General features: G+C 37.8%; 4 protein-coding genes across 5 annotated transcripts in view; all 4 read left to right on the top strand.

Annotated features, from left to right (window-relative positions):
* LOC139731271 (uncharacterized) overlaps nucleotides 1-3,771 on the top strand; it is a 5,507-nt gene extending 1,736 nt beyond the window's left edge. Inside the window, exon 2 of the mRNA XM_071642158.1 lies at nucleotides 320-3,771. Within this exon, the coding sequence (XP_071498259.1) occupies nucleotides 490-3,669 (3,180 nt within the window). The 5' untranslated portion in view covers nucleotides 320-489 and the 3' untranslated portion in view covers nucleotides 3,670-3,771. The remainder of the gene's footprint in view (nucleotides 1-319) is intronic.
* A 21,549-nt stretch (nucleotides 3,772-25,320) lies between these two features.
* On the top strand, nucleotides 25,321-43,989 carry LOC139731247 (uncharacterized). 2 transcript variants are annotated; one of them, XM_071642132.1, is made up of 7 exons: nucleotides 25,321-25,433; nucleotides 26,239-26,340; nucleotides 27,177-27,207; nucleotides 32,827-32,969; nucleotides 35,277-35,644; nucleotides 37,499-37,639; nucleotides 38,408-43,988. In XM_071642132.1, the coding sequence occupies exons 4-7, from the start codon at nucleotides 32,854-32,856 to the stop codon at nucleotides 38,503-38,505; spliced, it is 723 nt and encodes a 240-aa protein (XP_071498233.1). In that variant the 5' UTR covers nucleotides 25,321-25,433; nucleotides 26,239-26,340; nucleotides 27,177-27,207; nucleotides 32,827-32,853; the 3' UTR covers nucleotides 38,506-43,988. The 2 variants fall into 2 exon arrangements, with proteins under 2 accessions (XP_071498233.1, XP_071498232.1); XM_071642131.1 differs by lacking the exon at nucleotides 27,177-27,207 and having other exon boundaries at nucleotides 25,327-25,433; nucleotides 38,408-43,989.
* A 21,651-nt stretch (nucleotides 43,990-65,640) lies between these two features.
* On the top strand, nucleotides 65,641-94,211 carry LOC139731245 (uncharacterized). Its single transcript, XM_071642130.1, has 8 exons — nucleotides 65,641-65,730; nucleotides 83,406-83,498; nucleotides 85,249-85,355; nucleotides 86,926-87,053; nucleotides 88,703-88,815; nucleotides 89,889-90,101; nucleotides 91,023-91,284; nucleotides 92,086-94,211. Exons 2-8 carry the CDS (start codon nucleotides 83,421-83,423, stop codon nucleotides 92,382-92,384), a joined length of 1,200 nt encoding a protein of 399 aa, XP_071498231.1. The 5' UTR covers nucleotides 65,641-65,730; nucleotides 83,406-83,420; the 3' UTR covers nucleotides 92,385-94,211.
* A 23,730-nt stretch (nucleotides 94,212-117,941) lies between these two features.
* LOC139731249 (basic helix-loop-helix transcription factor scleraxis-like) lies at nucleotides 117,942-142,701 on the top strand. Its single transcript, XM_071642136.1, has 2 exons — nucleotides 117,942-118,478; nucleotides 142,636-142,701. The coding sequence occupies exons 1-2, from the start codon at nucleotides 117,942-117,944 to the stop codon at nucleotides 142,699-142,701; spliced, it is 603 nt and encodes a 200-aa protein (XP_071498237.1).
* Nucleotides 142,702-144,179: the final 1,478 nt, after the last annotated feature.

Here is a 144,179-nt window from a genome sequence, read left to right as displayed (position 1 = left end):
TTAACTTTAGCCCTTCAAAAGTTAGTAAACTTGAAAGTAAAGAGTGTGCAAAGGGCTTTCAAGAAATGAAAAGGGTCTCTTAGATATACCTGATCTCACATTATACTCTACAAAAAAAGAAAAGTTGTAGAGAAACTGCTGAAAATGCACTTTCCTATTCATTTTAAGATCCCAACTGTGAAGATAATGTAGAAGAAGGGTAGTTCTTTCTGAAAATATGAAAACCCAATATTGACTTGATTGACCCATTTCACCTTTATTGAGTCCTGACTTAAAATCAAGGGATGTGAAGTAGTTTTATGTCATTTTGTTATTTCAGCAGGTGAAACAAAGAACCCTGTTCTAAATGAGGATGAGGATTCTGTGTCGCGGACAAGCACTCTTAATCAAAATGAAATCCAGAGAGGCTTTTATGAAGCAGGATCCGACCAACATTGCAATTCTTCACATGTTGCAGTTCATGCAAAGTGCCTGGCAATTGCAGGGGTGATGAATGACACACCATCAGTGGACAGTGAGAAGACTAATACAGCCCCATCAGCCTCGGCAGGGCAAGATGTATCAGCAGAGGATAAGGAGGGGCTGGTTTTCCCAGCACTTGGTCTTAGAGGAGAAAGGCTTACACACGCAGCAGACCCCCAAGAAAAAAATCTTACCAGCCATATGTCAAGTAATGCCAACAACCCAGATTCCTTCAGTGAGACTTTAGAGGCACCCCATCATGTGTCACAGAAGAGGATGAAATTGAACAAACACCAAGGCAAGTGGAAGTCAAATGGACCCAAGCACATTCCTGCAAGAAAACAGAAAGTGTGCAGGAAATCCACATCAAAGAAAAATATGTATCACCACTTGAAGGTGCAGTTAGCTGAGAAGCCATTCCGATGTAAAGTGTGTTCAAGGTGCTTCTCACAGAAAGGTTCCCTCAAACAGCACATGTCTTTGCACGGTCACATACACACATGTAAAACTACTAACCCAAATTCGTTTAGTGAGACAGTGAGATCAACCTCTCTTGATTTGTCAAAGAAGAGGATGAAATCACATGAACACCAGAGTAAGCCTGAGGGGGAGGGATCCAAGCACTCTTTTGTAAAAAAAGAGCAGTGCAAAGTGTGCGGGAAATCTGTAGTAAAGAATTATATGAGGATCCACATGAGGGTGCACACGGGGGAGAAGCCATTCCGCTGTAAAGTTTGTTCATCATGCTTCACACGGAGTTCTGCCCTCAATCAGCACATGAGAGTGCACACGGGGGAGGGATCCAAGCACTCTTTTAAAAAAAGAGAACAGTGCAAAGTGTGCGGGAAATCTATATTGAAGACAGGGATGAAGATCCATATGAGGGTGCACATGGGGGAGAAGCCATTCCAATGTAAAGTTTGTTCAAGGTGCTTCTTACACAGATGGTCCCTCAGACGGCACATGTTTTTGCTCGGTCACATGCACAAATGTGATACAAGTAACACAAATTCCTTTAGTGAGACATATTTGTCAAAGAAGAGGATGAACTCACATGAAGACCAGAGTAAGCCTGAGGGGGAGGGATCCAAGCACTCTTTTCCAAAAAGAGAGCAGTGCAAAGTGTGTGGGAAATCTTTAGTAAAGAAAAATATGAGGCTCCACATGAGGGTGCACACGGGGGAGAGGCCATTCCGATGTAAAGTTTGTTCAAGGTCCTTCTCACAGAGAGGTTCCCTCAAACTGCACATATCTTTGCACGGTCACATACACACATCTGAAACTACTAACCCAAATTCGTTTAGTGAGTCCGTGAGATCAACCTCTCTTGATTTGTCAAAGAAGAGGATGAAATCACATGAACACCAGAGTAAGCCTGAGGGGGAGGGATCCAAGCACTCTTCAGAAAAAAGAGAGCAGTGCAAAGTGTGCAGGAAATCTGTAGTAAAGAATTATATGAGGATCCACATGAGGGTGCACACGGGGGAGAAGCCATTCCGATGTAAAGTTTGTTCAAGGTCCTTCTCACACAAAGGTTCCCTCAAACAGCACATATCTTTGCACGGTCACATACACACATCTGAAACTACTAACCCAAATTCGTTTAGTGAGTCCGTGAGATCAACCTCTCTTGATTTGTCAAAGAAGAGGATGAACTCACATGAAGACCAGAGTAAGCCTGAGGGGGAGGGATCCAAGCACTCTTTTGTAAAAAGAGAGCAGTGCAAAGTGTGCGGGAAATCTGTAGTAAAGAATTATATGAGGATCCACATGAGGGTGCACACGGGGGAGAAGCCATTCCGATGTAAAGTTTGTTCAAGGTCCTTCTCACACAAAGGTTCCCTCAAACAGCACATATCTTTGCACGGTCACATACACACATCTGAAACTACTAACCCAAATTCGTTTAGTGAGTCCGTGAGATCAACCTCTTTTGATTTTTCAAAGAAGAGGATGAAATCACATGAACACCAGAGTAAGCCTGAGGGGGAGGGATCCAAGCACTCTTCAGAAAAAAGAGAGCAGTGCAAAGTGTGCGGGAAATCTGTTGTAAAGAATTATATGAGGATCCACATGAGGGTGCACACGGGGGAGAAGCCATTCCGCTGTAAAGTTTGTTCATCATGCTTCACACAGAGTTCTGCCCTCAATCAGCACATGAGGGTGCACACGGGGGAGAAGCCATTCCGATGTAAAGTTTGTTCAAGGTCCTTCTCACACAAATGTTCCCTCAAACAGCACATATCTTTGCACGGTCACATACACACATATGAAACTACTAACCCAAATTCGTTTAGCGAGTCCGTGAGATCAACCTCTCTTGATTTGTCAAAGAAGAGGATGAACTCACATGAAGACCAGAGTAAGCCTGAGGGGGAGGGATCCAAGCACTCTTTTGTAAAAAAAGAGCAGTGCAAAGTGTGCGGGAAATCTGTAGTAAAGAATTATATGAGGATCCACATGAGGGTGCACACGGGGGAGAAGCCATTCCGCTGTAAAGTTTGTTCATCATGCTTCACACAGAGTTCTGCCCTCAATCAGCACATGAGAGTGCACACGGGGGAGAAGCCATTCCGATGTAAAGTTTGTTCAAAGTGCTTCTCACAGAGCGGTTCCCTCAAACAGCACATGTCTTTGCATGGTCCCATGCACACATGTGATACGACTAACCCAAATTCGTTTAGTGAGACAGTGAGGGCAACCTCTCTTGATGTGTCGAAGAAAAGGATGAAAGACGAACACCAAAGCAAGCCCCAATTCAAGAAACACAAGCGCACAAGAGAGCAGTGTAAAGTATGCGGGATTACCATTCTTAAGCGGAATATGACGGTCCACATGAGACTGCACACAGGGGAGAAGCCATTCCGCTGTAAAGTTTGTTCAAAGTGCTTTGCAGCGAGTGGGTCCCTCAAACTGCACATGAGAGTGCACACAGGGGAGAAGCCATTCCGCTGTAAAGTTTGTTCAAGGTGCTTCGCACAGAGTGGGTCCCTCAATCAGCACATGAGAGTGCACACGGGGGAGAGGCCATACCGCTGTAAAGTTTGTTCAAAGTGCTTCACAAAGAGTTGGTCACTCAAAGGGCACATGTCCTTGCATGATCCAAGCATACTAGATGATAACCCTAACCAGGATTTGTTTGCTGAGGTTATATATATGAGCACAGCCTGTGTTGAGGTGAGGAGGGAGAGAGTGAAAATCATATGAACAACAAAGCAAGTCCGAGTAGAAGCGATGTAAGTGCTCATCTATTAAAGAGCAGCGCAAAGTGCATGAGAAATCTATATCATAGGAAAATAAGATTCGCCATATGAGGGTGCACACTGGTGAGAAGCCATTATCCTGCAACGTTTGTTTAAAGTGCTTCACTCAGCGAGGGTCCCCTAATCGCCACATGTCTTTGCGCAGTCGCTGGCATGCCTGCTTCCCCAAGTATTGTACACCTGCCAGATCTGCCATGAATCATTGGTCCACCAATGCAGGTTCAATGATCACATGAAGAAACAACGTTTTCAGGAATATACCTTGCCATCCATTAAAAAAAGAAAAAGCTGCCGTTCCAACATGAAAAAAAGTAGTATGAGTAATCTATGTGTTAACTTCATTCTTAATGAAGTTTTGTTGGAATTGAGGGGAACCTTTGAAAAAAGGATGGGGTAGCTAAGATTTTTTGTCGAGCCCACCAGAGGTGAGGGGAGACTAAAAGGGATTGCCTGCGGTGTATGTCCGTCTGTTGTCCATCCGTCGTCCGTCTGTCCGTCCGTCGTCTGTCCTGAACGCTACAAAAACTTGAATAACTCTTTACTCTTTGCTTCAATTACAATCAAACTTCGAGGGAAGAGGGGTCATACAAAGTTTCACATTTTACCATATATGAAGGTTACCTCAAGGTCAAAGCTCACAGGCAGGGGTCAATGAACTTTAGGGCCCAATGTTAAGTTTTTATGGTGCATTTTTCTATTATGGGTCCTAACTTTTGATCCATAACTCCATTTGTGTGTAAACTTGGATGGTAGATGTCCCTTGGGGAGTGGATGGTCACCACAAGGTCATAGGTCACAAGCATAGGCCAACAAACTTTAAGAGCGCAATGTTAAGTTTTTGTGGCGCATTTCTATTATGGGTCATACTTTTTGATCTTTAGGTCTGTTGTGTGTAAACTTAGATGGTAGATACCCCTTGGGGAGTGGATGATCACCACAAGGTCAAAGGGCACACTCAGGTAGGGGTCAACAAAATTTTAGAGCCCAATTTTAATATTTTTTATGGCGCGTTTCTATTGTGGGTCATAACTTGTAATCCATAACTCCATTTGTGAGTAGACTTGGACGGTAGTTGTCCCTTGAGGAGTGGATGGTCACCACAAGTTCAAAGGTCATAATCATGGGTCAACAAACTTTTAGAGCCCAATGTTAAGATTTGATGGTGTGTTTCTATTATGGGTCATAACTTTTGATCCATAACTGGCGTTTGTGTCCAAACTTGGATGGTAGATGTCCCTTGGGGAGTGGATGATTACCTCAAGGTCAAAGTTCACAGGCAGGGGTCAATGAACTTTAAGGGCCCAATGATAAGTTTTTATGGCAGGTTTATTCTTTTTTGCCGTAAATTTTTACCCTCTTATGTCTCTTTTTATCTGTTATATCCCATTTGGGTGAGACACATTATGGCACTTGCCTTGTTTAATGTTACCTCTTCTATTCTTTATGTGCCCAGACATTGTCAATAGATTGCCAGTGGTGGCATAGTGAGGCTTCTGTCCAGTTAGGCGTGCATAACCCAAGGGTACACTGTTTATATTCCCGCACTAAGACCCCATTTACAGTGCGAGGCTCGGCCGCGGCTCGGCCGCGGCCATGCCCAGCCCCGCTTCAGTGTAAATACGCAAAAGGCCAAATGCGAGGCCAAAATTGGCCTCGCATTTGGCCTTGCTCTGGAGGTGGTCTCGGCCACGCGGCCGAGCCCGGCCTTTTCTTGGTGTAAACGCAAACTGGCCCAAATGCGCGGCCAATTGCGCGGCCAATTTTAGTCTGGCTTCCAAACCCTCTGCCTGTATCTTTCACTTTTCAGGATATTAACCCCCTCAACGTCGAAAACTAGTATATTTTAAGGTGGTTTTGTCCTGCAAAGGATTCTTTCCTTTGGCAAAGGCCTTTGCCCGAACAGCGACTTTGTCGCCACGGAATTCATTTGGCAAAGGGTCTGAAAACCAGACAATACCAAATTGCGTTTGTTTACAAGCAGAGCGCCACTACGACAAAATATTGAAAGGTTTGAATCAAAAGCGCGGCCGGGCCCAGCAGTGTAAACGGACAAAATTGCGAGGCTCGGCCGCGCAATTGAGGCGTTTACAGTGCGGGGCCGGGCTCGGCCGCGGCTCGGCCGCGGCTCGGCCGCGGCCGAGCCCGGCCCCGCACTGTAAACGGGGTCTAAAAGTGCTGTGGCAGATCAATTTGATATTGAAAGTATAATCACAGCTCTGTATTAAATGTCAAGTGAATTTATGGTTGATCATGAAATCAGTGATAACTCTGACCCATTTATACAGGCAGTATTTGAGTTTAACTTGCATTATACAGTATACATTACAATGTATATCAAATAAAGAATCTGCCTGATGAAATCAGCACTTGGATTTTCTGACATGAAGAATTTCTCTAGTTCAACTGAAGTGGACGTCATGCATGGAGAATTCCATGTATAGTGTGTCTTTGAAGGTTTTGATATATGAATGTGGCCATAATGCCTTTTGCATGCAATTCTGCACAAAGAATCATATTACACACACAGTGTAGAGTCGTTTCACCTGTGTGGTTTACCGTGGAGAAATATCACTCACTATTATCAGATGATTTCATCCACTCCAAGTATAAAAATATTGTACATGTAATTCCTAATGATAGAAATCATGAATATACTGTATCGTCAGCAGTCATCCGAGCAATCATTGTAATTTTTGTGTACATGAATAGCATTTGCAGATACAAAATTGTAATCTCGTTTGAAGGTTACCCATGTTTCAATCATGATTGGTACAGTTTTATATTTGACATTTACAATTGTACTTTTGTAATATGTTGAATTCTTACTGTAACGTATGATATATATTTCGAATTGCATTGCTAGGAATAATGCAAGAAATCGCAAGAGATCTACATATTCGGTTTGCAAAGAACATGTTCATTTACCACGTATAGGACAGTTTTGTTGACCGCACATACTGTACTTGTGGTCAATGATGGTCATAGGCCTATATCAAAAGATTAATGTGCAAAGTCAATGCTCCCGATATAAGACGGTACGTTGACCGCGCTCAATGTGTTTGCGGTTATCCGAAGTGTCATATATAGGAGAGGACGGCATATCACTGGGTTCTAACATGCGCGCCTTTGGGGAAATGATCAAAAAGTAAATGCCATGACTATATTAAAGTGGTGATTACACAAAAATTAAATCAAATTAGAAACTGAACATTTCATAGTACATGAATATAGAATGGAATGTCTACTATCAAAATCTCAAAATCAAAATTTTGACCAAAAATCGGGGTATACCTGTACAACGTTTGGGATGACCACTGACGATATGAGCACTGATGATCAAGTTGTGGAAGGAACCATTAGCACCTATTGTTGAATGTTGGCATAGAAATGTATTTATGAGTTTTGTGTCATTTGCTAATGGGCAATTCCGTGAAAAATGTTACCCGAGGGTGGAAAAGTGAAAATCAGGAAACAACTTTGTTTTACCCTGGGAAGTATCCAGGAAGGGTCATATCAAACTGATATGAAAAAAATTTGGTACAATTTGGAAAAAAATGTAATTTTTTAGGTATTGAAATCGTGTGTTTTTTCTAAGACATTGCAGAAAATTTCAGTATGATTTGCATGTAATTACTCTGAAGTAGAAATTTTCCCTATAAAATGACTTTCAGGCAACCATTTTATGCTGTGATAAAGCTGATGACTCATTTTTACATCATCCTTCTTGGTATCGAAAGAAAATAATTCTTTCTTAAAAGATGAGCATTTCAACTTTTTGAATTTCCACCTCTTTCAAAGTGTAATGTCCGTAACATTTTAGATGTAAAAGTTCTTGTAACACACTGTGTTTTGGTCTAATTTTGTTCTAAATTCAAATGCAAAGCTAAAATGTGATATCACACAACATATCCACACAGTTTTTCGGAAACCTGCATAATTCCTTTTAAAAAGTGTTATGGACATTCCCCCTAAAACAAACATCTATGTTTTGTGAATCAGGAACCTTTGAGGAAATCTGAATACAGTATCATGTAGCTGTATTTCTCGGCTACCTTTCATGTGAAATTCAGTGGATATCACTTGGTCACGCTTGAGTGAGCATGACTTAAATCAAAATGGTCACTTTTTGAAGTTCACAAGCCCAATTTTGCAACTTTGATTTGGTGATATCGGAACAAATTTCAATTTTCCAGGATAAAAAGGCATGCAACGTATAATTTATGTGCTTCTTATCGTACCATGTGACTTGTGCACAAAATTTCACGGTTGAGTGAACATGGGATGAAAATTACCAAAATGGCCAATTTGACATGTTTTTCGTGGTAATTTCTTTCAATTGAGATTGAATTCGTGTGTTGAACAGTTTTTACACACAGCTCACGGTGGAATGAGCACATTAAAAACAAAGAAAAATAACATTTGGAATTGTGCAGTCAGAATTGCGATAATTTTGCGCACTGAAATCAACTGTATGATGCTTTTTTTTATATTGTGCTAATACCCAAATGCATATCAGTGACCACCTAACATTTCAGTCATGCTTCAATAAGCACGTGAGGCTGGAAACCCTTTTTTTAACCTACATAATGAAAGATTGGCAGTTTGGCCCTAATCCCCACGGTAAGTTCATGTGAAGAGGAGGAATTTATGCTTTTGAAAGCTAACAGTGGCTTTGGCATGCAATGTGGTTTATTTTACGGTTGAATGACCACATTATGAAACAATGATTTATCTTATTAAAGTCATCCAGCAGGTGTTGCATTGATCTTCTGCATTTAAAATCAACTGAAAAACATTTAATTATTGCGTTTAGGACCGATATAAATGTCTCAGTGATCCTTGGCATTCCTTTCAAATCTTACACGTCAAAGGGTACATGGTGCCGGAAACCCTCCTTATAATCCATGGCTACCTTTGATTAAATATTGAAGTATTCGTGGGGAAATTGGTTTGCCTTTAGTTTGATGAAACCCCCTTGTTGGAGCAGAGATGAAGTCATGCATTAATTCAAAGGGAAAATAAATGCAATTAATCATTGACATGGTACCAAATTTCACTTTTGTTCAACATCAATATCCTCCCATGCTGCACATATGCATGGATAGTCTGGAGACAGATATTGATTGTGGTGAGATACATGTAGTGGCCTTTGTTGTTCATGTGGTGTTGGTGATTGTGATGGTGATGATAGTTGCTTAAAATGTGGGTTGACTATTATGCGATCGTTACGGCAATATAACACAGATTGGGGAGCATCTGCACTCACTTTTTAGGCTCTATCCACTAACACCGCTGAACACGTCTTCAAAACCAACCAAATGTAAATCTTATGGGAATTTCAGCTACGAAAATGGTTTTGACCTGCACACTTTGCTCATCTTATGTGCTCACTGAAGCATATCACAATGTCACTTTTTTATCGAAATGTTATTTTTTTAAATTGAAATCAGAGTAATTTCCCAACATTTCAACTAAAACATAAAAACAATGAATATTTTTTATTATATAGGGTAAAAAAGGGTTTTCCAGCCCCACATGCTCATTAAAGCGTGACTAAAATGTGAGGTGATCACTGTATGCACAGTGGTATTAAACACAATACAAAAAGCATTAAAACAATTGATTTCAGTGCGCAAAATTATTGCAGCTCTTACTGCACAATTTAAATTATTTTTTTCTTTGTTTTTAATTTGCTCGTTCAACTGTGAAATTACGTGAATTGTGTGTAAAAACTTTTCAACACGCGAATTCAATCTCAAGTGATAGAAATTACTACGAGAAAAATGTCAAATCGGCCATTTTGGTAATTTTCACCCCATGTTCACTCAACTGTGAAATTTTGTGCACAAGTCACATGGTACGATAAGAAGCACATAAATTATACATTGCATGCCTTTTTATCCTGGAAAATTGAAATTTGTTCCGATATCACCAAATCGAAGTTGCAAAATTGGGCTTGTGAACTTCAAAAAGTGACCAGTTTGACTTTGAGTCATGCTCAGTCAAGCGTGACTAAGTGATATCCACTGAATTTCACATGAAAGGTAGCCGAAAAATACAGCTACATGATCCTGTATTCAGATTTCCTCAAAGGTTCCCGATTCATAAATTACAGAGGTTTGTTTTAGGGGGAACTTACTTTTTGTTTAGTGTTTATAATGTTGTACCATAGCGATTAACATTTATGTCCTGAATCACAATTACTTAGTAAAGAATAAAAAAGTGCTATGTACTTTTAGTACATATTTTGTACCGAATTATGCAAAGAAAATCATATGCCAGTCCATATCTGGCTAATAGAGCAATACAGAAAAGTGATTGCTGGAAAACTGAGGTTGGACTTTATGTAATGAGGATAGTCCATCGATTATGAAATTTCTGAAAAGACAAGGATCCATGAATATTTTTTTTTTTAGTGTAGTGAAGGAGAGCCATTTTTAGAACAGGATGGAATCATTAGTATTAGACCCTCTCCAACAATTGGTCAAGAACACCTTTCTTGCTTCCAAGGTGATTGATTTGGAAGCAGAATAAACAATATTCTCCAAAACAGACTAATCTGACCCTGGAAAAGACTGTTGTACTTCAATAAACTGTTGGGGGAAAAAAGTAAAACTAAACATTCATTGTGTAAAAATACATACTGAGCATTTGTTGAACCAATATTTTATTTGATTTTGATGATGCATTAGTTTTGATGAAAATAAAAAGGTTGTTTATTCGTGCAGAGTTATGCTCAGTGATGGCTATGTAGATGTGAATAAAAAGTATAATGTCCGTAACATTTCTTTAAAATTACATTTTGAGTAATCAAAAGTTTGAATATCATAATAGAAAGTGGAAAGGCTGATCTATATCTTATTTACAGATCCAGGCATTAAATAAGACGATTAAATTCCAATATGATAGAAAAGTCAACAAATCGTTAAAGTAGGGGTCCATACTGACCAAATAGTCCTCAAACTTGCAACTCCTGAAATAAAAGATCTCCTGAAAGGGCTATAGTAGCATTGTCCAATGTGTATTGATTACCATCCAAGCGAAAAGGATAAAAAACATTAACACTTGCATGTGACTCCTGCCACTTAATGAAAGTGGACAAATCTGTAATGTCCGTAACGCTTAGAATGTAATGTCCGTAACACCACAATCATGGATCTAGGAGGTACATGTGCCATCTGTTTCACTAAATTTGATTTTATTTTCTTTAAACGTTTCTTTACCTTTCAATTTATTTTTACATTGGTCTAATTATGTGCTTAAACTCACAGACTTTTGAATGATGAAATCAAGACCCTGGTAACCACTTTCCTTTGATGAGACAGTAGCTTTATTACACACTTCTTGTGGTCTTTTGTCTTGCCTCACCGACCTTAGTGGCAACATTTTTCTTTGTTTTGTTTTGTTTTCACTTTTAACGTAGTCTTTATCATGATAATGCGTGAGCTATGTACATTAAGAAGAATTACATACATCTACATGTATCTTCAACTTTGATGCACCTATAGAGTTGGGTACAAGGAATATCATTACACGCACTTTGAGGTGATGGGTGTACAAGTGATACCGGTATTCCCTTTTCCCCCTTATACCAGCAATGCCGTGTTCTCGATACATGTGTATCATTTGCTGGTTTACTGTGTAAATGCACTGATTGTTCAACTCCTTTGTATATATCTAACTGACAACCAAAATCTTGATTTGAGGTTTGTTTGTTTGTTTGGTTTTTTTATGCCTCCGCCACGAAGTGGTGACGGAGGCATTATATTTTCGGGTTGTCCCTCCGTCCGTCCTTCCGTCTGTCCGTCCTTCCGTCCGTCCGTAATGAATTTGGTGGACAAGGTAACTATCAAAACCTGTTGAGGTATCCTAATGAAGTTGTGCCTATCAACTTTTGGGAGCACATGCTCTAGGTCAAAGGTCAAGGTCAAATATATGAAATTTCACTATTTCCACCATATCTATTGAATGCCGGAAGATATTTTCTTGAAACTTAGTGTATACATGTATTAACCAATTAAGATTCTCTGGTGAAAGTTTGGGTCATGAGGTCAAAGGTCAAAAGGTCAAGTAAAAATATTTAAGCTTCTTTTTTCGTACCTTAGAAAATTGTTCAAGGTATCTTAATGGAACACAGTATATACATGTACTGACTGGAAGTGATTATCTAGAGAATGTAAGGTTCAGGGGTCAAAGGTCAAGTGCAACACTTCAAAATTGTACTATTTCCCTCATATTTATGCAATGCCAGCAGGGTTTTTTTTTTTTTAACACTTGGTGTATGCATGTGTAGCCTAATAGAAATTCTCTGGAAAGTGCTTTTTTCTTTTTCTTTTTTTTTTTTTTGCCTCAAAGATCAAAAGGTCAGAGATCCAGTGAAAGTGCTGACCTAATTTTTTCCTCCATATCTCGGAAGCGGCTCAAGTTATCTTGAAACGTACATAATAGTTCTGCCTGACAGTGATTATTTTATGAATTTTAGGGTCACAGGCTAGATGAAATGACAACAATATGTTATTGAATACAGAAATTGCACTTTTTCTCCATACTGGTACCTTGAATATTACTCAATGCATAAATGTATGAATGGGTCAAAGTCAAGTTAAAGTCCTTAAATCCCCAAATACATGCTCTCCTATTCATCCAATTAAACCTAGGTCAAGGAAGGTGAACATACAACACATTTGTGACAAACTTGTCATTTCAATATTTTGCCAATTTTGTGAAAATGTAATCACACATTGTCCACATGTACTATCTAGACCTATTGGGAGGATCATGCATTATGGCGGAGGCATACCAGTCGCCATAGCGACATTTCTAAATTTACTTTTGCCTAGCATGCTAGGCTAGTTGCCATCAGAGGATGTTCCATAAAGTTGTTCTTAAAGTTACAAATGACTGAAGAACATGTGATCAGTTTTTGCGCTGAATTATGGAAATGCTGATAGGTATAGCACATGAGAACTGATTACCAGTCGTTCTTTAGTCATTTGTAAGTTTGAAAACAGCTTTATGAAACACCCCCTGGACAGTGAATACACAGTGATGTAAAACAAAGTTGCTTGCAGCTGTCTAGTGTTTGGCTGTCTGGTCCCTATTTCTTTTATATTCTAAGTGTCATGATTGTGATTGTATCGTCTGATGGTAAATTGGTGTGCACTGTACTACATTTCATCAGTTAACATCATGACATTTAAAAGATCATATCAAAATTATAATTTAGAATATAAACACTAAACAAAAAATAAGTTTCCCCTGAAACAAACCTCTGTAATTTATGAATCAGGAACCTTTGAGGAAATCTGAATACAGGACCATGTAGCTGTATTTCTTGGCTACCTGTAATGTGAAATTCAGTAGATATCACTAGGTCACGCTTGAGTGAGCATGACTTAGTCAAAATGGTCACTTTTTGAAGTTCACAAGCCCAATTTTGCAACTTTGATTTGGTGATTTCGGAACAAATTTCAATTTTCCAGGATAAAAAAAGCATGCAATGTATAATTTACGTGCTTCTTCTCGTACTATGTGTCTTGTGCACAAAATTTCACAGTTGAGTGACCACGGAGAGAAAATTGCCAAAATGGCCGATTTGACATATTTCTCGTGGTAATTTCTATCAATTGAGATTGAATTCATGTGTTGAACAGTTTTTACACACAATTCACGTAATTTCACGGTTGAATGAGCACGTACAAAAAAATAATAATTTGAATTGTGCAGTAAGAATTATGATAATTTTGCGCACTGAAATCAACTGATTTTTGTATTGTGTTTAATACCACTGTGCATTCAGTGATCACCTGACATTTCAGTCATGCTTCAATGAGCATGTGGGATTGGAAAACCTTTTTCGCACCCTACATAATAAAAAAAAAAATCATTGTTTTTATGTTTGAGTTGAAATGTTTAGAAATTACTCTGATTTCAATGAAAAAAATAACATTTCAATGAAAAATGACACTGTGATATGTTTCAGTAAGCACATAAAATGAGCAAAGTGTGCAGGTCAAAACCCATTTTTTGTGGCTGAAATTCCCATAAGATTTACATTTGTTTTGTTTATGAAGACGTGTTCAACGATGTTAGCGGAGAAAGCCTAAAAAGTGAATGCAGATGCTACCCAATCTGTGCTATATTGCCATGACGATCGCATAATAGTCAACCAACATTTTAAGCAACTACTATCACCATCACAATCATCAACACCACATGAACAACAAAGGTCACTATCTCACCACAATCAATATCTGTCTCCAGACTCTCAGTGTATATTTGCAGCACGGAAGGATATTGATGTTTAACAAAAGGGAAATTGTTGGTACCTTGTCAATGATTAATTGCATTTATGTTTCCTTGAGTTAATGCATGACTTCATGACGTCACAAAGACATCAAGAACTTAAAGCCAAAATTAGTATTCAGTAGCGAGAATAAAGGCCCGGAGATTTCATTTTCATAATTTCTCATCTCTGCCCCAACAAAGTGATTTCATCAAACAAAAGGCAGACCAATTTCCCACGAATACTTAATATTTAATCAAAGGCAGCCATGGATTAAAAAAAAAAGGGGGGGGGGGTTCCGGCCCCATATACCCTTTGACGTGTAAAATTTGAAGAATGCCAAGGATCACTGAGACTGTTATATTGGTCCTAAAATGCAATGATGAAATGTTTTTATGTTTTTCAGTTTTTAATGCAGAATGCAGAATATCAGTGCAACACCCGAGAGATGATTTCAATAAGATAAATCATTGTTTCATAATGTGGTCATTCAACCGTAGAATAGATCACATTGCATGCAAAAGCCATTGTTACCTTTCAAAAACAAACTCCTCTTCACATGAGCTTACAATGGGGATTATGGCCAAACTGCGAGTTTTTCATTATGTATGGTAACAAAAAATGGTTTCCAACCTCACGTGCTTATTGAAGCGTGACTGAAATGTCAAGTGGTCACTGATATGCGTGTGGGTATTAGCACGATATAAAAAAAAAAACAATCTTACAGTGTTCATTTCAGTACGAAAAATTATCGCAGTTCTGACTGCACAATTTAAATTGTTATTTTTCGTTTTATGTGCTCATTCAACCGTGAAATTACGTGAATTGTGTGTAAAAACTGTTCAACACACGAATTCAATCTCAATTGATAGAAATTACCACAAGAAACATGTCAAATTGGCCATTTTTTTATAATTTCACCCCGTGTTCACACAACTGCGAAATTTTGTGCACAAGTCGCATCGTACGATAAAAAGCACATAAATTATCTGTTCCATGCCTTTTTATCCTGGAAATTTGTTCCAATATCACCAAATCAAATTGCAACATTGGGCTTGTGAACTTCAAAAAGTGACCATTCTGACTTTTAGTCATGCTCGCTCAATTTAGTGTGACCAAATGTACTGAATTTTACATGAGAGGTAGCCGAGAAATACAGCTACATGATCCTGTATTCAGATTTCCGCAAGGGTTCCTGATTCATAAATAACAAAGGTTGGTTTTAGGGGAAACTTACTGTTGTTTAGTGTTTACATGTACATGTACTTAAATGCAATATTTATTTAATGTCTTGGGACAAAGAAAACATTTATGCAGTAATCTGCCCAAAAAGAAGACTTTTACCTCCGAGACCAATGGATGTCAATCTTGAAAGTGTATAGTCTGGTATATTGCCATGATGTAAGTAGAATGGTATAGGATATTTAGGGTATTCTTATTCTTTTTTAGCGTACATGTACTTCTGTTGGTATTCAACACTAGAATTGCAAAGACAGTGGTAGTCTTTCAGATACTAGTAGCGCAGTTTTTGGTTTTTTTTTCTCAACCTGCTCCGTGGAAAGGTGTATCACAGCAATGAGTCAAATCTATATTTTGCATGAAAGCTTTCATTAATGAAGCATTATGTATATTCTCTTCGTTACACATGTTAAAATGTTATGTTATGTCCATTGTATTTATGCATTTTTCCTGGTAATGACAGGTATTCTACAAAAAGTCTGGCCATCTGTTTTGTGTGATCTCTTCCGTTTGGCCAAAGGAAAATTCAGATGCTACGCTACTAGGCAGTAACACGTGTTGTACCATTATAGGTCAATGGTATTGTGCTTTTGTTTTACAAGTTCTCATGGGACAATTGTTGTGCGAACAAGGTGACTATTTGTAATAAATATGGATTTATCTAAATTGTCTATCTTGAGTTACATTGGATTTGTATACTAATTTATGCCTTTCATTTTTAAAGAAGATGCTTCGTCTACTTTCAATTATGTATAAAGAGAATTTCTATGTCCCAAGCTACTTAGAATTTCAATTCAGTGACTTCGTGTCCCACAGGAATACCCCATAATGAAATAAAGAAAATTAGCCTTAGAAAAGTCAATGTGTTTATCCTGGCATTTAACAAAAAATAGTTTGATGGTTTTGTGGATATGCTGTTTGTTTTTATGCTGTTGTCACATAAAAACAAAGGGAATAATATAGGAACATCTACTGGACCATAGTTACGTCATATTTTGCTTCTTCACCAAATGTCAGCCAAGAAATGCCCGTTTTATACACTATAATATTGTTAATTGGAATTGGAACAGAAAAATATGCCAAATCTGACTGACATGGCTGTCAGTTTATGGGTAGGTTGACAGAGATGGCTACCTATGTTGCACCATAGACATAGCACATGCACAATGCCACGTTAGCGCAGACATTCTCAGAACTACGTTTAACTACTAGTATTGATACAAATTCCATGTTCAATTTAGAAGAAAATAAGAACGTTATCTTCAAGAACAGACAAATTTGAATTCAAACACACACACGGCTGCACAAACACACACACACACACACACACACACATGCATGCAAATGTACTATAATACATGTACATAACTGTGAGTCGAAAAAAAAAATCGACTCTCGCGAGAGTCGAAGTTCACTTAAGTCGACGCATTTTTGTCAGTCCCGAGAGCTTCGACTCATACGAGGTTTACTGTATATCTATATATATATATATATATGTATATATATATATATGTATATATATTTATATATATATGTATATATATATTGTAGCTAGTACGTGTTTTCAATGATATGCATTACCCCATACAGTATCTCCACAACTTTTACAATCTTTTACAATGAGAGATAACTTGTTGCCCAAAATTTGGACGTTTGAGGAAAATAGACAAAGATGCGACGGTTTTGTCTAATGGCCGTGCATGTACACTGTATTATCTTTTCTGATTGATATTTTAATAGGCCATTCAGTGTAGAATTGTCCCATTTGAATGAAAAAGCATAGCTTTGATACAGAAGCATTTCTTTTTTATCAAAGATTGGGCCTTACCCAAACACTGGAATGAGCTCCACCCCCCCCCCCCCAAAAAAAAAAAATCAATATGGTTTACACTAGTACAATATCGTTCGGATGTATAGAAAAATGTAATAGACAGCAATATAAGAAGATTAAAAAAACATATCAAATTATAAGTTATAAGTTGAGATAACTTTGACGCAACACACTAAAGGTATTGTTTACAATTGGGAGAGATATCAAATTCGATTTATAACATGTGCAGGTTAGTAGTATTACAAAACATTCTACCATGTAGAAAAAATTATAATAAAGCCTAAAAACATACGGAGATATCATCATTTCTTTTCAAGAAACCATAACCATAATAACTGCTGACATAAAAAAACATTCTTATCAGATCTATTTAGTATATTTAACAATATTAAGCATTAATGATACTGATTTAAGTTTGTACATTAATCCCTAACTCACAGTTTAGAACTAGTTTGAGGAATTAAGTAAAGCTGGGTTTTTGTTTTACGTGCACTAATGGTAAATAATGCCTTGAACGACAATCTCGATTAATTACCGCCATCTTGAATTTTGTGTGGATACTATTTTTATCGCTAAACATTACACATTGGCAAAATTTGTGCCAAATTTTAAGCTCCTATCTCTTTTTGGAAAATACTTTCTGTTCAATCTTATCTGCCTCAGAACAATCTACTATGATGAAATGCTACAGTAATAGTGACCAGCGTCACCTACCACTTGGCATAAAAAGTTAGTTTGCAGGTACTTGCAAGTCACTAGACCATTACAGTATTACATGTGACCATGTAAACACATTGTAAGCCAAATTTATAATGCATAAATATAATTTTTTCAAGTTTTAAATGTTAACTTGTCAACAGTGTATGATATTGCCTGTAATTCCAGAAATATGAATTATGTCTCAATCTCAGTAAATCTCAATCTCAATCGCAGGTTTCAAAATAATTCTTCAGTTCTTCTTTGATAAATACTAAATCATGCATTTTTACATTCCTTCCTTTTTCAAAACAATATAAAAATATGGATCCCCCCCCCAAAAAAAAAAAGAGAAGCAAACAATCCCCCCAATATATCACAATACACAGCTAAAGTGGTATCAACTTTTAGAAAGTTTTACTCTCCTTCATATGACATCAAATTTGTTGCAATCCAATGTCTCTATCAAATTTTATGTTTGAAATGTGAATTTCAATAAAATGGCGGCCCTGTTGGACCGCATCTGTCCTTTGCAACAAATCTACTGAGGTGTACTTACGGAACATTGCCTAGTATGCTTAATATTATGTATGGTCTTGTTTGTAGAGAGAGTGGAACTCGAAAAGTAAGCACGATCTTGGATTTGACCCTCTGTGACGTCTTTGGGAACAGATGCGTGCAAATAACATATGTAAAATGGGATTTCAAGTTTGAGACATTATAACTCCTGAACCAAATACAATACTGACCTCTAATTTTCTCCAAATATTTATTATATGGGAAAGATGTTAATTTCTGCATGGTTTTCATAAACATTTTTAATTTTATTCTTTTTTACTTTTTAGAGAAATATTCATGGTGCATTCTGAAAAATGTCTGCATAAAAACCTAAGATGGTTTGAAATGGCATTAAAATGTTCAGAATATATAAAAACCATATGAATAGACAGCAAAACAGACAAAATTGTATCAAAATCGAAATGATACATTTACTTTGGCGCAATACACTATGTCAGCTTTGATGGCCTGCAATCTTGAATATTTTGAGTGATTGATCCAAATTTTGTTTTAAACTCTCTGTAGCAAGGTTGTTTCAAGCTTCTACCTCTATTTGAAAGATATTTTTTGCTTCATCTCATCTGCTTCAGAACAATCTACTTTGAAATAATAGCAATCAGCGTCACCTGAGCTACCACTTGGTATGAAAAGTTAGTTTGCAGGCACAAACCCTTGTTTGTCAAAGAAAAAGTTTGCGTTTGCCAAGACTACTACACGCACCACTGGCACTGCTACAAGCGCCAGTGGCAGTGGTGCGTGTAGTAGTCTTGGCGCGCGCAGACTTTTTTTTTACGACCAACAAGGTCTTGTCACAACTAAAGTGGCCATTTTTACGTAGTGAGTTTTCAAGTTTGAGACATTATAACTCCTGAACCAAAAACGGTACTGACCCCTAATTTTCTTCAAATATTAATCATATGTCAAACAAAATTCTTGAAACGTTTCAAGATAATCCTTCAGTCTTTCTTTGATTTATGCTGATTCAAGCATTTTCATGATTTTCCTTTTTTCAGAAAAATATCAAAAAATGAGTGTTTTTTCCTTAAAATCTCAATCCAGTTATCACAATAACCCACAAAAATGGTATCGTCTTGTAGAAAATTTTATTTTCTTTCACATGACATCAAATTTGTTGAAATCTGAATTTTCAATCAAATTCTGTCTTTCAAATAGCAAATTCAGTAAATATGGCGGCCATCTTGGACGCCATCTTGGATTTGGAGGCTTTCGCAACAAATTTTTTGAGGTAGACCAGTGGAATGTTGTTTGTTACAATAAAAACTTGAAAATAAGCATGGTCTACTTAGTTTGTAGAGAGAGTGCAACTCACTCGTTAAGTAAGCGACTTTTTGGGGTTTGGCCCTCCGGTTAGTTGGCAAAAAATTTGTTGAGACACGGATTGTCGCCCCGTCACGGATTGTCGCCCCGGGCTCGGGGTGGTTCCTCCGGTGTTAAGCTTTGGTGGGATGGGTATGACTGGTAAGTTATGCGTATGTGTGTGTGTGTGTGTGTGTGTGTATGTGTGTGTGTTTGGAGTATAATAATGCAATATGTAGAAACTGTGCATATATGTCGTGGTTGTATAGTGGTAGTGGTTTGTTTGTCTGTGTGTATACGTGTGCCTGTATGCTTATGTGTGTATGTGGAATATAGTGGCGCTACTGTGGCAATACAAACGCCTTCAGAGTGTGTATGAGCACGTGTTTAAAGAATTCACACCAGCGTTGATCTAAAAATAGTATGGGTGTGTCAACCAATATCAGCGGTGAGGCGGGCTAGGCGAGAGAGAGAGAGACCGAGAGAAAATACAAACGAGGGAGGTACCCTTCCCAAATGTTATTTGTCTTTGTTCATTTTTCACTGCAGTCATTTTCTTCCATCAGTCTTATAAACTAGAACGTCCATACCACTATTCTTTGTCCCAGAATAGGTTTGGCATGCTTTATGCATCATATGAGCGAATAATTTCCACACGCCGCAGTGGCGGATCTACGGGGGGGGTTAGGGGGTTTAAACCCCCCCCCCCCCCCCCCCTTGGGCTGCCAAGTAAAAAATATAATGTGCGTAGGAAAACGCCACCATAATGTCCAGACGCATACAATATGTTCCTGTAGCACTCTGTCTCAGGCTCAGCCTCGGGCAATAGGTTTTAACCCCCCTCCCCACTACCAAGTGAACATGTGTTAATTTTTCTATGCACATCACTGTGATGCGCACAGAAAAACGCCATCACGTATCTAGACCCATTTATGATGCAGTGCGCGGCGCAAGCATGTAGCACTGATGACGGTGCGCGGTATTGCATCGGATGCATGCAGTGCGCGCGCGTATTGTATTGATGCAGTGTACGTATTGCACATTACATACACGCCGGCCTAGCGCCATCGCCTATCGACAAGCGAATGTTCCCGGGACCCTTGCTCATCAACCGGCTCATCAACTTTGTGATTAATCATGGAAATTCACGTCCCCAAAAAACTATTAAATAACATTGTGTCCAAATATCATCTTTAATGCTCTGAAAGTATTCAAATTACAATGATTTAAGTGGAAGGATTGAAACTTACAAAAATATTCCACCTTTATGACCAACAGTGTACCAACAACATTGAGTAAGTGTCATTCAATGACACAAAGAGATCCCATAAAAACGTACACAACTGTCGCAAGTATACTGATGATAATTCTTGCCTAATGAGTTCACATCTGACCACAATTTTTTCACAGTAGAATCCTTGCATATAGTTGATTTTATGTGAAGATCGAAGATCGAAATAAATTGTATGATTGTAGCATAACAAGTGGCACCTGTGAAAAGTTTGTTTATTTGAGTCTCAAATTTTATGCACGACCTTCAATTGGCTGAATAAGCAACATTTAGTTCTACTTAATTTTCATTTCTACTTCATTGGCCTGAACTCCAGTATAATCAACATCGCAGAGTTTACTTTAATTTAAGAGTTGTGGTGCTATACAATTCAACATATGTTACACTGTCTTAAATCTACCTTTTTATCACGTATCTTTCCCAGTTACTTTTCATTTGTATCTCATGTTGTTAGAGTTAGACCAAAAAGAAAGAACGCACACTATAGAGGGAAAACAATTCAAGTGCAAATACTGTGTGAAGATATAATAATATTCAACTCATCTGGTAATTGATAACCAAACACATGATAACTCTGGATATAACTGTGTTTTAAACCATAGGCGCCGGAAGTGGGGGGGGGGGGGGGCAGGGGCAGCCGCCCAATCCAAAAAGTGGGGGGCAAAACGCATTTTTGCCCCCCCCCCAAAAAAAGCCCCCCCCCCCCAAAAAAAAAAAAAAAAAAAAATAATAATAATAATAATAAAAATAAATGAATAAACAAAGAAAATAAAATAAATATGTATATATATGAATAAAAGGGAAAAAATATGGCTACAAACGGCAGCTTTTGGACTTTCGCTCGCTCGCATACAGCAGTTGAGCCCGGTGCGCCTCCCCTTTAATTTCTAAAGCGAAAAACATAGCTACGACGGCAGTTGTTGGACTCTAGAATGTCAAAATTTTCAAGCTCGCTCGCATTGAATCGTTATGCCATTCTCCTAATGTTGCTGACAGTAATTGCCAGTAGTTGCGCCCGATGCCCCCACCCCTTAATTTCCAAAGCGAAAGATAAAATATAGCTACAAACGGGAGTTTTTGGACTGTAAAATGTCAAAATTTTCAAGCTCGCTTGCTTCGCTCGCTTGCATTGAATCGTTATGCCACTCTCCTAATGTTGCTGCCAGTAATTGCCAGCAGTTGCGCCCGATGCCCCCCTTAATTTCTAAAGCGAAAGGTATAGTTACAAACGGGAGTTTTTGGACTGTAACATGTCAAAATTTTCAAGCTCGCTCGCTTCGCTCGCTCGCATTGAATCGTTATGCCACTCTCCTAACGTTACTGCCAGTAATTGCCAGCAGTTGCGCCCGATGCCCCCCCCCCTTAATTTCCAAAGCGAAAGATATAGCTACAAACGGGAGTTTTTGGACTGTAACATGTCAAAATTCTCAAGCTCGCTCGCTTTGCTCGCTCGCATTGAATCGTTATGCCATTCTCCTAATGTTGCTGCCAGTAATTGCCAGCAGTTGCGCCCGATGCGCCGCCCCATTAATTTCCAAAGTGAAAGATATACTGTAGCTACAAACCCCTTTTTGGGACTGTAGAATGTCAAAATTTTCAAGCTTGCTCGCTTCGCTCGCTCGCATTGAATCGTTATGCCATTCTCCTAATGTTGCTGCCAATAATTGCCAGCAGTTGCGCCCGATGCGCTCCCATTTATTTCCAAAACGAAATATATAGCTACAAAACTCCAGTTTTGGAACTGCAGAATATCAAAATTTTCAAGCTCGCTCGCTTCGCTCGCTCGCATTTTATTGTTATGCCATTCACCTTATGTTGCTGCCAGTATATAATTTGTCGATCGTTTCACACCGTCATTCCATAATCCATGTAAGGAAAACTTACAATGTTCCTCAATGACTGCGTTGTTGAATGTATCACATTCCGTAATGTATTGTAGTCCCATTATTGCTCACGCACACACGCACAAGCATACAGACCGTCAAAATTACTTTATGGTTCCCCCCCCCCCATGTTTCGACCCACCGTACGCCACTTTACATATATATATATATATATATATATATATATTATATAATAGATGTGTGTGCGTGTGTGTGTGTGTGTATGTGTATATTGTGTAACATATGCATGGTCTAATCTTGAGCCCCCTCCAATGTTTGCCCCCTCCCCCCCAATCCAAAACTGCTTCCGGCGCGCCTGTTTTAAACTGTTATTTGATCTTATTCTAATAAGACGTAATATCATGGACTGCTTTTTATGTTCTCCATTACGTTAGTAGATGCCAGGAAAACATCACTTACGAGGTTCAAACAGCTAAAAAAAAAAAAAAAAAAAAAAATCGGCGCGACGCCACGCGGCTCACAGACATCGCCTTGTGGACGATGCTCTGCATCGCCATTGGGACATCACAAACCCAGGGACCGCGGAGCCAGGGTCGGCAAAAAAGATAGAAAATAGAACATGCAAGTATGCTTAAAATCGCAAGCTGGCAACCCTAAAAATGAAAAATCTCCCTACTGTGGCAGGGGGGATACCCCCCTCCCACACCCTCCCCACCCCCCCCCCCTCGCTCGCTTCGCTCGCTCGGGCTTGGTCGCTACGCTCCCTCGCAATACCCAGCTCAGCCCCTCAATCCCCCCCCCCCCCTTGGAAAAAAGCTAGATCCGCCCCTGCGCCGTAAACAATTTGTCAATCGTTAGTTGATTTTAGCACAAACGAACTGCCATTGCACACCGCTAATACATACGTAATACAAACAAACACCAACAAACACTCAAACAAATCCTCATAATGCAAATAAACCAACTCGACACTTTTTTTCCTTGATATTTATTGATTTCATTCAAATCATTCATAAATCGACCCATTCTGGGTGTAACGTGAACAAAAAAAAAAGTTACTAATGGCAATTCGAAACACAAACAAATCCATTTGTCAATTTATACCACAAAATAACCTCACTTCAACATAGATAACTCGATTATAGACCAACCCTACTAATAATTTCTTCACGAGAAAGTTTTGACATGTAGGGCCCTACCAAACCTATATTCCTTGAATATATTGGTTTGGATCATGTAACACCTTCTTACTTACAAGGGCATATACATAAAAAAACACAAATACATTACACAAATCTAGAATGAAATCAGTCATAAAAAACCCGACCACCCCCTTCCCTCCCCAACCGAAACAAATCTAGGGTCTACATCTATCCTAAATATTTTAATCCTACCAACATCTGTCACTATAACTATCCTTCTTCAAATCCAATCCCCAACCCACCAACCCCTGATTAAACAAAACCTAAATCATCCCACACCCTCATTCACCAACCCAAATACACACACACACACACACACACACACACACACACACGAAGGTTCGTTATTCCGAAGTTTCGTTTTTTCCGAGGCTTCATTTATCCGAAACACACAATTCCCTATACCTAGAGGTTCGTTGATCCAAAAATGAAATTCGGAATAACAAACCTTCGGAATAATGAGCCTTCGGACGAATGAGCCTTCAGAATAACAAACTTTTGCAATAACGAAATGTAACCCCCTTCCCACATACCGACGCACACCCGAACCGATACCACATTCCTTCCTGATGACACGATTTCCCAATGTTGATAAATAAGACATAAATGGACCGTATGCAGAAAAGCAGTATCCGCCCGCACGCAAGCTCCACTCCGAATTCATATACAAATCTGCCAAACAAACTCATCAAATTCAAAGCTGCTGATAAAATCAATATCAACGTTTATGCCAGCAACAGCTTACTATAGGTATCCCTCCCCACGCGCAGCTAAAAAACACATACGCAAAAAAACTGACATAATAAAGACATTCTTCCATCACACACACACACACACACACACACACAAACGGACACTAAATTATCATGTGCACGCGCACATACACACTTCCTTGAAACCTCACCATGACTTTTTACATGGCATGTTTGCATGGATGTAGCCATGTAAGTTATGTGTTAATAGTATTTCACTGATTATGTCCAGAACGATATTACCCAGCAAAATGTGCTTCGAGGGCGGGCGACAATCCGTGCCGCCAGCCCTCTTCACGGATTGTCGCCAGGCGACAATCCGTGACGGGGGCGACAATCCGTGTAGGGGTGACAATCCGTGTCGCAACAATCGTCATTGTCCAAACATCTGAATGAATTAATCTGAATGTAATAAAAAGGCAGAAAAGTGGGTGGCGGTCGTGATGCTGGGACGAAAGAAAGACTTCCGTTCAAAGTCCGTAATTATAGGTCCATGGTTCAATGGTCTGTGCATCGGGTTATTCGATGACGTCAGCCTTTCTAGATCATTCATATTCCTTGCATTCGTCGCACTGCATACCTTCTATACAATGTAGGTATAGATTGCACTCCTCCATAGAGTATATTATACCTGTATACTCCGACGACGGCTTCAACTGTTTAAACTTTCTGAATCAATGCATTTTCTTCTCGGTAAGTAAAAATGTAAATCACATTTGCTGTTGTCATCTGATTACTGCGTGGAAGGTTGACACGCTGTCATTTAGACGACAGAATGTATTTGAACGTTGCACTCGATTTCGATCCTTCTCCTTTCGTTTCACGCATGTAATATGAAACCAGTCAAACGTGTATGTTCATGGTATCAGGTTATGTGTTTCGCAAACTACGAAATGTAAAGCTGCCTACAGCTTAACTTCCTTGATAATGATATAAGGCCGATCACTGTTGATCTTATGTGTGAAATTATATTATTATGTATGAGTATACAGAACAGGGCATTTTCGTCCCCATTTTCGGGTTGAGATTACACAGAAAAAAAAATCCCAATTGACATATAATACTATCTCATTGCATGGTTTCGTTTATGATATATTTCATGGCGTACAATGGCTATCATCTTTTTCATGAGACAAAAATACAGAGCACTGCACGTAGGCCCTATTCGCCGATTGCATGTTGTTTATCATTCTCCGTGGATGAATCGGAATCCAGACGTTATTAATGAGTATAGGTCTATTTCACTCAAATCTAGGCATTAAGAATCATCTGAAAAAAAATCTGGATATAAGCAGCAGCCCCGAATAGTCCATCTTTATCAAATTGATAGATGACCGACGTAGTGTCCGACATGAAACAAGAAGAGTGTTCCAAGCTTATAATATATTATTGTCACAAATTAGTGGCAGTTGGCTTTATCATGTTGACAAGTTGTATAAAGGCGTTGATGCAATCTCGACAAATATTTGTAACAGTGGACATTTTGATCTTGGAACAGAACAGACACATGATGGTTAAAATGGATGTGCCTGCAGTATGCATGCTCCAGACGATGAGTACATTCCTTCTGATCTACTGTAGCGGAATGCCCTCGAAAATAGTAAGTACATGTATACACTTAAGGTACTAATATGCAGTAAAACGAAAAGTTCACAAACTGAGTAAATTGTATACTCATACACATAATATATATCTAGATATAATGACTCTATATTCATAATACACACTACATGCTGTGCGTTGTGTTAGAAATGTGTGTTTGTCAGTTCCTCTCAAAATTTAAGGAAAGACTCCTTAAAATCCATAATCATCTTAATTTCTACCATGAATTCAAAATCGTGTGAATGAAATGTAGACTTTTCTTTATAAGGATAGTCGACAAAGGAGTCATGAAATAGGATAACAATATATAAATATATAATGCAAGACTGCGCAATATCGAAATGATATGAATTCTTTATACCATGATAACGTGTGATAACAATAAAGAGGCTTTAGGAGAATTTAGTGTAGCAGAACCGAAAATGAAATAACGTTTTGCCGAAAATTGAAGGCAAGTTTACGACCAGCAATATGAATCCCTCTGTTTGTATGTATATGCTACATCCCAGGAGTATATTCCTGATTCATGATGTGTATACTCAAGCTACCAAAAGTTAATATGCTACACATATCATAGTACATTAAATGACCCGACCATACCTTGATTGTTGTCTATTAAAGAATGCCACTATTATCAACATTTCTTTATCATCATCACTGTACATAAATATAACTAACCGATATTCACTGTGAGATTCACTATGGTAGAAAGTGTTATACTTCTTTTCAAGTACGAATATGATTTAAAGAAACTGCTGTTGGAAGTTTGAATGGTTATCGCTACAATTGTGTGATACAGTAAACTATTCTATTTTGTTTCTCTGTTCCCCATAGCAACCAATGAACCCTTTTAAAGGGTTTTGAGGTATGGTCCTTTTTAGCCTGCTTTAATTGCACGGCATTGCATTTGTCAATCTCCGTTGCACGCATAGATTGTAATGCACAAAATAAATTCGATCATTGCTATTGATATTTTCTGTTTCATCTAGAGAGTTATTTACAGCATGCATGAAATTACCCTTTTTTCCTCTCTATTATTGTTGAGTATAGAATATCACTTTAGAGCATTTTTCTTGATATGTTTTTGTACGAAGTGTATCAGTTTGTACGGTTAATATTGGACCCCGAGGAAGAAGAGTCGTATAGATGTGGCTCAAAGGACTTCGCTTTGATTTGCATTTTTGTACATTGTATGGTATTGTCTTGTTTTATTTCATGTGGTGGCAAAAAACGCATTTATCATCAATCACCATTGCACCCATGTTGTCTTACCATTAGATGCACAATAACGATTTGATCATTGCTTTTGATATTTGTTTCATCTAGAGAGTGAATAACTGCATGCATAAAATGACTATTTATGGCTATATGAAATAACCAATGACTAAATTGAAATGTGCTCTGTATCAATTACAACACTGTTCTGAAACTCTACATCCTTGCCACGGTAACTTATGTGCCAAATTGACATGTTGCTTATATACGTATATGTATATGTATATGTATATGTATATGTATATGTATATGTATGTATATTATGTATAACCTTAATAGATGTTTTAGTTAAAATGAGTTGAAAGACATCTTGTACATATATCTTTATCATTTTTTTTGTCCCATCTGTGGACCAATCTACGAAGTATGATGTAATTTATTATTTTTTAATCACTTAATGATGTGATAACTGACCAAAGTATGACTTAAGTTATCACACACCGCTTAACACTTACGCCTCAAATTCACTCCGGTTCATAAACTTAAGAGGCTGCACCATGAATACCGTGCTACAGTAGTCTTCAAATTAATAATAAAATAAATTAATGCAAAGTTAATAAATATACAATGTTCACCTTGTGCAAAGACATGCTCTCTTTAGAATTCTTATCGCTTTTATGGTTGGCAGTATACTGGCTATGGTATATCCGCATGCAAACAAAATTAATGAGTGTCAAAATCTTTCCCATCTTTCCCATCAAGGTGTCAGCCAGCTTTGAATTTATAATGTGATGTGATATTGATAAGTAACAAATGAATACAAATGAAATGTAACGTATTCCTTCCTAATCACCATGCTAATTATTTGATGTAATTCTGTTTTCTCACCTTAGTGTGTTATAATATTCATAACCGATTTGATGAGATATTCGTATAAATTTAACACTTAACACCAGGATATTACCCCCTTCGTTCTCTCTATAAAAAAAAAATCGAGTGAAAACATTCACTCTTGAAGGAGTGAATAACAGAAACAGTGAATTTAGAGTGAAATTGGACTGAATTTTGAGTGAAAATGTTCATTTTCACTATATTTAGAGTGACCTCAAGGATCACTCGAATATTTTGGAGTGATCCCTATATTCCCTATCCCTACAGTAGTTTGGGAGTCGCTATCCTTCTAATTCAAAAGATGTTTCACATCTAAACTTCTTTGTCATTATCTCATTATCTAGACAGAGTATAAAAAGTAAAAATATTATACAAAAAGAAGTACAAAACATACCATCCATGTTTTCCTTTCTTTGTTCATTTTGTTTGTTTGGGGGTTGATCTTGTTGATGTCGGTTCGTTTGTGTATTTTTCTTTCCTTTTTCACCTGTAATTATTTTGTTACTGTAACTGTAAATGTGTTCATTAATCTCTGTGTCTGTGTGTGTCTGTGTGTGTTTAAATGAGGAGTGTATAAGCTTGTTGTATTGATGGTAAATGTGGGACCCCGTTGAAGAACAGTCGTGTTTTGCATAATGCCTGATTGAGCTGTATAGTCAATTTTTATGAACTATGTGTTTTTCAACATTGTACATATTTTATTTGAGTAAACCAGGGGAACGGAAATATTATAGAACGACCTGTCATGTTCCCTATTTTCCTCTGTATACTAATTCAATCTGTTTTACCTATACATTCCTCCATTTCTTTGCTTGCTCGGCTGTGTATATATTTGCTTTCCACAAAGTCCAATTGCGAATTGACGTGTGCATAGCAACGAATTATTTATTTTGTCCTCTTTCTGACAACACAATGATTATAAAGCAGTGCTTCTTTTGGGGTTAATTCCACATTGTTTAGATCTCATTTCCTTGTTTTATTTATTTTGTGTATGTGTTTGCATATTATAATTGTGTCCTTTTGTATTTTGTGTCATTCATGTATTTTTTTTAAACGACTGTGAATAAGAAATTAAACTGAATAGAATAATTCTATCATGATTCATAATTATGATATCCTATTCATTTAGAAAGATAAGGTATAGGGTATAATAAACATGGTTAAACGATACTTTGACTTCAGCAGTGGTGTCGATTGTGTCCGTCTTTTATCCCGAGAACTGGAACTGGATAACTGGCTCCTTATTTATTCTTTGAAAAAAAACTTTTCACCTTTCCACCGCCCCTACAGACCATGCATGATTTGTACCTGTGTTTCATTACAGTGCGTGATCACGTTCATTGACCCAAGCATAGTATGCCTCATGTGTTATTGCATAATGCACCTTTGTTCTATCTTGTTTTGAAGGAAGATAAGTTATAGAGATGGATCTTGTTATTATCATGTCATATGAAATTAAACTTTTACATGCATGAGTTACCTGTTCACATGAGGAAGTTTTTTTTTTTATCACTTCTTTTTCCCCTTGCTGTGTGACAGTCTCATGCGTACGGTATAGCAGCTAATTGACAAATTACCCTACATCGACGTAAATAACAGAATTAAATAAGCATTGAAATCTCTCGACTGTATAATTCATGCAAATAATTCTCTCTCTCCCTCTCTCTCTTGACTTAGGGCTCATCCCATTCCAAAACGTCCGAATCAACTTCATTGCGACTTTACAAGAGAAGTGCAGTTAATTGCATGATGGGAAAAAAAATAATGAACAAACTTTTAAGATGTCGTCCCTTCCTTTCCCCGATGTGTTGACTTTGTCGGCCTTATAAAACCGTTCTTTCAAGTGCTTAATCTTTCCTTTAACTCCCTTGGCGATCGTAGCTTTCTCCATACACTTTATGTGGGGGTACCGGTCTATCAAGGCTTCAGCGATGCGGTTTTACGCGATCGAATTTCGCTTTGTCTTCCCATCCAGAATTCTACGGGCTAACATTTCCTCCCATTTAGTTATTAGGTACTTTGTAATGTCCGTTGTCCAATCCATCATCACAGGTCCTTTCTCTGCCATGGCCTACGGCTGTAAAATTTTGAATCGGAAAAAATAAACACCGAAAATAATGGCGTAAACAAAAATGAAAGAATGGGACTGATTCTGCGGCGATCGATTGATATCGATCATGACAGATATTAAAATACACGCTTTCCGGTTACCTCTCGAATTTCGGTCGTCTGTATAAACACACAGCAAAATACACGAGGCTCCTCTCGCATCGGCCACCTCAAAAGGTGGCGGACGGAACCTCTCGCATGAGCCTGCATTTGGCGGCGTATGCCGGCATACGCCGTGTTTATACACAGCAAAATTCGAGAGGTCCTCTCGCATGAGCCGGCATGAGCCGGCATGAGCGCGTATTTTGCTTCTCTGTATAAACACGCTCAATGTGCACAGAGGTTCTTTTGTCTCGATCACACAAAACATGTATTGTCTGTCGCTATGTGTATACCAGAGGGATTTTCCCTCAACAATACACTGTATCGCATACCGCAGGCACCATAATATATTGCGCATTGAGGGTTGATTTCATTCACATACACACAAAAAAGTAAGCAGTATACGTAAAATAAACCCTAATGCTCTATCTTTGGCCAATTCCATAATCTATACATATAGATAAGGATCCCGTTTACTCTCAGAAGGAAAATCTTTCATAATGGGAACTAAACAAACAAGCAGAATGTCCTCATCGTAATAGAGGTTTATCTTGAAGAATAAAGATATTATTTTTTAGGACTTAAAATGTCATTTTCCCTGTCACGAAGTGTCCCAGTACCTAAAGTAAGTTACCTTTTCAAACCCGCGTACTTTTGCTTGTGCACCCTTGAAAATTTATGCTTTCATAAATCCCGTTGTGATCTCATCGAGATATTCAATTCAATTCAATTTGTTCGGCACAAAATAAATCAAAAGTACATTATGTACACAATAAAAACAAAAGCAATGTGTATAAACATACATGCACATACTATGGAAATTAATGCCGGGACCCCTTTGAAGCATCTGGTGCTTGTTGTTGAGGCCCAAAACAAAAATACACTTGCTAAATAGGATATTGTGCAAAAATGAAAATGAAAAAAAAAATACACAAAAAGAACTTATCAGTCCTACACTATGCACAAACATAGCGCACACCCAACACTTTCATTCAGTAGCAATGTCAGGATCAAAGAAGTGAAGAGTAGGAGAAATTTGGTAGCAAGCAGTCTACTCAGACATGGATAACAGTTTCTTAAAAGTATGTTGTTTGAATAATGTTCTGACGCGAGAAAGTGTAGTGCTGGACTTGAGATCTGGACTAATTGAATTCCATTCATTTACACCTGTAAAACGAATTGAACGGGTTCTAACTGTTAAACGGGCCAATGGCATTCTCAGGCTATATCTTTCCCGAGTAGAATAATCATGAAAACACAAATTGCATCTAAACATATCATGAAACAAAATTGGGAGAATACCTTTATGATACTTAAACATAAACACGTATAAATCGAACAAGTTCATGAAAGGGTAGAATTTTTAACTTGACAAAGATTGGTAAACTTGAACTGCACATGTGTAACTTCTATAACCGAAGTGACATTAAGGCAAATAGCTTGGGAATCATTTCAGTTAAATTAGGTAGCTGTAAAAAACGAACAAACAAACCAAACTTTCAGATCTAGGTTTTAATACGTAATTTCAGAAACAGTGATTTTGATTACAATCCTGTATTCATCAGCTCATCTGACTACAATACTAGTCTCCACTATATATTGATCTGAACAAAAATCTGTATTATTTTTGTAAGAGGAATTAAACAAATATGAATATGGTGCTTTGAAGTAACTTAGCAATGAAAACTTTTGAAGTGGTTGTCATGAATATTTTTTTTTCTGTTTGGTAAGAGTTTCAACTAAAACTACCAAAAACATAATTTTTATGATATCTCTGTGATAGATCTTTTGTAATATCAACAAAGTAAGTTGTGCTGAGATGGTCATACCATCACCTCATCTTATTGACATAAAGCAATTTCTATGAATAGTAAACGTTTGGGGAAATGTCTAATTGTTTCAACATTTATTGACACATCTTCTGTTCGGGTTGTTGATTTGGTTCTGTCAAAGGGTATTTTCATTTTGATAAGATATTTTTACTATTTGTACTATAATTTGCTCATCTCTGCAGTTCGCGAGATCTGCATACCCGAACGGCAAAAAAGAGGCCTGAATAGAATGACTTTGAAATATCTTACGATAGGAAAAGTTGGCGCGCATAAGATATCATTCCATCTTCTTGACAGGATTTTATCACTTCAGTATGTCTGACTTTCGTCCACAGGAGTTGGATTGTGAGTATGACTCCATAATGACGTACGACGAGAGTTCTGAATGCCCGAATGGCGCCAAGGATCTCACGCTCTGCAGACCGGGTCAAATGAAAATCAAAAAGTGCATTAGTGCAGATGAAGACACGACAAATATGTAAGAACACTCAAACTATCAATGTTACTAGCTGACTCCATACTCCCCGCCCCCCCCCCCCCCCCCCATTTCTTCCGTGCTGCTGCATAAGATTTGTGTCATACTGACCCAACTGAAACAAGATGACTATACAAATATGGAATTTTTAATTTTGTTTGTAGTTGGCCTTGAACTTAGTGGAACTCCAGTTAAGAACAGAAGCAAATACGGTGCCTCGATCACACAAAGGTCACACAATATACCCGAACCACCTATAGAAGGATATGAATCTTTATTACAAAATGAACCTTCGCAAAATCTCCAGGTTATATCTTAGGGGCTTTCCAAGAGATTTTGACGCGGCTCGCAAAGTTGCTACCGGAGCCCGAGAAACTCCATTTCTATATACGATGACCATTCGATTGCTGAAGACGCCCTCACGAATGACAGTATATCATGGAGCCGTATTTAAACACTTCCATTATCATGTGTCCATCTTTCCTCAATTTCGGGCCGGTATGACGGCAATTTATGACAGCGCTATTTGTACCGTGAATATGAGATTACGAGGCCTCATTTGTTTAATTTTTTTATGTACGCCTACGTGAAAAATTTGTGTGGGCGCCTGTTTGTTTCTTTATTTGATTGATCTATTCTTCTTTTCAACATCATTTCATACCTAAATCAAATTTCTTTTCAGTATTACCACAGAAAACGTCAGTGTGTTACAATGGTATATAAAAAATAAATGTGTGCATTAATTCCATCAGAACCTCCCTTCTCTCATTGCATTAACGTCATGTACTATCAGTTGCCAAAGGGTCAAGCTTTTACCTTATTCATATTAGTTACCGTTTTTATGGCCATTTAATACACATTTACTGTGATTATGTCACAAATGTATGTGTAATGAAAATTGTTGAAATTGTAAAAAAAAAAGAACTTAAGTGTGTAGTATCATAATATGCATACTTTATGTTTGATAACATTGATAAAAACAAATAGAAAATGGTGCCATACTGAAAATGATTAATAAAATCAATAAACTTAATCAATTATCAATAAAATGTGGGTCTATATTGTATCAACAAATTTGCAGATTAACAGAGAAATTATGCAGTAGGGAAATAACTATGTTCTTTGAAGGCAAAGCAGCAAAGAACACCTACCTATATATGTGTGTCGGGAGGAGGGGTTTTGGGGAGGGGTTGTTGGGAGGGGACAGGGTGAGGTAGAAGCATATTAGCAGAATGAGGAATGCGATCTCAGCATTTATAGGTTTTCTATATGGTTTGTAAATACTAATAGAGATACGGTAAAGTATGATTGTGATGATGACAGGCTAATGCTGGAAAATAGTGATAATGGAGATAATAGTGAAGGTGGTGATGAAGAAGATGATGGTGATAAAATGAAATAATGGCCTCAGAAACATTCTGAACATTTGCAGGAGTTTCTAATCGAATTCAGAGAAATGTAAAATAAAACATGATCAAAACGAACACAATGTTCACAGATTCACAATTCCCACACGTTTTGTGTGCAGATGCATAGTGCACCCTTGTCTAATATCAAAAACATGTCAGAGCGAGGTTTGTATTCACAGTGTTGAATTGCAGAGGTGTGAGACTACTGTTATTTCTGTGTCATATAGATTTTGGAAGGCATACATGGGCGGTGGCGTCGTAGACTCGCTAGCCTTGTGCATGTCCATTGTTATCGACCGGTGTGATGATCGATGTTTTTCGGACATCTGGGGCCCGTTGCATAAACGTTACTATTATGATAACTTTGCCATCCAATGGTAACTTCCATGGAATTCTTGATTTTGATTGGCTGTTGAGTATTGTTGCCATGGTAGATACCATTGGATGGCAAAGTTACCATAATAGTATAACTTTTATGCAACGGGCCCCTGGTGTTTTGTTCTTTCTATGTAAAGGATGTTTTTCTAGCTCTCCCTTTATGGTCGGCGTGATTTTGAAGTGAATCTCCTCTTTAGGTTCCAATTTTAAGTCTTCTTCTTTTTTCTTTAGTTTTCCTCCGCCATGTTTCACATGTATTATGTGCTAAAATAGAATTTGTATAATTACATGTAAAAATGGTTGTCTTATTTAGCATCCCATGGCATACGCATGCTGAGTTAAAAGTGCGGATAAAAGATGAATTAAATAGAAAAAGGAGGGTCCTGTAGCTTAGTTTATAATACTTAATCAAGCTGTGTGTATAATACATGCAATGTATTTTTTTTTCATCGAGCTCATTACACATCCAAGTTTACTTCATTTATTTCCTCATTTCTCGTCCAATGTTTCCTTCCTGCAATAGATGCGAAGACTGTCCTCAGAAGTTTTTCCAGAAAAACTTCAATCGTTGCGTGGACTGCCACCAGTGCTCTGAATGTGGTACGAATGAACGGATCAAGACCCGCTGCACCGTGGAGTCGGATACTGTATGTGAAAGCATCCTTCCTGAACCGGAAACAACTTCGCGAAGATCGACCACTGTACCTTCAACTGCCTCACTGTCCACATCGACCAACCCCACCACCCCGCAATCTAAGAGTAGAACTGCTACGACAACCTGTGAAAACTGTGAAACGTCGCGGAGCAGTGGTGAGAACATGACCATTGCACCTGAGCCAAAAATGACTGCTGAATTCGTAGGGCCTGACTATGAGGATTCTTCTAAAGAAGGTAATTTTATTTGTTACATGCTAAATACAGTCATGTCTGAAGTATTTCCTTCACCAAACCCAACCTTTATCAAACTCGAGTTGAAGTGTGAGGTTAAGAAGAATAGAGGAGAAGAAAGCGAAAAAATAAGATAGAATAAGAGGAAAAAGATAGAGAGAAATATGATAGAAAGAAATTTTTACAAATACAAACACTGAAGTCTCATTTCCCAGCAAATTGAAAGAAAGAAGCATTTAAGCCTACGTCCTAAGACAGGGAAAGTAATATTCCCCTAATATAGATCAGGAAAATGCGCAATTTCTTCCCTTTTAAAGGGCCTGTTTACCTTCGGGAGCAGTGATTTAAAAAAAAAATCAAGATATCACATCTGATGCATTTGTGTAAGTCTGTTGTATCACAAAACATCCTACCATGTAAAATTTTCGTAATAGAGCCTAAAATATAAGGATATCTCCCTAAATGATAATTGTAGACGGTTTAGTCTGTAAAAATTTCTATCATGACTATTGTTCACATTTTGTGTATTTCACAATACTTAACATTGATTATACAGATGCAAATTTTTAAAGTGGCTGTTTCTGTCCCTAACTCACATTTTGGAACTATTTGAAAGCGCTAATGCGTTGTTTTTTTTCATCTGCAAATGGTAAATTATGCCTTTAAAATATCCATTTCTTTTCTTATCGTTCCACTAGTGTGACATTACGAGTCGTTGTAGTATCATCTCGAGATGACATGGATGATGACACATAAGATCACATGCATCTAAAACAAAACATTCTTAGATTCATATGGATTGCCCGATTTTCCTCAAGCTTCCCCGATGTCTTCTTCTAATCTTTCTGCGTTTTCTAATAGGCACGTATGGTTTGGTGTAAATTCCCTTTAATGTAGGTTTAGATGTTCAGTTATGTTTCAAGATCTTTGAACAGCTTCTCCTCTTGCCCAACGTACATTTTATCACGCAAATGAGTACGCCGTTAACTTCAAAGCCCTTTTATTTCAAGTAGCTGTTTTAATACAAATTTGTTTCACATCATCTATTCCACTTAGATCAGGCATATCCAATTTGTATGACTTACTTTCGCTTTAAAGTTGATATTTCATATTTCAACTAACAAGTCTTTGACCTGTAATCTTATCAATCAATGACTTTGAGTTTGAGTACTGCAAAAGGTCCGTTATTGCTTACACATTTGTTGTGTTCTGCCTTTTCAGTTCAGGTCAGTTCAAGATTTTGTTGTTGTTGTTGTTGTTGTTGTTGTTGTTGTTGTTGTTTTCTCTATCTCCAACATAACATCACATAATAGTCTTGCAGTTCACAATCCCTGTGCTTTCGGAAAAGAGATGTCAACATACGAAACATAAAAAACGTATAGGGTATATACATCGTACTTTTCATGAATTTTCATAAGGTGAAACATAAATATGAGAGTGTTGAATATAATTATAAAGATGGCAAATGGAGGTGGAGATGGAGACTGAGATGTCTCCTCTCCAAATCCATAATACTTTGTAGTTCTTAATGAACTTGATGATGAATGGCAAAGTCGCATGTAGTATTGCATTTTGCGTCCTAGGGTATTTCACAAACATGCACTTTAGATTATATCAAATCCCAACTATTGACGGTCATCAATGTCCATGATGAAATTTGAACCTCCCCTATTAAATACAAATGGTACTGTATAGCACGGTATTAGAACATGAACAGCCAGCCATTAACCAAGTTCAACGTAAGTCAAATTTATAGTATTTTTGAAAACGCCAATTTGGCATGCCTGTACATCATGTTATTCTTTTAATATTTTTCCCTCTTGTTTCTTCTTTACACTTTCGCAACTTTCTCTCTAGATCCAAGTGATACATATATATTTATCTTTGCGATCGTGACGACTGTGTTTCTGGTTCTTTCTGCTATTGGCAACATCAGCCTATTATTGTACATCCTGAAATGCAAGAGAAATGAAAGGAAGATTTTTGAATCTGAAAGAGGTATGTTTTCCTGTCATTCTCGTCCTAAGCCTATCGAAGGTCATTATCAAATAATTTCAAAATTTCATTGCCCACCAGCACTATTTGTGATTTATCAGATATTCGTATCACACGTTCATAAACATGTCTCATTATTCCCATCCAATGTGATCCTATCCATTACTAGTATTTGAGCGTAATCTTCAAAATTTCAATTACCGTCCAATATGGACATGGTTATTTATCACACCCATCTTTATCTGCCCATTCAAGTGCTAATTTACGACGTTTAACATAACCTAAATGTGGTTTACTGCTTAAAAGGATCGTGTAGTTTTGGTTGAGACCTAATTTAAGGTTTCTAGCATTTTTGGTGAGATAATGAGAAACCTCTTATGTAAGAGCATGTACACTTGTAATTCCATGAGGAATTCAACGTTTATTTGATGAAAATTGGTTTTGAAATGGCTAAGATATCCAAAACAGAGCGATTCTAGTAAAGTGTGGGACCCATACTTTATTACGATCGCTTTTTTTACTTTGTTTTTGGATGTTTCAGTCATTCCAAACCCGATTTTCATCAAATAAACTTTTAATTCCTCTTAAAATGGTATATGCTCTCTACTAATTCGTGTTTTCTTGTTATCTCGCAAAAAGTTAAAAGCGCAATTCTCATCTCCACCAATACTGTGCTATCCCTTTGAGGACGTGTACAAGATAACGTAGTAATGTCGTCCACTGCTTTAAGACACCTCCTTTCCTTTCTCTTTTTTTTTTGTGTTCGTACAGTTGAAAATCCAGGGAGGAGCGACTCAAAACGGGATGAGTCAGGCACTGAAATGGAACCATTAAATAATGGCACAATGCAAGAAAACGGAAATCCGTAATAAAGCAGAAAGTGTTAAAGTGTGAAACGGAGAACACAATGGCAATGTGATAGAGGGAGTGTGATTGGTTTTTTTGTTTGTTTGTTTGTTTGTTTGTTTCTTTGTTTTCTGCACGGTGGAGTAATAATGCAAGCTCGCGCATCTTGCCAGGAATCTTCCGCTGGTTGATCCTACTGCTCGTTCGGCTGTGGTCATTCAGAATACAAAGAGCACTCTACCATCGGTTCGCGGAGAGAGAGAAAAAAGAAAGATATGGCAGAGCATGGGTGCAAATGTGTAGCAGGATGAATTGCTGTTGCTTTGGACATAATCTGCATATTTCGCCCGGTGTTTCACCGCGATGACCTTTCACGCTGGGCGTTCCTAGGTGAACCGCCGGTGGTTTCCGTTGAACTATCGGTGTTTACCCAGGACGCTTCTCGGGTAAAAATTGCCCAAAATTTAATCGGTGTTTCACCTAGGCTTCCCCTAGGTTTCAACCGATTTTCGTTACATACTGCGGGGTTCCCCGGGTGCACCCGGGTGAACCCGGGGAAGATTTCCTTCAGCGGGAAAGGGGTAACAAACAAGACTCCCAGTCTGAGGTCTGTGGTAGGTCGAATCCCTTGACTGCAACGGTTGCCCTCCTGTTACACGAAAGGCACAAATTCACTTTATCCTCAATCCGTTGCAAGTGAAGTGCACTTCAAGCATGCAGTCAGTATACCGTTGTTGCCTGCATGGTTCCATGCTTGCCATGGAATTGGAAGATTTTGTTTCTTTTGTTCAGCTTGTTAAAGTTTGTGAATTTTTTAAACGAAAAGTTAGCAGAAATGTAGCTCTGATTGATCTACAAATTGTTGCTTTACATAGTCGTGGAGCAATAATAATTGTCTGAAACCATGTTTCATATCTTCGTAACAAAACCGGAAAAAAATGACAATGAAATGGTTGAATAAATGAATAGAAAGATGCAAGATATCAGGCAGGAGGCTGAATATTACCATAGGTCAAATGCATTACCGAAGTATGACGCTGTACAGCCATTCATTGCCGAGGAAACTTGCTCTGAAAATTAGTTAAAAAAAACAACTCTACCATGGAAAAAACTGCCCCTTAGATATTGAAATGAATATGAAAACGCGATGATAGAGTCGTTCTTTTAAGATAGTTTGTGTAAGTTTTCATGATTATAGTGTGTCATTTTAGGAAGTGTGTGTAAATGTGTAATCATGAATTGTGTGCATGATGGGTCTCTCATGTGACTGTAATGTGCAAAGGAGAAAACAAAATTGATTTGTCTTTCGTGTATAGTGTGTCTGTGCATTACCTTGATGTATTTAAGTATGTTTGATATAATACATGTAGTAGATAGTTTGTATAGTCCGCCTGTTGGTAGCAGTACAGAGAGAACAGCTTCATCTTAATCGTTTGTGGTCATGATTCATGTTGACCCCAGAGAAGAAGACGCAGGCGTCAAAAAACAAAACAAAACAGTATATAGCTAGTACTGTTGGACTTAAAATGTATGACTTCTGTACTTTGTCATCTTTTCTGTTGTGTGTGATGCATGTGTGTATAAGATGGCTTTTTGCTTTCATAAATCCTTCAATTAAGGATAATTGATACTGCCATCAAGTAGGTGAATAGTTCTTACATTATCGAAGTTTTAACGTGAATAGTCCAGCGACAAGTCACTAAGTATACCGAAAGGGACTTTTTTTATCATTAAACAGCTGGGCTTTCGTGCCTAACACGCAGCTAATACTGATGCAGCTTAACACTTACAGGATAATGTGCAAAGACCTTCATTACGTGCCTTATTACCTTAAATAAGGCATTTTATACCGTTGGTTACATCATTCTTCATGAGAAGCTGAGAAATTATGATTTGGTAAGGGAAGTGTGTTCTGGTTCCCGGAGCTACTTTTAACTTGATGACTCATGGCCACTGTGATGAATGAATGATAATATATTTCATCCAGCAGAAAATTTTACAGATGGATACTTGGTCCTCTGCCTATTTTTTTTTAATCAATGTGATCCAATATAATAGTACAGCACTGCCATGTAGTAATCACTGTACGCTGAAAATCAGAATTTATAAACTTGTGAAGAATGAAAAGACGGTGGATATGATCAGTCCAACCGTGATGAGACATGTATTACCCTATAGTCTTTGCATTCAATTGTTAACTGTTCACTCAGTACTGGTAATGTCATGACTGGTATTATAGCAGCTGAAATGAAAAGTGATAAGATATTGCAAAATTTAAAGCCCGTCTAGTTGAAGTGTGAATTGCAAAAGCCAATATCATTCACTTTATTTTATTCTTATATATTTGTTGTATACGTCTTTAGGGGAGGGGTGCTGTTGGTTATTCCGAAGGTTCGCTATTACGAAGGGTTGTTATTCCGAAGGGTCGTTAATCCAAAACACACAAATTCCCTGTACCTAGAGGTTCGTTAATCCGAAAATGAAAAAGGATTCGTTCATCCGAACATTTGTGGCGTTATTCCGAAGGTTCGTTATTCCGGAAATTCGTTAATCCGAAAATGAAATTCGGAATAACGAACCTTCGGAATAACGAGCTTTAACTTTTCTGGGGCCATATTCTTCCCATTTGCAAAAGCTAATAGTTTTACCGAAGAAGGTAGTATATTATTTGAAATGGCTCTTCATATAAACCTACCATATGAAAAAATACATAAATCATTAAGATATTGAAGTTTGTAGATATGAATAAGATGCATATTGCTTCGTTGATGCAACATTGTTATTATTGTAAAACGCCTCGCCTTATTTCATAAAAATGTTTGTAATGAATGCTGATGTTCAAACTCATTATACTAGATTAGGTTATCAGTTCTACCGATGAACTTTTCTTTTATTACAACCTAAAGAGCCAGATTGTACATGACCCTACATTTAAACTTTTCGAAGGTCACACATTGAGGGCGCTTTTCACCAAAGCATGAAAAAATATGCAGAAAATATGTTAAACTATTTTTAAAATTTCTTTTGTCCTAAGTAGACATGTCTTCATTTTAGACCAATCATTTTCATACAGTATTTGCCACGAGAAAAGCAAGTCACACTTCACTAATTTGCAGGGTCACCACATTGGGCGTTACTCAATACAGTATAAAGAAATATTTGACCAATGATGCATTTTGGGGGACAGGTACATATTTATCTATTACATTTCATATATATTTCCATGATATTGGATTATTGAATTTGCAGATTAATAAAATGATAAACAAGTAATACGATAGGCAATTATTCAAAAATAAAGGGTAATCTTTGGAATAATTTTATAATCTATCTCTATTTTAGCTATTGTTTGATTACTCTGTCACATAAAAGATAAAGGAAACAATAAAAAGACCATCCATGGCCATTCGCAACCATGATTACTTCATATTTTTGTCCTGCAGCAAATAGATATCAAGAAAACTCAATTTCAACCACTAAAATTGATACAGGAAAACACGACAAAAATTTGATAAAACCAACGTGGTTGTCAGTTAATGGTTGCTATGGCAACCAGCATTACTGGATATAATTGTAATTCTATCAAAATGTTCGCAATGAAAATAAATTTCAGAAAAAGTAACGAAATCTTAGTAAAACTGATGGGTTAAGACACAGGAGTGCATGTAAAATGTAAATATGGAAGAGGGGACAATGTGCTCCCTTTGAATAGGATTACTAACATGTCTAAATTCAATTTTTATTCACGTTATGCTGGACCTGTGGAATGAATTGAATTTGGACATGTTGTTTCTTTAATCTAAAGTTTGATAATAGAAAGCATATACAGCTGTATCTTAAAAGAAGGTATTTCTGAGTTCGTGCTAATGTTTTGTATAAAAGACAGTACTGGCTTTTAAGTCTTGTGTTTGATGTTTATTCATTGCAATGCATGATTATTCCATTATTCCATTATTCCTGCTATAACATGGCTCCAATGATTTTCGTTTTTATGTTATTTAGGCATGTACCATTTTACAAGCCATACGTGACAACACCAAACAAAAAGTCGCACGCCCTGATTTCACGTGAGGACTCAAAATAGGTGAATAGGACAATCTACAGTCTATCTTGAGTTTCCAAAAGAGCAATTTTTTAATGATAATTCTAGAGTTTGGATCATGATACAAATGGGAAATTGTGTTTTGGGTAGTTTTTCTAGAACACTTGTTTGTAAAATAGTTTGATTAGGTATGTCTCAGAGGCCACTTTAAATGTCTTTTAAAAGCCGTCAAATATACTCTTCACTTCTAATTCTAATAACTTTTGAAATAATAATGCTACTGCTCTGAAAGTTGCAATTAGTCATTTATACAATATGTTTATAGAGCTCGCCTAATGTTGGCTTAACCTGATAATCCCTTCATTGTTGCTGCTATGAAAATTTACATCTTCTTTTTTTTTCGGGGGGGGGGGGGTTCCATTCATAGGTCCTATACTTCGGAGCCTCCTTTCTTATTACACCCTTTTCGAGAGTGTGTGCTTGCAAGTGTGTGTGCAAGTGGTTAGATGGGTTAGGAGAGTCCATTTGGAATAGTTATACAAAATGTATAGAATGCATGATTTTATTAAAGCTTAAATTCTGTTCCTTCACAATCCGCCCTTAACTAGAAATCCGTGACTGGCGACATTCTCTGGTTTTGTGATGAATAGTCACATATATTATCATTACTATTATTATTATAAAGGTCTCCATATTATGTACATTCCAGTTTTCATCTTGTTAGCTATTTTGTTGTGTAACTTGTACTGATGTTCTAAATACATGGATTGTATTTCGATTCAATTCAGTTTAATAGTTTATTTATTTTCATCATCAAAAAAAAAGAAAAGGGAGAACATGATTCGAAGAAATACAATTTGTCGATTTATCTTTCCTTCGTCAGATAAGGGCAGCTTCTTTTTTTTTTTTTAGAAATATCATATATTATAATGTATATGCACATATATTTTGTATATTTTGTGTCATCGTTATTTTGATCTCTATCTCCATATGTTTATATGCTTCCTTTTGTCTTTCATGAATGACGGAAATTAATGAAATGAAATGAAATGAAATGAAATGAAATAAAATGAAATAAAATGATCTGATAGATATCGCTGTGTTAATAGGAGGAGAAATTGCCTTTCGTGTGTAAAAATGTAAATATTTTACGGAGTTCTCTTTACCATTTTTTCAATTTGGAAATACATGTATCATGACGATCGTGGTAATATTGTTATAATAGGTTATTTATCCTTCGTGAAGCAACGTCACTTCTAAATTGTCTTATTCCAAAAAAATGTGAATATATATAGCACACAATATTATATTATGCAATTTCATTTTGAATGCTGTAGCTGATGTTGTATGGAACAGTGATGACAATACTCGTTAAAATATGTTTTTAGCTCGCCTGAGCCGAAGGCTCAAATAAGCTATAATCATCGGTCGCTGTCCGTCGTGCGTCTTGCGTAAGCTCTCTTTTTATGCGTCCGCCAAGAAGTGGTGCCGGAGGCACTATGTTTTCGGGTTGTCCGTCCGTCCGTACGTCCGTCCGTCCGCATTCGTTTACGCGATATCTTGAGTAGTATTGACTGGAATTTAACCAAACCTGGTCCAATTATAAAGTATGATAAGGCAATTACTTAATTAGATTTTGGGTGAAATCGGCCTAAGAACAAAGGTCAAGGTCAAATCATAAAATTGTATCTGTTTACGCGATAACTCAAGACTGGATCGAGTAAATTTCACCAAACTTTGTCCGAGGATGATGTATGATGAGACAATTACTTGATTAGTTTTTTAGTGAAATTGGACAGAGTTCAAAGGTCAAAGATCAAGGTCAAATCCTAAAATTTATCTGTTTACGTGATTAACTCAGAATTGGACGAAGCAGCTTTCACCAAACTTGGTCCAAGGATGACTTATGATGGGGTTGAGTAGATTTTAGTAACATTGACAAGAGGACAAAGGTCAAAAGATCAAGGTCAATTACTAAAAATGGTACTATTTCCCCCATATCCATGCAATGCCCGAAGGTTGTCTCTAGAAACTTAGTGTGGACATGTACTACTGCGTAAAGATTCTCCAGAGAGTTTCATGTCATAAGGTCAAAGGTCAGAAGGTCAAAGGTTAGGCGAAAATGTTACAATTTCAGCGAAAACGTTACAATTTCACTTTTCTCGCAAATAGTTCAATGTATCTTCATGGAAATTGGTACATACGCACGCACTGACTGGCAGGGATTATCTGAGGAATGTAGGGGTCATGGGTCAATAGTCAGGGATCAAAGTTCAAGGTCAACTCCTCAAAATTTTACTATTTCCCTCATATACTAGTATATGCAATGCTTGCATTATTAGTTTTAAAACTAATATATACACGTATTACCTAATGGAGATTCTCTGTGAAATTTCCAGCCAGAAGGTCAAAGGTTAAGGGTCAAAGGCCAAGTTTAAATGCAAAAAGAAGTGTATTTGTACTGTAATTACACTCTTTCTTCACACTTTGAAAATTACTCAATGCATAAACTTTAAAAGGGTCGATCAGAAGTCAAGTAAAAATCCTCAATTCCCCAAATATGTCTTCCTGCACTCTTAGACAGTTATAACAAACCTAGTTCAATAAAAGTGAATATTCAAGATATTTCTGACAAACCCGTCATTTCAGTATTTTGCCAGTTATATGAAACTGTCATCACACATTGTGAAGACATTGTACTCTACACCTATTAGGAGGATCAGGCATTATGGCGGGGGCATCAGTCGCCATAGCGACATTTCTAGTTTATATCTTCATCTTCTTCTCTAAAGCTCTTGATGAATTTTCACCAAACGTGGGAGGTAGCATCTCTAGGGGGATGGAATCTAAATTATATTGTGCAATGGGCACCACGCTCCCCCTGGGGATTAACGGGATCCACACCTCAAATTCTTTCGTATATATAACAAGAGCTTTACGGGTGCTGTTCGCTATTCCGAAGCATCGTTAATCCGAAACACACAAATTCCCTATACCTAGGTATTCGTTAATCCCAAAATGAAGAAGGGTTCGTTAATCCGAACATTTATAGCGTTAATCCGAAGGTTCGTTTTTCCGAAGATTCGTTAATCCGAAAAGGAAATTTGGAAAAACGAACCTTCGGAATAACGAATCTTTGGACTAAAGAGCCTTCCGAATAACGGACCTTCGGAATAACGAGCTGTAACCGTTAATACTATGAGCTGGTACATTGATGACTGTAGTTTTTAAGTTTGTTCATGGTGGATCCAGTGGTGCTCCCCATCATGTGCCCTTGGAGCCCCTCATTCGAAGAGAGAGAGAGGGGGGGAAGGGTCCAAATGATCGAGGGCGAAGATTATGGGGGCAGTTTTTGCATTTAAGCCCTGTTTTTCAACTGCATAATAGTCGATTGTCTCAATACATTCTGCTTAGCAGGTATACCAGTTTGATGGAATGTGCTGATGGACACCATGCCTTCCAAAATTCACAAGCCTTCAAAGCTGCCCCGTCCCCCAAATTTGCAACGTTCTCGGGTAGTATACTGGTTTGCAAGAAAGCATGGAAGGGAAGGTGAACTTGCGATACTCAGAATGAGCGCGAGACCCCAAGGTCTCTTCTTATCTTTATAGAACAGATCCTTGAAATCTACCTGAAATAATGTATGCTTGCACAAAGCGATGAATTATAAATTCAACCAATAATCGAACCTGTACAAATTTATCAGATAAATAAGCTGTTATGTTTAAATTTTGGCCTACTTTCATCACATTGCGCCTGATATCATACCAATCGCTTCCCTGCAAACCCGACAACATTAAACTGGTTGTCTTCAAAGTACTCTTTATGTAAACTATCATTGCCAAAACAAAAACTTTTAAACGAGATATATATATATATATATATATATATATATATAGGTTATTGTACAATTCAAATTCAATTCAATTCAAATTTATTCCGTTTTTCGACAATAAAAAATAACATGGCATACATCACTCTTTCTTCAGTGACAGGAATCATATAAAAGAACAAACAAAGTAAGTTTCACAAAGTAAAGCAGTCCTTATCATACTTACAGTAAAGATACATGGCAATGCCTGAAGTAAATTGAAATAAAGTGGAATATCAACGTACACAAGGCGAAAAACGGAAGGACCCACTAAAAAGACGGAGCTTGTAGAGTGTGGGCCCCTCAGGAGAGTAAGATTCAGTGGATGATATTGGTAGCAATCGGAACAGAACAGAACAAGAATGACGGAAGCAACAACAGCAGGAAATAGTTGTAACAGCAGAAAAAGAAAAAGTAAAGAAAGAAGAAAATAGAAACAAATTAAAACATTCGACAAAGTACAAATAGAAATAGACAAAATGAAAATAAAAATGGAGGCCCACACAGTCAGATAGAAAAGCAAAAAAACACACATAATGACAGCACTAACATATAAACAGACATGAAGCGACAAAGGGACATCGACGAGGCTAGTTAAAAGCAAAAGACAGGCTACGACAGGAAGCAAGACTAGCACAACGGAGGTAACGATACAGGGCTCACACCTGTAAATAAAATGGACTGTCCCAGACCCCTTCACAAATTCGTACCAAAAGATACCAAAATAAATGAAGAAAAAAATGAATTAAAAATCAATGATGTAGTTTGGCAAAAAACTGAATAGCTGTAGATATTGAGTATGAATTCCTCTACAAACTGCATTTTGGTTGGAAGATGAAAGCTTTTCTGATGGAATTTGAGGGGACTATATTTCATTGGGTACGTGTACGGAAAATAGGTGATTTTTTGAGTGACAAGAACTCGTAGTCTGGCTTTGCGGACCCCTGGACAGAATTAGAGCAGAACAACCCACCCTGGCAATCTGATGGATGAAAGGTAATATCTCACTTATTCAGGTTAGTGAAGATGAAACACCTCATTTCTCCCAGCTATTTTACAGAATTTTTTGAAATTTGAATTTTAACACACGTCTCTATGGGGAATTATTTACCCGTGTGATCCTTACATGGGGTTGGACGATAGCAAACAAAATTTAGACAAAAACGGGACAAGACGGAAAGAACTCCCTCGTTATATAAGCGTACAGAGAGCAGATCTCGAAGAAAATCCTAATTAATTTAACCCAAAACTTTATTCACGTACTTGGTGATGGTCATCCAGTGCGAGCGACAATGTAAAGAAACTACGCGGATTATACAAAGGGGGTATCAGCATGAAGAATTTATAAAGCTAATCCGATTCATTACAGATGTTATTGTAAAATTGCAAAAGAACAGATTTTAGTTTCCGTTTAAATGAATACAAAGAGGGAGCTATTTTTATATCGTGGTTTAGAGAATTCCAATAATTTGGACCAGTGTAGGTAAAAGAATTTTTCCCTAAAATTGTTCGGAAAAGAGGTAAGTGGAATTCATTTGACCGTCGAGTGGGGTAGGAGTGAAAATTAATGCTTGGTTTTTTAGGAACATAGAATCAAAAATAGACGGAAGTAAACTGTTGTTAAACATGTACATAAACTGACCTAAGTTGAATAAAAACAACTCATTTATTTTTAGTAACTTGTTAGACGCAAACAGTAAATTTGTATGTGAACGTGTGGGAGAGTGACAAATAAACGGAGGGCCTTTTTCTGCAGTAACAACACTCTATTCAAAAGGGTCTGGCGAGTATTTCCCCACGCTAGAATTCCATAATTCAAATAAGGCAATATTAAAGTGGAGTATAACATAAGTAATGACTTTCGAGGTATATAAAATTTCAATCTATTTAAAATACCTATATTACGTGAAATGATTTTGCAGATATAATCAATATGTGTTTTCCAAGAGAGTTTATTGTCAACAATTATACCAAGAAATTTAAAGGCTGAAACACTTTCTATGTTAAAATCATCTAAAACTATATTAAAATTCAATACATCGACAGTGTTACTGAAAAGCATATATTTTGTTTTTTGAACATTCAATGATAATTTGTTAGCCCTGACCCAATTAGTAACTTTTAACAGTTCAGTATTAACTCTTTGGACTAAAATATCAGCATCTTTGTGAGCAAAGATAACAGTGGTATCATCTGCAAAATGAATAAAAGAAAGTACTTCAGAAACAGAAGAAAAATCATTGATATAAACTATGAACAACAACGGCCCTGAAAGACTACAATCCACCATTATGTTGGATAATATTCTGTGACTTTGAAATTGAAAACATATTGAGGGCATTGACATTGGAGAGTCAACGATGGCCATCCAGCAATGCAGAAGGGCCCGGCAACCCACTGCATTTTCTTGGCCACGATAGTTCATATGAGAGTTCGTAAACATTGTGGAAAACCGGCATCTGATGGTGGGACCCGCAGGCCAGATGATGCGTCAATGGCTACTGGGGAAGAGGAGCGTGTTGCACCGACAAGGCACAGCTGTAAGGACGCGGAATATACTGCCGATAATCCTGTGTATGAAAGGAGCAGCACAAACCTGAGAAAACCTAGAATCATAGGGACATGGAATGTCCAAGGAATGAATGCTGGCAAGATGGAGATCATCACAACCCGAATGGGAGAACAAAGTATCAGTGTGCTTGGTATTTCAGAGACTTGGTGGCTCAACCAACTGAGCCAACTCACCAGGGCGGTGAGTTGGCTCAGTCGGTAGCGCGTCTGCCTCACGATCACGCGGCCCGGGTTCGAACCCGAGTCTGGACTGAGCAATGTTGTGTGTAAACATACCGTCCCCTCTAGCAATTAAGAGGCAAAACACTCTGTCCCTCGGATAGGACATAAAATGGATGTCCCGTGTATGAGAGAGTCACAGCTCATGCACGTAAAAGGTCCCGCTTCATTCATTCATCGCAAAGAGCAGGGTGTCTAACCCGGTGAAGTGGTCCCACCCCACATCCAACTGGACCCCATGGAAGACCAGCTTATTGTAGCTGAATATGGGCTATCCAGCCATCTTCACAGATGGAAAATGAACAACAACAACAACAACAACAACCAAGGTCGCTACACTACCGAAGATGGCTACACAGTTGTGTTTCCTAGCCATATAGTGAAGCTCATCAGCAAGCTGTATGAAGATCAAGAGTCTACAGTACGAACAAGCAGAGGTGACACAGAATGGTTCAAGATTGGTAGAGGTGTCAGACAGGGATGCATACTATCGCCCCAGCTTTTCAATATCTATGCTGAACGGATTATGAGAGATGCCCTGGGAGATTTCCTTGGTGGAGTGACAATAGGTGGCCAACGGGTAACAAATCTCAGGTATGCGGATGACACCACCCTGGTTTGCAACAACAGAAGATAATTGATGGATCTACTCAGAGCAGTAAAAATAGCAAGTGAAGAGAGGGGGCTAATGCTGAATACCAGAAAGACTAAGATCATGGTTGTAGATGGAGAACAGAGTTTTGCAGATGATGTCTTTTCTCTAGATGGTGAACTCATTGGAGAGGTGGAAAGCTTCGAGTTCCTGGGTTCCATCATAAACACCAAAGGGGACTGCTCACAGGAGATTAAACGAAGACTAGCAATGGCCCGGAATGTGGTACAAAGTATGACAAAGCTTTGGAAAAGTAAACTCCCTTCCTCCCTCAAGGTCCGGCTACTAAGATCTACAGCCTTTGCCGTGGCATCATATGGCTCAGAATCCTGGACAATGAAGTCAGCAGACAAGAAGAGACTGGATTCGTTTGAGATGTGGTGCTATCGTAGGATACTGAGGATACCATGGAAAGAAAGAAGAACAAATTCATGGGTGCTAGAGGAGCTTGGAGTGGAAAAGAAACTACGGGCTGACATTGTGGCCAGAAAATTGACATATTTTGGCCATGCCAGCAGACATCACTGCCTTCAGAAAACAATCATCCAGGGAATGGTTGAGGGAAAACGTAAAAGAGGAAGACCTGCAGCAAGCTGGCTTGATGACATCAAACAGGTGACTGGAGCAAGCATTACAGAGGCTACCAGAGCTGCCGCTGACCGCAGACAATGGCGTTCTCTCATCAGAACCACACCTGCATATCTGTATGCTACGTGACTAGAGAGAGAGAGAGACATATTGATATTTCAATATCTCTTTTAAGTTATGTTTAGAGATGTAATGTGTATTTGATTGTTATTACTTATTGTAACCCAGTAATTGATTATTAGCGATTTTTTAATACTGGAGTATACTTCCAAATTTGTTTTTGTTTTTTATGGGGGGAACTTACCATGTTTATTTATACTGTCAGCAATACATCATGTTACAGGGACGTCACCAGCTTTTTTTCAAGGGGGTGCGTTTTGACACTAAATGTAACGAGATTTTTTTGGACAGACATTTGGAATATAGGAAGCTCTCAATCCCTAGACTTTTACTGTTTTTTGAGGGAAACCAAGCTGGGAAAGGGCACCGGCGTAGCTAGGATTTCATCGGGGGGGGGGGGAGGGTTAGTTTGCGAGGGAGCGAGCAAGGGGGGGGGGGAGGGTGTTGAGGTGACTGTTGTCCCCATCCCCCCCACCCCCTCCTCCCACGGTGAGAACTTTTTGCATTTTGATGTTGTAAATGGTGCAATTTGATGCAGGCTTTTTTCGTGTTTTTATCGACTTGAAACGGTCCCACTTGTTTAAGGTAGCAGTACATTTTGATGGAAATTGTTTTTGAACAATGTGCCTATCCCAAACTATATCATTTCAATAAACTTCTTGTATTGATTCTTACACTGATGTCATGAACGCGACCGAGCCCGAGCAAGTGAAGCGAGCGAGGGGGGAGGGTGTGGGACGGGGCCAACCCCCTCCCACGGTTAGAACTGAAATTGCATTTTGATGTTGTAAATGGTGCAATTTGATGCATGTTTTGCTTGTTTTATCGAATTGAAACAGTCCCACTTGTTTTAGGTAGCAGCATATTTGATGTAGATTATTATTGAACAATTTGCCTATAAGATAGTATCTTCCAAATAAACTACCTGTTTTAATATTTACACTGAATATCATGAACGCGGCCAAGCAAGAGCGAGAGGAGTGAGCGAGGGGGAGGATGTGGGAGGGAGTGTCCCCCTCCCACGGTGAGCACTTTTTGCATTTTGATGTTTTAAATGGTGCAATTTGATTCAGGTTTTTTTGCGTGTTTTATCGATTTGAAACAGTCCCACATGTTTAAGATATCAGTACATTTTGAAGTAAATTGTTAATGAACAATTTGCCTATAAATGGTATAATTTAAATAAACTTCTAGTAATAATTCTTACACTGATGTCATGAACGCGACCGAGCCCGAGCAAGCGGAACGAGCAAGGGGGGGGGGGTTGTGGGAGGGGGTTGTCCCCCCTATAAATGGATTATGGAATGACGGTGTGGAAAGACAAATCACTGGCAGCAACATCTGGAGAATGGCATAACGATTACATGCGAGCGAGCTTGAAAATGTTGACATTTTACAGTCCAAAAACTGCCGTTTGTACGCATATGTTTTGCTTTGGTATAATTAAGGTGTGGGGGCGCTCCGGGCGCAACTGCTGGTAATTACTGGCAGCAACATCAGGTGAATGGCATAACGATTAAATGCGAGCGAGCGGAGCGAGCGAGCTTGAAAATTTTTACATTTTACAGTAAAAAAAAAATAACTGCCGTTTGTAGCTATATTTTTTCGCTTTGGAATTTAAGGGGGCGCATCGGGCGCAACTGCCGGCAATTACTGGCAGCAACATTAAGAGAATGGCATCACAATCGTTGGAGTCCCGGAACCACCCCAGGACCAGAGGGAAGATTGCGTTGATGCTGTTGAAGGCTTACTTCGATCCAAGTTCGAGATGGAAACGAAACTGGAACGAGCCCATCGTGATGGTCGTAAGGTTGAAAGCCGTCCAAGGCACATCCTAGTTAGATTTCTCTCATACCGAGAAAAGGTAGATGTGATGCGTCGTGCCCGGGAGGCCTTAAAGGATGAGCGATGACACTCTTTCGTCGTTAACGACCTCACGCAGAGTGACCTGGAGGAAAAACGAAAATGGAGGGATCAAGTCCAAGAAATGTACAAAAAGGGGACCAAACTGAGTTTTTATGCCGGGAAATGGCGCCAACATGGAGGCATTCCCTTCAACTTCAAGTGAGTAGTTAAACATGTTCCCTCATTCACTCCCTGATCATCGAGTGAACATGGTCAGTGGAAATTTATGACATTATTTACTGTTTAACATACAGATTGATTTGTTTGATATATACAGATTGATAGTATTTGTAGTAATCTCTTTATTGAAACCTAATAATGCATCAGTTTCAAACTGCAATTGATACATTCACTTGTGACATTCATATATGCATATACCACGATGTAATTTCGTGATATAAGACCGAAGACTGAAAACAATCGTAATTATTATTTAAATGTGCATGTATATAAGACACCTAACACACCCTACAATTTCACTACGATAAAAAAGCTCAACATGTGTATAGATCATTGTGTATAGTTACCACAATGCTGTAATGACCTTAAATTAGATCGTTCTGCATGATCTGGTCAATTGATGTGATAAACTTTACCTTAATAGACCATGATGTTACTGTAAAGGATGCCATTGTCCTGCCCAATAGGACCCATTTTGTCAAAAGATGCATATTGCTTTTTCTGTTATTGTGGCAGAACTCCCTGTAACTTTTGTAGATTGCTGTATGATTATGCCTGTACTCAATACTGTTAAAAAGCGAGGTATACACTCAAAATTGCCGTATACATTAATTTATTGACCTCCCCAACACAGTATGACGTTGTAATCATGCTGATACATCTGCAATATAATTATAAACACAAACAAATCTTACTGTGTTCACCCGCAATGTACCAATATATACAAATCTTATTGTGTATATTTATATAAATACATTATGCACTTATATCTTGGAATGCCATTAAAATGACATAGCCAAAGAGAGTACAGTATACCAATGAAATACGCCGAAAATCATGTACAACGAACGTTTTATATCATTTATCGCATGTTTGATCACAAATCCACGACGAATTTCTTTATTATATGGAAGTGCTTTCTTTTATCGTTGCTTTGTCTCCCCCCCCCCCCGTGAAACAAATCAAAGTCAAAGGGGCAAAACCAAAATTGACACATTTCTCTTTTTTAAAGAGGTCTTCGTGGATTTACGCCCACCACATCATTCCATTTGGATTTTATGAAATATAATTTTATTATTGTCATATTACTACTTAGAATGCATGAACTTTGTCACAAAGTTTCTCTCCGTTAGTGCACAGTCGTTGGCAGGGGTTAAGCAGCATGACTCAGTAATAGCAACTGAGATATTCTTTTTTCAGCTTGTTATGACCCTTTCGTCCGAATACCGGGCCCTGCCCGCGCCGCTGCATTAATGGAAAGACTTTCTATTTACGTGCATATCTGGTTATACCTAAACTGCACTTACCTTTCAACCTTGATATTGACAATGACATCAGTTGGCCGCATCTTGGTTGGGTTTTTTGTGTGTGTGTGTGTGTGTTTTTTTTTAACTGAACTTCTTCCCCATAGAGCACTATTGATCAGCAGAGTATCATTTATTTCCGCTTCTGACGAATTAAACAACATACCAGCTTATATTTAAATCAGATTCTAAAAATTTCGTATAAGATAAACAAACGGCTGATGTTTTTGACGATCGGGACAAATTCAATTGGTCTGGATTTTCCTAAACTACCAGTAGATAATGTATACAGAATGAATTCTTCTTTTTTTTTTTGTCAAGACAGTGTCCGTGCACAGTTATAAATCACTCAAGAATGTTCCGTTTGCACTCTTGTAAACTTGTGAACCCTTTCATTGTAGTTTGACACAAGAATTTTCCTCCAGATGTACATTCCTCCTTCATGTCTCACCTTCACAAACTATCTCTACGTAAATGCATAGACGTTCGAAGGGGCTTGTCAGCATGACTCTGTAAAACAACCAATCTAATTTTTTACCTTAACTGCTAGAACACCTCGTTCGTATGCTATTATTGGAGTAATTATATTACTGTTATTACCATATAAGCGCCTTGTCTTCTTTTATAATCATTGTTATTTCATATTACGTATACGAATTCCATTTACTTTTGTAGACATAAATTTAGCGAGACTATTTATGATGTAACATTTGTTCTATTGCATAACGTAAAAATGTATCAGTATCATTATTGTTATTATCAACTCACATGCACTGCACACCCCCACACATGCACACACTCACATTTACATTCACGCACAGACATTGCAACGTACTACACAAAAATACATGGCCCCAGAACAACCATTCTCAACTTTCCACTCAAATCCTCATAATGGCTCATAACAACGATCATCCTGACCAGGGTATCATAAGTAATCACAGTAAATATTACACTATTTCGGATTTCAATAATACGTTCAAATGTTCACTTGATTCCACTGCAAGTCATGTTAACAATTCCCGTAGTAATTCCACAAATAGGAATGAGGACACTAATTATAACCCCATTAAAGATTTTAGCTTATTCCACTGGAATGCTAGAAGCTTAAACAAACATTTTGATTCATTTGAACTACTTCTTCTTTCTTTACAAAATTTTCCCTTTTCAATCAGTATAACTGAAACTTGGCTAAGGCACACGTCTCCAAATTTGTTTAGCCTTGATAGATATAAAATATTTCGCTCTGATTGTAAGAGAGGTAGAGGGGGAGGGGTAGCCCTATATATGTATATATATATATATATATATATATAACGAATTGCGAGTAAAAATAAGAACTGATATTGATATTGAAGGTTGTGAAAGCCTGTTTGTGGAAATCATCAATGATAAAATGAAAAATAAGATAATTGGTGTTACATACAGGCCACCAAATCATAAAACATTTTTAGAAAATTTTGATGAATGCCTCAACACGATTACACAAGAAAATAAGGAAATTTATATTATGGGCGACTATAATATTGACATGACGAAAATAGATACTTTAGCGGTAAAATTAAAAACTATTCTTTTTTCATATGCTTTCCATTCCCATATTGATAACCCAACAAGAATATCCCAAACATCTAAAACCTTGTTGGATAATTTTTTTTTCTAATAACTTTTCTGTAAATAAATTCATTAATGGTATCTTATATTATGATATATCTGATCATTTACCGATATTCATTATTCTTCGTTATTCTGAAAACGTCAAAAGTATTTCAAAACCCAGGCCAATAATGTACAGAAAAGAATCAGACAAGAATATTGAATTACTTAATCTTGACTTAGTGAAGGAAGAATGGCAAGAAGTGTATCTTCAAAATAACGCCGATAAAGCTTATGATATTTTTCTAGATAAACTTTTATATTATTATCGAAAAAACATTCCTTTAGTTAAGAAAAAAACACGTAGAAAGAACAAACATCCCTGGATTACAAAGAGAATCATCAATTCAATAAAACCCATGATAAATTGTATAAACTGGCGATTACTACCTACAATACAAAACATTTTACAGATTAAAAAAAAGTATAGAAATATACTCAGTAACTTGATTCGTATTTCTCGTAAAATGTATTATTCCGATAAGTTTGATAATCAAAAGGATAGCGTAAATGGCTTATGGGAAACTATATATGAAATAACAGGTAAAAATAATAAGGAAACATCGTCCGTTTTTTTTATAATGACAACAAAGAACTCACAAACCCTGATGAAATATCTAATGCTTTTAACTCATACTTCGTAAATATTGGCCCCCAATTAGCTTCAAAAATAAAAAACAAACATGTTCATTCAAACTTTACTGAATTTCTTCCACCAAACTGCGACAAATCCCTTTTCTTTACCCCAACAGATGAGGAAGAAATACTGGAGATTGTAAACAGATTAAAGCCAAGTAGATCTAGTGGCCATGATGAAATAAGTGTTTATATACTGAAGAAAATCATCAAACAAATAACCACACCGTTATCTTACATTTTCAATCTTTCACTGTCTTCTGGAATATGCCCAAACTCATTAAAAATTGCGAAAGTAGTTCCAATTTTCAAAAGAAGAGACGACCCTTCTCTTTTAACAAATTATAGACCAATATCGTTATTACCTAGTATTTCTAAAATTCTGGAAAAATTATTCATAAACGCCTGTACATTTTTCTTCATGTAAATGACCTACTTATACCTAATCAGTTTGGATTTGGATAGGGCCATCCACCGATTTAGCTATAATTCAATTGTTAGATAAGATTACTGAATCTTTTGCAAATAAAAAACACTTTATAGGAATTTTCATGGATTTATCAAAGGCTTTTGATACCATAGATCATGATATATCAATTTACAAATTAAAAAGATATGGTATTCGTGGTTTAGCACTTTCTTGGATTATTGATTATTTATCCAACAGAAGGCAATATGTACTATATTTAAGTCGTCTAAATCTCTGAATTCTAATATTGTATGTGGTGTTCCCCAGGGATCAATTCTTGGCCCCCTACTGTTCCTTGTATATATCAATGATATAATAAATATACATCAAAAACTCTTAAATTTATACTTTTTGCGGATGATACTGATATATTTTACTCCCATGAGAACCTCGAAACACTGTTTAATACTCTGAACACGGAAATAGACAAAGTCTCCCAATGGTTTATATGTAATAAATTATCCCTTAATGTCTCTAAAACAAATCTTATGCGTTTCAAACCTACTGCTTCACAGAACATTAACAGCAGTTATGATATTAATATTGAAGGATTATCTTTAACTGAAGTAAGATCTACTAAATTTTTAGGAATCATAATTGACTCGAGTCTAACTTGGAACGATCACATTCATTATATCCACACGTCTGTCTCAAGAACTGTAGGAATTTTATATCGACTGAAAAACTTCATTTCTCAAAATTCCCTGACTATTCTATATAATGCATTGATCTTACCACATATCACATACTGCAATATCGTTTGGGGAAACTATGGCTCAACTAAAATTTATCCAATTCTTACCCTCCAAAAACGTGCTGTACGTTTGATTACCAATTCCCGTTACTTATCCCCATCCAATCCCCTATTTCGTCAACTAAAAACATTGAAAATTGCGGATCTTCACACCTTTCAAACTGCTGTTTTTATGTATAAATATACATTTAATTGTCTTCCAAAAATTTTTGATGGCTTCTTCACTCCAAATTCCACCGTTCATTCATATGCAACACGTCAGTCGTCCGATTACCATCTTGAAAATCCCAGAATCATTTTAGCTCAAAAATCATTAAAACATAATGGACCAGATATTTGGAATTCTTTACCCCCTAATTTAAAACAATGTACGTCGTTGAACATTTTCAAACGAGAACTAAAAAACACCCTCATAATCCAGTATACTTCTGACACATGAATATTCATACCACCTGGTCAACAAACACCCTAAACAATGAGTTCACGGCCATAACTGAAGTAACATTCACCTCATCACACTGATACACAAAATAACACTCAACGTACAAACCAAGATTCATCCCAACACAATGCACACCGCACTGCACCGCACGTCCTTCGCACAATTACTTCCCACTCAGTGAGTGGCAAGATTTTTTTATGTATCTCTTTATTGTGCCCTTCGCACAATTACCCCCACTCAGTGAGTGGCAAGATTTTCTTTATGTATCTCTTTACCTGGGGCCATCTTCCTCGTCAAGCTTAGCTTATGATGATGGTCCCCTGCATTTCATTTTTATCATTTCCTATTGCTTCCTTTCATGTATGATATTCGTTCTTGGAAAAAAAAAAGAAAAATGTATGTAAGATCCAAACGTTACGAATATTAGCTGTGTAAATGACTATGTAAGTATTTTGTTGATTTGTTGATTTGTATTGATTTTGAAATGCAGAAATAAAAACTGAACTGAACTGAACAATTCAATTTAATGCGAGCGAGCGGAGCGAGCGAGCTTGAAAATTTTACATTTCACAGTCCAAAAACTGCCGTTCTAATCCAGGCGCAGCGACCCAGAAAAAATGACTTCGTTCAACCCACCCCGCAGAAAAGGTTTGACTGCATGGGGTGGTCGGTTGGACCCTCTGGAACACCCCCTAGGTAGTATGTGATATCAAATTGTGGTATCAATGAAATTTTACAGGCCATTTTAGTTGCGACATGACCATATTCTTCGAGGAAGCGTCTGCGCACACTAAGACTACTACACGTACCACTAGCAATGCTACAGGCGCCAATGCCAGTGGTGCGTGTTATAGTCTTAGCGTACAAAGACTTTTTCCGCGACAAACATCGGTTTTTGCCTGCAAACTAACTTTTCACGCTAATGGGGTCGGTGTAGTGTAGTTTCCAGACGTTTTTATTTCGTCTTTATTTCTCCGAGTTGAAGCAAGCCAAGTGAGAGTGCATACCCAGCGATTGTGACGCCCGAACCGTTTTTTGTGGCAATCATTGAGCATGCACCCTCACTCGGCTTAGCGCAATACAGCGGGCTTCTGCACAATTATACACAAGCTGTAACTCAGAGAAATAAAGGCGAAATAGAAATAGCTAGAAATTAAGACTAGGGTCGGTAACGCTTGTTGCTATTGGGGCACTGAAAATGACAAAATTATCACAGTTTTTGCATTTATTTCACGAAGGATTCATCGAAACGCCTTAAAACTATATGTGCATGTTGCTAGAGATGTCAGCAATACAATGGGATACATTGTAAGGTATAATATTGTGCATGGTTACCATGGTAACCGGATGCCTACAGGTGATTGGTAACTCCCAAAAATATCTGAAATTTAGACAGGTTTGTTTCTTTTGCCTTTCGTGCACATCACTCATTGAAGATGAGCTCTACACTGTAAAATTAGTCTGGATAAAAAGGGAAAAGACGCCCAAGATTTTTCCCCCATTCTCTCCTCAGCATTAATTCATTACTGCACGTTTTGAATAAAATTTACATATCATGCTATTTCATTTCATTCTATATATATATATATATATATATATATATATATATATATACATTTTTTTTTACAACAGCTAACGAACACAAAAGTACGCTTAATTCTTTGATGGATAATCCAGCGAACGTGTATATTCCTTTTTTAGAAAGGAATTTATCGGTATTCTTGAATAAACTTCCTTTAAGAACATAAACAATCAATTCAAATTCAAATTCAAATTCAAAGTTTATTTCATTTTTCGACAAAACATATGTTTCACTTCTTTTGGTAACAGAGAATGAGGTAAATAGAACATAGAGAAGTGAAAAGACTGTACAACACTTGAGGACCTATTATAGTAGTTATACATAGTATAGTACAAAAGAAACAGAAGTGATCAAAGTGAAGTACATGTATGCCGTTGCATAAAGTGCGAAAAATGGAGGGACCCACTAAAAAGACAGAGCTTGTAGTGTGTGGGCCCCTCTGAAAAAGAACATCGATGGAAAGATAAATTGAATCATCTTAGATACAAAAAATAACAAAGTGGAAGAAGTCTGGAAGCCCACTGAAAATTAGATTACCAGATATACACTTTCATAGATGTGAACGAACATGAAACAGGACTAGACAACAAGATAACTACTGAAGAAAAGGTTGTACAGGACAAAACGGGATGGACAAGACTGACAAACTGAAGACAAAATAGCAGACAAGAATGCACAACAGAAACAGAAACAGAACAACAGAAACAGAAACAGCAATATTCGGCAGAAGCATGCCAAGAGAAACAAAAGATAGTTGTGGGGAAAAAAGTAATATTTTGACGCCTGAAGAAAAGACAAGGAAATAGAAAATAGAGGGACGTATGATTGCTTTCCTCTGCTCTTTTCCAGGATTGTTTTGAATAACCATCACTCTGTAAATACTCGAAAGAGCTACTATAGAATATTGGCTTTGCTTTCTGTATTCATCTTATTTTTAAGGGAAATTTGTGTCCATACATTATCAAAAACTATATATATTTGCCTGTGCTTTGAAGTCAAATTTGTGTTGAAAGTACGACGGATGCAAATTTTTCATGCATTTTACTATTCGAAAATGATATTTTTCTTTCAATGGCCGTTTATTATGCCTTTGCTTACAAATTTTGCTGTAACTTGAGAATGCTTCAAAATATTCTTCACATATTATATGTGGTACACTTCATGCAGAAGGACGGACATGCTTATTGAGCTTTTTGAAATTATGGGCTTTAGTTTTTGAGTTATTGACAACTAAATTCTGATTGGATAATACTGGTTGTCATGGCAACAGGGAAAACTTTTTAATGAAAATCAATAAAAAAGTGTGTGTTTCTTTTTATTGCATCTATAAGATAAAAAAAAAACAATGTTTGCAGCAGCAGGAGGCATTTTGGGGGTTACCAGTCACCTTTAGGCATCCGGTTACCATGGTAACCATGCACAATATTATAACTTACAATGAATCCCACTGTATGGATGACATCTCTAGCAACATGTACATATATAGTTTTATGCAGTTTGATGAATTCTTCATGAAATAAATGCAAAAACTGTGTGAGTTTGTCGTTTTCATTGCCCCAAATAAGCGTTTACCGACCCTAGTCTTAATTTCTAGCCGTTTTTTCGTCTTTATTTCTCTGAGTTGCAGCTTGTGTATTTTGCAGAAGCCCGCTGTATATGTTGCGCTAAGTGGAGTGAGAGCACACACCCAGTGATTACGATTCAGTCGTCACAATCACCGGGTATGCGCTCTCACTCGGCTTGCTTGAACTCTTGAAATAAAGACGAAATAAAAACGGCTAGAAACTACACTACACCGAAACCAGCTTCGCATGAAAAGTTAGTTTGCAGGCAAAACCCTTGTTTATCGAAGAAAAAGTATATGCGCGCTAAGACTACTACACGCAGCTCTAGCACTGGTGCCTGTAGCAGTGCTAGTGGTGCGTGTAATAGTCTTGGCGTGCGCAGACTCTTTTACGTTTGTTCCAACAAATCATGATGAAAAGTGGCCAGTAAAATTCTACTGACACCACAATTTGGAACCACATACTACCTGGGGATGTTCATAGAGGTCCCATCTACCACCTTGTCTGGTCAAACCTTTTCTGCGGAGTGGGTTGAACGAACTCCTTAATTAAGCCTCTTACAGGAATTATAGCGCCTTGACTATTCTTAGCCATATTTTTTTTCGCTTTGGAAATTAAGGGGGCGCACCGGGCGGAACTGCTGGCAATTACTGGCAGCAACATCAGGTGAATTGCATAACGATTAAATGCCAGCGAGCGAAGAGAGCGAGCTTGAAAATTTTACATTTTACAGTCCAAAAACTGCCGTTCTTAGCCATATTTTTTCGCTTTGGAAATTAATGGTGCGTAACATCAGGAGAATTGCATAAAGATTAAATGCGAGCGAGCTTGAAAATTTTGCCATTTTACAGTCCAAAAACTGCCGTTTGAAGCTATATCTTTTTTGCTTTCGAAATTAAAGGGGGCGCACCGGGCGCAACTGCTGGCAATTACTGGCAGCAATATCAGGAGAATTTAAATGCAAGCGAGCGGAGCGAGCAAGCTTGAACATTTTGACATTTTACAGTTAAAAATAAAACAAAAACTGCCGTTTGTAGCTATATTTTTTTTCGCTTTGGAAATTGGGGGGGGGGGGGGGAGGCGCACCGGGCGCAACTGCCGGCAATTACTGGCAGCAACTTCAGGAGAATGGCACTACGACTAAATGCGAGCGAGCGGTGCGAGCGAGCTTGAAAATTTTGACATTTTACAGTCCAGAAACTGCCATTTGAAGCTATACTTATTCACTTTGGAAATTAAGAGGGGAGGGGGGGGGGGACGCTCGGTGCGCCCCTCCCCCTGGATCCGCCATCACTGGTAGTCAAGGGTGTCGGTTTATGTTCATGCGCCCTCCCCCTGGATCCGCCATCACTGGTAGTCAAGGGTGTCGGTTTATGTTCATGAGTCTGACTGTGGGAGGTATGACCATCGAGGTGGCGTCGAAGTGACCAAGCGGGGGAAGGATGTCCAAAATCTGCACTTTAGAGCATCCCCTAATTGTGCGTGTTTGTTTGTGTGTGTGCATTATATACATGGAAAAGTTAGGAATTACCCAAGGTCAAGTCTTTTTATTGTAAATGCAAGACATTTTTATATAGACTAGTATATAAAGCAACACTGCAAAATCAATAATCTAGCTTTGATATAACGAAGCGTAAGGTACAAAGGTGTACATTCTACATCACATTGCACAACATAATAGCGACTCTTTTTGCCGTTCGGATGTCCCGAGTACACTGCGCACATCCTGCTTATGTGCAAAATGCCAACCAGGAATCACGCTGAATCGCAATCTTTTGTCGGCTCCGGGCTTTTTGAACAATGTTTCACACTATAATATACCTATTTGATTATGGTTAAAAGAAATCATAGAAAAATATCTTATTTCTAGATCACCCTTTCATTCATAGCAGTTTACTAACCCTTGAATTACTATTTTTGTAAGTCTTTTTTTTTTACTAGCGTATCGGGGGCACCCCGTGCGCCCCCCCCCCCCTCCCCTCCGTAGTTACGCCACTGCTTTTGGGGTGAAATAGTTGGACAGATTTCTAAATGACAAAAAAGCAAGAAAATCTTTTCATCGCGGTAATTATGAATATGTGGGGTGCGGCAAATGGTGCGCTTGCCTTGCAATACTTTTATGGGGGCAACATTTTGTTTTCTTTCAAAAGCAAGAAAATCGACTCATTTCGGGAATTATTAATTATGGGGGGGGGGGCAAAATTATTATGCTTGCCCCTCCAATGTTTTCATGGGAGCAACTGTCAAAAAAAAAAAGGTAAGAAAATCTTCTCGTCTCTGGAATTATGGAGGGGGCGGGTGGGCAAAATGATATGCTTGCCCCTCCATTTTTTTTTTTTTTTTTTAATGAGGCTAAGGCTCGCACTTGGGCTGGCAATATGGATTGGTCCGAAGTAACGTACATAGACCCCACATACTAACTTGTAAGTAGCACACGTACATGCAAACGTGTACGTGCTCTGTACCGTACGGATGTACAGTACGGTCGATGAATAGTAAACATTGTATAGAATACTATAGTAGGCCCTAATTATGTATAAAATCAGTGCTGCCAGAACCAGGGGTGCGAACTGTTTTTGCCCACGATCTTGTTGTTGTTGTTGTTGTTGTTGTCCCTGGTGCAGAATTAAAAAAGATAGAAAAGAATAATTATTTAGCGTTATTTTTAATTTTTTAAGGATCTGAAGGGGGGTGCGTTCGCACCCAACGCACCCCCCCCCCCCCCCCCCTGGTGACGCCCATGTGTTATGTTTAGTATTTAGTATTTTGTCTTGTCTTCCTCTTTAGAGTTATTTATTGTATGCACATTATGCCAGGTACTTTGAACATGAATTTTTGACGCTGACCCATTTAAAACGAGCTTTTTAACCAAAGTGCTATCAAACATGTGCATGGAAATAAAAACAAAATTTATCAACATGCTCGCCTCAGTTTGTTGGTATAAATCGTTATCTATAAGGCCGTCACTATATCTTGATTAGAACTGTAAGATTTAATAGGCAAAAAGTTACAAGAATTCCATGTTTTGTAAGCTGAAATACAAAAATTTTCGGCCCACTCGCTGCGCTCGCTTGCCAAAATTCATCAAAAAAAGAAGAAAATAAGAACAAAACGTGATGATGACGCGGAAATATACAAAAATTTTCGGCTCGCTCGCTGCGCTCGCTCGTCAAAATCTATCTAAATTTATTACATTTAAATTACCCTCAAAAGACCCCTTTTAAGTGCTTGAAAAAGCATATCATGTGGACTTTTTTTAAAGTCCCTACCGGGATGGGGTTGGGGTTGAACACTTTTTCAGAAATTAGGGGCGCAATTTTCGCACTTGCCCCGGGCGCCGTTTTCCCTAGATACGCCACTGATCGTGAGCGATGTTATAATCATGATAATAGTCAGTGCAGGTCTATTCTTTATAAGTTTGCGCCGGACTTTAGTCTAGCTGCTATGTACGAATGCCTATATTTCTTGATATAGCACATTCGTTGACCATGACTTTTTCTTTGGTACCTAGTCTTCTTATCTATAGCGATTACAGCGGCATTGGATTTCAAACCTTTCGAAATTAAGATCATTATCCTTGACTTACGATTGCCCGATTTTCCTCAAATTCTGCTGTTGTGTTATAGGCTCCCTAATTGTACTCCTAATTTCAGGCCTGTAATACTGCATTCACTGAATCCACGCGTGTATAGCCTACTCAGCTTATATCTATACGAGTCCCTGAGGTGAATTTCACTTTATCGGTAAATCTTCGGTTGTCATGGAAATTTGTATTTTTGTTTGTTTGTTTGTTTGTTTCCTGAATGTCTCGATCATTAGTTCGTTATGTAGGATGTGAGAAGAATTTAAAAAAAAAGCTTAATATAGGTTTACAAGTACCCCGTTATATATACATAGGCCTATCATTGCACATGTTGCACTTGGGCAGGCGGAATAGGCCAGTAGCAAAATCAGTCGATCCGCATTTATATATGGTTAGCGTCTTTTTCTTCTTCTTCTTCTTCTTCTTCTTCTTCTTCTTCTTCTTATTATTATTATTATTATTATTATTATTATTATTATTATCATTATTATTATTATTGCTTCTTCTAGCTTCGATCCGTCTCCTTCTTGAAAATCTAAAGCGCAAATGTTTATCAGAAAATCTTCATTGTAATCATTCTGTTCATAATCAAGAGCCGATAGAGAATTTTGAACAAGCTGCTCTGTAGCAGCACAAGACTGTTTGCACGGTAAGTCAAAGACGTATGAAGAAGAAGAAGTCTTGGTAAACTAAAATTAAAGATTACTGACGAATGCTGTCGTAAAGTTTTGAAAATTGTGCTCTTTAGTCGCCGACAGCCAAATCGCGTCACGGTGGAAATAAATTATGTTGATTGACTGTTTATTTGTTTGTTTTTTGTTTTGTTTTGTTCTGTTCTGTTTTAAGGGGAAAAATACACTGCATGGTGTGCATTTGGCCTCGACCGCATTGACAAAATAACTGTGCGTGCACCATACAAGTTTGGTGCGAGAAGCGCGTAAATTTGTGCGTACACACGGCATAAAGTTATGACGTTTTTAATAGCTCGAAAAGAAATCACTGTAATAATATGTAGGTACATGTATGTTTGATGGTGCAATCACCAGAGCTCGACAGCCGTGCCAACACGACGTACAGATTTCTTGACGCATGAACGGCGTTTTGTCGAGGTAAATTGCCAGTGCATTCCTTCAGAAGTGATGTATTGTGTCTTATCAATTACATGCTTTTACTGGGGTGTTTGTTTCGTGTTAAGCAATGATTACGTCTGAAAAACGTACATCATCTGTACGCGATTGTACCATAGTGCCCCACACGTAGTGTTTCATGTTAGTACTAGTAGACCTTGTCTACAAGGCCCCTGGCCCTGCCTATTCCATTATTAAACTTAGCCTAGCCAGCGCGATAAAATGAATGCGGAAGTCTTCGCTAGGACTAGATCTAGTCTAGTTAGAGTTAGACTGATGTGAGCTACCAGGTACGTGATTTGATAAAAGTTAAGGCTTTCAATGTTTATGATGATATCATGTAATTGTAAATTTTATTTGCAATTAGAGTTCTAGTTAAGGATTTAACAAGGTCAACTAACTGCGACAGCCGCCGCACGAAGTGTGGCGACTGGCTGCGCCGTTTTTGCATTGAGATCAAAGAGTTGTACAAAATGGGTGCCGTTGCAGTGCTGCTATATTTCCTTAATTTTTCAACAAAAAGTACTAGGAATACTTACATGGGTCGATCGAACCAAAATGATTCCAATCGGTGACTGTTTGATGCATTTCATTGCCTATGATGCAGAATATGTTTGTTGTCGTAAAGGCGAATATCTCCAGCTCACCGATGCTCATTAAAACTCACAATCACCTGCACATGCGCACAGCATGCATGCAGTGCAGTGCATTGACGGCTGTATTGCTCGCTACATGATGTTGCAATTTTTTATCGTACCATCATTGGCATCAATGCACCGAAGAAATCCCGTACAAAAAAAAAAATGATAATATGCATGCATAGATGCGTACTATACATTCAAAATGGCAGCAAGGCACTCCACTAGGGCAGCTGTGGCAGGCTGCTTATTACTCCTAAAAAATGTGGAAAATTTTGCAGTTTCCAGATAAATTGGTGAGAAGAACCAAGTCGATCGGGTAACCACTTCTATATTTCATTTTTTATTGTCACTGTGTTTATGATAGAAATTTAGCCATGCTTTATTTGTGAAGTTGCTGTGAATGTGGCAATAGGGAGTTATTGATGATTTTTGCTCCCGCTCAGCTGTGAGGTAGCCGCCAGGACCGCCCGCGCCTTGCGGCGTGGCCCCTGGGGCTAAATGTCAACAAGGTCGTAGGCCTAGGGTGCCTACTCAATTACTGACTGGATCGGAGGAGGATATGTTGCCAGGCCATGTTCAGTTGAGTTGGCCCTGTTTTGAATGTTGTCTGCCATGATCATGTGATGTCTTCCTCATTGTTGAGTGTCAGACTTTTTACCTCTATTTTTGGTCAAGATGTTATTGTGTCAAAGCCAGGGTCAAAGCAAAGTAGGGGACTGAATTTAAGCTCTTGCTGTAGGGTTGATGTACCCTGAAAGAAGAGGAAGAAGGAGTTGAGGTAGCCCGACCAGACGCTGTTAGCACAGCGACTGGGCTGTGTATAGTTAGATTTGAGGAGGAGGAGGAGGAGAATAATCTACCAGCAGTGGAAGAACAAAGTCAAAGTGGTAGAGAGAGCCCTATCTATTCTGCATTTAATCATCTGTATTAAAGTCCCAATTCTGATTAGGGTCTATAATACCCATTGACATTACTGATTTTGCTACACTGTATGTGGGCAAGTCCAAGCTATTTGATAACACAAGACTGAAAATTCAAAATGGGTCCAAATAAACTTGGTATCATTTTAAAGCTAAGAAGTTAAAATACATGAATTTCATAAAGAAAAAGTAAAAATCCTTCCGCATAACCAGCAATAAATTACCAATAATTAATCTGCATAAATTAAGATTTAGAGTAACGCGTGGGACATTCAAAAATTCTGCATTTTAAAATATATCTTTTAATTTTTACAAGTTTTTATGAAAATAAGTATGGTGACCTTAAGTCTGACTAACAAGTTATCATGACTGTGATTTTTAGTTTCTCAACTGATTAAATATGCAAATGAGGGATGGGCCAAAATTAGCATGTCCCACGCGTTACTTTTTTCGGTCATTATTTCTCATTTGCATATTAAAAGTTAATGATTTAATTGACTTGAAACTTTCAAAAGACCAAATTCACAATGGACCTAATCATATCCAGGAGATAAAAAGTTAGTCTGATAAATCTCTTACTTGCAGTTTTCAATTAAATTTAGTAACGCGTGGGACATTTTAGTAACGGGTGGGACGATTTGTGTACTAAGTCAATGGAAGTGTACTAAATCTTAGTCTTTTATGGGAAATGTGTACACTGAGGGATTTTTTGTAATTTTCTGAATTCTGATTTGAAATTTGGTGAAAAGTTCCACTTTGGATAAATAATTCACAAAAGACCATTACATGCTATTTTCAAGGTCACATTCAAAGTCAAATGTCAAAAAATAAAGGATAACACAGGCATTTCATATTTTTTATCATATCTATTGTTCTGATGGGTCTAAATCACTTGAATTTGCAAGAATTTATTAGAAATACATCTACAAGATAATTAGTACCCCAATTACGGAAAGGTTGCATTTTATGATAATCAAACTATTGAGTATAGATGATTATTGAAGCTTAATTAGATGATCTGGTATTGTTTACTCAAAGCAGCCTTTCACAACGGATATTTTGATACCTCATTTGTGAACATCGGTGAACGTGGAGTGGAGTTATGTCCGAAAAACCTTCATTTTTCATGAAAATTGCCAATTTTTGCAGAATTTATTAAATCATTTCTGATACACTATTATGACCATAATACAGCTTGTGTAATTCTCAGATGGCTTATTTTCTGAATGTTCTTTGGTCATAGATTGGTTTTATGATGTTCTAGAACTTGTTCCGGCATCAGTAAATATTATTCTCTCAATCTCAAAATGTGGTAGTTGATAGCGTCCCTTAAGTCACGTTTTTGTGTCCCATCAGTCACACTGGTTTTCCCTATCCTGCTACTGTACCAATGAGTAGATATTCATACCACTTGGCTCAGGGTAAGCACCAACCCTTTGCTACATTCAGGAAAGAAAATATCTTTCCAGAGTCTCTGTGTGTAAGAATATTTCAGAACTTACTTTCCCACGTGAAAAACGGTGGTCCTCAGATGTCCCATAAGTCACGACAGCAATTTTTCTTTGCTGTACGTAATGCCATGATACTTTTCAAACTAAGTATGGTGTTTTCATAAACTGTGATATGATGGATCTAACCATGAACTGAGAAAAATGCATTTGATGTAACCATTTTCTCAAAATACTGGTTTGAAATTGCCAAAAATTGTCACTTTGTCCCATAAGTCACAATGGAATTGACCTCTGAGCAAATGTGCAATTCACATCACAATATTCATAGTGACAAAAATGTCCCACGCGTTACTTGTCCCACGCGTTACTATACCTATCTTTCTATAATTGACCTTGAGAGAAAACAGTTTCATGATTTTTTCTGAAATGTTTTGTTTCAGGTACAGTTATTGTTGTAGAAAAAGATGTTTGTAATGATTTTATAGTATGCCAAGTATTTCCACAATAATTGAGATAAAAGTAAAAGAAGAAAAAAAGGACAATTTTTGTGGTCCCACGCGTTACTGGAGAATAAATTTGCATAAATGAAATACTGAATGCGTGATTCTCATTATTTCTATTGTTTTGAACGAAGATACCTACTAGCTATCAAAAGCAACCCAACGTATGAAATTTCAATCTTAACAGTGCAATATAGGGCTAAATCTTCTTGTGATGTCCCACGATGGCCATCTAGGAATTTTGTATGATTTGCGCACCATGTTGATTGCCATACAATGTTGTGAAAGTGTGTGTGATGTTCCTTTTTTCCAGTCAGGTTAAAGGACAAGTTCAACCCCCCCCCCCCCAAAAAAAAAAAAAAAAAAAAAAAAATGGCAGCTGCGATGGTAACACTTAAATTTAGGAATTCATAACTTTTCAACAGTTTTCCACATTTTCCTCAGACTTCACTGATCTGTGTTGTGATATAAAACTTAATGCATTTACTAAGTTTACACAATTTTGGTGAACTTGTCCTATAGATAACCCGTAGAAAACTAATCCTGAGTATACTTGTACTTGACCAGGTGTCTATGGTACGTACGTGTGTGTTCAGTACCACAATCAGAGTTTTTGTCCTCAATTTTTTTGGTTAATACACGTAGACTATAAGTATGCATACATGGGAATGCACTGATATATTATTTTATTGCTACTGTATGAGTTCCATATTGTAGTGTGTGAGTTCAGATTCCTCCAGAAAAAAAAAACAGAAGAAAAAAATATTTGCAGTGGGGTCACACCTTCGAATTGCCCCCCCCCAAAAAAAAAAAGGAAATGATAAAACATTTCAATGTTGTGTTTTAGTGCATTTTTTAGCATTTTCATATGATGTCAACATGCTATTGTTCACTCTTTAAAAACAAAAAGACTTCATGCAGTATTCACAAGATGACAGGTACAGTTGTACATACGTGGTAGTAGCATGTACCTGTTGAACACAAAGTAGATTGTTTACCATAGATATCATAGATGTAGGAATCATGGATGTTTCAGTTCAGTTTCAGTAAGTTTTATTTCTCCAATTGTACATAACATTAAAAATAGTATCACAATACCAAACATTATTCAAAAGTCATGAAAATACAAACAACATTTCACATTACATGAAGGCATATGATGTGAAATGATACATGGATTTAATTGCAGATCTTTAAATGCACAGGGGAGACACCTCTATCAATAAGCAAATTGCTTGACTTGGACAACGGCGTCTGAACATACATGTTGTATATATATGCCTTGTAACAACTTCTTTTCTTTTTTTTTTGACTACAGGAATGGAAAACAAACACATACAACAAATTGCATTTTAGTTCTTTAAAGTATTTTATGTAAATGTCATTTGACCAAAAAGGACACTACAAGGTGGAATGTAAAAAGACAGAGAAAAATGAGAATAAGGGAACCGACTGAGAAGAGCAGAGAAAAGAGCGGAATAGAGAACAGTGATGGCCATTTTTACAATCAGTGGTGTAAAACACAGTGTTGGCACTAATTGGTGTATAACTTTCTTATACACTGACAGATATGCATTATTTTTTCTCATAAACTTACCACCCACAGTGTCTACCTTGGGTACCTTAATGAACTTTCCTCTCTTTTTCTTTCAGATGTGGCAGGCACTTACATGCTTGAAATCCAACATATTTGGTGTACTCACTCTGACATAGTATTTTTGTCAGAGCTAGCATATTAAATTGTTTATTCCTTTTCATTATTTTTGTTGCTGTTGTGATAGACAGGTATCCAACATTAAGAACTATTATGTTTACCAGGTTCTGCTTTGTCTTCTTTAAATACTGAAATTGTCCAAACTTTATGTTTCGGAGGTGACATTTTCCGTTAACAATTAACCCCTCTTTTGAGTTAGCTCTTTTTCACAATTATAAAATTCAACTTTGCTAATTTCCATCAAAACAGAATAGTAATCAATCTGACTTAACTTTGATCCAAAGATTATTTAATTCAAATAACTTATCATTTTTTGGTGAGCGTTTATAAATTTATGTAACTTTTCCGTTAACATTTCTGTCACCTCCGAGACAACGAATTTATGTATTTAATTTTTTTATTCTTGACATCAGTTATACATTACATTTGCAAAAATGTAACATATCCCCTCACATTATCTCTGAAGGAAGGTAGTAGAAATATAGCCTGTTGTTTTCATTTCGGAGCGATTTACAATTTTCCGTTAACACTTGTCACCTCCGAAACACTTGTCACCTCCGAAACAACAAGCATATTATATTTGATAATTTCTTGAAGACAAAGCAATTTTGTTTGATTCTGCCCAATTGACAGGAATCTCTTTTGGATGACAATAGTAATATGGCAACAGGAAGTGAGAATTTTCTAGGGATTAAAAAAAGATCCAATAAAAACTAAAAATTACTGTTTCGGAGGTGACAAAACACTGTTAACAAAATTTTTTGTTCATTTCTGTTGAAGAGAAACCATATCATGTACACCAATGGTTTCATTTATTTTAGTAACATAAGTCTCAAAGTGAAGAAATCAACTACCACACTCTCACTCTTTTTAGCTCACCTGAGCCAAAGGCTCAAGTGAGCTATTGCGATCGCCCTTCGTCCGGCGTCCGTCGTCCGTCGTCCGTCGTCCGTCGTCCGTCGTCCGTCGTGCGTCGTGCGTAAACTTTTTACATTTTCATCTTCTTCTTGAAAACCCCAAGACCGATTTTCATCAAACTTGGCAGGTAGCATCCCTAGGGGGTTAGGAACTCAATTTGTTAAAATGGGCACCATGCCCCACCCAGGGGGCCCCCAGGGGGGCCCAAACCCCCCAAAATTAAGGAATCTGTAAAAATCTTCTTCTCTAGAACCAGAAGTGATAGAGCTAAGTTAATACTATGAGTTAGTACATTGATGACTGTAGTTTCAAGTTTGTTCATGGCAGAATCAGGGGTGCCCCCCTTGGGACCCAGGGGGGGGGGGGGGTGGGGAAGGGTTCTAATGGGGCCTAAATTGTACATTTTCATCTTTTTCTTGAGAACCCCATGACCCATTTTCACCAAACTTGGCAGGTAGCATCCCTAGGGGGTTAGGAACTCAATTTGTTAAAATGGGCACCATGCCCCACCCAGGGGGCCCTCAGGGGGCCCAAGCCCCCCAAAATTAAGGATTCTGCAAAAATCTTCTTCTCTAGAACCAGAAGTGATAGTGCTTAGTTAATACTATGAGTTAGTACATTGATGACTGTAGTTTCAAGTTTGTTCATGGCAGAATCAGGGGTGCCCCCCTTGGGACCCAGGGGAGGGGGGTGGGGAAGGGTTCTAATGGGGCCTAAATTGTACATTTTCATCTTCTTCTTGAGAACCCCATGACCCATTTTCACCAAACTTGGCAGGTAGCATCCCTAGGGGGTTAGGAACTCAATTTGTTAAAATGGGCACCATGCCCCACCCAGGGGGCCCTCAGGGGGCCCAAGCCCCCCAAAATTAAGGATTCTGCAAAAATCTTCTTCTCTAGAACCAGAAGTGATAGTGCTTAGTTAATACTATGAGTTAGTACATTGATGACTGTAGTTTCAAGTTTGTTCATGGCAGAATCAGGGGTGCCCCCCTTGGGACCCAGGGGAGGGGGTGAGGAGGGGTCCTAATGGGGCCTAAATTGTACATTTTTATCGTCTTCTTGAGAACCCCATGACCCATTTTCACCAAACTTGGCAGGTAGCATCCCTAGGGGGTTAGGATCTCAATTTGTTAAAATGGGCACCATGCCCCACCCAGGGGGCCCCCAGGCGTCCCAAACCCCCCAAATGAAGGAATCTTTATAAATCTTCTCTAGAATCAGAAGTTATAGAGCTGAGATAATACTATGAGTGAGTACATTAATGACTGTAGTTTCAAGTTTGTTCATAGGAGATCCAGGGGTGCCCCTCTTGGGTAGGGGGGGGGGGGGGTTGGTTGGAAGGGTCCAAATGGGGGCCTGAATTGTACATTTTCATCTTCTTCCTGAAAACCTCATGATGGATTTTTGTCAAACTTGGCAGGTAGCATCCCTAGGGGGTCAGGATCTCAATTTATCAAAATGGGCACCATGCCCCACCCAGAGGGCCCCAGGGGGCCCCAATCCCCCCAAATTAAGGAATCTTAAAAAAAAATTGGGCCTTTATTGTACATTTTCATCTTCTACTTGAGAATGCCTGGTCAAATTTTGGTAGAGCTGTGAATAATTTAGGTTAGTGACTGCGTGAAAGGTGAACTTGCGATACTCAGGTGAGCGCTAGACCCGCGGGTCTCTTGTTTTTTATTGCTAGACTGTACGTTTTAGGGCAAATTTACACTTTTTCACTTTTTTTAACAATGAGAATGCACAAAATACACCCTTCTGTTGTATATATAATATTGTAATCAAGATCATTTCTCCTGCTTTAGTTAAGTAAACATATAGATGCTTTCATCTTAGAAGCTTGATTTCCATCAAGCAATTTAGTTGTAAAGATTTACCAATCACAGCTTTCCATGTAGGTTGCTTTTTCTTGTGTTTCGGAGGTGACATTGTTTGTTAACACCATATTGTTATGTGATAGTGAAAGGCAAGACTTCAGTTCCTTTTCACTATCTATTAACATTTTCTAATACTTTTAATATCTACAAAATCCTCACAACAGAAGTGACTTGTTTATACATAGCTCACCAGAATTCCCTTGATACCAAAGTGATACATGTGGCAGTTCATGCATGCCCTAGTCCACAATCATTAAAAACAAGAATGTAAAAAAAAAAAAAATCATCAAATAATCAAACTTCACAAAAAGGCCACATGCCTATAGCTGGTGCACAACTTGTTCTTGAATTCTTAGTTGTTGTTTTTCCATGTACAATGTGGTAATCATAAACAAAAGTATGTTATTTTTTTTTGATATGACAATAATTATTACATTTTCCAAGTTGAACCAACTTTTTATGACATTGTATTTTTTTAAGATTATTCAAGTTATGTGACAACTAAAGTGAACAGAGGAACAAGTCCCGAGGACTGGAAAGGGAAAGATAAAAAAACAAGATTTGTAGTTCTATTTCAGTATAATTTTGATGAGGTGTTTACCTTGTTTTGTTATTATGTTTTATCTCAGAATTTGGCTTTAAGTACTGGAATTTCAAGGAAATGAAAATGGTTTCTTAAAGGACAAGTCCACTTTCATATACATGTGGATTGAGTGAATGCAACAACATTAGTATAACATATCATTGAAAGTTTGGGAGAAATTGGACAATCCATTCAAAAGTTATGGGTCTTTTAAATATCTGCACAATCACTGCTGGATGAGACGACTACGACAGTGTATGATGTCACATGCATACAACGATATAAGGAAAATATAAGTGAATTTCACAAAACTTTACTTTTTGAAAAAAGTGCACATTTTTTCAACTTGCTCTGATGTATTTTAGGGCAATATTATTCACCCTGCCTTCCAAAAGAGAGAAGTCATGTGTTCTTTTGTTATGCAAGAAAAGTGAAAATACAGAATGTTGAATTTTCTTGATACTTTCTCTATATCCTTGTACACATGTGACATCACAAGCTATAGAAGTCTTCTCATTCAGCTTTGACTGAGCAGAAACTTTAAAAATCCATAACTCTGGAACGGATTGCCTTACTTTCCTCAAACTCTCACTGATGGGTAAATATTGCTATATTTACTCAACCCTCATGTCTATTGAGGTGAACTTGTCCTTTTCCAGTTTCGGTCCCTTATAGGTTTATTTGAGACCAGTTTGTGTCCGGGACCTTCTGTGAAGTTGATGGGGAAAATTACTGAACAAAAACAAATTTTCCCCTCAAGTTCACAGAAAAGCATTATGCTGCTCTCTTCAGCTGGGAAACACAAACTGTTGTCTTAACCAAACTGTAAAAACCTGTTAAAGATTAGTATGAATTACAATCTCAAACAAAATATGAGCTGGTATCTATTATCATGAAAGAGAATAAACAAACAAAATAACAAGTAAGAACTGAAAGAAAGAGCTTATATTTGAAAATTAAAGCCATGAGGAAAGACATGAATGTTCACTAAATAGTTAACACCTGAGAAGTTGGGTTGTCTCTGTGTTGTCACCCCAAAAACAATAAAATGGTTTTTCTTATCTTATACTTTTTACTCTCAAAAGTGACTGTTAAATATGCATGATTTGCAGGTAATTTTCAATCAATTCAAAATGATATGTAAAATATATTTTAGTAATGTCAACAGTTTAAATGAATCTGGTGTATAGAAAATTTATCCCAGATGAACCAAACACCTTTCACCAGTATCCATAACATTTGTATGGTGGCTATCAAGGATGATGAAGAATTCATGAACATCCTTGAATTAATCTATTTATAAAACTATGTGCAAACAAAAACGTACACAAGTCAAATAAGAATTTTTGCTTTTGGTATTCATACCGTATGTCCCCGCCAAAAAATTACAGTGGTATCCTCCTCCGCAATGATAACTTTAAAGATAGTGAATCAATCTAAAATACAATGTGAGGGATTGAAATTATAACTCATTGCCCACGCCTTAGAGAAAACCCCATTCAATTTGCTTCAGAGGTTAAAGAGAATTGAGGATTTTTGTAGAGCATGTGAGGAATCCCTTCCCTCCAAGTTCTGCAAGTGTTTACACATTAACATGCAGTTCCAAGAGCATCCAAGTGCTAAACTTGGAAGAATCAGACTCCTGACATCCTTTATAACAATCCACATTTCTTTGAGATCACGTAACCAAATTGACTGGGGCATTCTGCAAATAGAGCTAAGATGTTATGATTTAAGACCCCAAAGTAGAATTTAGCTGATTTAATCATATTGGGTGCTATCAATGCAAAAGTCTAATTGCAAATTTTTTTGGGGGGGGGACATACTATATGAATACATGAACACAATGTTAACATTGAATGTCACCTCCGAAACAAAGTTATTCTTCCCTGGTGTTGCGGAATAAAATATTCTGAGAGTAAAGAAACATTACTGAAATGATCTTACACCCTCATTTCAATTTAAGGTAGAAAATGGAATGCCATGTTTCTTCGGGTTACAATATCTAGTTTATGTCCGTTATATTCTTACTGTAAATTAATATTTTAAAACAGTGTTAACATTGAATGTCACCTCCGAAACGAAGTGATTCTTCCCTGGTGTTGTGGAATAAAATGTTCTGAGAGCAAAGAAACATTAAAAATGATCTCACACCCTCATCTCAAGTTAAGGTAGAAAATGGAATGCCATGTTTCTTAAGATTTCAATATTTAGCTTACATCCTTCGTCCAATTGGAAGGCAAACTACCGGTACCCGTGCTAATTAATGAAGTGTAAAAAAACACTTGCTCTGTGTGGTTTATCTGCTTGAAACAGGAGTTAATTTCTTGTTCTCGAGTTATAATTATTAGAAACATTGATAAAAAGAAGAAGTTTTTGTGTTATTCTCACTTATTCTCAAAAAAAGTGAGTGTTAATATTAATGTCACCTCCGAAACATTCTAATATGTTAACTGTCACCTCCGAAACATCCATGTGTGAAAAATCCAAGTTTTAAAGAAATGATTGGAATTTCATTTAACCTACATGTACATAGGAAGGTAGCCCTTCTTAAAGACTTGTCATAGTAAGAGTTTGACCTGGCCTGCCCTCCAATAAATAATTGAAATCTTAAAAATTACATGTCAATTGGTATTTTTAGCAAAAATTTATAAATCTCATGTATTTTTTTTAAATTCACTTTTTATTCAACCCCCAAATAGTTTTGATTCACAAACTATATATTGTTGTTAACCATATAAACTTTGCATGGTGAAGTTTGACTACAGAGTTTTGTCAATATGGTGCAATTATTTTGCTTAAATTTACTTCAGGTGCCAGGGTTTTCCTTAAATTACACCAATAACCCTTCAGCTTTAAGGTCTGAAATGTTATTTTTTCAAAAATTTGAATACTTTCAAACAGGAATCAAACAGAATAATGAAAAAATATTTTGTTTGAAATTTTGACCCTCCGAGTACAAAAGTTACACCACTGATCGTAAAAAAGGCCTGATACAACATACCAACAAGTAAAAAATAAAGATGCATGCCCTTAATGTGAGATACAATGGAACATGCAGGTTTTAGTGACAGAGCGAGTCTCTAGAGTGGGATTTAAAAAGAAAAAAATGGGGTTGGGTATAAAACAAAACTGCATCCCTCCCCCTTCCAGTTTAGCTTGAACATAATGCATAACTGTATTAGTTGTATTGTTTTATATTTTGCCAAATAAATGAAATGAATGAATAACTTAATGGAATTGTATAGTTTTGGTTAGGACCTAACGTCTGTCGTCAGTTTCCTCACATTTTTGGGTGAGATAATGAGAAACCTCTTATACATGTAAAATGTGAAAGAGCATGTACAGAATTCCAAGAGGAATTCAACGTTTATTTGGTGAAGATTGGTTTTGAAATGGCTGAAATTTCCAAAACAAAGCAATCCTAATAAAGGTGGGACCCACCTTTTATTACGATTGCTTTGTTTTTTACTTTGTTTTTGGATGTCCCAGGCATTCCAAAACCGATTTTCATCAAATAAACTTTGAATTCCTTTTAGAATGGTATGCTCTGTACTATTTCAACGATGTGGTTTCTTGGTTCGTATCTCACAAAAAGTTACAAGCCCAATTCTTACCTCAACCAATACTACCTATACCATCCCTTTAAACAGAAACTGTGACTGTCATAAACAATATGAAGTTAGTTGTTTTGGATGATTGATCTTACTGTGATTATGAAGATGGGTCAAATATCTATTAAACTGTATTTTCGTAGAACTTAAGTTAATTCAGTTTCAAGTGAAACCTTATTTGTCTTTGTTAAAGCAAACATTGCTTATAAATGCTCTGAGATGCTGTGATTACTATCATGAGTTTGTCAGAAAAGCAAATTATTATGATAGATCTTTTATACAATGTTTTGAAAACATTGCATCATATGCTGGATATGGATAGTAAACTGTTGTCATGACAGCAACAAGCTTCTACATCCATGTAGGAAGCAACTGACTCTCAACAGATTTCTGCTGAACTTGCCAAAACTGTGGCAATTTTACACCCTGCCAGCTGCTTCCATATGAAAATAAAGTCTGCATTTCCTGGGCATAAGACTGCTGTCATTGGTAGCATTTACTACACAATACAGTACAATTCAATACAATATAATACAATACAATACAACACAACACAATACAATACAATACAATACAATACAATACAATACAATACAATACAATACAAAGCAAAGCAATACAATACAATACAATACAATACAATGAATGTTTAATGAGTTCTTTCCTTGCAACTCAGATCACTTACAAAATTACAAAAATAAAAAATAAAAGGAAATTGAATTGTAAATATAAAAAGCAACACTTTGATCAACCTTAAACTCACAATGAGGACTGTAGTGGAGCAACATACAGTTGTTGTTTTTTTGTTTTTTGTTTTTTTTTGGGGGGTATGATTGCCTTTTGACCCCCCCCCCCCCAAAAAAAAAAAAAAAAAAAAAAAAAATGTGGCCCCTACTTTCCCAGGAACCTTGACAAAGTGTAATGATTGATGTAGGAATACGTTGTTCAACATAGTAGAAATACATTGTATGATGGATTATCCTACACTGCTCATTAGTGCTACATGGCACTGCTATTGAATCCCAGAGGGGCCCCAAGTAGGACCCCTACAAATCTTGAAACAAAAAGAAACAAAACAGAACAACACCAACTAAAATACTATCCCACAAATAAGACAGACAAGTGCTATGTAGAGTAGAATTGCACCTTTGACGTGACAGGCTATGATATTAACAGGCAAAGTCAATGGAGTCATTTGTGATACATGTGTGATAAATGATGTGACTGTCTACGTGTAACTGAAAGGGCAAGGTTTATTGTGTCATCACAGTATGAGTAGTCTACATTTGTATGTATTAGAGATAGCCATGCCCTCGATTTGCCATGAACCCGTTGAGGACGGGCTGATTGTGTTACAACACATATTTTGCCCGAGTACACTCGGGACTCATCCTCAATGGGTTAATGAAAATATGAACACAGTGTAGCACTGTTTTCATTGACACTGAACACACACAGACAGATCTACTATTCAACCTTCAAAGACATATAATGCTTTCAAGACTTTTCCTTTTTCTCACCCCAGAGAGAGAGAGAGAGAGAGACAGACAGACAGACAGACAAACAGACAGACAGACAGAAACAGGTAGAAAGAATGAGGGAAGAAAGAATTTTCAAAGGATACATGTAGCAGGCTAGCTTGCAGATTTTGGCAAAGTGGTTTTCATTTGAAAAGACTGTGTGTAGACTGTCTCCCTGACCTTGAAGTAGTCAAATAGTGTACTCTGGACTGTGGAGTTTACATGTTGATAGATTGAAACAAACTGATGAAGTGCTCAGTCTTATGGCTAAAGGTAATTGTGGACATTGTTAGGATAGGATATACAGCACATGTACACTATACAATGGGTATGTACATTTGTAAATTAATATCACATGCAATTGATAGTTTTCTTATTTGTTTTTTGGATGAATCAAACAGCAGGCAGTCCAGTATGAATGTTTTTCTTTTGCATTATAATTCCTACTTTTATTTCATTTGGAGGCAACAAATATACAAAAAGTGTTATTATGTGTACAGATGTACGCACTGCAAACAAATTCTGCATTAAATAATTCTGCTTCATAAGGTGATTTGTTCTACCTGTCTATAAATGTGGAGCTACAAATGTACATGTGTACATCAAAATATTAAGGAATTTATGTGCAAGGGTTCCCTTTAGGGTTTGTCTAGCTAGATTAGCTGCAGATAGTTCAAGTAGAGTGTTGCTTACATTGTATGATACCACGATTGCATAGTGCAATGGTTGATTATTTTCATTTCCATAGAAATGGTGTTTTAGCCCATATTTTTGTGTGAGTATGTTTGTGTGTATGTATGTGATTTTTAAGAGAGGAAGGTTTGAATGTTAGTGTCACTCCACTGTCAAATTGACTCAAACATTAAAAAGAATAGAGATTCAAGAAAGCAGGTAAAGGGTTCATTATCCATTTTGTTCTGGAATTGATATCTGTGAACAAAAACAGTACAGAATGTGAACGTTTGCGTGTTAGCATGTCATCAATAGATCAGTCACGTTGCAAAATGCATTGTAGATGAGGTACTGTTCTCATCACCTCTGTCACATCACAAGTTTTCCAGTAACTTGCACTTGAATTTTATTAGATTTCCTTTTGAAATGAAGTAAAAGTATTTTTCCCCCTTACCGTATGTCCCAAAAAAAATTACAACTGGACCCTCCGCAATGATATCTTTAAAAACAGTGAATCAATCCAAATTCAGGGTATGAAACTATAACTCATTGCCCACATCTTACAGAAAACCCCATTCGATTTGTTTCAGTTGTCAAAGAGAAATGAGGAATTTTGTAGAGGATGTCAAGAATCTCCTCCCACCAAGTTCTGTCTATTGTATTCACACACAAAAGCATCGAAGTGTTAAACTTGGAAGAATCAGACTCATGACATGCTTTACAACATTCCACATTTCTCTGTGACCGCTTAACCAAATTGAATGGGGGTTTCCGCAAAATAGAGCTAAGGTGTTATATTTTAAGACCCTGAAGTAGCATTAAGACGGTTTAATCATATTGGGTGTTATCAGTGCAAAAATTTGATTGTATTTTTTTTTGGACATGCTGTACAGTAGGCATACGTATACATTCTATACATTATAAAAAATGGTTGACTTGACAGGGGGAAGGGGTCATGCAGTTTAAGGAAATACCATTACTGTAAAAGTGGAAATTTTCGCGGTGTTCAAATTTTCGCGCATTTCGCGCAACCAGAAACTAGCGCGAAAATAAAAGCACGCGAATATTTTTGCTTGCCATATGTGCCTGTGCGTGATGTCTTGATTCCGCGGAATTAAAAACACGCGAAACTCTTCCGACCCGGCCAAGCGCGAAAAATTAGTCACGCGAAAATATCCACTTTTACAGTATATCATCCTATTTTTTTTTTTTTTTAATTCACTCAAATCATTCATTCATTGAATGAATCCAAAATAATTTTGGTATCAGTGTACTTATACTTTAAACCACTTTGGGGAATTGTGAGAAATTACGATCGTACATGGTTGTCTCAACTGAATGTGCTTTGAATACTCACAATGTATCATGTGTGAAACTTCAAAACTTCAAAACTGCCTTCTTCTCAGCCAGATTGTGAAAACTCAAGATAGCATGTTTGTTTAATTATGGTTCTAGGACAATTGCCCCAGATCCTAACCCTAATCCTTATCTTGAAGCGAATCATAACCCTAACCAACTAACCCTGAACCTACAATATGTACAAACCCTAACCCTAATCTGTACTGGGGGGGGGGGGGGGGGGGGGGTAAATGTCCCGATAAATCAGTTTCAGAGTTTGTCACAAGCTACATTGTATGCTCACTATCAAAGATTAAGGACAAATCTTGTCCTCTACAAAGTTTGCCCTAATAATGATCACCTTCTAATAACTAGGGTATACAGTTTATGTACCAAGTGCACACGTACATTACTTAGCTCTTCTCTTGTCATGTAGTACTTTACTCGCAGTGGATAACCGCTAAATCCCTTGTTATGTGTAATCGATCCAACCAAGTCATTGTATATTGTATGTACAGTATAATCTTCATGATTAAGCTCCTCTGGTATTTGTCAAAAACTAATTTCAGTGGTCTTATGTCCACATCTGATGCAAATTTTCAAGTGCTGCTACCATCGCATGTGTGAGAGGTGAACATTCTGTTTGTTTGTGGTGGGTTAGGATCTTTGGACTCGGGGCAAAAATCTATTCTAGTGTAAATCTTGTGTACAATGTACATATGTGACCCTGCACCTCAAAACAAACAAAAAGTCGCCAGACATGAAGTTTTAGTTAAGACCATATTCCGAAAGAGCAGACTTTAAGCTTTAAAATGATGTATAACTCAAATCAAATTGACTCTCCTAACCTATCTAAATATAGCACTATCCTTTCAAAAGTTATTAGAGTTGAAAGTGAAGAGTGTGGACAAGGTTTTTCAGAAATGAAAAGGGGACACACCTAATCACACTATTCTACCAAAAATGTTCGAGATAAACTGCTTAAAAACACACTTTCCTGCCCGTTTTATGATACCAACTTTTAGCATAATGTAAAAGAAGACCCGCTCTTTCTGAAAATATGAAAAAGTCAAGTTCGGCTAGGTTGACCCATTTCACTTATTTTCAGTCCTCACGCAAAATCAGTGTGTGCGACTTTATGTTCGTTTTGAGGTGCACGGTCACATATAACGCTTGTTTCACAAAATGTTCAGGCACTCAAAATGGTAAAGAAATCCGAAACATACACATGTATGCATTCACACACATTTACACATCAACACCTACAAAATTCTGTATATTAAAGTGCATGAATGTTGCCACATTATTACAAGGGTGCAGTGATTTGATGCAGTTATTGATTTCATGTCAAAGAATTGAAATATAGTGCAGATTATGATGCCATCACCTATGCCAACGTGGCTACAACTGTAGGCCTACAGATGTCGATGTAAGTGTACAGATGTGTGGTTACACGTAGGTAGGAGTGGCGAGCAGTTTTATCAAGTGATTTGTGAACATGATATTCTGAAATTCCCCCACTTTCTTTATTAAGGTGCGGATGTGAAACCTATCCCATTCTCTCTGTCTGATTTCACTTTATGTAATCAAACCAACTTGAACATGGTTTTGGATTGCTCTTTTCCCAGTAAGGTGTGAAGTGAAGAAGTCTACTTCAAATAGACTTTTTGCATCCATGGGTTTTATTCATAGTTTGCTCTCTATAAAAAAAAAAACAACAACATAAAAAAGGCAATTTGACAAAAGTTTTTATTTTCCCTTTGATTTTGTCATTAGGTGAATTCAGATGTAAAATGCATTGATCATTTTATTGGAAATGTGCTGTCAAAAAGACTATGCATTATTATTGAATATATTTTGACCATTCTTCTCCTTAAATTTCATTAAATCATCCTTTGTGCATTCAGGTTTGATACCGCAAGATGGACACCCGTACCTTGCCTATGATCGGAGTCACCCTCCTGGAAGACTTTGTGAAAAATCCACCACCTTACTTTCAGGTAAAGACAGACTTCATTGCAATTATTCTACAACCATTGTTAACCTGTTTCCTATATGATTGTAAAATCTCTGCAGACCTGTATATCCATTATGATTAGGTTTTGGTTGTGGGCTAAAAGAAACCCATTATTATCATGCTGTTGGCCCACAAAGAATATCGCTGATTGGGCTATCATCTTTTCTTTAGGGAAAATTAAGTGATGCATTGTGTGATCTGACGTGCAGTTTTGAGAAGGACAAATACAAAATATGAAAGTATTAATTATTAAAGAGCAGAAATGTACATATAACATACATTGTAAAGTCCGCCAAAGACCTGAATTCTTTTGATATTCCTCAAGGTGGGCATGTTGTCTTGGAAATTAATTAATGATACTTGATATATAATCTGTAAGACTCCACCTGTCTGTAGAGTTTGTATTCTGTATGCTTCTTACATAGAGATCCTATCTCCAGTGTTAGACTGGACTGTAAATGTCTTACTGTAGCCAGTCATATCCCTAAAGTCACTATCAGGTTGCCAACTGCAGGAAAAAATAATTTCACACTGTCTTTTCATAGGCATAACACATGACTGCTTAGGTATGTTGTACATCAATTCATTTGGAATTCATTCAAGTGATAAATGGAAAAAAAAGTAATTATTTATGCTACTTCTCTGAACATAAAACTGATGGATCACACAGTTGGGGGGGGGGCAGAATCCGCCCCCCCCCCCCCTCGACGTTTGGCGCTATAATTCTGTTCAAACGCGAGAAGACCTCGTCGTGAGGCTTCTTGACTTTGTATGTTCAAATCTCGCGCAACTTGTGAGACCAAATATGTAACGCCCGCGCATACTTATTGCGAAGCCACGCCCAGTTTTGTAACGGAATGTCACAAACAATTTTGTGATTTTGTGTACATTTTCTAGATGGAAAACAGTGCTCTGTCATGAAAGTCATAAAAACTTGGTTATTTTTACAATTAATCACTTTCATTGATTAATTTTGTGCTAATTATGGTAGAAAAGTGGTCAATTACAATTTCCAATGAAAAACACAGAAATACATAAGAAATCATGAAAACAAAAATACATAAGAATTGAAATGAGTTTTGGAAGTTTTTGTGATGTACACTTGTTGAACATACTAAAACAGATTTACAGATAAAAAATTAGACTCCCAATGCTTTTAGTTAGGCTAAAATATGATCTTGAGCTGAATTTCCATAATTTATTAATTAAAATTAGAAATTGATTGTTTAAAAAAATCTTGTGACACATTCTTGTAGATTATGACGTGGGTCTTACGCATGTGAAATTTCATCGCGATCGCACCACCGATGGCCGAGATCTCAGGGGTGGGGGGGGGGGGGGGCAGAATCCATCCCCCCCCCCCCTGGTCTGAGCATAGCCAAAAAAGCCTGGCCCTTAATAGGGTTTAAGCTATTGAATAACATCATGTGAGTGAAAGTACAGGGTGAACACTGTACTAGTGGTAATCAGAAATTCACATGTTATCAAGTTGAAGGATGTCACTGTACATCTGGGGCCCGTTGCATAAAAGTTACTATTATGGTAACTTTGCCATCCAATGGTAACTTCCATGGAATTCTTGATTTTGATTGGCTGTTGAGTATTGTTGCCATGGTATTTACCATTGGATGGCAAAGTTACCGTAATTGTAACTTTTATGCAACGGGCCCCAGGTTCACATTAAAGTTGATTTCTGCCATCAAACCAGTTTGCCCTGTCTACCTATATCACAGGTGCAGCACTGCATGCGTCATCCAGTCATTAGACCGGTACACAATCAGGTCAACCTATGTGCCTACAATTCTTCCCGTGAGGCATGGTTCCCAGACTCCATGGGCAGGTGAATATCTCTTTTCTGGGTGTGGCTGCCCTCACTTCTTCTTCTTCTTCTTCTTCTTCTTCTTCTTCTTCTTCTTCTTCTTCTTCTTCTTCTTCTTCTTCTTCTTCTCTTCTTCCTTTACCCTCACGATTATGAACACCAATACGGGTAACTAAGGGCAGTGAGGTTAAGCTAAGTCAGTAGTGTGTCTGCCTCAAGATCCAAAGGACCTTGTTCGATTCCCACTGAGCAATGTTGTGTGCAATCATACCGTCCCCTTTTACGTTAGGCAAAACACTCTGTCCCTCGGATAGGACATAAAATGGGGTTCCCATGTGTGAGAGAGCAGTACAACTCATGCACATAAAAGACCCCGCTTCACTCATTCTTCGCAAAGAGCAGGGTGTTTTCACCCGTTGAAGTGGTCCCACCTCACATCCAACTGGACCCCATGGAAGACCAGCTATTGCAGCTGAATGAGCCATCCCTCAGATAATAATAAAACAAACAAACAAACAAGTTTCATAATTGATTCTGATTTATGCAAATTCCTGAACTTTTCTCTTTGAGTGATCGGAGTAAGTTCACATTCCTTTTAATACCTGATTTGTTGACGATATTGATTTTACTGTATGTTGTAACATGAGTCTAAACCAGTTTGCATTCATTACTTGATGCTACAAATGAGAAAAAGGTAGGACAAGCTTTCTTGTTATAAAGGAAAATTATTTTTTTTCTCAGGTTGTGCATAACATTTTCATACATTACAAAGCTGTCCTATTTGTAGTTCATTTGATGTCAGAACTTGTCCACCAAGGTAGATTAAGCTAGCCTCATGTCTTGCAATAAAAGGGGATGGAATTACTTTTGTATGGAGAGGAGGACCAAGTTGTAAGAATAATCTTAATTTGATATTCCAATGGCTGTATTACATTGTATTTCATATTGTTACTTTTGTGTAGCTCTGCAGCAATAACACATCAGTGAAAGTTGGGGGAAAATCAGACAATCCATTCAAAAGTTATGAAAAGTATCTGCGTTGTTACTGCTAGATCTTTACAAGGAAAATGTAAAGAGAATTTCACAAAATTTTATTTTTGACAAAAAGTACACATTTCCTCGACCTGTCACTGGCATATGTTAGGGTAATGTTATTCCCTCTGCCTTCTGAAAGAGGCAAATCAAGTGTTCTTTTATAGTGTGAGAAAAGTTCAAAAATGTTGAATTGTCTTCATATTTTCTTTATGTCGTTCTACACATGTGACATCATGAGCCGTAGCGGTCTTCCCATCCAGCAGTGACTGAGCAGAAACTTCAAAAATTCATATCTTTTGAATGGATTGTCCAATTTTCCTCAAACTTTCACTGATGCATTCTACTAATATTGCTGCATTCACTTAATCCACATGTCTATGAAGGTGGACTCATCTGGTTCTTTAATGCATTCCCTCTACGATGCCATTTTAGCACAAAGACTTCTGTAGGGAGTATCTCTTTTCTACTTGGCAGTGTGCACTGTAAAAACAATTGTATATGTGTGACATCTCTCATTCAAGGCTACCCTTCATTGCTCAAACTCTCCCTATCGCAGAGTACTGAAGGTTGAGACTGTTGAGCAGTACGATGCCCTGGTCCACAGGCTCTTGTCGTGTCCCATCGTCCTAGATGTCGTACTTGAGAGGAGTCACAAATCGGGAAGGATCCGCTACATCTTAAAATGTAAGTCTCGCAACTTTTACCGTTGGTGCTGGTAGTCAAGACCCATGAATCTCGGCCTTTTTCAACCCAAGAGCTTTTATTAGGCTCCTACATTTTTTTTTTTTGTTAAGCTGTCTTCACGACCCACCGGTTGAGAAGCATGGGTTCGACAATTATGGAGTGTCAATAGTGCATTTGCTGAACATGTAGAAAGTGCCATAGAGCTTTATTCATATTCATATAGGCATATTCTGGTATCCATTCACAAAGTGAGTGGGTGGAGGTATTCTTTGAAATTTTATGTGTTGCCCACATCCTGTTATGATCTTGTACAATGTATGTATGTACAATGTAAAACCAGAAACTAAAAGTAGAAAGCTTTCTTTATAAAGTTTGTCTAGGATATACGTACGTATACATGTCCCAAGAAATCGATATATATGTGCATGATATAAAAAGAAATCTTTCTGTTTCTAGTGAAAGATTACGTAACAGGATGTTGGCATTAGACAAAACTCATGACATACACACACACACGCCCGATATATCCTGCCTGTATGTTACATGCTGAATTTTCAGTGAAAATCTGAAGTATAAGTATTGGATAGATTAAAGACATGAGAGGGAGAGTGGGGAGAATGTATTTTGATTTTGTGTACAGTCAAACCTCTGTTATCCAGCCATGTCAGGGCCAGCCTCATCTGTCCAAGCGATTTTGATAACTATATAGGGGAGAAAATAAATGTACGTGTACCATACATTGTAGCTGCTGACCCAGTGGTGGCTAAATACAGATGTAGGTAGTGTGCACCACAACTGTTGTGTAATCTACACTAGCCTACTTAGAGTGATATTCCGTAATAACAGAAATTGAAAAGTTTTCGTTTAGAATTCATAACCTGATTCTCCACATGGAATGTTATAGTTAAATCGTGTGAGTTTTATAGGTGCTTTAATCGAGTTTGAAATTACTCTTTTTCCTGTCTTCACTGTGTGAATATGTCTGGATGATACAGAAGTCCAGATAAGAGATGGGAGGATAGTTGATTATACATGAAATAATTCAAGTACACACAATGACGTTACACAAATTGTAACTGAAACAGAAATGTATTGGCATACAATATAACATAAATCGCAATGTAACACATTAAAGCACTCAGACGTTTATAACTGGAGCAAGGACTGATAATATGCGTGATTTTTGCACAATTATCCAGCCTACAACATAATACAGTGATCACTAATATCGTTTATTGAGATAAAAATTATAGTTCAATTCAAACTACCAAAGTATGGATTGATATCACCACCCCCCCCCCCAAGCTACTGATAAAATTGTATTCTCTGTCCTTATGTGTATGGCTCTAATCTGGGACAAAGGAATTTCTATAACCAACATGCTGTGTGCAAGAAGTAGACAGTTGTATTCCTGATATGTGAAAAAGTGTAGTTACTTTATGGAGGATGTGTCTTTATCTCTGTTATAAATGCACATAAACTATCTTTAGTATTTCTTATTGATTTTTATTTTCTCTCTTTGTCAATGACCTGATAGTGATAATTTTCAGGAGTGATTCTGTTTTGGTTGTTTGTTTTGTAATTTCACCTCTCAAGTTCTTTAGTGGTATGGAAAATTCTATTTCATTATTTCTATTTCTTGCCCTCAGGTGATATCATCGTCACAATCAACACAGCCCACCCAGTGATCAGAGCTCAGATGCAGAAGCTTTTGGAGGAAGGGAGGGAGGACATCGTCAACGGGCGCAACTTTGCCATCGATGTGAGCCACCGTAGAAATCACATTTTGTGATCTATGTGAAGCATACTGTGACGTTTATTTGAACTTTGTGTGCATTGCATTGATGCTGCCAATTCTCTCCTCTTCCTTTTAGGAAACATCCCCATTTTCACTCCAATTTTGTGTTCCATAGCAAAGGTTGCATACATTCAATGCAGTCCCTACTCTCTGAAAAGATAGTTAGAGGTAGCGTTAGTGATTACAAATTGCTGCATGGCTGTTGGCGCTAGTGGGCAATATGTAATGAAATTGTAGTGACTTGTTATCTCTGGCTCTCAATCTCTTGTTTATACAGGGCTTGCCCCTCTCTTACAGAAACATTGTGGAACCTGGGAACAGTCATACATACTGTGATTTGATAACTGAAGAGTTTTAATCACAAATGGACTAAATCCATTCTTGCTAAGTTGAGATATATGTGATTACAGCTGCTAAAAAAAGAAAATAATAAGAAAATACATGTTTTTAATTATAACTTCTAGAATATTCCTTGTTATGTCACAAGTGAGGAATTATTGGAAAGGTTTAATTTTGCTCTATCTGATAATGGACTTACATTTTGTTTAAAAATGGCACTTAGACCATTTTGCAATAAAACTCTTCAATTGCAACCTATATTCTCCCTAAGTAGTCACTGTAGCTGGATTTATTAGAACGCTACAGTTATTCAATGCAAAGGAGAAGTCTCACGTATGGACTTCATGCTGGAAACAGATACTTTGTTGAAATTCTTATACAGTTCATATTTTTCTTATGGCAAATTTCTGTGAATATTTTCCATTCTCTTTTTTTCAGCTTTGCTTATTTCTTATATTGAGCTCAACATCAACACTATGGGAAATTTGACTTGGGAGTAGATTATTTGGACCAAGCTGTGATATAAGATCTGTTTAATATAAACTTTTCCTTTCTGTTCTGAATTTTAAAAAAATGATGATGGTGATGATGATGAAACCAAATATTAGGGTGACCCAAATATGGTTTTCAAATGAATGAAATTAGGAAAGAGGACAGTAAAAATGCACTTTTTTCTGCTGGTGATGTCTTCTCTCAAGTTTGACTTCGATGGCATCCTGAAGAGCTGGTTCAGCAGTCTCCATCAAGGCCAGGACAGCATCCTGTGGAACACCACCTACAGCTGCTGCTATGCCCACGTGGTGGTCACCAACTCCACCGAGTTCAACACCATGTTTGGCTGCAACTCTGTGGGCATCTGTGGTTTCATCATGTGCCTTCCCATCTGCATATTCATGTGCCCCATCTACAGAGTGAGTTGGCGGGTCACAGTTTAGGATTTTTGCAGTAAAGTTGTTTAACATTGTATTGTACAGACTCACAGAAGAGCTTTAATAGTGACATCATCATCTTGTCTTGTTGCAATTGTGGCTGTAATTAATATTATTGTTTCATGAAAATATGCACAGTTTTAAAATTCTGAAATTTCCTTGCCAATGTATCAAATATTTGATAACATTTTTCCCATTATCCATGTACAATTCATCAAACTGAAATTGAACATGGAGTGACTGTTCACAGAGAGTAGTTTGGTTTGCAGCGGAGCATTGCATACGTAGGTGGATTGGGTAGTCCCTATTCAGTGACATTTTTCAGACAAATTTCCAGACGTCGGTGCCAATTAATCAGCAACGAAAGCATCCCTGTGTGTCTACCAATCAGGGAACAGAGCATAGAAGAGTTATGACTGCAGGCTGTTCTTTTGTGAGCAACCAGTACTTAGCCCGATGAGAACGATATGATTTTTGCTATAACATACATTTCCCATAGACACCTGCTCGAGAATACTCAAGACTTGTCTTCAGAGGGTATAGTTATGCCATATAGATTGGCTTTCGGCAATATCAAGCCCTCATTGCTGAGTGATTTTCTTGTTTAGCATATGAATGTTGTTGAAATTGTTAATGTTTTCTTTCAATAGATTCTAATTCTACTGCCTCCTTGACAAAGTTATATTATCTGGTATAATCTTTGTATTTAAGTTCTTGACCACCTTTTATCATCAGATATTTCATTACCTAGCTAACCCGTGTTTTCAGATTTTTGTCCCTTTAAGTACCAGATATCCAAGTATCTGGCCTTCAAAATTCTAATTCTAGGCCCCCCCCCCCTCCCCCCGTTTGGCCACCAGATATTCCATTGACTGACTCGATTCCCAACCCTTTGACCAACAGATATCTCGTTGCCTGACCACTGTGGACCGAGATGCGGACATAAATGGGGAGGTGGCCTACCTGACCTTCAAGCAGGAGCAGCGGCCAGCACAGAGTGAGCTTCTGGACATGCTGAGGCAGTACCTGGTGCAGCAGGCCCTGCAGCGCAGCACCAGGGCCAGGGAGCAGCCGTACTTAGGGGTACCCGATGTCACCAGGCAGCCCAACTACAATGGCGGCAGTGCCCCCCAGAACCCGGCGGAGATGCTCCAGCCATGTGATTGTGAGTGCAAGCAGAGGGGCTCAGGGATGTTGGGTCTTTAGAAATGAAGCTACTCTGTTGTGCTGGTGATATTAATATTAAAGTAAAGTGGAGATGTGACAAGTTGTAGCCATCAAAAGTTGTTCACAGCAGATGGAAACATGCTTGTGTGGTTTGACATGTTGATCCAAATTGGATAATTATATTATCATTGACAATTTTGAGTGTTCAAGCCATTGTGCCACTACTTTCTTGATGAATGTAATTATTTTATCATCATAAGCAGATACTGTATATGCCATGCACAAATTTAGCAAGTCTACCTTTTTTTTTGTGAATCGGGACTTCCTGATGACATTGTGAGGGGTTAAGTTTTGCTCATCTATTTACAAAGTAAGTGCACCAAGACATCTGAGGCCTACTATGAAATTGTATTATCACGCACCTTGTTCAAGACTGTGTACCAGCACATGTACACATGCTTGTCACATTTATGCGGGATCAGCATTAGTAATCAAGCATGTTGTTATTAAATTCGCAAATACAACCTGTAGCCCTCAACTCGCAAAATTTGTGAAAATTAAACCTGATGGAATGTATGGCATGATATATACAGTATAGTAATGATGACAGTGCCTATAATAATTCTTATCACCTTTCTCCTTTGCTTGTAATCGTGTCATTATTTAGATATGTTTTGTAAATTTAAATACACACAGTATATTTCCATTATGTTCATATGATCATATTTAGATATAAGTATGCATAGATATATACATTGCTTGCATGTATCTCCTAATGCATTCTTTGTTCTTCACCCAGATGCTTCTTATGGAATGGGAACCAGTGGCCAAGTGGAGCACCCTGTTGCCCCCTACACAGCTCCACCACCTGCCCCGGGTTACACCCCTCGCCCAGGTGCACCTCCAGTCATGCCGACCCCTCCTCATCCTCCTGCCCCCACCGGCTATCCCCAAGGGGCCTACCTTCCCCCTCCGGCAGGCCAGCCAGCCCCTGCCAGACCCAATGTGGCACCGGTTCCTGGTCATCCGCAGCCGGAGCTGCCGACGTACGACTACATCATGGGACAAACCTCAGATAGGGATCAGCTCATTACTTGAAAGCCAGCTACCGGCACTACCAAAGTCTGCGGTGGTCACTGCGGGGGTGATTTTGCATCTGTGGGGGCATCTTTACAATTAAAGACATGAAAACACTACCAATGGAGGGATAATCATGGTAAAAAGCAGCTATTTGGTGTCTTCTGAAAGGTGTACCTATACTCACCAGCGAAGAAAATCATGATGACCTTGTACTGTTGTAATTGTATGTGTGTATCAGACCTATTTTTATTTTTCTGATGTAAGAGGAACTTTTGCATTCATTTATAATGAAGGATATTTTCAACCCAATATTGAGTGGGCTCGTTAGATGTTAGTAAAAAAAAGAAAGTAAGGATGGAGAGAAAATCATATTCAATATTAGCTATTAGTGTAACAATGGTAAGGTGTTATAATTATTCATTGCCTCATTGTGTTTCTGTTAACCTGTCAGTCTCCATTGGGTCCTTAAACCATATATCGTCGCTGGGGCGATAAGACCTCGTATCTACAAAATGTCCAATGTTCAGGAGAGCCAAAAAACATGGCGGCCAAAGCACTGTGGCGAATGGGATAGCCTTTCCTTTGGCATGCCGTCGTGGCTTCATTTTTGGAGTAAGACAGTTTGGATTTGGACAGGACATCACTTAACCCATTATTTGACCAATAATCCAAAAAAGTCATTTTCACCAAAATTGCAGATACAAGGTCTTATCACCCCAGCGACGATATGTAGTTTGGAAAAGGTCAACTGTGTATTTTTTTATCTTAATTATACATGAAAAGATATGATTGATCATTAGCTTTGATGATTTGTTTTCATAGTATTTATCTCAGGAGGTCTTGATTTGAAAGCGTGCTCTTGATTTCCGTTTGCTAACCTTTTTTTTCAATGTTTTATGATATGAGAGCAAACATCAAAAGTGTAATGAGTTCTGCTACCTTTGATTTTTATTTCTTGTAAATACAATTGAACAGTGTAAGTTGCTATGTGTATTAGCCAGAGGAGGGGATAGGATGAACTCAATACATGGATGATATGTGTCGTTTTGTCAGTCAAATTCTCTTGCGCCTTGTCATGCACCACACATGTGTGGTGTAGGACTCTAAAAATGGGCTTCCAAAGTTTCCAACTCTGCTTCAAGAGAGTTCCGTTTTTATGTTAGCTTGTGTCAACATGAAGTAACAAACTTCGACTGAAAGATTATTCTATGGGTACCAACACATGCAAATGCCTGTAGACATTACTTAATCTCATTAGAGTGCAACTGAGAAATCGAAGTTTTTTGACCATTGAGCATACTAACCTCTGCTTTTTACCCATTCATATCTTGTTTCCACCTCCACAAATTTGTATGAAAACAAAATTATTCTTCTTTGCTCTTGTCATAAGTTTTGCATCCAGCTCTACAGTTCATATATCTTGAGCCCTTTTTGCTCATCTTTTCTGCGCACTCTGTTCAAAAGTCCTTTCCTTGGAGGTACAATTTGAAAGTTATGAACTTGTTTTTTGCACCTGTTTGTTGAACTGGTGTTTGAAACATTGGCATAGAAAAAGAGTTTGGCTTCTAGAGGTGAGGGGTTATTGTTACATGGAAGGTGTATTTAGGAGTTAAAGCAAAGACTGAAAAGCTACAATAAAGGGAAATGTAAGGTTTTCCATGATTATTTTGAGCTGCTGGTGTCACTGATTTTATACCTTTTTTTTTGTAATGTCAAATAATGTTTCATCTGGTGAGTCGGATGAAAATTATGTCCCTATTTCATTGCTGGAGTAACTTGGTATGAAATCATTGCCCTACCTAGGTTATTTATGATTTTCTTACATGTACCACGTGATATCTTTTTTTTTTTGGGGGGGGGGGCATGACTTCAAAGGGTCATTCTTAACAAGACACTATATCTTCAAATTTGATAAGAAACTGAACTGAAATAGCCTGTAACGTAAAGCAGTGACCCTCCATCTATAGTCATACAGCAGTACTTTGAATGCAGTATGCTTTAGGTGGGGGAAAAAATATTGTTTTAGTGACAACCACACCCTAGAGTCATGTTCACTTTATGGCCATGGGACAGCATCTACGTGGTAAACTTCAGAAGACTCTCAGTTCTGCCTGTCACTGGATTGTTCATTGGGCAGTGACAAGAAGCTAAAACTAAATCATAGAATTGGGCCATATGATTCATCACGCCGTACACTGGGATACCGTCATAACCCAGGGTACGGCGTTATGTAGCGCCATCTCATGTCCATTATCATACAGGTGTACAATGTTGTCATGGCGGCTATTTTCTCATCATCAGCGCCGGCATAAATCGCAGTGGCGATAACGATTGCAATGCCAATTTTCCTTTCATGTCAACTTTTAAACAGCAAAGAGTACAACAGAGCGTGTAAATGAGAAAAAAGAGTTCTTATTTGCATGCATTAATTGTTGCGTAGTCACAAACAAGAAAACATTTTTGTGCATAATAATACTAAAAATTATTTTTACACATTTTTGGTAACTCAGGGTACAGCACTGAAAAAAAAGAATAGTAATTCAACAAAATGTCAAAGTTTCATTTGGTACGCCAGGGTACCAAATACACTGTATTGCATCATATCTGAGTTGCCAAAGTTGTGAGGGTGGAAAATCTGAAATCAAAACATTCTTGTGCCATTGACAAAATAGTACTCTACAACAATGAGCCGAGAAACAACAACTTAGTTTACCAGAGACTTGAACATTTTGATATATCTCGTGTTCCTTTTTTTTTTTTTTTTAACAATTGTAAGCAGTTTGCTCTTGATATGTGGAGCACAAGGTTCTGCATGCATTGGCAAATTGTATATTACCCCTGTGTGTCATTTGTATACAGTAGCCTGAAAATAAATGTAAAAAAAATATTATAAGCTGCTGAAAACTGCCTAGTGATTAGAGAGCAAGTGGAGTAAAATGGAGTCAAGAAGGTCCTGAATTTTTTATCCAAGCAGAATCTTTGTCAGAGGCAAATTGACTAGTTTTGAAATAGGCATTAAGATGATTTTATATGTTTTGCCTAGTTCAGGAATGTGTCTCAGCTACTGTATTGTGTAGTTTACCTTGTGTACATAATAGTATATAGTAAATGTAATATGAAGTCATTTGATGACAGATAGCTTATTTACCATGTTGCCATTTGGGCCCGCCTTGTTTTCTGTGGATCTATCCTATTGCAAAACAGCTCGGTATGCAGTCACATAAGCAGGCATGTTTTACTTGAGTTATATACTTTGTATATTGCATATATACAACCTTGTATAGTTGTAGAGATGCACCCATATAAAGTGTGATGTATCCTTTTTATGATTTACATTTATTTGTATTCCTTCATTGTAAGCAAGTGTGTCTTTTGTGCTTTGTTCTTAGGAAGAATGCCTTTTTTTAAAACCCTGAAACTGCAGTAGGTTGTTGGTAAATTACATACATGATACACTGTATTGTACATACACTTGTAGTACACATCACCTCTGTTGAGCATTTAAAGACACTGTTTCTCATGGTGGTGGCTCAATTTGGACACTGTCAAACTTTATTGGCTGAGTCATGTGATGATATTCAAAGGCATAAAAACACTCTAGTACACAAAGGTTTTTAAGAAATATGCTGTCACTGTGAAGAGATCTATGTAAAGATATCACGTGCTACTGTGCACCATTTACTGTATGGTTTATTCCTACACTTCTGTCAAAGGGAAATATTGGGTATGGTCTCATCACTCAGAGTTCACTTTTGTGAAGTATTTTGCATTTATTTTCTACCCAGATTTTTTTTTTTTTTTTCATTTTCATCGCTTCATATCTATACAATGAGGAGCTTTAGATTTGCGAGGCAGATGTGTGATACGACGATTGCGTTGGCCACTCTCCTCTCTCCCTGCATTGTGTTGCAAAATAACTACATGTACGTGAGGATGCAACCAGAGAACCTATAAAAAATTAAATGGCTCCCCCATATGATCAGTGCATGAATTTGCTCTCTGCATCATGAATTGAGCGGACGAAATAATAGCCCAGAACGCGTAGTGAAAACTCAGATGACGCGAGCTATAAATTGATTGCCTTTGGTAAGCGATTGTATGCATCCTCAGAAGAGGTTTTTGTTTTGTTTTTTCCTCTCCGAATGTCCCCATTACAAAAATCTAAAGCTCCCTAATATGAGATACGCTGGTAGCATGTCGGACTGTGCACCTCTAATTCTCCTAACTGGTAACATTGTTTAAGAGTGCCTTCAAAGCCTTCAGTGTATTTGGCTGTTGCCAACTTGTTTTGATAAGGCATGTTCGTCTCCCATTGTTTCATCACCAGCTGTTTGTTTCGTTCATGTCTTTGTTGTTCATTTGCCTATTTCTTTTGCAGTAACAGCCCCTGCCAAACTGGCAATGTCTACAATACAAAACTATACTAAAATAAATCCATGATTTGTACTGCATACCAGGCCACCCTATTTAGTGCTGTTTTTTACCTATCAATGTTATATCATCTGACAGCATGTCACCCTTAAATGGAAATCCACTTGTGTAATGACTACTTTCAAAGCTTATGATATGTTAGGGTATACACACTTTCTGCTATTGATGATGTAGAGCACAGTTTTATTAACACTGATAGTCTATGAAGTGATATATGTTTATTTTTATGAATAAAAGGTGAATATACACATAATGAAATATATTGTAAATACAGGTTGTTCTTTGTATTATTTTACCACTCAAAGCCTTATCTGATACATTGAAAGAGGAAGGAGAAAAAAAATGCAGGTCAGTGACCTTTGTGCTGATTTCCATTGGCAGTAAATCTTGACTCACATGTTATTGCATTCGTCCAAGTAAGGTTTAGCAATTCGATTGGTGCAAAGCCGAGCATCACAGTGCTATACACACTGTACACCTGACAATGTGTTGCATCATTCGATGAAATTTGTGTAAATGCACTTTCGTGATCAACATACAGTCGATTGTTTCTTATAGATTTGGGTCACTAACACACTTAAACCACTAATATAATGTCTTTTTTTTTTGGGGGGGGGGGGGGGTAGTTGTCTACAAGCATACTTCATGTTACACAGCCTGATAGTTTCTACATCTGATTTTTCTTTTCCCACGTTGTACCCTCAGGTAATCATTTTATAATCAAACGGGAGACTCAAAGTTGATGTGTGCGAAGCGCGAAATTCCCAGGGTTCTAGATGCTCTCTGGTGCTATCTAAGGCTTATTTTTTCAACATACGATAGAAATATGTAAAAAATCCTTTCCAACGGGAGACAAAGAGCCAGGGCGGGAGAAATTAAATCTCAAACGGGAGAACGGGAGATTTTGCAAAAATGGGTTTTCAGCGGGAGATCTCCCGTCGAAAACGGGAGAGTTGGAGTCTCTGTGTCTGTATGATGTACCTTCAATTTCTACTGCAAATTATTCCAAATCACATTGTGATATAGATGAATATTCAAACATACCTGGAAACGGGACATGTACATCTCATTTATATTTTCAAAGGCCTTTAGATATCACTGTCACTAGAAAGGCAATTTCTGTCGAAGTGTATCTACATACCGCTATTTGAGACACTTTAGTCATCTCATCATCTTTGTAGAAAACGAATAGGCATGAAAAGCAGCTCTATTTTCAAGCAAGGATATTCAATGTAGTTTGATTGAAAACAAAAATTCAGTGATATGCAATATGTTGCATTTGTAATGATATGTTGTACTTGCTAGCAGCATCACAGTTCTCCAGTGTCGTAAAAATTAGAAGGACTTGTAATGACGAAAGGGCAAGATTTACAAACATGTAAAGCCCTATTTAATCCCAAGGAAAGCCTCCCTCAAAGCTGTTAGATGGGAGACCGTACATTTAATGCCTTTGAAATATAAAACCACGTCGGAATTAGCCATGTGCCCTTTGGGTACAAATTACCTTTCTTTCTTTTTTCATAGTTCGTTAGGGACTTCTTTCATTTTTCAAAGTGACATAATGCATGAGATTGCTGGACTTATGGAATTCATCAGTCATGTTCAAGTAAAGGGTGAACTTGCATAGACCAGTTGACCAGAATGGTCCATCGGTTAACACTCAAGAAAACATCCATTTCATTGTTTTGCATTAAATGTAATAACTTTTTGGTTCCATTGACATGGCTAAATGACACTTTTGCTGTCAGATGGATGTGCTGGCAGGCACCATTAATTATGATTATAAGGATTACTTGAATAATTAGGCCTATTACATCACAAATGCTTATCTCTGTGAATTTAAAATCCAACATACCCTAGCTTGATACAGTTTACCCTTCTTCTGCTCATACGCAAAAAGGAGCCCCGACTGATTTATCGGTGCAGGTTCTATCTCTTCGTGAGAGCAAAAGGTCATATCATGAATATCCATTGTCACATTCAGTAGTCCAAGGCAGATATGCATCACGTGATTGTACAGAACTCGTGCATGTAGCGACCGACATGCAACGCTTGGAAAGTTGCCTCTTTATACGTCGTCGTACTCCTATTACCAGTGTGATTCCTGCTCTTTGAATACGTGCATTCTTCTTTGAAGTGTATTCTAATATTAGTATAAATACATGTAAGGCCCATTGTTTCAGTGCACCATGAACCTGATGCACTTGTGTTAGTCACGTGAATGTCATATCCCTTGCATTAAATTACTTTGTAGAATATCATCGTTGGTATATCATTCCCCATATATCACACTACTTCCTCGAAAGACATGCATATTTTTACCTTTGTTGACGCTAACGTGAATGCTCATCGCAGGAAACTGAAACTATGAAGAGTTTGGTCGCAAAACGACCTCATTCCATTCTTGTTTAATTTGAAATATTTGCAATTAAAGCTACTTGAACGAAGAAAATAATAGAATACAGAATTTCTTAAATCATAACTTATAATCATGATAATTGTATAAATTTACGTCCTGTATTGCCCAGTCTCTATTATATAGGAATACACTCAACTACGAATGCCCAGAAGTATTCCATTAATTTTCTTCGCGGAGAGAAAGCAAGAGATAGAGATAGAGATAGATAGATAGATAGATAGATAGATAGATAGAGAGAGAGAGAGAGAGAGAGAGAGAGAGCGAGAGGGGAGAGTGAGGGGGAGAAGAAAGTACAGAACATAAAAAACGACCATTATAGACCAAAAACCACAAAGGCGACAGCGACAGATTGATATGCGTCTTGGTGTGGCGCGTATTGATAACAATTTACGGCGAACTACTTTGTATTACAGATAGTACAATCCACTGGTCCTGTCTTATCTAACCCTCAAAGTACAAAGCGCGAAGCTGTCGGAACCATAACGAGAGATTTGCCCTTGACAAGCGCTGTCGGGAAGAGGCGAGCCACCGAGGGAAGTGGTCTACATTTATTGACTATTATCACACCTCACCTCAGCACTTAGCAAACAATAATGAATTGTGGTTCAAGTTCAGATCCAGATCGTGGTAGAAAAGAAAAAAAGAGTCGGATCCCGGTAGGCATGGCACTTTTTCTCAAAGCATTGTTGTCCTTGTTGAGTTGTTTTTCTTTTTCTTTAACTTTTTCGGGGGGGGGGGGGGGTTGTCGGCCGTTTTGTTCCCCCCCCCCCCAAAAAAAAAAAAAATGCCTTGCTGTTGACTACTCACAACGAAAGCTCAGTTCAGCTGAGCTGTTAAAGGTGAGCTGAGCTGTTAAAGGGGCATTCCAGACGATTTTCATAATTTCACATCACGTAGTATAATAATCATAAATCGACAGCTCCATGTATAGATTCGTGGAATTTATTTTGGTCCTAGAGCAGAGAAACCAATAAACTGAAAATCTTCAACAAATTACACTGAATAGTGTTGATATGACATCAGAGCCTCACATATTTCAGAAATGTAGCAGTGTAATTCCATTACAATATCTCCTTCTTGACAAGTTCACCTGTGAAGAATCTATGCATGCCTTATTCTTTTGTTCTGCTTCCTTGAGCCCCCAACTCATGCATTCTTATGGTGAGGCTGCCATGTCAACGTCCTTGTTCATTGCAATTTGTTATACATTTTGAAAACATTCTTCTTCCTCATCCTAATCACTATAAATTCTGCAACTCTATACTCAGTATAACTAATTTATAGTTGTTCAAATGTAAAAGTCTGAAAATCATCCGGAGGTCCCTTTAATAGCGGTTCATTCTGCGTACTTACTTCGTTGTGTAGGCCTATAATATTATTGGCCTTTCCCTTGCCTATGGATCGTGGGGGGGGGGGGGGGGGAGTAAGCTAACAGCGATACATAAGGGGATTGTTAACGGGGGCTTAGAGAAGTAAGGACAATTTCAGCTTGGGTGGACATCGACGGTGAGGTTGATTCAGGCTCCTATTAGAGCTGAAATTAAACCTGATCAACATAAATAGTATCATGAAAGAACATTCCCAAGTCTCCTCGAATAGCAGTGCTAATTGTAGGAACTAGGATTCTGGAAATAATCATTGTGGTTATTAAAGTTTCTCTAACTTTTTGTAGTTTTGTTTTGTTTTTTCATGTAGGCCTACGTGATCATAAATGGAGAGAAAAATTATGTGAAATTCAAGAAATGCTTGTGTGTGTGTGCGTGTTGCATAAAATTAGCTTCACGGTACATAATGTCCACTACTTTAACACATGAATACTAATGAGGGTTGAAACTTAACAATTCAGACGATCTTTCTGTCGTGTGCGAATATTGAGATGTATAAATAATACACACACACACACAAAAATATTTTTTCTTTTTTGATTATTCATGTGATTAAGTCAGTTCTTTATGCGTTCATTCACATCTATACTGAATTGATTAAAATTGATAACACTTACCCAAAAGATTAGAAGTATTCGAAGCGGACATCAATCTCGATAAACGTTTCCTTACTAGTATACATGTGTATATTGTATTTTGTGAGCTTCATCTCAAAGTTACTCTGAGATTCTCCACTTGGCCAGTTGTAATGTAATTGTACTTTAAAATACGAGACTTTGACGGTTGATCAGACTTTGCAAAGAAAGACGCCCTCTTCAGGATAATTATAGTTATCTTCAAAGTTCAACTACAAGAGATACAAAGTACAAAGATACTTGTTCCCTAGCTCCTGTCGTAGGGAAAAAAGATCATTTTATGGTGTGATTCACCAATCATGGGGATACGTAGAAATAAACAATTTGGAACTTTCTCACGGTTTTCAATTTGATTTTCTCTTTCGGCCCGACAATCTCCTTGAAAATTAACTTCCAATCACTTTCAATAACTCCAATAATTGTCAAAATAGTCTTTGATCCAGTCGTCATGATTCGGTTAGTTACAAACTATAGTACCCCGATTTTTTTTTTTAATTAAAGTCTGAGAAGATAAGAGTACGTTACAGTTATGGAGTGGATTTTGATAGCGCAATATTTTTTTCTTTCGTTCAAAACAATGAAGGAACGTAAGAGAAAGAAAGACAAATAGAGAGAGAGAATGAAAGACAGAGGGAGAGATATGAATTACGAAGAAGTGTACATTCCGTCTAGACTACTCGCAAGCCTCAATATTTCTCAGTCTTAGATTAATTTAGCTTCTCAATATCTAATGAATATTTTACTCTCACTTCGACCCGGAAGAACGCCGTTAAATCATTTACTCAAAATACGTCTGCCAAAGTCATTGTCAGCGGGATAATGACAATTGAGTGTTTAGTTTCCCGTTCTCGATGCCACGTGGGCTTAAAGAGTGCAGTACTAGGAGTGACAGTAGCCGATCTGAAATTCTGTCATTCATGGTTCACAGCAATGAACAGGGTTTACGGGAGCTACGAGCCAAGCTTTGAAAGCAAACACAATGTCCTATTGCATTTCTCACGACTTAACAGGACAAAAAGTATGATGGCATTGGAAAGCATTAAAGGTACTGTATACCTTTTGGAGCAGTGATTTTAAAGATGTTAAGGTATCACATTATGCATATGACTGTGTAGGTCAGTTGTATCACAAAACATCTTACCATACAAAAATTTCGCAGTAAAGCCTAAAATATAAGGAGATGTCACTATTTTTCTCAATAAAACCATAACTGTAGATGGTTTAGTATAGAAACATTCTCATTATACTTATTGTTCACATTTTGTATATTTAAGAATACTTAACATTGATTATACTGATTCAAATTTTAAATTGGTTGTAAACTCACATTTTAGAACTGTTTTGAAGCACTAAAGCTGGGTTTTTGGTTCATCTGCAAATGGTAAATTATGCCTTTCAAGGACAATTCTTTGTCAGTTACTATTAAGTCCGATAAGAAAGAGTAAAATTAACAAGCACAACAGTGAATACTGATCAAAATAAAAATATATTAAGGTAGGTACATTTTCATTGGATTGTGAAATTTAGCCACACAAGTTCTTCAACAGCCAATACGAATTAGTCATGCATCGCCGCACAACTTGCCATGATTATAATTTTTTCACGATAATCTTGATTTTTTTTTGTCACACACAATATATGCCTCAGTATAAAATCTTTTACAGGTGACTGATCATTATTTTGAAGTTATTCAGCCAGTAATAACAGTACATTTTACATTTTTATAGAAGATACATTCTTTTACATAATGGAAAATATATGGTGATGACATCGTCAGCTCATTCATTTGCAAATTCACGTCAACTGTTCGAGAACTTTTTTGTGCACAAAACTAGCAAATATTTGAAATTTCATCAAATCTGATTGTGATAAAATTTTCATTATTGTGTTTACAAATTTTTTTCCCTTTTTGGATTATTTCTATTCCAGAATTATCCATAAATTTATATAGAACACTTCCTCAATTTGTTTTGTCCTCTGCTGCACAGACGAGAGACATAGTTACTTTCTTAGCATAATATGTATGAATCTCGGAGAGCAAAATCGTGATAATAAAACTTTTGTTTTACCATTGTTTATGCCATTTTTCTTCTGCCCTTTTTAGTTTTCTAGTTTTCATCATTATTATTACTTCTCATCCGCCCCCCTTTTTTTGGGGTGGGGGGAGGGGGGGTGGGGGGTGGGGATGGGTGATCCGGAAGAGGGAGAGGAGGGGGAGGAAAGAGGAAGGGGGCGCGTATTCCATAATGAATTGATGCACCAATACAGAAGCGCACTCAATTAACGAGGATGTTCAAATAAGACCCTTCCGTCCGTCAACTTGGTTAGTATTTAATAGAGGGAGCCGAGAGGAGAGTGAGATTTCTGAAAATTCAACTGAAAATTCAAAATAATTCGTGTGGCAGAGCGGGTAACAGTATAAAGTAAAAAGATGTACACAAACACATCTGTCTCGAAGAATCGTTTCTAGTTGTGAGAGTGAAAAGCGGGCAGCGGAAGTTAGAAAGTTGACACAGAGTTACAAAATTAAATTACATAAACCTATATAAACACACGTGTACACAGACACATACGCACGCACATACCCAATATGACTTACCTGGTGAATCGGATACTGAGGTTGTTGTTTGTTTTGTTTTGTTTTAGCACTCTTACACGTTATCAATTTCACAAGTAACGGAAATGAACAAATCAGAATGAAATAAACCTGTATGTTGTAGAGTATGATAGACATGCTATAACAAGTGTGGAATTCCCAGGTACAATGGAAAACACATTTCCGTTACCTTCACTACAGGTGATAAAATAACTATTTTCTTTTCTGTCTGTGTGTGTGAGTTTTTGCTTTGTTTCTTGTTCTTGTTGTACTTGTTCTTGATGTTGATGTTGTTGTTGTTTCCTATTCAAACGGAGGTCCCGAGTTCGAATCCATCGAAGGGCTTACGTCCGTGCGAGATGTCCCTTTGGACGCATGCAGGTGGAAAACGAGTACCTTGACATTGCTGAGGTATGCGCCTCACGGCAGGTGTGAGCCTTAATGGAAGAACAGTGCTATCACTGAAGGTTATACCCTCGATTAATACGACCATAATCATCATTATGTAACGAAGAAAAGAAAGCAAAATTAATGTTAACACTAGCTAGGACAGACAAGTGAAAACTTTGAAAAAGAGGATTAAAATAACAATAGGAAAAAAGTTGAGAGAATTCAACGAAATCACGGTAAGACGTATAAATTATCCAGTCAGCCACCTGATAGAGCTTCTTGTGAACATAATCGAGACTGCAGTCAACTTGAAGTGGTCTAAATTAGTAATGTCACTATAGAATGAGCTTCTATTTCCCTTCTAAAGTTGTATACTATCTGTATACTATAGTTGTATACTATCTGTATACTATAGTTGTATACTATCTTGTATAGAAAAATACTTACTTTACAATGTCAAACTGACTCATAATGCGTATCATGCAACTGAGATGAGTGAGTTGTATCTTATACATAGCTTAACATTGGAAATGACCTGCTCATAAACGAATGAGATAACTCTTAAACTTATACCCTTCTTATATGAAATGCGTTGATTTGGAATCATGCTGCTAAATATCCCCGAACATTCTTATGCGACAGTATTTTGATGTTAAAAGTGCTATGGAGAGTGCGTTTCACCTTTTGTAATACACCAAAAAAAAAAAGTTTAAGAGAAATGAATACAGCTTTAAATTCAGTTATATGAATGGAGAGAAATAAAAAGATGTTTGAGAAAGTGACGAGATTTAAATGGATAATAACTACATGACCATTGTCTTAAATAAACAAATATGAATATTGGTGGTGTTGTGTAGGCCTATAGATAGTCCATAGGGAAGCCTGACATTCCAGAGTTACAGTAAGGATCACTTTGTGGCCTGAACTGTTTGATGATTATTTGTTTTGTGTTCTGTTCCGTTTGCCTGCTCGTTGTTAAGTAAATAATGTCTGCTCGAAAGGTTGACGCTTAAAAATAATATTATAAAATCATCAAATTTTTCTCCCATGGAAATATTAATCAGAAAGTAATATCGGCTTGAGAAAGTGACAAGCGACGAAAATGGGAACATGATGAAGAAGGGGTGATAAAAAAGGAGAGTATAAGTTAAAGAAAAAGGCTGAGAACTAAAGAAGACCAAAAAGGGGGAAAAGATGAGAAGAGAAACAAAGAACAAAAAAGGGTTATGGAAAAAGGATGGTGCAATGAAAACAAAATAATGAGAGGAAAACATGAAAAGAAGTGGCACTTGATAATTTGGCCGTGCTCATAATTAATACAATGAATCTTATCTCACCATAAAGTGCAGTCACAAAGGAAGCAGTATATCGTGTCTGAAACGCAATGGTGGGGAGAACAATACGAAAGTCAATGTCAAATGTTTAGGAACATTTTGCCCTTCCATGCTGCCACATTGAGGTTCAGGAGGTAGTTCCCGCCCTGAAAATTAAGTTTATGTATGTGAATGGAAGCAGAAATAGTAAAGGAACAAGGGACAAAGTTTGAGCAAATTATGATCGAAACTAAGAAAGTTATGACTACTTGAAGTTGTAATCAATCAAACCCAAATTAGCAATTGTCACAAGTACTGGTATGAGCTTACTCTTATGTGCTCCGTAACTAGTGAAATAAGATATTTTCATATTCCCGTCAAGTATACTTTTATAATTCCCTTCGTGTGATGTAATCGTTGTATACAATCCCTGAATGCAATATTATATAAATCGTCATTAAAAGATACAAATTAGAAGAGAAAGGAAAGAGATTTTCAGTACAGGCACAGGACAAATAGAATAATATGAGCTCACATGCTACATTACAATACAGTTTCATTTCATTACTTTCTTCTCTTAAATCATAATTTCGTCAAACTTTCACTATCGTGATCTTGTCATTTTTTTCTAATTCTATTAAGCCTTTCTATGCCAATGAGTTAAATATGCACAAACTTTTCATACATATATACCAATAGACAAAAAGTGATTGTGGCACTCAGAGGGTTAAGCGACTTTATTTCAAGGGTGGACTTCCACTTTAAAGGAACTGTACAGTTCTGGTTGAGGTGAGGATTTAGCTTTTAACGTTTTGCGAGATATTCAGAAACCGCTCTATGAGATGTCAAAGAGAATGCAATTTTAAGAGGCATCAAAGGTTTATTTGATGAAAATCGGTTTTGAAATGGCTGAGATATCCAAAAACAAGGTGAAACCAACTTGAGATCCTATCAGTAGTGGCCTGTTGCCTTTTATTATTATCACCTTTTTTTTGATATCTCAGCCATTTGAAAACCAATTTTCATCATAATAAACGTTGGATCCTTCTTAAAATTACATGCTCTTTCATATTTCATAAGAGGTTTGTCATTATCTCACTTAGGAATGTTGTAAACCTGAATCCTCACCGCAACCAGTACTGTACAGTCACTTTAATACTGTTTTCAACCCTACCTGCAATGACTGAAGTAAAACAGTATATAGACTTCTGCAAAGCAACCCGTGTTGCGGTCCACTGTCCTGGATAGCCTAGATAATATAATCAATCAAGCATGACTGCTGCGGCTGGGATTTCACAAAATTTGAAGAAAATAACAGTTTTATGGAATTGTAAAGATTTTAAAGATACACTGACAGCAACACAGAAAGAAAAAAAAATCAGATCACAATATCATTCCAGTCCCAGTGACCTGTTCACAAACCTTAACCAGTTTTTCTTTTTCTTCTTCTTCTTCTTCTTCTTCTTCTTCTTCTTCTTCTTCTTTGAGGGGGGATATATTTGATCTACACTGAAAACTATTGTAGGTCTGTATAGAGGTTTCATATGTTAAGGAGAGTATTCGTCCTTCACCGAACTTAGAAATAATGACTTTCCTGAGGAGAGGTTACAGTTGCTATCAAAATTATCATTATCTTTAAAATTTCTTTCTAGTAGAAACCCAATCAACTTATTTTACGTCTTGAATCTTGAATAACATTTCTCACCATTCTGCTTGTGTGATTCGTCATCTGACTTGTGATATTTGACATCGCTGGAATCTTCAGAGTTGTTAAACTATTAAACGCAAGTTTGCTTCGGAACTTTGGTTGTTGTTTTTCTTTCTTTCTTTCTTTCTTTTTTTTTGGGGGGGGGGGGGTGGGTCCATGAAAGAGGAGAACAATGCGTTCAGTGACAGGTTATTTTTCTAGACAATTGTAACAGACGGGAAAAAGCAACGCGTTGCACCCATGACACATGTCACTGCTGCAGTAATGGTTAGCCTAACCCAAATTCACGGCAGTCCCGGCAAGACCACATCCGCAGCCTTTCTGCGAGTGGGGACCAAGCCTTCCCCTTAATAATCCCAGATATTGGTTTGGGTGTGGGGGTCTTTTGTCTGTTTACTACACGGGAAACACGTCTTTCGATCAGGCCTGTCCAGCCTGGCAAGGCTTCCCCTTTGGAGGGTGATCACTTGGCAAGTCTTGGAGCGAGAAAGACTCAACGTGTCAAATGTCGCACGCAAGCCAGGTGGATGGGAATACCACTCTTTCTTCATTAGCCCGTCCCTCACTGCCAAATTCAAATTTAAAGGCACAACTTCAAATCTAAAGTTTAGCTTTAAATGTAATGGTGCAGGCCATATAAAGTTGAATATTTACGCAAGTAAAAGCTGTTTTCATCATTTAATGCAGGAAACTACTTGTGCATGACAATAAACGGACAAATCAAGGTCCTTTATGGGAGTTAAATCATTTTTGTTTAGCTATGTTTAAATGCAATGACGACTACAACTTATCATCTAACAATGTTTCTGGGTTGTTGTAGTTTTTTTTTTCCACAAAAACCCCTAAATGTAAGATAGGTCTACATATTATGAAAAAATGAAGCTATAGAAAAAACATGCTTCAAGAGCCGTAAATATTTCTTAATGACCCGATTAGTCTTACGCAATTTTCCTCTTAAACTATTATCATGTGAGAATCAACAGTTTCGTAAACGGAATTTATGTAATCGAATTTTAAATTTACGCTTACTTTAGTGCATACGGGAAAGTCAGCAAAGTTCAACGATACTTGATAAGGAGACAGCACAAAGTAGAGATATACAGAGTGATGTTCGTTATTCCCAAGGTTCTTTTAATAATCCGGAAGTAAAACGAGGTTCGTTATTCCGAAGGTTTCACGACAGTTTTTTTTTTCCAAAACGCACAAATTTCCCGTAACTATACACTGTTCGTTAATCCGAAAAGGAAAAGAGGCTTCATTAATCCAAACATTTATGGCGTTATTCCGAAGGTTCGTAATTCCGAAAGAGAATTAAAGGTTCGTTATTCCGAAAGTTTGTTAAATCCGAAAGTGAAAAGAAGGTGCGCATTAATGAACCTTCGGCATTAAACGAACCTTGCTTTGTTGTGTCTTTTATAACATTTTCCATTGTAGAAAACCTCCATTAAATTTCAAACAATAATAGCAGAGACAGGAGATTATTGAAATGTCCAATGCTTAAGTTATAGCCTCGGCACAGGGGAGGATCTCTTCCTTGATTCTTTCGTCGTAATCGTCACTTCATGTTTTCTCATTCAAGACACGTCTTCTTTAACTATGTATAGGTTCATACATCCCTCTTATTTCATGGCCAAAATATGTGTGTCATGGCTCAATTTTTCAATCTGGTATAGCGGTTTATACAACTAATGGTTTTCATGTAGGCCCTTCTGTGATACTTCCACAGTATTAGATAACTTCATTCCTTTTTACCGGTGATTTGTAAAGCAATTTTGACTCTCTTTACCCAGGCATATTATTCAAAAAATAATCAGTTGATTAATTGAAACGCTGCAATAGAAAAAAAAAAACATAGATATGATTTATAGTAAATCAGACTCGCTGCTGATACAAAATAATTTCACCAATAATCCTTGCGGGAAAGGACACAGTGCGCATGAATCGAAGTGATATTAATAATACAGCATTCATAGTTAACAGTGTATCTCGGTGTGTTCACACAGTCGCTCCGTAAACACACTTTGCAACCATATAAGGTCCAAGGATCGACGCAGAGTGTTCACATTGTCAACTACTACAATTATCATATATGAACATGAACATACTATTGTATACAGTTCAAGAATAAGACACACTTCGATTTGCAGTTTATTGGATAATAGGCTACATTTACTGTTAGAGAAATGAATTTTGTTTCTTCAAACCCACTTCCTGATAATCATTCGGTGTATAATAAGTCTTGTACATATTGTAAGTTGTGTACTGGTGTAGTGATGGGTAAACTTGTGTGTGTTTGCGCGTTTTATCGAGTACAGGTATAAAGAGGAGAAACTGCGGATGACGTAGAGACACCGCGAGACAAATCATCGTTTGTGTTGTCAGGGATGTTGTTTTTCTCAATGTAGCACTTGGAATTCCAGAGAGTAGCTATACTTAACGGTACAGATGACTCCAGGTAAATTGCAGTGGCGGATCCAGGGGAAGCGCAACGCCCCCCCCCCCCCCCCCCTTATCTGTTGTTGTTGTTGTTGTTGTTGTTGTTGTTGTTGTTGTTGTTGTTGTTGTTGTTGTTGTTGTTGTTGTTAAAAGAAAAGAAATACAAAATGGGGGCGTTCGTTTTCTCATTTCACATTCACATTCATTTCACGTTAACATTCTTCATTTTCTCCTCTTTGTCGATGTTAATGGATTCTTCTTTGAAGGTCTAATGAGATCCTCACGCATGTTACTTCACTATAAAAAAAAAGGGAAAAAAGATGCAATTTAAGTTTTTATCATATAATGTCGTGTCAAACAAACAGTCTGAGTAAGCAGTAACCCGGGAGAGAATATTATACACTATTCTTTGAACGTGGTTTGTAGGCCATGCATAACATAAAGTATGTTCCATTTTTATTTTTTTTTTTGATAGGCCTACCATTCCACAGAAAGATAATACGCGAGAATTAGTATAGATTTGTTTGTTTCTAGTGCAAATGATATTTTTAAGGGATATCAATCTTCCTCTCAGCTTTATTCTTTAGCCATAATGAACCCAATAAAACACTGATTGTATCGTTATCTAACATCTTTTACTGATATCCAAGCTACGTAAGTGATGTCTTGCAAAAGACCTGCAGATACTGGCAGTCTCAACGTCGAAGAAGTGTCCAAACACCCACGATGACAGGGGAAAGGACTGGAGAAAACAACCCAAACGACTTTTGTATCTGTTCGTTCCCTCCTTTCACAGAGATTTAAATTCCATCTTGAACCGCCGCCGATGATAACACGCTCCATCTCCGCAGACAGTGCGCACGTTGTTTTCGCCCGAGTGAAGAATGTCCGTGATGATTCTGAAAGAGTCTTCGCGCGATGCTGCGTCGATGGTTGTAACCCTCAAGGGTTCATACAATAACATCCGGGTCAATCCCGGTCAATCCAGGACAAGTCAAGTACATCGTTGGGCAGGTGAGCTCAGGCGCTTACTGTTTAGCCTGAATTCAAGGTGTGCAGCAGTTCTCTTAACAATGACATACATAACATTTTGTAAAGCTTCTCTTCCGTTCGATTTTATCCTTGATTTTCTCGTAATGATCAGATCCTTCTGCCTATGTTATTTTTGGTATCACTCAGTTGCAGAGGAGGGTTGTTGTGATACCAAACAGCGAACGGCCTTTATTTCCGTTATCAATGCTGATTGATTCGGTGGGAAACTTTGTTTGCTGTCCAGCAGGCAAAATTAAAACCATGAGATTCCGTATATTCGAAATTTGTATTCTGAACGAAGCGTGCATATCAGGGGGAACAGATCATCCACGGGTGCCCTCTTCACAACAATGTTGTTTATTAGAGCCCTCCGGAAAACAAATTTTAATAATAAACAACCGAACACAAAAACAAAACTCAATTATCCTTCTGTTAAGCCCCCCCCCCCCCCCCCCTATCACTGCAATTACTCGCATTCATCACCACTACTCGTTAAAATAATATTCTGGGTTTGCAAGATTAATCTCTCAGTTTGAAATCACCTGCATCTTCTATTGTTATTTGCTCTCAAAGTCTGAAATAGAATGCCCGACCAGCAGTCTTTTTTTCAATACTCTTTTTATCCCAAAAGACTTGAAATGTCTTTGACTTCTTAAAGATTTAAAACCCCAGTAAAAAGTAGTTACCTCTAAAAGTGCCCCCTATACTTTTAGACGTGTTACATGATTGTATTGTATGAAAGAAGAAGAAACAAAAACAGGACAGAAGAAAGATAAACGTGCGATTCCCCTATCATGGTCTGACGTCACAAACGAACAGAAATTTGAAGGTTTCATCGAGATCATAATAAATGGCAAAGGATAACGATGATATACGTGAACAAGTTGAGGTAATGAGAGCACAGGCTCATACCTCTTCCACTGTTGTCTGCTCACAAATAGAGTCCTATTATCTTTAAACAGATTCTTGTTTAATAATGTTAAAGTAGAAATGAACTACAACACTTTCGTTCCTGAACATTGCTGAAAGTCATTCTTTCCAGGCTATTTGTAGAACAGTATTTTATGCGAAGGGTATATATTTTTTAAATCTTATTCATGCCGGCAAAGAATTTCACAAATTTGAATGCAAAAACTGGTTTTTATCGGCTTGAACATTTGAGATTAAAGTTTCTGAAAAACAAAGTAAATAATTGCAAAACATGTGATAATTCATTTGTATATCTTCCACAATATTTCTTGTTATGCAACGGGGGCAGTATCATTGAAAAAACGAATGATTTTCTCTATTTAATGATGGCCTCACTGAAAAAAAACATTGAAAATGGCGTTTATCTGTTTTTGCATTCAAACTCTTGATACTTGAGGGGATCATGCTTTTTGATACAGACATAGGCCCAAAACTTTGAAACAACCTTCCAATATCTCTTCTCATCTTCTCATTGATGCTGTCGCATTGAACCTCAGAGCCTACCTTTTTAATTTGCATCGACAATCGTTTACATATATATTGTGTATATGCATATATCGTTTGTTTGTTATTGTTCTTATATTCTATCTTCTATGTTTTTATGTTGTACCGTAGCATGCCTATTCATTGTGTTTCCACAGCGTCATGAGTATCTTCTTAGGTAAAATGAGCGCTTTATCATTATTTTCGAGTTTCATAATTATTGAGCTTCATTTTGGCCTATGGGTGACTTGAACGATGCCATGAAATTTCTCCCCATTTAATTCATATATCGGCATGGTTGTAGATAAATTCAATGTTTTACAAAACTTGTAAGGCTATAAAATTCCACGTCAATTTTGTTGAACCATCACATTATGTTAATTTGGATTTCACTAACTTCATGTATACAACACCAACTTGAACACGGTGCGGAATTGTACGTCATCAGTCCTGAATTCAAAACTCAGGTTTCCCCCTCAAAAACACAATACGGGGGAGGGGGGAATTGTACGCGCCCCGGTTACACCCAAAAGAAGAGAAAATTGACGTGGTGGACTTGACACGTCGTCGCCACAATAGTTTTTATGAATTTTGACAATGATCAGATTTCCCGTTATAACTCGTTCTCTACGGGAACCTGGTTACCTGCGTATCAAGTCAATGGGGATTTAATAATTCAGTATGGAATGGGATAGCTCCCTTATTCGTTATCATCGATAACCGCATTCCATATCCTTCGAAGCAATTCTGATTTGCAGATTAGGCTCTTTACCTATATGTAAAGGCGTTGTGAAAGAGTCGGGATTATCCTTTGCAGAACTTGGTATGTGCTTACTTGTTATGAGTATAATGACCGAAAACATACAGCAACAACTCTCAGCTACGCATTATTAGTAAAGACAAATCTGTAATTAATTTCTTTATTTCAGATACATAATTCTAGGCTACGTATATTATGTTTCAAGGAAAATGCTTCGACCTGCATTGAATCATAGTCAAACAATATTTCAAATACTCTCATAAGTTGCGCCATCCCTAACCTCTTCAACACCTTGCCGAGGAGGAAATGTCTGTTATGTTGTTATATCATTATAATATACAGCATTCTTGCTCTGGTTTCCAGCGTTCATTCATGTGATATGTAGCGCTATCAAATTTGATTACCACAGTATCTATCCTTAATTTACGAATTTTGCTGCTCAACTCTGTGTGGATTATCACGTAAGCTTTATCTCGATCCAACATCTTGACTCGCCATGGATTAATAACAGAAAAATGATTTGCTGAGAGTCATTATTACTAATTTTGCATTCATGGAAAGTTCCACTACCTTCCTCCTATCCGGGAAGCCGCCAATACTATAGCTTCACGTCCTGTTTTTTTTTTCCCTCCCCGCGCACCTGCAATAGCACTGGTAGCGATTTGGCAGACGACAGACGGCCCGGCGCCTGAAACATTTCCGACATCCGAAATATCGACGCCAGCCACATCCATCGCTTCAGTCGAGGAACATGCAGTCCTCCACCATCGCGGCGTTATGGTTATGATATTACGATGAATACTTTTTTTTTCTATGGAAACTACACACCAGATGCTGTAAGGATTATACAGCCGATGGATAACCTCCCGGTAATGAGTATACCAAAGGGCCACCAGTCGTGAAAGATGTCGAAGATTCCAGGTGTCAAGTCAGCAACCCTCCATCCTGCAGTTCGCAACACCAAAGATTCTTGGGAGTACAACATTTGCATTAGAGAAATAATACCGATCTGCCAAAAGTATTTTTTTTAACTTCTTGGGATTACTGTCAATTCGACCCTAACCCTAACCCTAACAAACAAACAAACAAACAAACCGTAACGAAAACATAACCTCCTCCCTTGGCGGAGGTAATAAATGTAGTTTTTCATCTTGTGGCTCCGTGGTGTCGAATATACTACCAAAATGATTCCGCTCGTCATCCTTTTTGTTTACAAAAAAAAAATAATGCTAATTGTAAAGATATTCACTCTCTTACTGAGTTCGATGTTGAGTATGATGACAATTCAATCGTTATTCCAAAAAAAGTCAACATGAAAATGTTGTGGAATAACTACACTTCATAGGTAATGTTCATCGTGTATCGCACATCATCGTGATCGTTGTAATTGAAATTGTGCAAATACTGTATTTAAGAAGAATGTAATGTGACACTTGAAATAAAATTTTAATTGATTGAATTCAAATAATCGTGTCTTCATAGTTTAAGAGACACGAGATGTCCATAAACAACTAGCGATGGAAAAAAAGAAGAAGGAGAAGGAGGAGGAGAAGAAGAAGAAGGAGAAGAAAGGATCTGTGGATTCCATTCGTGGGGGACGAAATAGTTCCCTCGGAAGGACTTATATGGAGAGGTCATGGTCTAAATTGAAAGGAAGAAGATGTCCTTCAGAACTACAAAAGACCGGAGCAAATTCTTACCTCCATGCAGACAATCAGCAGAACTGTTGGTGTTATATCTTTGACAACTTTACGGGAAAGGTAAATGAGCAGCAGCGAACCACTTGATTAGTGTAATTGGGGACTCTTCCTCTTTAATATGCAGCCAAATGCAGGGATGCCTAAATTAGCTATTATGTGCTTTTGCACAATTTATACAACAGCAGCGACAACAACAACAACAACAACAACAGCAACAAAAATGCCATGCATATCGTATCGATAGAGGATGAAACAAAGTATTGTAGTAATCAATGAGGAAAATAAATCAACTAGACTAGAGAGAGAGGGGGGGCGTGGGGGAGAAAGAAAGAATCAAAATCAAGCTTTCTTTTCACTCCTCACAACAACCTCAGGAGAAATGACACCCATGTGCGGTAGCTATTCCTCTGTATTCATTCAGGGGAATTTAATAGTTGGTTTCATTTCGATCTAGTAATTACAGTTGGTTAAAATCTAATCCTCGTAAACACAATGGAATCTCTATATTCGGCTGGGCATATCTACGACTTCAATCACCATAACTTCGGCGGGTCAGAGTGATTACACGAAAGGTAAGTGCGTTTAAACAGCAGCAGGTCTGGTTCATTAGACACAAAACTGATATTGTCCGCGGTAGCATGAAATAAAGCTACCCTGCCGCCAACATGCGGAGAAGTATAATCCCATTTAAGCCAGGTTTGGAGCTCATTCCAGTATTGGATCATAGATATCCAGTAGCGCCGTGGAAACTACAAGTTAATTGAGTGACAAGGAACTTAATATGCTACTGCACAGTGCTAAGGCTGCGATATTTCGCAGATTTACAGGCCTTTTTTAAACAACGGTCGTATTCATCTGTGTTTTATTTCATTGCAACTCTTTTCTTTTGACACAGCGCCAACCTTGCTCACAGTGTAAAGTGTAAAGGACAACGTATTTCATTTTGTAACTTTTGGTCCTCAATACGTTGTTATTCCTCACTTTCACGTGGATCGTACTGCCCACACCCGAATCGAAATCTCAGTATAAATCGATATGCTTTGCCACCTTATATGAACTCGATTGTTCACCACTTGCGTTGTTAGTTATAAACGGCCAACGTCAGAGCCCACCCCTCTCAAACCCAGCTACATTATTTGTGAACTAAGTGTAAGTTCAATATGTTCCGTCAAAACACGCGATCAATGCATTATAATATTGAAAAAGAAAATCTGTCATGATCCTATAATGTAAAAGAAAAAGACAAGACTTGTTATCCAGAGAGTCAAGTTGGTCGTGAGACGCAGTCTGTTCTCTTGGAAATGAAGTGTGTGTTGTTTTTTTTTTTTTATTTGCCATGACATACTATTATTGTTTTATTGTACATAAGCTGGAAATTGCATACCATTAAATCCCTTCACGTACAGATGATTACAACAGCGTATCTTATTAATTGGTCTTTAGAGTACAGAAATTAGAATGATAATGATGTAATGTCATTTCCTTCGATGGTCTAAATAATATGAAAACAACCATCAGAACTTATTGTATACATTTTTAATAGGTTGCTGTTGTTGGGTTGGACTTTGCTTTTTACTCCGTTGTTGCGGCGTTTTCGTTTAGTTTAGTTTAGTTTAGTTTAGTTTTTGTTTTGTTTTTATATGTTTGTTTTGAGGGTTTTTTTTCATTAGCTAGAACGGACATTGCTGATAACATACCGGCAAATGCGATAGATACTAATTTCAATCATTCAGGTATTACTTTACGAACGAGTTGCCACGGTCTCGGGATTATGAACATATTTATGCTTTGTATTCATCATTATTATGGGAAGACTGCGAGTTCGACAATTTTGTGTTGGCCTGTACTTTCATTATAGATTTTGGTTATTTTCTGTAGAGAACTACAGATTTTATAGGTAAATATACTGACATCACGTGCACCAGTACCACCATACCTGACCTCCAAGCTCATTCAAATGAAATGACTTTCCGTGTCTAAAAATGTAAATGTTTCATCGCAGTCTAAGTTACAAAAGAAAACGTTTTAGATGCTTTTTTTTCAAATAAAAGCAGAGATACTGATATTTGTCGCAATTGTTACATAATCTCATCTAATTTGCATAATGTGGTTGCACCCAAAACTCACTGCTTCGCGCTAACAAGTCAAACGTTTCGATTCCATTCTTGTCATTAATCTTAATTTACTGAAATATCACTTTGTCTATTTTCTTTCTCTCTATACGCCTATTGTAACTTCATAGGCCTACATGAAATGGTAATGCTGCAAAATTACAGTCATTGAATAGTGTACGTGTTGCCCATCTTCTGATGAATGGATATTGAGAATAAAAGCCTAAACAGTGCTTCCTAGGATAGAAAACCACTCAAATCTCCTCTAAGATTTGCTCTAGTAGTACCATACTCCACCTGCTACCCACCCCCATCCCCACCCCCAACCAACCACACACACACACACACACACACACACACACACACACACACACACACACACACAAATACACAAATCCTAAGCAATCTCATCAAACCACATAACCGCAGTAATCCGAGCGCGTGCCCGGAAATAACTCAGAGAGATACAGCTTGACTGGAGGCTAGCAGGAGATCTCTGTCAGACAGTTGCCTTTTTCGAGCGGACGAGCCTGATGTTGCACCTACCATCAGCAGCAGACATCTGCGTGGACCTGATTTATGGTCACAACACTTGACTTTAGACGGCGGGGGATCACAGTTGGTAGGAGTTCTCCTTCCATCTATATCGAGCACCTAGTCCTATAATACCAGCTCGCTCTGCTGCCAGAGAGAGAAAGTCGGCCCCAATATTTCGGACGTGGAACGGTAGCTGGGACCGTCCAAGGCCGCGGCATCTCATCATTAAATCGTCTTTACTGGTGTCATAATACCACTCGATGATATCTGTTTCATTTTCAGTTTTTGTTTTGTTTTTGTCACATTTTATTATCGCCAGCCTCCAGCCGACGCCGCACAGTACAGAAGCGGATCAATAAATATTATCTCTCATAGATTAGGACAGGTTTTGAGGCCAGCGAAATCTCGGACTCATTCGCCTGGTAATAGCTGGCCACATATCGACGACGAACGGTGCTTAGGTGCATTCTTGCCAAACGTTGCAGTTGTGACCACACTTCACCTCCCTTACTTACCATACCTCATCGATTACGGGAATACCTTGGTAACCCGGTCCACCTCATTCACGTGACTGATCGATTCTCGACATTTTCGTTGAAAAGCTAGCTTATTTTCCTTAGGATCTTATCAGGGAAGAAAATCGCGACTTGTGGAGCGGAGTTTTCAAACCATGCCAAAGCGTAAGGTCCAGGATGCCTTCTCCGGAGCGAGTGGGGAGCGAGTTGACTCCGACAGCGAGAGCTCCTCATCCACGGATAGGTCCGATGCAGATTGCTACCGCCGGGACGTGGCGGAACACGAACGCCGAATGTCTGCCGTAGGCAACTTTAGCAGCCCGTTGATGCAAGGCGGCTACGAGATTGATAGTGTCACAAATATGCCTCGCCAGAGACATGCAGCCAACGCCCGGGAGCGCGACCGCACTCACAGCGTCAACAGCGCGTTCGTGCAACTTCGGGACCTCATACCAACGGAACCCCGTGACAGAAAGCTGTCGAAGATCGAAACTCTTAGGCTAGCGACGAGCTACATCAACCACCTCGGGACCCTCTTGCTCGTCGGCGACGAGGAGATCGAACAGCCATGCATGCACAGGGCCATGCTCCGGCCAGGCAGTGAAGCGGGGCCCAGGATTATCTGTACCTTCTGTCTGCAAAATCACATGAGCAACGTGAGGAACAGGGCTGCCATGAACGTGCATCATCAGGTAAATTCTGAAAGATTATTTGTTTGTTTTCTTTTTATCATTTATGTAAAATTCCTTCAATGAGAAGCACATATTTCTCTCTTCTATCTCGATCATCCTTTGCTCCTATTGTCGGATTGTGCCTAAATAAAAATCGATAGTTTTGATTCGTTAGATTCGTCTATGCTTGTCGTTGGCGTACTAACGCACGTTGAAAGTTTCAAAAGGCATTCAAACAAAATTCCTTCACTCCCAACATGTTTTGTTGTGTTGTTGCTGTTTGTTTCTTCCGTTTTTAATACTCGAGAGGTCTTCTTGTGAGTTCTTCTCATTTATTATAAGTCGACTACGTCTAGTTTTGGTCCCAAATGGCAATTGGGAATATTTTGTCACTTGTGTATGTATAAACGAGTTTGCAGATATGATTTTCACACTACCGTTTCTAATCTGCATCAGGTGTATATTGACTATAGGCGCATATCATATTGATGATTTGCGTGATAGTGTTATGTTATTTCATTTTCCCACAATGTTGTGTAAAGAGCTCTTGTTCATCGTTGCTGTAAATGTCATATTTTTCACTCGAGGTCTCGAGTGTAGCACTGAATAGCACAAGGCGATAAGTGCCTAGCTTCTCAATATAACAACCCTTATCAATGTCGACTAATTAAATCTATAAAATGTGTCCTGGAACACGGCATATGCACGCGGTTGTGATATATAAAGAATTCAAAGAGTAATTGAGTAAACATCAGGTAGAGAGAGAAAAAACCACGTAAATTACCTGATCCAAATATATATACTTGTCTCGTGTGTCAAGCTAATTTAATTCAGTTCAGTTCAATTCATTTGAAATGAGATTTTAATAGCCACATTTTTGTTGATACGATTGAGGGAAGGTCATAATAAGAGCACGGTTAACAGAATAGGGCTGCAATTATCTAAAAATTCCCCTAACCTTCAACTAGTTAGATAATCACAGTTCACTGCTGTCAATGTATAAATGTCTTTACTACAACAACTGTTGTTGCTGTGACAACATGTAAACGCGCTTGCCCACCCCATACCACCGCAATCATTGCCACTTATGCTTCTGATATTCGCTTGTTGTCACGTTGTATTGATAGTGATTATTACTGCTAAAACAGCTGGTATTATTGTTGATAATGCTGCAACTTCTACTTCTACTACTTCTAACACTTCTTCCTCTTCCACACACTGCTAAAACAGCTGGTATTATTGTTGATAATGCTGCAACTTCTACTTCTACTACTTCTAACACTTCTTCCTCTTCCACAAATATTTCTTCTGATACTACTGCAGATAGTACTATATAACAGCGATTCTTACTGTTTCTTACCACGTACTGCCACAATTGCACAAATTCCTCAAATATTGTCCACTGCTTTCTTCCATTTCTTGCTCCACGATTTTGTATTCTATACAGAATTGCAAATGTAGGCGTCCACATACACAAACACCACAGTCACAGCTCAACCGAGTTAAGTTTATCCCTGACTCAATGTTTGTTTTCATTTGAAACAGTTGTAAAATAGCATGTGACACCTCTCAGTGTAACCTTGTGTAAATTCCCACGGTCTCTTGGTTTGGTTTTTACCCGATTTCTTTCATATTCACTTTTAATAGCGGTGTTGTATTGGCACCTTTTTCCCGACGCCAATAATGGGTGACCGTAAAACAAACTGTAGCAACGTAAAGTATATACTCAAATCAAGAGGTCTCCGAACTAAACACGTTGTTTCATTGGTCAAGGATTTATGCCACACGACGGATAAAGTCTGGAAGAACATACCCGGCAGTCTCGCGACCTTCAAGCGTGCAAATACCTGAGTACTCAGAGTAGAAACACGACGTCTGAATTAGGTCAAATTGTCTTGGTATGCAAACAGGTATGATTATGCTCAAACCTCATAATAACCATCATATTCATAGAGGATATTTCCTGATTAGATTTTATCTCTGTACTTCTTATTATTTTTTCTTTTCATTTGCAGAGCATATTTGGAAGCAGAAGATTGTAAGAATGTTTCTCTTTTGGCAGAATTTATCATCACCATTATTGTTATTATTATTATTATTATTATTATTATTATTATTATTATCATAATCATTATCATTATTTTGTATGCTATTTACAAGTGCGAAATCAGGGACCGAACACTAAATTGTAAAATGAGGGACTCGATAATGTCAAATATCGGAGGAAGAGGTTTGCTTTCTAGTCCCAGGTGACAAGGATTTGCATGTCAGATATGTGATAAATTCGTACAAACAACGAAAGATGTAACTTGGGTGTGACATTACGCATAGCCGAAGCTTACAAGATGAAGTATTATTAAAGAGAAGCATGTTTACTGGAAAATGCACGAGATAGTGTAAATAGAACAGAGAAAATAAATCGCCAATCACAACTCATACGTATAAACTATAACTACAATCTGTTCAGTATAAACTCCACGTGCTTATTATGACTGCAGTTACGAAGGCGCCGAATTTACTGACAGTCATGGTAGCTTCAGAAAGTAAAACAACGATATCGTACAGTGACTGGCGAGTTCTTGAGAAATTCTGGAGTAACCCGCTCTACTCTCATCCGATTTCGATTAGGCCAGAAAAAGACCGGAAACCACAACACATCGAGTTAGAGGTGCTTGACCAAATCTTCTAGAAAAAAAAAAAACCCGATGAGAACCGATGAAAAAAGAACCTATCCTGAGGCGCATGCGCACGGCACTATTTCTCTTGTACTCCATGATATTTGCATGTCCCTGCTGTATCATAGTGGTGTGTGTGTGTGTGTGTGTGTGTGTGTTCAACGTAATTACGCAGGATCAGAGACGAGCAACAAGGACAGGAATGTGAAACACAGTAAAAGGTTTCCACTTTCCTAGTTTACCTCTCTTTCTCACATGCGCGTACAATTTTCTGATTTTTTTAGTGATATTCTTTATTTGAATTCCATTCAATATCAGGCCCTTTTCACAATGAAAGTAGTTCGAACAAGAATAGGCAGCTATTCTTCTCACTTGTGCTGCTGAATCACAGTCTCTCTTTTTTTAAACATACAGATATAAGTACACAGATTGAAATGAAAACAGTTTGTCAGAGAATAATATAGGGCCTTATACATTATATATACATGAATGCATGTGTGTGTGTGTGTGTGTGTGTGTGTGTGTGTGTGTGTGTGTGTGTGTGTTTGTGCAGCTGGAGTTGTCACGACCCTGGTTTGTGTTTATGTGAGTGTTACGTATAGGTACATTGTATGTATTTTATTACACTCTTAAATTTTCCTCCAGAAACGTTGCCACTTCTGCAGAGAGAGAAATTTTCATTTAGAGCATAGATACCCGTAATATCATATGGGAAATGCAATACCACCATCTGGCCAGCTGCTCACTTCGAGGCAAATGTTTCTAACCCTAGAGCTAGCTTTTTGTTCTAACCAGTAGGCCTACACGAAGTCGGACGGACTAGAACCAATCTAACTATGGGATTCATGCAGAAACAAGCTGACCACAGTCACTCAATAGTAAACTCACCAGAAACTCACTCCCCTCGCCCAATCTTTACCTAAAGATGAATAAACTATTATGACAAATCTGATTAGAATTCGATTGCGACTGATGTGACTGTGAGATGTGTGACTTGTGGAGTAACATTTGTTTCTCAATGTAGGGCCTAATCTTTCACTAATCGTCCTAATATTGTCTCGATCATTGCCTCTCGCTTTGGATATACAAGCACAATTCTTATAATTATGTTCCGGGAACTCTGGTTGCACATGCGAGAAGGCTGATCTAAGGCCGTTCTCCGGACCGGTCCCGGTCCGGTTGGGTTGGGATTGACAGAGGTTTTGACCAACGAGTTTATACATCATGTTCCTTGCTTTGAACCACTCATCCTCACAAGTAAACATCACAATTTTTGTAGTTTTATGTGTGCTGGGGGAATTGTTCATCGAGTTTTTACCTATTTTACCGTGACCTGCTTTATTACTACTATTTCATTCTTGGTTGGACGAAATAGCTGGGAGACAGTCGCAGGATTGAATAGAGGTAGAAATTATTCCAGCCATAATCCTGTTCACAATTAACGATTCGGCAGGGGTCTCTATGTATTATTAGATTTTGTAAGGGAAAATGCAAAGAAATCAACAGAATGAATTCCATCTCCCGTACCATACCTGAGGAAAAAAAAAAAGAACAGACGAAAAGAGGAGTTTTGTGTATGATTGACTGGGTCGGCTGGATGATGGTGTCAGTGTTACGTAATAATGTTCTGATATCTGTCCCCCTCGTCTTCCGCCCGTGGATACTGGCAGCGGCGACTCTCGCCCGAGCCGTGTCCCAAGGGTTGTCGCCACGGTGTCGGAAGTCCTTTGAGCAATGTGCGGTGGAGATAATTTAATTTATGTTTATAAAAGCGCCGAACGTCATATCATGCAAACGGAGCTTGTGGGCTATCGTCCGTTATCGCTTGTCTGTAGTCCTTTCTTTGAGCCGAAGGTATGGGGAAATCCTCCACACTCTATCAGTTCGCTTCCGGTGATAGCAGCGCAACGTGACACTTTACACAGGTCGTCATCAATGCTCCAATCATATTGGGCACCCCCCCCCCTCAAAAAAAAAAGAAAGAAAAGAAAATGATCGTGGAGTTAGGAGAACTATTACGTACCCGCCCCCCCCCCCCCCGCCCCACGCTACTAAATTTTACAAGAATAATATCACGACATCACATGCAGAACTCGCAGAGTTTTTCACTGCAGCAGTTTTATGAGATCAATTTTGTGAAGAGGTCGTTAATTTGGACCACTCTCCGCCTTCCCTTCCCATGTCATTCTTGGTCAAGGGGAATTCCGGATCAGTTAGAATGTAGGGCCTACTTTGAAATGAAGGAGTAGAATTGTATGGGTACAACATTCAAAATTTTAATCGAAAAGGATCAAAATTTTAATCAAAATGGATCAAATTTAGGGAAGTCATTCAATTTTGAACTTAAAGTTTCGCTGATTTTTGCAAAACAGTTTTCGAACAGTTCATATGAATATGCAAGTGAGATAATCATAATGCTGTCATTATCTTACAATTTGGCATTGATCGATCGTGTATTATAAACATATATTTTCTGTTTCAAAAGCGTAAATCATGATGTAGTACTGGCTGAATAACTTCAAAATAATGATGTGTCAGATGTATGAAGATTTAAAACCGGCATAATAATTTGCGTTAGAACGAAATATCGGGACATTACAAGACTTTGAGCACAAACTAAACCTGTTCGTGTAGATTATGGCAAGTTGTGAGAGGTTAGATGGTATTAACGAGATTTCTCGCGAAGACTGCATTATTGTCAGAAGGTCGCATTTTCATCAGACAAAGGTGAAAAACATGGAGATGTGAAACCACAGAAATAGGTACCTACATATTGTTTTGTAGCATCCATGGTGAAACCAATTAATGACTGACTTCATTGGGAAGAAGATGCGCGATACAGTAGCTTCGATTCCTGAGTCTCTTTCCACCTCCCTGGTTCGATAGTTGAGAAGCCTGTAACTAGCTCACATGCATGATGGCACCATTTTGATAATCTCGGTAATAGCCACATTGCCATTAACGGCATAAAAAGTGCGAACTGCCCTATTACGTAATGACAAGTGCACAAGTACATCTAACGTAGCCACTGCGTGCATTAACCAGGGAGGATGAGCATGATGAGCATACGTTTAAACTTTCAACCATCACAACTATGCAAGCGCGGGAACTCAATTCGAGGAATTTTCTCACTTCCCGTAGCTAAGTCTAAGGTACAGCGAGGGGAATAAATATTTCACTGATTTACTTGTGAAGTAAATTATAATCTTCTCTGAGCGATGTTGATTAAACTCCATGGGTTTTCATTTGAGTAACAGTCTTTGATATAGTAAAGAAAGTCCGGAACCGCAGTGTCATACCAGGGAGGTGGAAGACCCTCCCTGGTCATACCATGTGTCTTCTTAGCTCCATGGTCATATACACTAAGGAAGTACTGCCTCCTTGATCATACTATGGAGGAGACAGTCTGTATGCGATGGCCCAAAACGCCATCTCTGAGTGAAGGGTGGTCCAAATTTACCAATTAGTGTCGCCAGAGCAGTATGTCGACAAGGTTTCATCGGGGTAAGATATCTCGTGTAGCATTGACGACGTCGCTCGGCAGGCCTTTTCATGTTTCTTCAAGACGCCATAATGATCTACAACATCATGTCCCACGCACATGTTCAGTCTGTCCGACGAAAGGTCTTTCGTCCTGTTTCACTGTCTCTCTCTGATTTCACACACACACACACACACACACACACACACACACACAAACACACACATTCGCACTCTGATTTAACGATGATAAAGTCACTACATTCAAAAATGACTACTCTTCAATGATATTTACTTTCATCGAAGGAATATAGGAGAGAATTGCATGTGAAAACTGTATACTTCTGAATGTGTGCTGCTATATATATTATAGCATCTAAACTCCGCAATTGCTTTCTTGTACTGTCGATGTCTAATAAAACATCATGTCAGTTAAATTAATAAGAAGCATGATTGCTTGAAGAAAATTGTATGATGACACATTACAATGTAGATATTGCTGATATATTTATATTTTCTTTACACATGTTATAATGTCGTTGTCCTGCAATTACGTCACAAACTGTTGTAGTCTTCTCATCCACTGATTGGTACGTGGCACTGAAGTTTAGAAATTCACGACTTTTGAATGGAGGTTGTCCAATTTTCCTCAAACTTTCACTGATGTGCTCTACAACTATTTCTGCATTCACTCAGTCCACATAATATATTTGAGTGAACTTGTCCTTTATGAAAAAAATATTTTCAGTGTGGAAAATTTGAGCTGCATGGTCCAACATGCCTCCAGTGCCTCTGATATACCGTGTAAGAATGAATGAAGCTTATAAAAATAGTGGTTGAATGGACATCTGTATGATACCGGCTATTAGTGATGTTGTGCTCTTCCAGTGAGCAACGTTTGTCCGTAACCTGTTTTCTCTGGTTCCGCTCTCGTTGCACACGCGAGCGCTTGGCCGCGAGCTCCGGATCCTCCAGGGGCCTGCCGTCCACCTCTCTTCCCCGAGACATCCCCGTGTAATTACTGCCGAGTCCCGCGAGCGTGAAACTCGTGTGTACCCAAAACAAAGTCGGTCCGGATCTGTCTTCGACCGACTGATGACTACCGTCTGTGCCCATATTTGATATTTTTCGCACGATTCTTCCCGCGACCCGAATCATCTCCATATGTCGCAAGTTTTAGCCATTAAAGCATGATCTTTGGGGTCAACGCCCTGGAACAGGTGAATAAAAACTGCAAGATTCCGCAAGGCAATACGTAGCATATATATTTATTCACTGTAATGAATAGGATGTAAACGTTGAACATCAGCACTGAATGTATACTTTCAATTTCACTTTCCATTTCAATTTATTTCTGCAACTGTTTTTCTTTCAATTAGAAGACAATTTACAAACGAACATGCAACAATAATATTGAAATTCTGGGTCAAAGTATTCTCAAGCATTACTACGCTTAGTGATTTTTTTTTTTTTCACACGCTTTAGTTCCCTCAACGTTAATAATTCAGCTTACTTTGAATGACGAAAGCACAATACTATCAGGCTGCATAATACGTAGGTTTGCTGGTTTTTTGTGTGTTTTTCCCATGTAGCATGTTTTTCTCGAATTATGTAGAATTTATTGCGTTTAAAATAGGCACGCTTGTCTCCAAACATGTGTCGCCATCACAGCTCACCTTTCTCAATTGTGTACTCTTACGACCCATCGCCATTCCAGACCAGCTCAGCCCTCAAGCTCCAGTACGTCCAGTACAGTTTCGGTTGAGATGGGGTTTCTGGTTTCCAATTTTGTGACTTCATATATTATGTAGTATGACAGAGCATATAATTCTAAGATGAATTCAAAGTTTATTCGATGAAAATTGGTTTTGAAATGGCTGAGATATCCAAATCAAAGCAATCCTAACAAAGGTGGAACAGACCTTTCATAATGATCACTTTATGCTTTGATTTTGGATATCTCAGCCAGTTCAAAACCAAATTCCTCTAGAATTGCATACTCCTTAAATTTTCATTTAAATTTAAAGCTGAATTCTCACCTCAACCAATACTATATATAATACCTTGAAATCCCCGTTGTAAAATGCATGTACCACATTCGGTGACATGCCTTCATGTCATAATTATTAGTCATGATGTTAGTATACCCCCAAACTTAGGAATGCCCTACCACTCCCTAGCCGGTAAAGCTGCTAACAACTTACCAGCGAGCAAGCAAACAAACAAACAAACAAACACATGAAACATAACAATTCCATGACTTTCCTATTGAATGTGCGCTTTCGATTTAGATCGGTATTTTATTCATTTAAGTTTACTTGAACATCGTTTGAAATGGACTACACATCTCTATCCCACCCTTATACGTCGGATCAGGAGAATTCATAAAGCAGAAAAGAACCTGTCAAACGGTTCGTGTATATACAGTAGGAGCGTCTGTCTCCAGAGTGATATTCATTCAGTCATGAGGTTATGTTGGGAATCGTGAGGCAAAGATGAAAATGACCATAGATGTAAAAACATGACTAGATAAGTCGCCACATATGAGACTTTAATCGCAAGACGGGATAAGCGCCATTTTGATTTGATTTGATTTGATTTGATTTTGAAACAAGTAGGGCCTACGTCCATCATCAATGGACGATGGAGCAAATAAAACCTTTCCAATGATACCTTACATGATCGATTACAAGGGAGATTCTTCGATGTTAGTAATGAAAATAATCCGTATTTTCTTATTATCATCTTTGTTTATTAGCAAGTCTAATAACAAATACAAACATTGATTAGATGTAGTAACTAAAATTGCAGCAAGTGGTAAACACACCATGACCTTACTTCTTAGCCATCAAGTAAAACTATGACGCAGATGCCTACCAGCCGACTGCTCCTTTGAAACATTCGTCGACTAAAAGTTAACATCGCCGTTTCATGCCACTAAACTAGTGTCAAATCGTAATGTTATCTTATTGATTTATTTTACGAGCTAGACAGATAATTAGATAAGTAGATAGTGTGTGTGTGTGTGTGTGTGTGTGTGTTTGTGTATTTGTGTGTGTGTATGTGTGTGCGTGTGTGAGAGAGGGAGGGGAAGTTCGACTACTAAACAGACCCTCTCCAATAAAACACAAAGAATGGACAAAGCAAAAAGACAGAACTTTTCATTTGCTGAATCCAGCAGGTGATTTTTTTTTGTCCTCTATTATCTCTTCGTTGCTTGCTACAATAGTCCGCACTACAACAAGCATCAATGTCATTCATGGAGCGATCACTCATAAGCTCTTTACTAACAAAAATATAGGGGGCCTATAGTGGCATTTCCGGGTTTATTTCCTGATAACTCAAGATATTCTAACTTTTTGCTTCATGAAAGGAAGGGGCAAACACATGATGACTTGGTGTTTGGTAGAAGACAGACCGAAACAGGTGTACGGTTCGGCTTGAGAGATGATAATATTCGAAGTTTATCCTCCGTTGACCAAGATCTTACTATCGCCCTGCTTGAAGAACCACATTATTGCTCCCCATTGAACCGAAGCGGTACGGTAAGGTTCCTCTCTGCATCCCCAGCCCCAGCGCGGCAGTAACAGACGAGATCGGAGCTTTACGAGCGTTCGCAATTTGTTTGATGTGCGCTATGTAATGAAACATAAGGTCATCGTTTTCGATTAAATGCAGGTCCATAAAATGCAATTCTAGTTTTCGACCGATGTCACCCTCAGATCCAATACCCTTCAACCCAACACAGCAATACAGAACAGTTCATATTTCGAAACAACAACACTGGCAAAGGGACAAGAGCGAAACCCTGATCTCTCCAGTCAAAACTGAAAAGAACGCAATCAGGCCTTTTGTAATGAGATTCTTATGATAGCATGCAGTGACGAATATAGAGTAAAGCTCCACTTTAGTTTAATTCATTTCTTTCCCCCCTTTTTTGTTCAAGAACACAGTACACAACGAAAATACAATATAGTATAGAGATTGTTGTAAGGTTTTCCAAACAAATTCAATGCATAATTTAGATTAAAAATATAAAGTGCAGTAAATTATTACATTTTCTCTTCCATCACATACTAGTAGGCCTATAGGTGAAATTGAGGGTCCTATTTGACACTAAGTAATAAAAGAACACTCAAATTTTTGAACGGAAACCAAAGTCTGCGGGGAGGGGGCTTATCTTCTCCTCTACAAATTTGGGAAGTGAATCCATGGATTGTAATCACTTTAGGTACTAACCAACACATATTTATTGATTATTTATATCACATTTCTAAACAAAGAGCTCTTTACAAGTGTTTCAGTATTCAAGTTAATCAGTTATACCCCCAAAGTCAAATAGCTTGTTGACGAAGTGGTCTTCCCATAATTTCATTTCACTTCATTTCATTTCATTTCATTTCATTTCATTTCATTTCATTTCTTTTCATTTCATTCATTACATTTTCCAAAACCGTACAATTACTACGTAACATTTACACATGAAACTTATGCAGCTTATGTCTTACAAAAAGGGAAAATACATTGTATTTGTAAGGAAACACATATACTGCGACCTTACTATTTATATATTTATGAAAGAAAAGGTGTTTTGGAAATGGTGGTGACTGCTGCATTGAAGCAGGGTTTGTAGTTTGCAATTCCCTCATGAAAAATAAGTAGGCCTAATAACTGAACTTAAAAAAAATGTGAAAATTTTCAAAATACGTAACGACATAGGCCTACGTTCTTTATAACAAATTACGTTCGAGTTTGATTTGATCTTACCCGCATTCAGTACTTGAAGTCAACGTGAACATCGTGTAAAATTTCACCTTGAAGATTCCATTTCCAACAGCTTTTCTTTCGACAGTAAAGTCACAGTATGATTGTGTGTTCTTACAGTAAGATTATTTATATTCCTGTGACAAATGAGCTGCATTAATTTCGTATAACAATAAACCTATGTTTTGGTACAGTCACATTATGCAATTTATGCTATCTGATTGGTCAAACATCCACGCAATTTATCCCGTGTTATGTGAATGAGGTTATTGCTCCCGTTGTAAAGTGTTTCCCAATTCGGATTCATATATTGTGCATGCACATGCTTACAGATAACGTACATGTACATACGCTGATCAACATTGTGCAGACACCCAATAGGGCACAAAGCCGGTGATTTGAACATCTAAATTCCCCGGAAATATTGATCAATATGTGCAGAATTTATCTAGGGCCTATCTAAATGATACAGTCGTTGCCTCCCTTGCTTGTTTTCACGTAATACGGGAAATATACTGTTTGGGTTCCTTTTCCATTCGCCCTTCGGCCCCAGGGAATGAGGATATGATGGATAATTGCCCAAGTGGAATATGGCACCATAAGACCGTATAGATATTTCCCGTATTACGTGAACAAGCAGAGGGTAACTGATATTATTTCCTTTCGTAGTACTTATATTCCTTTATTATGATTCTGTATTGATTCTGTTTAACCATGATAAGCCTATAGGTAAAGTTATACTGTAATCGCCTTTTGTTGACAATGATATATTAATGAAATAAAATAAAATAATAGTGAAATGAATTGAAATGATATAATTATCTTATTTCAAAGAATAGTGATATTGGTCAGTTACAACCTTATGCAATAAGGAGGGGGATCGTGCCCTCACCAGACAGAAATGTCATTGATGAGGTGAACTCAAATATAATTACTTCCGTTCCTCTGGAATCCAATTCATTGTAGACTATTGTATCTTTAAAAATTACGAGTAAATGATGAAGAGATATGGAATTAAGAAGACGATGTGAAATTTGTTACAATTCACTTTTACTCCAGTATGACTTAATGATATCAGCGAGGAAAGACATGTATTGGCCCTTTCACTACATTTTGGCCAACAACATTGTGGCAACAATCTCATGATTGCCCTTGTTGTGTGGGAAATAATGATCACAATATGGATGGTATGAATAATTTTATTATGTAATATTGGTACACTGTTATTCATGTTATCAAATAGTATTGTGTTTTTATCGCTGCTATACTGTTGGTATACAATGATAATGATTGTTATTATTCATACTTTTCCCCATCAGTCTCCGTTTATATCTATTGGATCCTTGAAATAGACTAGTTCCTTTCCTATCCTTGAACTTCTTTGACCGATCTGTATATGGCTCGTTTCACATGTACGAAAACAGTTCCTGCTTTCCTCACTATTTACGATGATCTGGGGAGTTTTGAGAAGACAAGCAATAAATTTCCAGTGATTCCATGCCTCTGTAGGTGGAAACCCACTTCGAACTTGGAATTCGTACCAGTTGGAATCAAGCTCTCTCTACATCTGCTTGTTTAAAGGGGAAATTAACACCAGTGAAAAATTAGTCTGTAAAGAAAGAGTAAAACCTTCTAAGCACGATAGGGAAAATTTGATCAAAATGGGAGAAAAATCAGGGAAGTTATGATATCATGAAGTTTTGCTATAATCTCATTTTTGCAAAGCAGCTCTGGAACAGGAACAATGTGAATATGTAAGTGTGTGAGCTGATGATGTCATGACCTCACAATTTCCTATTGATAACGGAAAAAATAAGATTTTTTTTTATTTTTTATTTTTTTTTTGCCAGAAAAGTGTAAACCATGATGTAATTCCTTGCTAAATAGCTTCAAATGAATATTAACTCGAGATGTATTGGGATTTTAGACTGGGTATGTTTTCAATTTGAACAACCCCCCCCCCCCCCGAAATTCGAGGATTTGTTGACAAGCTATGATGATGGCAAGTTGTGAGGCGATGTCATTATCAACTCATTCATTTACATATTCATAGTAACTGTTCAAGAAACGTTTTGTGAAAGTTAGCAAGCCTTCAAAATTCTTGTAAAATTTTCAGCCAATTTTGATCCAATTTTCCACTTTGTACTCATAAAATTTTACTCTTTTTGGCCCGGAATTCCCCTTTTATGTACACTTTGAACCGGTATTACTTTTCTGTTGGATGGAAATATAAGGTCAATTGAATTGAATTGAAATGGCAGTCAATTTTAAAGTCTGGCGTTTTGGATCATGTTTTACGATCATATAGCTCAGTGCGTGTGGTTATATCGCTATGTATTTTTTTTTTATTATGTGCTATTATTTTACTTATTTTATGATGAGTTCATGCCTGTGACGGATATGCATTTCATTTCCTATCATTCTATACATGCTCATGATGCTGATAGCGGTTCATTCCCTGTCGTTTGAGATTTCGGTACCAGCGTTTGCGGTATCAATGATAACAATATGGACATTTGGAAAACCAAAAATATCATTCTGAGCCACTGCTCAATATCGACTGTATGTTCTAAAGTGTTACTCTTCAGCATGACTCAAAATCGCTTAGATATTTTTTCCCTACGATTTGCGCCAAAAAGTATAAGTATATCTATAAAAATGGCAGACCATAATCTTTTCATACTCTTGTGTGATAAAAAAAAAATCGATCATTTGTTCTTGTAGTCACCACTTTTAACAAAGGGAGGGGAGGATGCTCTTGATGACGCCTATAAATGTTCCATTTGTCTTAGTAATGTTATTTTGTTGCACTAAAGTCAACTTAAGCATAGAGTAGAATAATATTGGATTTTAGAGAATTTTTATATCGGTATATCAGAATTTCGTGATGAATGTGTGAGGCTTGGTGAAACAATAATTATTGTAGTATATTCAAAAATGGCAAAATTGGTTAGGCCTATAATAGTCAAACAGAGAAGACTATGTAATTTCCCTACTCAGAAGCTAACGTATGGGACTAGGGCAGCAACACATGGCAAGATCCCAACGAAACCAGAGAGATCGGTTTCCTTCAGCATGCCACGCATTTCATCAGATTGAAAGCTTGCCTTGTTCAAATATCACCGGACACACTCGTGTTGATGTATTGCCGTGCAACATGAGAACGAATAATATATTCATAATATTAGGTTTTATTTTATCTAGGTGAGCTAGCAGTCCTGTACAAGCCTCGCTGTACAAGTCGGATGGATTTCTTTCCATTTTTGCTTTTGAACGCATTTACGAGACTTTTGTTTTCTCACCATTCGGCAACCAGTGATGATCAGATGATCATATCAAACTTGTAATGCCCGTTCATTTTACTTAAAAAAATAAAGGTAATATATAGCAAACAACATGATAAAGTAACACGATACTGGATAAGTCGTTAGGGAACAGGAAAAACAAAAACTTCAGTGAGCACGGATCTGGTTGATTAATGTCCTTTCGTCAGAGCGTCAAATAAGTGTTGTTTGCATCCTTCGAGCTGCATATTTGCATTTTATGTCAGTCTTTTCACATACCCGAAGATCACGTCGACCACCCAAATTAAGTTGAATCGAATTCAACATTTAGGATACATTATACACTATACGTGTCTTGTCAAGGCATCATTTGTGAACTCGTTCTAAACAGTTGTTTCACTGTCTCACGAGTGAGTATTGGCTTGCTGCCAGTGTGTGCAAAGGTTGTAGATTGAAAGCTTGTCTTAGAAGTTAATAGAATCTTAGAAACTTAGAATCTATAATGTGGTCAGATGAATCTGAACAGGCAGAAAAGGATGAAGGGATAAACTAAAATTACGAGAATTCATTCTTTTATCTGACATGCTCTTTTATGCGTTTTCACCATGAAATTATTCTATGAAGATTCCATCAAGGCAACAAAACAATCATTAAAATACCAACTGCTGTTGGATTTTCAGGATTTCTTTTGTAGTATCTTCTTTTGCTCGTCTTTCACTGACATCTCTTATTTTCACTGTCCTCATCCGAACAGAAACTATTGAATTGTCGTCACTGACATATCCCATGAGGAAGCTAGAGCGTCGCAGCCGCTGTGAATGAACACAAACAAATCACACGGGGGGGGGGGGGGATTCCAAACTGTGTCAAAGCAGTGTCGGCCATGATTTCTACTTCGAATTACATGTATTTCTATCTCGCGTTCGCCTTCCTACCCCACCCCATCGGCCTTTGCCCCTCCCCATTTCCCCTTCTATCCCCTCCCCTTTTCATTTTGTTTTCTCCCCTTCTCTCCAACTCCACCTCCCCTCCCCCTCCCCCTCCCCCTCCCCCAAGAGCAAGGAAGTTGCGCACCCCCGATTTCTTTCGACACGAAGCTAGGTGTGGAATACTTCCCCGGTCCAGTCCCGCTAAGTGGCGGTGTAATGGAATCTTGAATGAAAGCACAACACCCGATGACCCACGGGGTCAAGTGAAAGCAAACAGAGAAGAAACTCACACCACGATATCTGCCTCTCTCTCTCAAAAAAAAAGAAAGAAAGAAAGAAAGAAAAGAAGTGAGTTGCTGTCTAGATGATGTCGAGTTATCAAAGCATGATAGTCAAGGGTTACCGTATCGACTGTGGTCAGTGACTGGCCCAGTTTCTAAAACTTATAAGACCCTGCTAAGTGTGGATTAAGCTATCACCAGAAAGTTATTTTGGTGTGTAGGACGCGAGACGAAAGCGCAACTAACCCTCTCGACCGAAACTGTCAGAATAGTAGTAGCTAGGTTTAGACATAGATATTTAATTTCTACTGTAAACAACAGACAGATAAAACCTGTATGAAGTACATTTTTACATGTACTGACTTTGACTTCGGTTTCTGCACCAACAACACAGATATCATAATAAAAAAAAATCATTTTTTTGACAATTATTTTTACCACTTCTTCCATATTATACACGACAGTGTTACAGTAGGAACATGCCTATAACGTCTCCATCCAAGTGCTACATTGCTATTATTAATGTCACAGCTTATATAGGGTCTTGTACTTGCTCCACTAGGTATATTGCTCCATCCACCTGCTGGTAAGTTACCACCAGTAGTTTTTCTTACCAAGGAAGTACTACAGGCGAGCTCCTACCAGGGAGGTGGTTCCACCTCTGTCCTACAAATTTCAGATTCTGCCGTTACCACCACTATAGTTCTACCCGACGGCGACGCCACTGCTATACTTCTTCAACTGCGCCAGTCACCCCTGGCTAGCTCTTATACAACCTTTTGCTACAACAGTGTTCCTCGTATATTTCCAGTGCCCATAAACATGTATAGACGGCTTTTTTAGTGTATTAATCCTATTTTAATGAGCAACATTATTCAGTAACCATTCTTTTTATTTCCACTGTCTAATTCCGTGTTGGAATAGTAGGCCAGGGAGGTCTTTTCACCTCCCTGTGGGATAGACTATTTCATAGCCTCGAATATATGGCTACCTTATCTCCTTCAGCTGCCTACAGATATGAGTCTACAATCTTATTTCCTTGTCGGGATATTTCCGTTGTTTTGTTTTGTTCTGTTTGCTGGTTGTATTTGAATATGGAGTCGGAAATAGTTTGTTGAAGCACAAATTACATATTAATGGAGAAAGATTCCGTAGTAAATTGATAGGCAGACACAGATAACATACATGTAGCAGTGGCGGATCCAGAGAGGGGCGCAACCGGCGCACGCCCTCCCCCCTTTATTTCTCATTAAGAAAATAATAAATAAATAGAAAAGAAAGAAGAAATGAAACCCGGAAGTGGCACCAGAAATATTAGTTGCGCCCCCTTTACAGAATTCCTGGATCCGCCCCTGTGTAGTGTTATGTCCTACTGTGTGTGTATGTGAAGCAGAGCTGGAGGAAGTACGTTTGTGCAAACGTGTTTTTATTTCTTAACTCTTTGTTGTTGTTGAAGCTACTTTGATGTTTTTTGAGCAAACGTCAAAGGGTTGATTTGTCATAATAAACGCTGACAAAAAGGAATCAAGTATATATATAATGACGGTCAATTTGGGCCAACAGCTCATGTTGGCCTATACGGACTATTTGAACTGTGAGAGGGGAATTCATGCATAGGTGACATGAGTATAATACAACAATGATGTGCGACATCGTAGACGGGCCTGTGTTTAGGTGTACCTCCACCGTTTCCATCACTAGAACGATCTTTGACAATCAGAACACTTTCACCACTGCTCCGACACCACCTGACACGTATATGGAACGCGGTGTCAAAGCATACACGTACACTCCCTCCATCCCAGGGAGATGGGAAGCCCACCTCCCGGGTCACTCTCATCTCCCCCTCATCGCCAGCTCTCTGCGTGGTGAGGCGACCCGGGCGGCCTGGCGCTGTCGTTCTCACGGTAGATCAGACGACGTAATCTCCCGCCCTAATATCTGAAATCCCTCCTAAATTAGGACCAGAAGTTCCGCCCCGATAGCCATCTCAGGTCCCCAATTCCCTTTGTGGGACCACAGAGCATTGGACGGGGTTCCTTTCCCTCATTAAGTTGAGAGAAAGGCTTAATTATAAATCACAATAATCGGGGAGGAGACGATGGAACAAGGGTGCGTCTACTGTTAAAGGAACACGAAGGTGAACATACAGATGTTGTATAGAACAGGTTCCACACTCGTGTTTGAAAATGGAAATAGTGAAGCGCTTTATGCTGTTAATGTATTTTGTTCTGAATATTTATGTTTACTTTTGAAATAATCTTGTAATATCATATATGAGATTCTGTATGATAGAAAGACAACGACGAAAAATGGAATCAAAAGAGATTAATAATATTGTCCATTGCCTTTATAAGTTGATACCCACATCCCACTCGATGAGGGTTAGGCCTACCAGGGAGGTGGCCTACAGCTCAGCATGGCTTTGTAATCGTATTACTGTAGTTTGTTAGGTTTGGTTGCTCAAATAATGAAATAATGCAGTCTTGAAATGTGCATTTATCTAAATTCAATTCAATGCAATTCAATGTCCATTCTTTGTTGCGTTTTGAAAGCATTTCTTTCTTTTCTTTTTTTTTTTTTTTGCTTTGCTTTGCTTTGCTTAATGGAAATAGGAAACACCGGTAGTCAAGTCCTTAATTCGTATCATTATCTTTCATCTTCATCTTTACCTTCAATTCTGCCACCACAGCTACCGATTATGATGCATACAATGTCTTCTGTATCTTTTTTTTATTGTCCTGAGACAGTGAGGGGGTTTGACCGGTTCCCCGAACATCAGTGAGATTTATCAGCTACGAATTTTAAATTTAATGAAGCGATCAAAAACTCCTGGCCTGAAAGTTGCGATGTTTTTTGCAGTGACATTTACAAGTAACAAGCGAATGTTTACCTATTTTACTAGTCACCAAATTAACGGTACGTTCAGAAATTGCGTGCATTCATCAGTGTTGATGATATTGTAAATCATTATTGCCCACGGCGTTGAAGTACGCAGGATAAAGCGCTCGCGTCCTCAAGCGCCGTGCTCCAGATGTAACGTATTACTTCCTGTGTGTTGATACAAGCCATAAGCCCCGCTTCCTCTATTGCCTAAATCGGTGGTGCTCTATCCACACCTCATCGCAACTTAATTTCGGTCAGGTCTCATACAAATGAATAGTTTCCCATAGAATAGAGATAAGGAGAAAAGAAAATAACTGCATAACAAACAAACAAACACTGCATGATAATGAAGAATTTGAAGAAGAGTTCCTCATTTTATGCCTCATTTTCTTTTATTTGCTGATTGATCAATTGACAAAGAATTTAGCCCATCTTTTTAAATGATATTGCCCTTGTTAGATACTTGCACTTTTGTTTAATCGTTGTAATATAAACACCCATTAAACGTGACTTGGGATACCAACTGAGCAATCAAAGCATTCTTGAGCGTTTGTATGAAATACCAATTGCTGACATTATTCCTGAAAAATGGGTATCCGAGCCCTGAATGAAAAGAATGTTGCAAATCAAACCTTTCCCCTCAAACTCCGGGTTTTTTTTTCGCTCAGTTACCAGAGTTTGGCTGACTCTATAGATACAGCACGCAATAAGTGAGAGTGTTTATTCGGAAGTGAATATGGCGGTTATGTATACATTTCGATATGAGATGCCTTTCCATCGATCAATAGTAAAATGATGTTATGATCTTAGTATAAGGCAGGATCTATTGTAATATTACGGAAGTGTTGCTGTCCTTTTTTAATTTTTCATGCCCCGATAACTCTGTGATTTCAAGTTTTACCTGTTCAGCTAACTTTTTGGCGCTATAGAAGTGAATCACTCTGTGTCACCAATAAAACGGTTGATTTTTTATTCATTACCTGCGCTTGTGCGCACACTTGACTCGGTAAAATACTGTTCACAATACTAGAATACGAAGTAAAAAATTATAGAATATTCTTATATCGTAATGTTCGGGAAAAAGAAGGTTTACGGTAGCGCCTGAACCAATTTTCCTTAGTCTCGTTCCTGGTACACTCTACTCTATGGAGATAAAGGTCACACCATCAAAAAATGAGTACGATATAAAATTATGATCGCTAACGTTTTCTCAATTAGAGTGATGTTGGTTTGGTTGATAATCACTTCAAAGCAGTAATCCCCTCTGTTTCGAAATCTTGTTTTGTTTTACTGGTGTGTCCTTAGTTAGTTTTTGAGAGACGTTTTCATATCCTGTAGTTCTGGAGATAGCGTTGCTCTGTCGCCGAGAAAGGAAGTGAAGGAAGCCGGTGATCACGCCTTGGGTTTCCCGTCAACAACCGCCCAGGTGCCCGTGGGGAGGAAAAGGAAAAGCATGAAATGCCATTCACTCAAACATCTCATAAATAATGATGATTTCAACCACCGGACGCGTTGCAGTACCAAAAACAACAATGACCGCGACCCTTACAAAGAATTAGGTTATTCTGAAAAGTTGTCACCTACACGTGTTTCCAGTGATGCAAGATATTTGACACCAGAAAGCCAAATTATAAGAGATTTCTGAGAACATACGAGGAAGATCACTCATGTGACGGATTGTCGACGGTTTCAGCTTGTACAGTAAATCACGAATTTCTCTGTACCGTACCGGGCAGCGCCTCTTTCTTTGCTTCCCAAATCGATATTGATTTTCCCATTGAACATACATCTCTCACAAATTTTTGTTTGTTTGTTTGTCCGAATGACTGTGGTTCAATATCAGCTACTCGCGGTTCCTGCTGTTTGTTTTGTTTTCGCGGGGTTGTAAGTACTTATTAGGAGAAATCTTCGGCTCCTCTGAAAAATTGCACCGGAACCATGACGAAGCCTCGAGGATTTTGATTAAAAGTATTTCAGTGCGATCGGATGATATGCTCTTTTGCTTTAAAACAAAAAAATCTATACATGAATTGTTCATTCTTCTTGGTATAGGGTTGGCTTCTGTGACCGTTTTAGTGGTTAAAGCGAACTCGGTATTCACTGTTGTGGACGAACATGCCGTCGGAACGATTCTTAGATAGTTGCATGAACTCCCTGAAGCGCTCCGTCAAGAGAAAATGAACGATGAAATTTTGATCCAAGTTTGAAAGATGTAGGCCTAAACAGTATGATAAAATGTAGATTTTAAAAATGATATCTTTGTGAAGAGAAAGAAGAGAGGCCATTGTAGCAAAAATGAAGAACTGTTGGCATCTGTTACGGAAGTTGAAATTTTTTAACATGAACTATTTTGGAAATTCATATGATTAGTTTGTTCTTGTTGTTGGTTTTTCTTTCTTTCTTTCTTTTTTTTTTTTGGGGGGGGGGGTCATGAAATGCTAATCGAAAGTAGTGAATGAACTTGTATGCCAGTATTCATGCATTACATTCATATCGCACCCCAGTATAGATGAGAACGTATAGAGAAATAGCCATAGAAACCACCAACACCTACCCCATGCAATGATTAAGCTTGAGTCATCCTAATTCCTTGAAATTATCCAAAAATGTAAAAACAGTAAATGAAAGAGAAAGTGATAATGGTAGAAAGTGATAATTGAATTATCAGGTCCTCAAGTCTATGCATTTTGCCATGACTATACATATATTTTCTAGTTTAATTGCGTTAGTACCCTATAGTGGCATGCAGCGTATTGTTTCTTTCTACTGCTGTTGTTGATGATGGTGTCGAGATAAAGTAGAAGTGGACTTTGGGGGGAAAGTGTTGTGACCTCATTTGACCCTCAGGGTCACTGGAATGAGTGACCGGGTGACGTGTAAATCCAGCCGTCTGGTTGGCGGGGGAAAGTGCAGTGAGGTCGGGGCGGAAGGACCCGGCGACAGAAGAGAGGAGCGTACTGTTTGCAGTTTCAGTCCCGTATTTTTGTTCGGAGGCTGTAAACACCCTCTTGCACATTGCCAAGCGGAAATGGCTTTGGAAATCAAGTGCTTTGTGGTGATGACATCAGCTACAATCACGCTGGAAAGAGGTTGCAGGCCTTTCTTTCAGGATTCCGTAAAGAAACGACGATCGTCGAGGATGAAAAAAAAGAGTAAAATGTGATGTTTACTCATCAGCAGATGGAGGAATTGATTATTGTTATTGTTATTATCATAACTTCTGTGTAGACACATAAGAAAAAGAATATTTCTTGGTTTATTTTACTCTCGGAAATGGTCTTAGGAATACTGGGCATACATACGGGATTCTTTGTCTTTATTCATTACCTCGATGGGTACACCAGAGACACAGCAACCAGATGTACAAATATATAAATCTCTATTCCAAACAAACAACGGAGACGCAAAGAAGGTTGTGATTGATAATGATTAAGGTGAAAATAGAAGAATTTTTTTTCATGAAAAGAAAAATAAATCGTTAATATGATTAAAAGTATTGTCTTCTTACTTTGGTAGAAATGATGTACATGTAGAAATAGAGTATACTTTAATATGAGATTGACCATGCTGAGCAATAAGAATGTGACTTCATCGAAGATGACGATTATTTGCACTATTTCGGTACGGTGATATACCTGTCTTTTTAAGCTTTCATGAACACTAGTTTGAAGTAACTTGTTAAGTCCTTCTACTCTTTTAAAGTTGTATTGTACGTTTATAACGTTTCGAGGGATATCCTTTTGTCACATAAAGTCTTCATAAGTTTCTCCCATTGTGAAGTGCTCAGCTTTATGCACGTATATTAGCAAATCAACTCCTCTTGAATTATCTTCAGCTTCCTCGGTCTGAAACCATATGAAAGTGGGATTGCGGTGCACATTGTTTTTTTAAAGATGCATTTATCTGTTTATTTATTTATTCATTTATTTATTCGTTCATTTATTTATCTATTTATTTATTTATTTATTCCTTTATTCATTTATTTTTCTATCTATCTATTTATTTAGTTATTTAGTTATTTATTCATTTATTTATCTATTTATTTATTTATTTATTTATTTATTTATTCATTTATTTATTTATTTATTTATTTATTTATTTATGCTTTCATTCATTTAATAATAGTTTGATAATCCATAATATGGCGTTCTTTAAAAAGTGCAATGATCCAGAGCCATTAGGCAATAATATTCCACTGAACTAAAAATACTACTTACTTTACCTACATCGTGTGCTGTTTCCATTCGTAGTTTGGTATACAATACATTGAAATGAAAGCCAACTCTTTTTCTCCGAGATTCTTAAATTCCTAACTGGTAAAGTTATAACTGGCAACGGGTTGAACTAAGAAAAAAAAAAGCTGTTGGTGCAATATAGCACTAAACATACCAAGGGATCGCAAGTTAATCTGAAGGAATGTTGCCCCACCGAATAAACCGTATGGAGGGATCATATTCTTTTTACGTATTTATATAATGGATTAGCCTCATTGCTTGTTTACTTGTTCGGAGATTACTGTTAAATGCCATACACTCTGAAGGCATTCCACCTCAAAAATCGACGGTGGTATACAGAGTTATTTCAATCAGACATAACAAATAAGGTTTATTAAAGTAGTATAAGTGTACATAAATCAATTCCTACAATAGTTGTGGAATATTGGGGTTTCACGTGATTTCACACAACAGTGTTATCGGTGGCAGCCACGTTGTATAATGCATATCATGTTTATATTTATGTAAATATTATATGAATAATATCCAGAGAGATAACTTGGGAACAACATCCGCTTCTCAACAATATAATATATTGCCAAGTTATCACAAGTATGCACCATTTAATATGATACGAAACATGATTATCATATCATCACTCAAGGAAGACATTGTGATAAATGCTTGCGTGTGTTTCCGTTTCGAGCTTGTGAGGCTATATGACGTGATTACGTCATCAATTTACATACTCTCTTAAAAAGAATCGAGTGAAAATGCTCATTTTCACTCGTTTTAGAGTGACCTCAGGGATCACTCCAAAATCTTCGAGTGATCCCTGAGGTCACTCCAAAATGAGTGAAAATGAACATTTTCACTCAAAATTCACTTCAATTTCACTCTAAATTCACTCTTTTTTGTATTCACTCTTTAAAGAGTGAATATTTTCACTCGATTTTTTTTAGAGAGTACATGTACTTCGTACAGCTTTGACCAATATCAGTGTTGCGCGAAAAAAATTAAAGAAATACCATAGCTTCCTTTGTTCTCCCTGTCTGGGGCCTGTCTTATAAAGACTTATGATAGAAATCAATCACAAGTTTCTTGTGAGCTGCAATGCAAGTTGCGATTCATTTGGGGACTTGTGATTGATTTGAAGGCTTTATAAGACGGGGCCCTTATCTCAATGAAAATCGATTATTCACTTCCTTCATAATATCATTTCGAACATAGGAATAAAGGGGCGATTCTGTTTGTGTATCTGTTTTTCTTTTTCAATATTTCCCGAGCTCGTTTTAATGATACATACAACATAAACTGAAAACAGAGAGTTTGCTTTGATTTTGCTTTAGTTTTAATCTTCAACACGATTATACTTGGCCTTGTTACAATGTGCTATGACCATGCCCTTTATGTTTATTATCAATTGTGTGTATATATGTGTGTGTATGTGTGTGTATGTGTGCCACATTCCTATCGCGTCCATACATGCTAACATCATCCCAGTACTTTCCCCTCGTCTCAGTATCAGTCTCTACGGACCAAACACAGACTCTGTGAATAATACATTTATCATAATAAACAGATGTAATCATGTGTTATTATTCATTGTCATTACACCTGATATTGCTAACCTTTCATTTGCTTTTGTCTTCTTCCGGGTCACAGCACATGCGCCCGATGGACATGGAGGCCATGATGGCGCATCGCCACCCCGCTCACATGATGAGGTGAGAAGGCTCCGTTATCTACCAGTCATCATGGAAAGCGGGAAAGGGAGACACCCATATCACGTGACCAATGGACACCTCCCACTATTTCCACGTACAACAAACTTTCGTCTAATCCCATGGCTGCTCTCCCCACGTTTTCGTGAGCGGCGTATTCCGGTCCTCATTCACTTGTGCAGTACTCCGACTGGCTGGAAAGGGGCGCAAGAAAACGCCCTTAGCAGGAACTAGACAACGTATCTAGACTGACCATTGCACCTGTCTTTTCGTCACGTGATCGCATGACACTTAGCTGCCCGGATCGTCTCTTTGGCTACTACTAACACAATAGTTGAGGAATATTTCTATCAAGTCGCGATGGCATCAAGCAAAACAAAGGACATGACGTCACGGTCACAGTATAGTAATAACATTGTACATATTATGACGTTATGAGTGGTTTTTTTTTCTATGGTACTATGATGTCATCTGAAAGACAAATTTCAGTCTTGTAGTTGAGGCTTTGTTTCAAGAGCCTCCTTGACTGATCTCATATTAAGCTACTTTGTACTTCAAATCAGTGGTGAGGGGAAATCATCATTTCGGTGATTTCTGTACATTTTTGTTACCTTTTTTCCTTTTTTCCCGCAATAAGCAGCTTATATAGTTTTGTAGAGATACAAGTACATCTTAGCACACGTGATTAGCAAAAAGTAATTGGAAGTGTGTTTTCACATTGTCAGGTTGGAAAAAACCGTGTGATCTAACTCTGTACAGTTTACAGAATATGATAATTATGTTCTAAACATTCAAAATTTTCTGGTGATGGAATCTAGGTATTTTTTTTTTGTTCGTCATCAGAATGTCAAAAAACCCGATTACATTTCTGTGCTTAACTCTTTCCTTTATGGTTTCCGTTATCTGTGCTGTAAAATCATACTTCCTATATGATATCTTAAGAATGTCCATATTTCTTTACAACCCATCCGTGAGTAGGTCCAACATGCAGCTACAGACAAGTACGCGTTACCACAGATGAGCTAACCATACGATGGGCCTTTGACACTCATTTCTTAGGTTCGTCATAGCAACTGTATACGTCTGCTATGCAAGAAATATTGTATGAAATCAATAACACTCAGTGCTATGTGCAGAAAAGTAATGTCTCAACATCATATCGGAGCTTAACTTTTTTATCACTTACTATATCGAAAATAAGTTTGCGCTTTCTCCTAACCTGCAGACGAAGAGGGACTCGCACTAGCTTATTAAACAAGACGCTCTTGTTTGTCGAACCTACACAGCCTCAAAAGATCACACAAATAGTTCATTTTCAGTTCTTGCAGATCTTATGTAGGGTGGTTTTTAATGAGCTTAACATTTGTATTTCGCCCTATTTATTTTCTTATGTCTGTATAGGGAATGTTAGGGTTTGTGTTAGCTTGAAACAATGTAATGATAATGGTGAACATGTCAAATGTACAATGTCATCATGCACGATCA

Source organism: Diadema antillarum, unplaced genomic scaffold (assembly GCF_040938485.1).
Source record: "Diadema antillarum isolate AM-2024a unplaced genomic scaffold, OU_Dant_1.0 seq00000367_RagTag, whole genome shotgun sequence".
NCBI classification, from domain to species: domain Eukaryota; kingdom Metazoa; phylum Echinodermata; class Echinoidea; order Diadematoida; family Diadematidae; genus Diadema; species Diadema antillarum.
Note: the sequence above shows the minus strand (reverse complement) of the source record. Positions and strands in the feature narration are given on the sequence as shown.

What these genes read in the sequence shown, in the direction of transcription:
- LOC139731247 (XM_071642131.1), top strand. Translation starts at nt 26,248, where the DNA reads ATGATGGTTAAAATGGATGTGCCTGCAGTATGCATGCTCCAGACGATG. An exon ending in TGAGGATTCTTCTAAAGAAG is followed by an intron (nt 35,645 to 37,498) that starts GTAATTTTATTT and finishes CTTTCTCTCTAG; the next exon opens with ATCCAAGTGATACATATATA. An exon ending in GATTTTTGAATCTGAAAGAG is followed by an intron (nt 37,640 to 38,407) that starts GTATGTTTTCCT and finishes GTGTTCGTACAG; the next exon opens with TTGAAAATCCAGGGAGGAGC.
- LOC139731245 (XM_071642130.1), top strand. Translation starts at nt 83,421, where the DNA reads ATGGACACCCGTACCTTGCCTATGATCGGAGTCACCCTCCTGGAAGAC. An exon ending in GATCCGCTACATCTTAAAAT is followed by an intron (nt 87,054 to 88,702) that starts GTAAGTCTCGCA and finishes TCTTGCCCTCAG; the next exon opens with GTGATATCATCGTCACAATC. An exon ending in GGCGCAACTTTGCCATCGAT is followed by an intron (nt 88,816 to 89,888) that starts GTGAGCCACCGT and finishes TCTTCTCTCAAG; the next exon opens with TTTGACTTCGATGGCATCCT.
- LOC139731249 (XM_071642136.1), top strand. Translation starts at nt 117,942, where the DNA reads ATGCCAAAGCGTAAGGTCCAGGATGCCTTCTCCGGAGCGAGTGGGGAG. An exon ending in CCATGAACGTGCATCATCAG is followed by an intron (nt 118,479 to 142,635) that starts GTAAATTCTGAA and finishes TCCGGGTCACAG; the next exon opens with CACATGCGCCCGATGGACAT.